The 144,179-nt window shown below is 41.4% G+C and overlaps 2 protein-coding genes across 4 annotated transcripts in view; one reads left to right on the top strand and one right to left on the bottom strand.

Moving 5' to 3' along the window:
- LOC120056757 (rho GTPase-activating protein 26-like) overlaps window positions 1-23,062 on the top strand; it is a 31,161-nt gene extending 8,099 nt beyond the window's left edge. The window contains exons 6-9 of the mRNA XM_039004965.1: window positions 14,675-14,710; window positions 16,409-16,519; window positions 17,714-17,805; window positions 21,781-23,062. Coding sequence (XP_038860893.1) covers window positions 14,675-14,710; window positions 16,409-16,519; window positions 17,714-17,805; window positions 21,781-21,869 — 328 coding nt within the window. The 3' untranslated portion in view covers window positions 21,870-23,062. The remainder of the gene's footprint in view (window positions 1-14,674; window positions 14,711-16,408; window positions 16,520-17,713; window positions 17,806-21,780) is intronic.
- A 4,737-nt stretch (window positions 23,063-27,799) lies between these two features.
- On the bottom strand, window positions 27,800-134,171 carry LOC120056866 (glucocorticoid receptor). Of its 3 annotated transcripts, none has more exons than XM_039005119.1 (10): window positions 132,794-134,171; window positions 126,822-127,918; window positions 55,264-55,430; window positions 53,269-53,295; window positions 50,737-50,853; window positions 49,372-49,650; window positions 42,198-42,342; window positions 37,288-37,418; window positions 29,538-29,695; window positions 27,800-29,032 (listed from the first exon to the last, which is right to left on the bottom strand). In XM_039005119.1, the coding sequence occupies exons 2-10, from the start codon at window positions 127,907-127,909 to the stop codon at window positions 28,862-28,864; spliced, it is 2,283 nt and encodes a 760-aa protein (XP_038861047.1). In that variant the 5' UTR covers window positions 127,910-127,918; window positions 132,794-134,171; the 3' UTR covers window positions 27,800-28,861. The 3 variants fall into 3 exon arrangements, with proteins under 3 accessions (XP_038861047.1, XP_038861048.1, XP_038861049.1); XM_039005120.1 differs by lacking the exon at window positions 132,794-134,171 and adding an exon at window positions 132,116-132,293; XM_039005121.1 differs by lacking the exon at window positions 53,269-53,295.
- Window positions 134,172-144,179: the final 10,008 nt, after the last annotated feature.

Genomic DNA, 144,179 nt, shown 5'->3' with positions numbered 1-144,179 from the left:
TTCTACACCCTCCTTTCTGTCTATTTCTTCACCCTCCTCTCTGTCTCTCTTCACCCTCCTCTCTGTCTCTTTCTTCACCCTCCTCTCGGTCTCTTTCTTCACCCTCCTCTCTGTCTCTTTCTTCACCCTCCTCTCTGTCTCTTTCTTCACCCTCCTCTCTCTCTTCACCCTCCTCTCTGTCTCTTTCTTCACCCTCCTCTCGGTCTCTTTCTTCACCCTCCTCTCTGTCTCTTTCTTCACCCTCCTCTCGGTCTCTTTCTTCACCCTCCTCTCTGTCTCTTTCTTTACCCTCCTCTCTGTCTCTTTCTTCACCCTCCTCTCTGTCTCTCTTCACCCTCCTCTCTCTCTTCACCCTCCTCTCTGTCTCTTTCTTCACCCTCCTCTCGGTCTCTTTCTTCACCCTCCTCTCTGTCTCTTTCTTCACCCTCCTCTCTGTCTCTTTCTTCACCCTCTTCTCTGTCTCTTTCTTCACCCTCCTCTCTGTCTCTTTCTTCACCCTCCTCTCTGTCTCTTTCTTCACCCTCCTCTCTGTCTCTTTCTTCACCCTCCTCTCGGTCTCTTTCTTCACCCTCCTCTCGGTCTCTTTCTTCACCTTTGCATTGACATAATACTCCCCCGAGTGTTGATAGAAGACATCTTTGATGGAATATGATCTTACCTTGTGAAATCTCTTGAGGGTTGACAAAAGTAATTTAACTCACTGGGAGAAGCGAGATGTGTTCTCAAAGGCTGCCTCTCCAAAACCACAGAAATTGGCTATACTCAATTCTGTCTCTCTCATACTCCTTCTTTCGCGCTTGCTCTCCCATTGATTATGTCTCATCTTCAGAGCTCTGTTCTCATGTATTTTCTTTCCCTTAAGGTCATGTTTGGAGGTGTTGGTACTGAGGAGAATGGGTCCATTTGCAGTGTGATCCTCTCTCTCTCTCCCTCCTTCTCTCTATCACTCTCTCTCTCTCCCTCCTTCTCTCTCTCTTGCTCTGTCTCTCTATCACTCTCTCTCTCTGTCTCTCTATCTCTTTCTCCCTCTCTCTCTCCCTCCTTCTCTCTCTCGCTCTTTCTCTCTATCACTCTCTCTCTGTCTCTATCTCTTTCTCCCTCTCTCTCTCTGTCTCTCTTCCTCCCTCTCCTGTTCTCCCTCCACTTCTGTCTCTCTGTCTCTCTCTTTCTCTTCCTCCCTCTCTCTTTCTCCCTCTCCCCCCTCTCTCTCTCTGTCCCTCCCTCCCTTCCTTGCTCTCTCTCTATCCCTTTCTCTCTCTCTTTCTCCCTCTCTCTCTCCTCCTTAATCCCCCCCTCTCTCAGAACAGGAAGTGGACACAGCAGATTGAATAAGAAATTGATTTTGAGCCACAAGCTGATGGCCTTTTGGAACACACTTAATTCCCTCCAATATAAAATGTAGGACAAGAGATGGAGAGAGAGACATCGTGTTGTCAGTATGTTTCTCCGCTGACGCTAGCAGCAATCCTGAACAGGGGTCTGATAATGGGTCATAATGGATCGTAGTTTTAACGACAACATGGCGCATTCACAACATGGCGCATTCACAACATGGCACATTCACAACATGGCACATTCACAACATGGCACATTCACAAAATGGTGCATTCACAACATGCCGCATTCACAACATGGTGTATTCACAACATGGAGTATTCACAACATGCCGCATTCACAACATGGTGTATTCACAACATGGAGTATTCACAACATGGCACATTCACAACATGGTGCATTCACAACATGGCACATTCACAACATGGCACATTCACAAAATGGTGCATTCACAACATGGCGCATTCACAACATGGTGTATTCACAACATGGAGTATTCACAACATGGCACATTCACAACATGGCACATTCACAAAATAGTGCATCAGAGATATTAGAGAAAGGAGGAGATAGGAATCCCATGGGGCAATGAATGGAGAAACGTATAACACCCCCCCACCCAGCAGACTGTTGGCCAATCACATTCACATTGTCATGCTGTGTCATGCAGTTGCTAAGCTAATCGTCACGCAATCCCTTCTCAAAGTCAGGGTATGAGTCGAGAAACATGCCTATTTTCCTCAAAAGTATGTAATGTCACGATTCCAAAGCTATACGATATTACAGAAAACAAGTTAATAATCTCACATCTCAGAAAATATTTGTAATGTTGTACTCCTTGGTCACGAAATTCATGCTGATGTTGGGTTTTTGAGCTTGTGCACAATTGACTCGCATTCACTCCTTGAAGGAGAGCTTTCCTTGTCCCAGAATGAACTGTACGGCCCATTGACGACGCATGGGCAATATACACAATGGGCGTAAATACAATTCCAATGGAGTTTCCCCATCTCCTCAAAACAATCTGTGGGTGCGTTCACAAAATGGTTTATTTGAGGATTCCATTGATCATGTGGTGTGTCTGAATCCAAAGTGTCACTTAGTTTTAGTCAATTTAAATGAAGGAAATTACATTGTGAGCAAAATTATTAATTATATCACTTTAGTAAATCATTTTAAAAGGGTTAATGACATTAGATTTCAGCATCTGTTGCCTCGATTTAAAAAATCCTAAATAACCAAACTTGTCTCATTGGTGTTACTACTCCTACTGGTGACAAAATGTTATCATAATGGCATATTCATTGATTTAGAATGGGAAAATGGACCCAAATGCATTTAAATAAATACAAATCTAGAAAGATAAGTACTCCTAAATGCCATGCCCAAATGCCACCGCAAACGAGCCTTTTAGGAGTTTTCTTTTAATCAAACCTTCACAAGCAATTTGATGGTTTGACAACAACCAGTTATTTAGCTTTAAAAAATAGGTTAAAAGCAAGATTTCCTCTCAGAAAGCAAATACAGTGGTTTGGTAAGCCAAGAGTTAATCTACTCAGTACTGTCATGCAGTGAAAGGCCATAAAACAGCTGAGTAAGTCATTAATGGGCTTGTCATGGACCAACTATGCTTTATGAGTTGAAGGTCAGATTTGAACAGTGATGCGGCTTTTTTACAGCAGAAAACTGACTCATATTACAAGTGTTTATTTAACTCCCCGTGCTGATTATCTGAAACGTGTTGGGGAGCGAGGGAGAGCAGAACTCTCAGGGGGAAGCAGGGGAGACCTTCTGGCTCTCACATAACAACTGGAACCTTGTTCAACTGGTTCAATGCTAGCCTGTACAGAGACTTTTTTTTCTTTCAATGCTAGCCTGTACAGAGACTTGGTTTCATTCAATGCTAGCCTGTACAGAGACTTGGTTTCATTCAATGCTAGCCTGTACAGAGACTTGGTTTCATTCAATGCTAGCCTGTACAGAGACTTGGTTTCATTCAATGCTAGCCTGTACAGAGACTTGGTTTCATTCAATGCTAGCCTGTACAGTGACTTGATTTCATTCAATGCTAGCCTGTACAGTGACTTGGTTTCATTCAATGCTAATCTGTACAGTGACTTGGTTTCATTCAATGCTAGCCTGTACAGAGACTTGGTTTCATTCAATGCTAGCCGGTACAGTGACTTTGTTTCATTCAATGCTAGCCTGTACAGAGACTCAGTTTCATCCAATGCTAGCCTGTACAGTGACTTGGTTTCATTCAATGCTAGCCTGTACAGAGACTTTGTTTCATTCAATGCTAGTCTGTACAGTGACTTGGTTTCATTCAATGCTAGCCTGTACAGAGACTTGGTTTCATTCAATGGTAGCCTGTACAGAGACTTGGTTTCATTCAATGCTAGCCTGTACAGAGACTTGGTTTCATTCAATGCTAGCCTGTACAGTGACTTGATTTCATTCAATGCTAGCCTGTACAGTGACTTGGTTTCATTCAATGCTAGCCTGTACAGTGACTTGGTTTCATTCAATGCTAGCCTGTACAGAGACTTGGTTTCATTCAATGCTAGCCTGTACAGTGACTTTGTTTCATTCAACGCTAGCCTGTACAGAGACTCGGTTTCATCCAATGCTAGCCTGTACAGTGACTTGGTTTCATTCAATGCTAGCCTGTACAGTGACTTTGTTTCATTCAATGCTAGCCTGTACAGTGACTTGGTTTCATTCAATGCTAGCCTGTACAGAGACTTTGTTTCATTCAATGCTAGCCTGTACAGAGACTTGGTTTCATTCAATGCTAGCCTGTACAGTGACTTGATTTCATTCAATGCTAGCCTGTACAGAGACTTGGTTTCATTCAATGCTAGCCTGTACAGTGACTTGGTTTCATTCAATGCTAGCCTGTACAGTGACTTGGTTTCATTCAATGCTAGCCTGTACAGAGACTTGGTTTCATTCAATGCTAGCCTGTACAGAGACTTGGTTTCATTCAATGCTAGCCTGTACAGTGACTTGGTTTCATTCAATGCTAGCCTGTACAGTGACTTGGTTTCATTCAATGCTAGCCTGTACAGTGACTTTGTTTCATTCAATGCTGGCCTGTACAGTGACTTGGTTTCATTCAATGCTAGCCTGTACAGAGACTTGGTTTCATTCAATGCTAGCCTGTACAGAGACTTGGTTTCATTCAATGCTAGCCTGTACAGAGACTTTGTTTCATTCAATGCTAGCCTGTACAGAGACTTGGTTTCATTCAATGCTAGCCTGTACAGAGACTTGGTTTCATTCAATGCTAGCCTGTACAGTGACTTGATTTCATTCAATGCTAGCCTGTACAGAGACTTGGTTTCATTGAATGCTAGCCTGTACAGTGACTTTGTTTCATTCAATGCTAGCCTGTACAGTGACTTGGTTTCATTCAATGCTAGCCTGTACAGAGACTTGGTTTCATTCAATGCTAGCCTGTACAGAGTCAAGTCAAGTTTATTTTTTTTATATATAGCCCTTCGTACATCAGCTAATATCTCGAAGTGCTGTACAGAAACCCAGCCTAAAACCCCAAACAGCTAGCAATGCAGGTGTAGAAGCACGGTGGCTAGGAAAAACTCCCTAGAAAGGCCAAAACCTAGGAAGAAACCTAGAGAGGAACCAGGCTATGAGGGGTGGCCAGTCCTCTTCTGGCTGTGCCGGGTGGAGATTATAACAGAACTATGCCAAGATGTTCAAAAATGTTCATAAGTGACAAGCATGGTCAAATAATAATCATGAATAATTTTCAGTTGGCTTTTCATAACCGATCATTAAGAGTTGAAAAACAACAGGTCTGGGACAGGTGGCGGTTCCATAACCGCAGGCAGAACAGTTGAAACTGGAATAGCAGCAAGGCCAGGCGGACTGGGGACAGCAAGGAGTCACCACGCCCGGTAGTCCCGACGTATGGTCCTAGGGCTCAGGTCCTCCGAGAGAAAGAAAGAGAAAATTAGAGAGAGCCAAGATTTTCAAAATGTTCATAAATGACAAGCATGGTCAAATAATAATCAGGAATAAATCTCAGTTGGCTTTTCATAGCCGATCATTAAGAGTTGAAAACAGCAGGTCTGGGACAGGTAGGGGTTCCGTAACCGCAGGCAGAACAGTTGAAACTGGAATAGCAGCAAGGCCAGGCGGACTGGGGACAGCAAGGAGGCATCATGCCCGGTAGTCCTGACGTATGGTCCTAGGGCTCAGGTTCTCAGAGAGAGAGAAAGAAAGAGAGAACGAGAGAATTAGAGAGAGCATACTTAAATTCACACAGGACACTGGATAAGACAGGAGAAGTACTCCAGGTATAACCAACTGACCCTAGCCCCCCGACACAAACTACTGCAGCATAAATACTGGAGGCTGAGACAGGAGCGGTCAGGAGACACTGTGGCCCCATCCGAAGATACCCCCGGACAGGGCCAAACAGGAAGGATATAACCCCACCCACTTTGCCAAAGCACAGCCCCCGCACCACTAGAGGGATATCTTCAACCACCAACTTACAATCCTGAGACAAGGCCGAGTATAGTCCACAAAGATCTCCACCACAGCACAAACCAAGGGGGGGCGCCAACCCAGACAGGAAGATCACGTCAGTAACTCAACCCACTCAAGTGACGCACCCCTCCTAGGGACGGCATGAAAGAGCACCAGTAAGCCAGTGACTCAGCCCCTGTAATAGGGTTAGAGGCAGAGAATCCCAGTGGAGAGAGGGGAACCGGCCAGGCAGAGACAGCAAGAGACTTGGTTTCATTCAATGCTAGCCTGTACAGTGACTTGATTTCATTCAATGCTAGCCTGTACAGAGACTTGGTTTCATTCAATGCTAGCCTGTACAGTGACTTGGTTTCATTCAATGCTAGCCTGTACAGAGACTTGGTTTCATTCAATGCTAGCCTGTACAGTGACTTGATTTCATTCAATGCAAGCCTGTACAGAGACTTGGTTTCATTCAATGCTAGCCTGTACAGTGACTTTGTTTCATTCAATGCTAGCCTGTACAGAGACTTGGTTTCATTCAATGCTAGCCTGTACAAAGACTTGGTTTCATTCAATGCTAGCCTGTACAGAGACTTGGTTTCATTCAATGCTAGCCTGTACAGTGACTTGATTTCATTCAATGCTAGCCTGTACAGAGACTTGGTTTCATTCAATGCTAGCCTGTTCAGTGACTTGGTTTCATTCAATGCTAGCCTGTACAGTGACTTGGTTTCATTCAATGCTAGCCTGTACAGAGACTTGGTTTCATTCAATGCTAGCCTGTACAGTGACTTGGTTTCATTCAATGCTAGCCTGTACAGTGACTTTGTTTCATTCAATGCTAGCCTGTACAGTGACTTGGTTTCATTCAATGCTAGCCTGTACAGAGACTTGGTTTCATTCAATGCTAGCCTGTACAGTGACTTGGTTTCATTCAATGCTAGCCTGTACAGTGACTTGGTTTCATTCAATGCTAGCCTGTACAGTGACTTTGTTTCATTCAATGCTAGCCTGTACAGTGACTTGGTTTCATTCAATGCTAGCCTGTACAGAGACTTGGTTTCATTCAATGCTAGCCTGTACAGAGACTTGGTTTCATTCAATGCTAGCCTGTACAGTGACTTGGTTTCATTCAATGCTAGCCTGTACAGTGACTTGGTTTCATTCAATGCTAGCCTGTACAGTGACTTTGTTTCATTCAATGCTAGCCTGTACAGTGACTTGGTTTCATTCAATGCTAGCCTGTACAGAGACTTGGTTTCATTCAATGCTAGCCTGTACAGTGACTTGGTTTCATTCAATGCTAGCCTGTACAGTGACTTGGTTTCATTCAATGCTAGCCTGTACAGTGACTTTGTTTCATTCAATGCTAGCCTGTACAGTGACTTGGTTTCATTCAATGCTAGCCTGTACAGAGACTTGGTTTCATTCAATGCTAGCCTGTACAGAGACTTGGTTTCATTCAATGCTAGCCTGTACAGGGACTTGGTTTCATTCAATGCTAGCCTGTACAGTGACTTGGTTTCATTCAATGCTAGCCTGTACAGAGACTTGGTTTCATTCAATGCTAGCCTGTACAGAGACTTGGTTTCATTCAATGCTAGCCTGTACAGAGACTTGGTTTCATTCAATGCTAGCCTGTACAGTGACTTGATTTCATTCAATGCAAGCCTGTACAGAGACTTGGTTTCATTCAATGCTAGCCTGTACAGTGACTTTGTTTCATTCAATGCTAGCCTGTACAGAGACTTGGTTTCATTCAATGCTAGCCTGTACAGAGACTTGGTTTCATTCAATGCTAGCCTGTACAGTGACTTGATTTCATTCAATGCTAGCCTGTACAGAGACTTGGTTTCATTCAATGCTAGCCTGTTCAGTGACTTGGTTTCATTCAATGCTAGCCTGTACAGTGACTTGGTTTCATTCAATGCTAGCCTGTACAGAGACTTGGTTTCATTCAATGCTAGCCTGTACAGAGACTTGGTTTCATTCAATGCTAGCCTGTACAGTGACTTGGTTTCATTCAATGCTAGCCTGTACAGTGACTTGGTTTCATTCAATGCTAGCCTGTACAGTGACTTTGTTTCATTCAATGCTAGCCTGTACAGTGACTTGGTTTCATTCAATGCTAGCCTGTACAGAGACTTGGTTTCATTCAATGCTAGCCTGTACAGAGACTTGGTTTCATTCAATGCTAGCCTGTACAGTGACTTTGTTTCATTCAATGCTAGCCTGTACAGAGACTTGGTTTCATTCAATGCTAGCCTGTACAAAGACTTGGTTTCATTCAATGCTAGCCTGTACAGAGACTTGGTTTCATTCAATGCTAGCCTGTACAGTGACTTGATTTCATTCAATGCTAGCCTGTACAGAGACTTGGTTTCATTCAATGCTAGCCTGTTCAGTGACTTGGTTTCATTCAATGCTAGCCTGTACAGTGACTTGATTTCATTCAATGCTAGCCTGTACAGAGACTTGGTTTCATTCAATGCTAGCCTGTACAGTGACTTGGTTTCATTCAATGCTAGCCTGTACAGTGACTTGGTTTCATTCAATGCTAGCCTGTACAGAGACTTGGTTTCATTCAATGCTAGCCTGTACAGAGACTTGGTTTCATTCAATGCTAGCCTGTACAGAGACTTGGTTTCATTCAATGCTAGCCTGTACAGTGACTTGGTTTCATTCAATGCTAGCCTGTACAGTGACTTTGTTTCATTCAATGCTAGCCTGTACAGTGACTTGGTTTCATTCAATGCTAGCCTGTACAGTGACTTGGTTTCATTCAATGCTAGCCTGTACAGAGACTTGGTTTCATTCAATGCTAGCCTGTACAGAGACTTTGTTTCATTCAATGCTAGCCTATACAGAGACTTGGTTTCATTCAATGCTAGCCTGTACAGAGACTTGGTTTCATTCAATGCTAGCCTGTACAGTGACTTGATTTCATTCAATGCAAGCCTGTACAGAGACTTTGTTTCATTCAATGCTAGCCTGTACAGTGACTTGGTTTCATTCAATGCTAGCCTGTACAGAGACTTGGTTTCATTCAATGCTAGCCTGTACAGTGACTTGGTTTCATTCAATGCTAGCCTGTACAGTGACTTGGTTTCATTCAATGCTAGCCTGTACAGTGACTTGGTTTCATTCAATGCTAGCCTGTACAGAGACTTGGTTTCATTCAATGCTAGCCTGTACAGTGACTTGGTTTCATTCAATGCTAGCCTGTACAGTGACTTGGTTTCATTCAATGCTAGCCTGTACAGTGACTTTGTTTCATTCAATGCTAGCCTGTACAGTGACTTGGTTTCATTCAATGCTAGCCTGTACAGAGACTTGGTTTCATTCAATGCTAGCCTGTACAGAGACTTGGTTTCATTCAATGCTAGCCTGTACAGTGACTTGGTTTCATTCAATGCTAGCCTGTACAGTGACTTTGTTTCATTCAATGCTAGCCTGTACAGTGACTTGGTTTCATTCAATGCTAGCCTGTACAGAGACTTGGTTTCATTCAATGCTAGCCTGTACAGTGACTTGGTTTCATTCAATGCTAGCCTGTACAGTGACTTGGTTTCATTCAATGCTAGCCTGTACAGTGACTTTGTTTCATTCAATGCTAGCCTGTACAGTGACTTGGTTTCATTCAATGCTAGCCTGTACAGAGACTTGGTTTCATTCAATGCTAGCCTGTACAGAGACTTGGTTTCATTCAATGCTAGCCTGTACAGGGACTTGGTTTCATTCAATGCTAGCCTGTACAGTGACTTTGTTTCATTCAATGCTAGCCTGTACAGAGACTTGGTTTCATTCAATGCTAGCCTGTACAGAGACTTGGTTTCATTCAATGCTAGCCTGTACAGAGACTTGGTTTCATTCAATGCTAGCCTGTACAGTGACTTGGTTTCATTCAATGCTAGCCTGTACAGTGACTTGGTTTCATTCAATGCTAGCCTGTACAGTGACTTTGTTTCATTCAATGCTAGCCTGTACAGTGACTTGGTTTCATTCAATGCTAGCCTGTACAGAGACTTGGTTTCATTCAATGCTAGCCTGTACAGAGACTTGGTTTCATTCAATGCTAGCCTGTACAGTGACTTTGTTTCATTCAATGCTAGCCTGTACAGAGACTTGGTTTCATTCAATGCTAGCCTGTACAAAGACTTGGTTTCATTCAATGCTAGCCTGTACAGAGACTTGGTTTCATTCAATGCTAGCCTGTACAGTGACTTGATTTCATTCAATGCTAGCCTGTACAGAGACTTGGTTTCATTCAATGCTAGCCTGTTCAGTGACTTGGTTTCATTCAATGCTAGCCTGTACAGTGACTTGATTTCATTCAATGCTAGCCTGTACAGAGACTTGGTTTCATTCAATGCTAGCCTGTACAGTGACTTGGTTTCATTCAATGCTAGCCTGTACAGTGACTTGGTTTCATTCAATGCTAGCCTGTACAGAGACTTGGTTTCATTCAATGCTAGCCTGTACAGAGACTTGGTTTCATTCAATGCTAGCCTGTACAGAGACTTGGTTTCATTCAATGCTAGCCTGTACAGTGACTTGGTTTCATTCAATGCTAGCCTGTACAGTGACTTTGTTTCATTCAATGCTAGCCTGTACAGTGACTTGGTTTCATTCAATGCTAGCCTGTACAGTGACTTGGTTTCATTCAATGCTAGCCTGTACAGAGACTTGGTTTCATTCAATGCTAGCCTGTACAGAGACTTTGTTTCATTCAATGCTAGCCTATACAGAGACTTGGTTTCATTCAATGCTAGCCTGTACAGAGACTTGGTTTCATTCAATGCTAGCCTGTACAGTGACTTGATTTCATTCAATGCAAGCCTGTACAGAGACTTGGTTTCATTCAATGCTAGCCTGTTCAGTGACTTGGTTTCATTCAATGCTAGCCTGTACAGTGACTTGGTTTCATTCAATGCTAGCCTGTACAGAGACTTGGTTTCATTCAATGCTAGCCTGTACAGTGACTTGGTTTCATTCAATGCTAGCCTGTACAGTGACTTTGTTTCATTCAATGCTAGCCTGTACAGTGACTTGGTTTCATTCAATGCTAGCCTGTACAGAGACTTGGTTTCATTCAATGCTAGCCTGTACAGTGACTTGGTTTCATTCAATGCTAGCCTGTACAGTGACTTGGTTTCATTCAATGCTAGCCTGTACAGTGACTTTGTTTCATTCAATGCTAGCCTGTACAGTGACTTGGTTTCATTCAATGCTAGCCTGTACAGAGACTTGGTTTCATTCAATGCTAGCCTGTACAGAGACTTGGTTTCATTCAATGCTAGCCTGTACAGTGACTTGGTTTCATTCAATGCTAGCCTGTACAGTGACTTTGTTTCATTCAATGCTAGCCTGTACAGTGACTTGGTTTCATTCAATGCTAGCCTGTACAGAGACTTGGTTTCATTCAATGCTAGCCTGTACAGTGACTTGGTTTCATTCAATGCTAGCCTGTACAGTGACTTGGTTTCATTCAATGCTAGCCTGTACAGTGACTTTGTTTCATTCAATGCTAGCCTGTACAGTGACTTGGTTTCATTCAATGCTAGCCTGTACAGAGACTTGGTTTCATTCAATGCTAGCCTGTACAGAGACTTGGTTTCATTCAATGCTAGCCTGTACAGTGACTTGGTTTCATTCAATGCTAGCCTGTACAGTGACTTGGTTTCATTCAATGCTAGCCTGTACAGTGACTTTGTTTCATTCAATGCTAGCCTGTACAGTGACTTGGTTTCATTCAATGCTAGCATGTACAGAGACTTTGTTTCATTCAATGCTAGCCTGTACAGAGACTTGGTTTCATTCAATGCTAGCCTGTACAGAGACTTGGTTTCATTCAATGCTAGCCTGTACAGTGACTTGGTTTCATTCAATGCTAGCCTGTACAGAGACTTGGTTTCATTCAATGCTAGCCTGTACAGTGACTTGGTTTCATTACATTTTTTTATTAGGCAAGTCAGTTAAGAACAAATTCTTATTTACAATGACAGATTTTTAACTTGTCAGCTTGGGGATTTAATCTAGCAACCTTTCAGTTACTGGCCCAACGCTCTAACCACTAGGCTACTTGCCACACCAATGCTAGCCTATTGGTTTCAGCTTGTAGAACGTTCTGGTTGTTAATATCTGGCTTGGACACGGTGGCTGGCAGGCCCCCATTCAGACATGTCAAGTGACAGTGGTCCTGTCTGGGACAACCTAGCCATTAGCCAATCATAGCCACCATTACCCTCTAAAGACTTCCCCAGATTAGCCAGGATGTTAGAAAGTGAACCGTTTGCTCCATGAACAGGCATACAAGTTATTTTAACACAGCACTTGTTTGACTTAAAAAAAACACTTATATAAAAGTTAGGATTTGTTATTTTCTGAATGGAGACAGCTGGCACCTTTACACTGAGTGAACAAAACATTAGGAACACCTGCTCTTTCCATGAGATAGACTGACCAGGTGAATCCAGGTGAAAGCTATGATCCCTTCTTGATGTAATTTGTTAACAAATCCACTTCAATCAGTCTAGATGAAGGGGAGGACAGGTCGAAGAAGGATTTTTAAGCCTTGAGACAATTGAGACTTTGATTGTGTATGTGTGCCATTCCGAGGGTGAATGGGCAAGACAGGGTATGATTGTAGTTGCTTGGTGCAGCGGTTTGTGACAAGCAACGCTGCTCGGTTTTTCACACAGTTTTCTGTGTGTATCAAGAATGGTCCATCACCCAAAGGACATCCAGCCAACTTGACACAACTGTCAGACACATTATAGTCAACATAGGCCAGCATCCATGTGGAATGCTTTTGACACCTTGTAGAGTCCATGCCCCAACTAATTGAGTCTGCTCTGAGGGCAAAAGAGGTGGGGTGCAACTCAATATTAGGAAGGTGTTCTTAATGTTTTGTACAATCAGTGTATGTCTGATAAGCTGTTTAACAGTATCACAGCTCATAATAGTAACCCTGGTACCACTTACAAGTTCTAGGAAGACCTTGACCCCTGACCTCAGTGGAAACATCAGGAAAGAGGCATAATTTCACGCCATCCAAAACCGCCTCTGAAAGTAATACGACTTTTACTAATGCACCTTGAGTTTCGTTTCGGTCTTCTCTGTCTTTGTAGTTTTATCAGATGGTGAAATGATGATTTAACACAAAACCCTTCAACGTTCCATCTGTTTGTTTTGGTTAAGTCGGAACTTACAGGTCCTTTGCTTGGCCTCAGCGATGACCCCATGGCAGGGTCAGTCTTTTCCTCTGGGGATCTCAGCTGTTATCGTTTCTTCCTATTTTGTTTTATTAGAAGGGGCGGTGTAGCATAGGGCTGAATTACAACTGAAAAAAACACACAAGACTAGAATCCCTGGTGACTCAGACCTCAAAAATGTTCTTGAAAACGTGTCATCAAAATATTTCCATTTCTCCTAGTCAGCCAGTTGTACAAAGAGGCATCACTCAACAGGGCCAGTCGAAGCGAGTTCTGCCGCGACTACAGTCTCTCGAGGAGCTAACGCTCTCTCCATCCCTCTATTTCTCTCTGTCTCTCTCTCCTCTCTCTCAGTAGAGCTGTCTCTCTCAAGAATTGTAAATAGCAGAAAGTAGGCTTGGACCGGTTAATCCACTTCTGGGGACTGGCAGAACTGTAGAATTTATTGTCTCAGGTCAGGATTCTAGAACCTTGGTTAGCGAAGGGAGCAGGTCATAAAAACAAGGCACGGACAGCAATATGATAGTTATGGATTAGTGACGGATCTGTAGCCTATTGTTCTAATGAGAGAGGTACTAAATTCAGCTGACCCTTTGCAGACAAGAACACAAACCAGATGGAATTAGAATTCTCAGGCACATTAAGTATTTCCAAAGGTCGAGAAACGCACCAACAATATGCTAAGAGCCATTCAGACATCATAAGACAGATGACATAGTAATACAGTTATTACCGGCTTTGGGAGTACAAATATGATTTACTCATAATTCTGCTGCTTAGGTGACTTTCCTTCTTACAAAGTTGAATTCTTGGAGACGTAGTGGAAAACACTACAGATGTAGGATCTTAATTTGATTACGCTGTTGCAGGAGAACTGTGTTGACATTTCGCTTGCCCTGCCTGTGTTCTCTTCATTAATGCAACAAGGCCCCCTGCCCTGACCAGTAATATCCTGCGTTACATTTGGCCTACAGGCTGTTTAGTAACCTAGGGGGGTAGCAGACTAGGAGTAATACGGTAATCTTTATTTAGTCTGGCAGTGTTGATACCCCATCTGATAAAGCTCTCTGGGCCTGGCGCACTGTAATTGAATGATGTTGTCAAGATTGATGGACGATGTGAAAAGGGATCAGTTTCATTAAGCCAGCTCAGGCGAAGCGTGCCGCTCTGGGAGGAGGAGCAGAGATTTGCTGCTAGGCAGGGGAATGGCAGAGATATATGCCGCGGTGTTGAAAGAATAAGATGCATTTGCTTTGAATTAAAAATGGTAGACAAACAAAGGTAGAGGTGTATCTGATGTAGATTATAAGATTGGTTTAAAACCTAAAAAAAAGGACAAAATATTTATCTGAACACCTTGGGGTATTTCATGTGTGACAGATTGGGCCCAGTCAGTTTGTGGGAGGTTGTTACAACAGGCAGAGCTAGCTATGTGTAAAGTATTATTCATGGTTTGCACTGTTGTCACTAATGGCTGTTTCTAAAAGTAACAGCACATAGAGACACAGTGACCCTATGCATGATTAAATATACTGTAGGCATCAGCATGCCTCATTAATAACCTCTTCACTCCAGTGTAATGTGAAGCAGCATGACTAACTCAGTCTCCTCCATTGTGATTCCAGGCTGAACCCAAAGAGCCGCACCAGTATCCCAACGAGGTATGGACGTGTTCTTCACACCCTTTCGTCACTAACCAATGACACAAATCTATCACAAATAACAAGATAATTCAGTCAAGATATGTCTGTGCCATCACAATAACAAATCACCTAGCGTTCTTACCAGTTCCAACTCAATACGTACTGAGCTATAATTCAAATGCACCCTGATCTTTTGTTCACAATCAGATATATTATATCGCAGATGTCATCAAACTATGACAACTCTAGTCTAATGGGAATTACCATTGTTTACTTGCGTCTGAAGCCAACAAAGAACAACCAAGTTCCAGCTGATATTTACTTCTAGCTGATGCTTAGTTCCAGCTGATGCTTAGTTCTAGTTGATGCTAAGTTCTAGTTGATGCTTAGTTCTAGTTGATGCTTAGTTCCAGCTGATGCTTAGTTCCAGTTGATGCTTAGTTCTAGTTGATGCTAAGTTCTAGTTGATGCTTAGTTCCAGCTGATGCTTAGTTCCAGCTGATGCTTAGTTCCAGTTGATGCTTAGTTCTAGTTGATGCTTACTTCCAGCTGATGCTTAGTTCTAGCTGATGCTTACTTCCAGCTGATGCTTAGTTCCAGCTGATGCTTACTTCCAGCTGATGCTTAGTTCTAGCTGATGCTTAGTTCCAGCTGATGCTTAGTTCCAGCTGATGCTTCGTTCTAGTTGATGCTAAGTTCCAGCTGATGCTTAGTTCCAGCTGATGCTTAGTTCCAGCTGATGCTTAGTTCTAGTTGATGCTTAGTTCCAGCTGATGCTTAGTTCTAGTTGATGCTTAGTTCCAGCTGATGCTTAGTTCCAGTTGATGCTTAGTTCTAGTTGATGCTTAGTTCCAGCTGATACTTAGTTCTAGTTGATGCTTAGTTCCAGCTGATGCTTAGTTCCAGTTGATGCTTAGTTCCAGCTGATGCTTAGTTCTAGTTGATGCTTAGTTCTAGCTGATGCTTAGTTCTAGCTGATGCTTAGTTCTAGCTGATGCTTAGTTCCAGCTGATACTTAGTTCTAGTTGATGCTTAGTTCCAGCTGATGCTTAGTTCCAGTTGATGCTTAGTTCCAGCTGATGCTTAGTTCTAGCTGATGCTTAGTTCTAGTTGATGCTTAGTTCTAGCTGATGCTTAGTTCTAGCTGATGCTTAGTTCCAGCTGATACTTAGTTCTAGTTGATGCTTAGTTCCAGCTGATGCTTAGTTCCAGTTGATGCTTAGTTCCAGCTGATGCTTAGTTCTAGCTGATGCTTAGTTCTAGTTGATGCTTAGTTCTAGCTGATGCTTAGTTCTAGTTGATGCTTAGTTTCAGTTGATGCTTAGTTCTAGCTGATGCTTAGTTCTAGTTGATGCTTAGTTCCAGTTGATGCTTAGTTCTAGTTGATGCTTAGTTCCAGTTGATGCTTAGTTCTAGTTGATGCTTTGTTCCAGCTGATGCTTAGTTCTAGTTGATGCTTAGTTCTAGCTGATGCTTAGTTCCAGCTGATGCTTACTTCCAGTTGATGCTTAGTTCCAGCTGATGCTTAGTTCTAGCTGATGCTTAGTTCCAGCTGATGCTTAGTTCCAGCTGATTCCTGTATGCAGCCTGTACGGGTTGCCTCACGTCCCTGCACTCACTGAGCCACTGTCCACTAGATACTGGATATAGTATAGCCACTCCATGTAGTCGCTGACAGTCTAGTCACCGTGGATGTTGTGTATGTGTGTCTCTCAGCCCAGCCTCACCCAGCCCCACCTCACCACGCTCCCCCTCCTGGCCGATGTTCTCCGCACCCTCCAGCCCCCAGCCAGCCTCCTCCACCTCCAGTGACTCCTCCCCAATCAGGTCTGTCACCACGTCCGCCCAACACGCCATCTTCGGTTGCACCTCCTACTCACAATGCCAATTCTGGAGCTTTGCGCCGCCTCACTGCTGCACCCCCTCTGCCCCACCCCCACCACCGTGCATGATCACTGACAGATAGTTCCTGATCACCCTGAGAGGCGAACCCTGTTCACACTATCACACCAATTTGAATTGCACTATACTAGCTCAGATTAATTTATTCCTTCCCAGCAACTACGGCAGATGTGTAACCAGGCCAGCGCAGTACAGCTCAGCTCAGCTTGGCTCAGTCGTGTGAAAAGGTATAAGTAAGGTGGATAACAGGCTCATCTTTGGTTGATTCAGGATACAGCCAGTCTATCAGACTTCCAAAAATTGTTATACATGTAGCCAGGGCATTCAGATAAACTCCATAATATAAATACCTTCAGGCAGGTCTAGACAGATATACTCTGGATTATAAATACCTTGAGTCAGGTCTAGACAGATATACTCTGGATTAGAAATACCTTGAGTCAGGTCTAGACAGATATACTCTGGATTAGAAATACCTTGAGTCAGGTTTAGACAGAAACTCCAGATTAGAAATACCTTGAGTCAGGTTTTGACAGGTTCAGAATAACCATGGGCCTTTAAAGGGGAGCTGTTTAAATATCTGTCGGATGTATAGCATATTCGTTGCGGCTTTTTGCTTTACAAGGACACACTTCTTGTAAAACAAGAAGGCTACCTTGGGTGGCAGGTAGCCTAGTGGTTAGAGTGTTGGACCAGTGACTGAAAGGTTGCTAGATCAAATCCCTGAGCTGACAAGGTAAAAATCTGTTGTTCTGCCCTTGAACAAGGCAGTGATCTAGCAACCTTTCAGTCACTGGCCCAACACTCTAACCACTAGGCTACCTGCCACCCTAGGTAGCCTTCTTGTGAGGCTGTCATTATAAATAAGACTTAAATAAAACTTCCTTGTCAAACTATATAAATGTATTTATACAGTTGATGACTATTAGGGAAAAGGGAATTATAGGCACACAGAGACTTTCCATATGGGAGCAATGATGATGTTTTGAGACACTGGTACAGTTGGAGCTTCACCTGTCGTTGCTCCCGACAGTTAGAAGTGGTGGGACACTCAAAGTGCCCAATGTGGTATCCGAGTGAGTTGGATTATAACATGTTATTTTCCCTCCCCCTCTGTAGCATCCCAGGCAGGCAGGCTAGGGCCCTCTACGCCTGCAAAGCGGAGCACCACTCTGAGCTTTCATTCATCGCAGGGACCACATTTGAAAATGGTGAGTACGGATCACTGTGACTCTTAAATAACCGTGTCCCAATACCAAATGGACCCATAAACCCTACGCCCTGTGCACTTGTGGATATCTGAACAGTTTTGGTTGGTATTAACAATATGGTGAAACTTCCAGCTAGCCCATCAGAGAACAAGGTGGAGCTACTACCAGATTGGTTGCACCTGGCAAATCCTCTCAGATACCCATAAGTGCAGAGGGTGTAGGGTCTAGGGGTGGGAAAATGTGGGAAGGTAGACCTATTATTATTATAAAACAATACAGTGCATTCCGAAAGTATTCAGACCTCTTGACTTTTTCCACATTTTGTTACGTTACAGCCTTATTCTTAAATTAATTAAATAGTTTTTCCCCCTCATCAATCTACACACAATATCCCAAAACGGTTTTATTTTTAGCTAATTTATTCAAAATAAAACACTGAAATATCACATTTACATACTGTAAGTATTCAGACCCTTTACTCAGTACTTTGTTGAAACATCTTTGGCAGCAATTACAGCCTCGAGTCTTCTTGGGTATGACGCTACAAGCTTGGCACACCTGTATTTGGGGAGTTTCTCCCATTCTTCTCTGCAGATCCTCTCAAGCTCTGTCAGGTTGGATGGGGAGCGTCGCGGCACAGCTATTCTCAGGTCTTTACAGGGATGTTAGATCGAGTACAAGTCCAGGCTCTGTCTGGACCACTCAAGGACATTCAGAGACTTGTCCCGAAGCCACCCCTGCGTTGTCTTGGCTGTGTGCTTAGGGTCGTTGTCCTGTTGGAAGGTGAACCTTCGCCCCAGTCTGAGGTCCTCAGCTCGCTGGAGCAGGTTTTCATCAAGGATCTCTCTGTACTTTGCTCCGTTCATCTTTCCCTCGATCCTAAGGTATTTCTGTTTTACTTTGTCATTATGGGGTATTGTGTGTAGATTGATGAGGAACATTTTTTATTTAATTAATTTTAGAATAAGGCTGTAATGTAAGAAAATGTGGAAAAAGTCAAGGGGTCTGAATACTTTCTGAATACATGATATACTGGTCAAATGAGAAATTAGCCAGGGGTTTTCTAAGACCACCCTCTCTCCCCTCATCGTCCTCCCTGGTACCAGTGTGTGGTTGAGGAGGAGGAGCAGGGAGGAGGGCCAGGCTGGGGCTTGTCATTACCTTGCCTCACCTCTTCTCTCCTCCAGGGAGGAACCTGATCCTAGCCAAGCCTCCAGGGGCCAGGACCCTACTGTTACTTTATCTTAATCATCCCGAAACCTCACCACTCTTAACACTAAGGGCTCTATTCAGCGTTACAGATTAGGCGATAGAATAAAAATGGAAGAGGTCATCTCTGATTGTGCCGATTTATGCAGCATTTACCGTGAAAGCAGTCTCCGTTAAAGCAAGAAACATCGCCATTCAATTTCAATCACGCTGTTAAGCTGAACTTCCGCAATGCTGATTGAATAGAGCCCCAAATCCTATCTCTGTTTTAGTTAAAGACGTTTTTCTCGGTCCTAATGAAAACCACTTTCATACTGTTTAAAACGATAACTAAGGGCTCTGTTCAATCCACATCGAGGAAGTTCAGTTTTACAGTGTGTTTGAAATGTAAAGCCAATTTTCTACCTTTATCAGAGACTGCATTCATAGTAAATGCTGCATATGTCCGCTCAATCGGAAACTACGTTTACATTTCTATCCCGGAATCTGTAACGTTGTAACGCTGTAACGCTGTAACGCTTTCCAGATTGAATAGAGTCCTAGTTTAGCTGAGGAGGAAATTTGGCTCTCACGAATCAGTGTGACATTTACTGTAGACAGAGCAGCCATTTGAGAGAGTTAGGTTATAGATTAAAACTGTTATTGAGTATTTATGAAATACACTGTGTGAATGTCCAAACCCAGTGTAGCCTGTCTTAGAAGCAGAAGGATTATAGTGCATGTCTGGTTGGGTCAAGGGTCTGATGATCTGGGAAAAGAAGAGATTAGCAGCGTGGGAATCAGCCACACAGCCACCCAGGTTGCTCAGGTACAGGAAGAAAGAAGAACAATTATTGTATGAGGCCCTGGTCAAAAGCAGTGCGCTATATAGGGAATAGGGCCCTGGTCAAAAGTAGTGCACTCTATATGGGATAGGATGTCATTTGAGGAACACCCTAGGGTCCATAGTGCTCTAGGAAATGTTTCCCTAAGCTTTCCTAGATACAGTTCCCAGCTACAGTTCCTAGCTACAGTTCCCAGCTACAGTTCCCAGCTACAGTTCCCAGCTACAGTTCCTAGCTACAGTTCCTAGCTACAGTTCCCAGCTACAGTTCCCAGCTACAGTTCCCAGCTACAGTTCCCAGCTACAGTTCCCAGCTACAGTTCCCAGCTACAGTTCCCAGCTACAGTTCCCAGCTACAGTTCCCAGCTACAGTTCCTAGCTACAGGTCCTAGCTACAGGTCCTAGCTACCAAAACAAGACTAGGGGTTTTATTCAGTCTGGAAAGCTGATTGCGTGATAGAAATGTAAAGGTCATTTCCGTTTGGACGGACATATGCAGTGTTTACTTTGAAATTTGATTGCCTTAAAATGTCAATTGCGCTGTAGCGCTGAACTTCCGCAATACGGATTGAATAGTCAGTACGGTCAGTCAAGAACAAGTGAGTTTTCACACTCATTTATGTGCAGAAGTTCTCTTCTCAACTCTCTGAGTAACCTGTCAACTCTCTGAATAACCTGTCAACTCTCTGAATAACCTGTCAACTCTCTGAGCAACCTGTCAACTCTCTGAGCAACCTGTCAACTCTCTGAGCAACCTGTCAACTCTCTGAGTAACCTGTCAACTCTCCGAGTAACCTGTCAACTCTCTGAATAACCTGTCAACTCGCTGAATAACCTGTCAACTCGCTGAATAACCTGTCAACTCTCTGAGTAACATGTCAACTCTCTGAGTAACCTGTCAACTCTCTGAGTAACCTGTCAACTCTGAATAACCTGTCAACTCTCTGAATAACCTGTCAACTCTCTGAATAACCTGTCAACTCTCTGAGCAACCTGTCAACTCTCTGAGCAACCTGTCAACTCTCTGAGCAACCTGTCAACTCTCTGAGTAACCTGTCAACTCTCTGAGCAACCTGTCAACTCTCTGAGTAACCTGTCAACTCTCTGAGTAACCTGTCAACTCTCTGAATAACCTGCCAACTCTCTGAGTAACCTGTCAACTCTCTGAGTAACCTGTCAACTCTCTGAGTAACCTGTCAACTCTCTGAGTAACCTGTCAACTCTCTGAGTAACCTGTCAACTCTCTGAGTAACCTGTCAACTCTCTGAATAACCTGTCAACTCTCTGAGTAACCTGTCAACTCTCTGAATAACCTGTCAACTCTCTGAGTAACCAACTCTCTGAGTAACCTATTTCTCAGTGCCTATATTTTGTTTATAGGTTTTTTGTTTTAAAAATATAGAAAACACAGACCTATGGACTGATACATTTACAATAATGTATGTAATTGCAATGACCCCTTATGTAAATTGTATCTATAGCCAGCTTGTAATGGCGCTTCATGTTTTCATGGTGGCTTGGGGTATCAATGCTGCTAGCGGTCATCAATGCTGCTAGGGGTCATCAATGCTGCTAGGGGTCATCAATGCTGCTAGGGGTCATCAATGCTGCTAGGGGTCATCAATGCTGCTAGGGGTCATCAATGCTGCTAGGGGTCATCAATGCTGCTAGCGGTCAACAATGTTGCAATGTTGCTACAGTTGCACACTGGGGTCTTGTTCATCTTATACCGCCTTCTCAAGAAGTATGCAGCGGTGTGTGTCACCCCCCTCTCTGATTCTTCCCATAACCACCAGAGTGCCACTGTCCCAGCTGTCAGTAGCTACTCACCATATTGGTCTCTGCTTTCAAATGGGGACTATCTAATGTTCTGTTGGATAACATGAGAGGCGGTTAACGGTTGAGAACAGCTCAGCTATGTGCATCTGTCTCTCATCCCTCAGTTCATTCCTCCAGGGAGCCAGGCTGGCTGGAGGGCACCCTGGACGGCAGGACGGGCCTGATACCGGAGAACTATGTGGAGTTTGTGTAGTCCTGGATCAGGACTGAACTGGAGAGACCACGCAGCTGCACTGTGCCCCTGCAGCTTATTGGAAGTCTGGAGCACAGAGGGCTTCCTGCTGTGCATGGTCATGAATCTGGAATTCAGTAGCAGACTCTCTCTCTCTCTGTGTGTGTGTGTGTGTGTGTGTGTGTGTGTGTGTGTGTGTGTGTGTGTGTGTGTGTGTGTGTGTGTGTTGCATTGTTGCTACAAAAGCTCATTCCCCTGTTCAGACAGTCCTTAGTTCATTGCACTGCCACTGCTTTTAGTGTCTTCTATCATCAGTTGAAACTTTGGAAGATGTTTCCATTTTGGGGCGGGAAAAAAGTAATTGGTCTGAGGTTTGGACTGCAGTCCAACTTCTCTTCCTGTGTACTGCCTGTAGGAACAGGGCGGCTGGTAGCCTAGCGGTTAAGAGCGTTGGCCCAGTAACCCAATGGTCGCTGGTTTGAATCCACAATCTGACTAGATGAAAAATCCATTGTGCCCTTGAGCAAGGCACTTAACCTTAATTGCTCTTGTAAGTCGCTCTGGAGCGTCTGCTAAAATGTCAAATGTCACAATGAATGGAGTTGACTGTGTGGGGTGCTTTCATCTCTAAATGATAGGGGGGTATTTTTCAGCGAGTATCGCTATAAATGTGAGCGCCTTGGCATGGCAACCCGGTATTCCCCTAGACAAGATAGACCACAACTGCTGTTTACCTACTTATACAGTACAGCGGTGGGAGCATCCAGAATATCTTAACTCTTAATAGCTTTTTTTATTTAAGAAATTGGAACTACTGGGTGAAATTGTCTCAAAAAACCTAGAAAGTTAACTTAACTGTTTTCATTAACTGAATTTAATTTTTTTATTTTCTTAACAGGTAGAGAGTGTAAAAAATGTTTTAATGTGAAACTAGACCACTTATGTTATTTATATACAATTTCAAAGCTGAGATCTGAACTGTATTCTTTTGGAGTGTATTAACATTGTAAATACATTTGATAAGGTATCATTTTTTAAGTATCACATTTTGTATTGTAGCATACTAACAGATTTTTTTATAGCATCTTAGTTGCTAAATTTTTGGGGGCATCTATTTCCTGTCCATTGGGAGCCTGAATATTATTTCTGATCAATTGAATCATGAACAAGGTTGTATAGAAGATAATCTATTAAAGACCAACATTGAACTCGCAGATCTGTCCTAGTTTCTTCATGTCTCAATGCCTTGGATTTTATAGACCTATTCTGAGCACTAGCGTGTAGTCATGGATGCCAAGGGAAGCCCAAATTTCTTTCCAATATGATGATTTTTTAAAATAATGTATCTTTCGTTTCTGTGTTTCAACATTTTCCTTCAGTTTACAAAAGGCTGAATGTATCTCACAGGAGAAAGCATCCGAGCGAGTGAAACAGCGCCCCTGTGTCTCTCAACGTGTAGGCCATTTATCTGATGCTGTCTGGTCCAAATGAGTATGACATTGTTGCCGCCCATAGCTTTGAGCTAAACTGAACAAGCTCAACTGTGTATGGTCCAGGCGCACCAAAGAAAGTGTCAAGAGAAGCCAGCTTTAATTTGGCGTCACTCCTATCAAATCCCATCGAGAGCATACGTCAGTGACAGAAAAACTTGAATTGTTGCATCTCGTTGAGTTGTCCTCCGATGGCTAGCTAGCCAAATTGTCCCTTTCCTAAATTAGCCATGGATGGAAATAGGGATTTAGATTTGTGGTTTTACTTAATTTTCCGTACTGGCCAATGATTATAACGACTATTCTGATCCAACCATTAATTCATACATTGTGCCTCTGGCCTGAGAGGATGGAAGTTCAATATGTAGCTAGATGTAGAAGGCTAATGTTAACTAGCTAACATTGCCCATATAAGGAAGTTAGGCTAGTGAGAATTTTAGCCAGGTACCCTAGGACAACAAAAAATGAAAACGTGTACTGCATGACAGAGTGACAGACCAATTCGTCAACATGGAAGAGAGGATGGCATTGGCGTTTCTCTACAAGTAGGGTGAGTCAACATGTTTTTCTACTTGCACAAACACACAGAGAAATCAGAAACATGGACAGCCACATCATGTTTCGTTTATATTGATTGAACCAAATTGTTTTTGGTATTATTTAGTTGTCACTGTATTAGACTAAGCAGAGGTGATTTAATGACAGTGAAATTGAAATAGTGTTTTTATAGTGGAGACAGCTGCTGTTTTCTTTGCGACTTGTGGTAACTCCATGGTTCTAAATCAATAGTTGTTTAGTGGTCTGAAAATGTCGGAAAAATTAACTTGCTTGACCATGCTGTAGGTCATGTAACTGTCTGTTACTGGACAGAGGTTGCTCTCTGGTTTTGTGATGAAACAAAGGTGTGGTATATCACATCCGCAGTGATTTTACCCACGCACCGCTACTGGTTCTGAGTAGACAACCCTAATATAACAAAGCATTTCCGATATGAAAAAACGTATTCAAAATAAAGGGAATTCCATCTCATTCCACGGAGGGCCGAGTGTCTGCGTGTTTTCGCTCCCCCTTTGTACTTGATTGATAAATTAAGGCCACTAATTAGTAAGGAACTCCCCATCACCTGGTTGTGTAGGTCTTAATTGAAAGGAAAAACCTTCTGTGGATACATTTGACACCCATAGTGTAGAGTACTGGAAAGCCAAGACACACCTGGGTTGTATTTGTTAGGGACTCATTTTTGTTTTCCGTTGCAAAAGGTTTTGATAAGTTGTGCCCAAATAATTATGACCCTGGCCAGACGAGGATTATGATAACTAAGCTGGCTGACATTAAAGCGACAGTTCACCCCAATTAAAAATGTACCTAATCACGCAGGTGGTAGATTCAATCAATAAGGCCCGAGGGGGTGTTGTATAGGGTCAATAATATACCACGGCTAAGGGCTGTTAAGCACGACGGAGTGCCTTCATACACGCCTTAGCTGTGGTACAGTATGTTGGCCATATACTGTACCACAAACCCCTGAGGTGCCTTATTGGTATTAGAAACTGGTTGCCAAGGTAATTAGAACAGTAAACAAAACATTTTGCATCATGCTGTGGTATATTGTCAGATTTTACCACCGTTTGTAGCCAATCAGCATCCAGATCTCAAACTACCCGGTTTATAATCTGTTATCATGCTCCAGATAACTTCTATCCATGACCTCACAGTGACTTCAAACCAGCTATGTTAGCAACGTAAGCCCTTTAGAAGTTGAACACAGAATAGGCTTACGGTCGTTTCTCAAATATTTCTTCAGGTGGTGAACAGGTTCCCAGCTCCAAAGTTTGATGGAGTCAAAACATGTTTATACTACACAGTGATATGGAAATTGTCATTAACTTTTATGTCTGATGTATTTGATGTCACCCAACAAACACGGTTAAGACAAATTTGGAGGCCTAAGAAATGACTTGAGAAATGATTGAGAAACCCTTTATTTTATGAACAGGTTTATCTGGAGAAACATTTGATAATCATCTAGGAGGTCATGAAGTGAAACTAGAGCAACCAGAACTACAGACATTTTAGTCCAACATTTAATCAAATTGGTGAAAATATTGACATTGACAGCGGTAATACAAACTATTTTGTAAACAAATAGACAATGTATATATTCTTTACATTTGGATTACATGTACAGAACTGAAATACAAACAGAACAGACTTTAATGAAAGCCATATACCAGTGAAATATGATCTGCCCTCAATCTTTAAAGATACTATTTGCATGTATTTTATACAGAAAATAGACTCTCTCAACCAGTATGAGGTTGAGATGAGGTAGTGAATTAACATATATTTGTAGATTCTTGTAGGCCGTTTTGTGGTTCGTAGACCAAAACAAATCAATCTGAAATCAATGGGATATGAGGCAGGTCAGTATTTAGTGTTTGCAGTGAAAAACGACCATTTCCTTTCTTTCACTGCAAAGACTTGAGTACAGACCTACCTCCTTTCCTATTTATTATGAAACGTGGTAGTGCAAATTCTCTGGTAGATTACTTTCACACAAATACCTTTTTTTAAATGTATTTTTAAATGACTGGTTAATCCTCACAGCAATATACAAGAGACCAAAGCCTAGACCATTACAAAATATATTTAAAAATAGGATAATAAGTGCTACTGTAAATGTAACTGGCTGTTTGAATACTTCTGTTCTCTCTGCTTTGGCAACTCTGTTGCACTATACAAAATATACTCCAGTCCTTCATCCCCTCCCAAAACCCACATTTTCTAAAACAAAGTGGTCTTTCATATAATCTTTCCCATTGATTTATAGAATTTATATTTAGTCAGACAACATATTAACACTTTCTAAGTACATATGCAATACATTTATCTTTGTCAAACACAAACCAACAGAAAAAATAAAACAATTACTGTCTTACTCATCAAATGCACAAAAAGACAGATTCATATCAAAGAGGATCAAACTGATATTCAAAATGACTGAAAAGTTGTTTTAAAAGAAATCCATTTTCAAAAGCATTGACAGTTACGTTTTCCTGAATTTAAACACACATTTTTGTATGGCTCTCTGTCTCCCTTTCGCAAGGCCTTAAGTGAAACTTGTTTGAAAAAAACAAATTCGTATTGGAATATACAGGTATTCTGTCAAAGTTGTCATGAAACATGTATTAATCAAAACTTCAGGGGATGTTACCCTATATGTACGTACATCTACGGCAATGCAGTGATCATTAGGATATGATCAAGCTGGTTTGACCAATCGAAGACCAGAACAGACAGTCCTCTAACACTATGTGAAAGTAAACCAAAATATGTCAATCTCCCCCCAAAACACGTGCAGAGAGCAGCACCAGGGGATCCATCTCACGTGGTCATTCCATCAGTCAGACTGAAAGGATGACTACATGAGGTAGTTAGACCACATGGCTGCCATTTTGGTTGTTAACTATCCTGGCCTAATGATTACGAAGAAGGAGCTTAGAAGTTAGAATAAAAAAATTCATAGGCCAAGTAGAAAGCCTTATAGCAATGATTCTGCACTTGCACTCCAAAAGCCATTTTACTTTGGTCTTTTACATGGCATAAGCTGGTGTGTGGTGATTACCTCAAGAGAGAGAGAATGACTTCTAGCAGGGACGGCAAACTTCCTTTTCACAGGGAAATGTGCAGGTCACCATACTTTGATAGCATTACAAAACACCATTGCAAGTTCAAGAGTCTCAGAGTACAAGTATACAAAATGGCTTGAAAACATCTACATGATCTAGTGAACAACAATCAATACTTGTATTCCTCGTTAGCTGGTGTACTTATTATTTTTACACAATAATATCTTTTATAAAATGAGCACCCTGAAGCATAGAATAATAATGCTTGGACAGCAAAACAATTACACAGTTCTGGTTTGGCACTAGTATAATAGATACAGGTGACGGGAAAAGGGGCCAAACTGAAGAGCTTGTGACATTTTACATCATTTATTTGCAACTCCCAGAGAATAGTGACTGTGCGTATGCTCTCAAACTCAGCTTGACGCATCCTAAGAAATAGGCTTGTGACAACTTTGAAATAAATACATCCGTTTTCATATCATATGAACAAACCTGTTCAGGTTGTTACTTTCTGTCCTTTTTGCTCTCTCTATCACTCACTGATACACACAGACAATCATTAGCCACTGCTGCAAACTCCCATCCCATCTTCCTAGACCAACGCTGGCATTTTCATTTAGCTCACAAATCAAGGCCGGTTTTAGCATGAAGTGAGCTCTCCCTTTAACACGAAGACTTAACCTATTACACATACAGTACCAGTCAAAAGTTTGGACACACCTACTTATTCAAGGGTTTTTCTTTATTTTGACTATTTTCTACAATGTAGAATAATAGTGAAGACATCAAAACTATGAAATAACACATGGAATCATGTAGTAACCAAAAAAGTGTTAAACAAATCAAAATATATTTTATATTTGAGATTCTTCAAAGTAGCCACACTTTGCCTTGATGACAGCTTTGCACACTCTTGACATTCTCTCAACCTGATTTTCACCGGTCTATTATTCTATTATGTAGAAAAAAGCAAGAATAAAGAAAAACCCTGGACTGACTAAGTGTGTCTAAACTTTTGACTGGTACTGTAAAGGTTGAACTGACGTTTCACCTATAACAAATGTGAATCTTTTTTTTTCCACTGTTGAATTCTAACATTCTGTATGTGACATAAGCTCAGACATGGGCAGGAACCAAATTCTCCTTATGAATAATTAATACCACAAAGCATTATTGATGCTTTTGAGTATAACAACTAATGAAAGGTTGCGGAGAATGAAATTGGACATAAATGTTGGATTTCATTACCTTACATGAGGAGCTCACTTTCGCTAGTTCACTTCTGGGGATCATTAAGCTGCCCAATTGAGAAAAGAAACATGGCTGTTAAGAGAACAGAAACTGCCATTGTGAATAACAGATAGAAATGCATAAAGTGTTTATATTAGATTCCTATGCAAAATACTTGCTTTTGACAGTTTGATAAGAATGGCTATAGACAGCCTGCAAAGCTAAACCAAAAAAAGGCACGTTTCCCTTTTCTGATAATCTTGTGTGTAGAAAAAAGAAGAAGAAGAAAAGAGCCGGTGTGTGCATGCATAAAATCAATTCAAAATATTAATCTCTTTTCATTGGTAAAATTTGATTCCTCCAATCTCACAATAATCAACTGTTATGAAGTGATTCATGGTCTAAACACGATTCCAGAAAAGGTTATGTTTGATTCAGAAGGGTCAGTCTAGTTTGTGACCTGTCGCTCGGTCACTGTGTCATTCTCCTTTGCAAGTTCTATTTCTCCACCGGAGTCCTCTGGAAACCGATTCAGGAGCACGCTCTCACTACATTAATCCGTAATGGTGGGGGTCCTAGGCCATCTGCAGGGAAAATAGGCGGGTCTGGCTGGCTGGCAATCTGACGGGCGGGCGGACGGAAGGCAGGGGAGGCCGGGGTTTTAAGGCATTGTGTCATGGTTTAAGGCATGAAACAGAAGTGGCTTGACGCTCCCATCTTTGAATTTCGGTAACTGGTTGCTGATGATCTCAGCCAGCATCTCCGGGAACTCCACACTCAGGGATTTATTCACAAATGTGTAGAAACAGATCTGCAGGAGGCCCCCCACCATCTGTGGAAACAACAGGGTATTTAGCGGTCTTTCACTAGGCGCACATTGGCAACAACAGAGCAACATGCAAGGGTGCTTAGCTACTGTTTGGTACAGTGCACAGTGTCAAGACATCTTTCACATTGATAGCATAGCTGGAAAAGGAAGCTTGTGACACATTCTAATGAGCTCCTCTAACTCAAGAGGTTCACAAATACACATAGAACAACAACAGTGCAGTCTCAACTGCTCATCATGCATACTGGATCTCTGTAACAGGTTGGTATGTTGACAAGTACAAGATGTAATATGTGTGTGTGTGTGTGTGTGTGTGTGTGTGTGTGTTGTGGATGGGCATACTCATTCATTTCATTGTATTTATTTAGGCAGGATATGCCAAGCAGTAACACTTGCCATTGTTTACCAGGAAGTCCTGGGTTCCATAAGTCCCTGGAAAACAGTGGCAAGTGTTGCTGAATGGTGTTGTGTTGCTGTGTGAGCAGGCTGGGTTCAGCCTCAGTCTCACCTCTTGCATGGAGTCCAGTAGCTTAGTAAGTTGATAGAACCTCTGCCAGTTCTGGCTGGAGTTCTCTTCCCGCTTGACGATGGCCTTCCCCAGCTCCTTGATGTAGGTCATGCGGATCTCATCAAACACAGCCTGGCTCTTCAATCCATCTTTTGGTACTGTAAGCACAAGCGAAGGAGGGCGGGAGGGAGTAAAACATACATAAACAATATTTTACACATCATGCATTTAAGGCAGTGTATGTCAATATAGTACTTACGTCACGGTCATTACAAAAAAGCCATAATAAAAAGCTTGGGATGTCAAGGACACAACCTCATTCTGTCTACCAACATTCACGCTAGACAATCTGACCTACAGCTAGGCTAGGCCAGGAAGGAGTCTCTTTTGACCCAGAGAGTCTCCTAGTCTGAACACTGCCCATTATCCTGTCACTACGGTCTCATACACACCACCCACCCCTTCCGTACCAACCACAATTAGGTCAATGGAAAATATGCAGAACCACAGGTAACATCAATGGGTTTTATGCTGTCCCATTCTTCCCTGATGAGAGCCAGATGAAGGATCTACCATGGACTGCAGGCTTCTGGGATCTTGGAATTGGGCCCAGGCAAAACCGCACTCAATGGATATTATGCAAAACAACATAGGTGAGAAATTGTCAAATACTCTCCAATTGTCTTATCAGATGATATATACAAATTGGCTTGCCCCTGGTATACTATTTTTGGTTTGGATATAGTGAGGTTATTTTCCAAACATAGAAGAGAAGTATTTTATGCCTCTCCAGTGCAGAATAACTGACAAATCACTATTTTGGTTTGAAAGAGCTACAATATGTGTGTAATCCTCTAGCTATTAGCCTTCATCTACTTTTTAAAATTAAAGATGCATTGAAGTAGCAGGCAATAGTAACAGGTAGGGATGCACGATATATCGGTGAACATATCGGAACCGGACGATATTAGCTAAAAATGCCGGTATATGCCGATGTCTAGTTTAACGCCGATGTGCAAAACCGACGTCAAAGCTGACATGCATACCTATATAACGTAGGTACATGCCGTAATGACGCCACGTAAAATTTTGCGCTACACGTGCAACACAGCATTCATAACCTAGCCCACAATGTCTGCTGTGTGGATCAAGCAGTCAACAAGTCGAGCAGTCATTTGAAAGGGTAAGAACATGTCAGCGAGACAACTCAAAAGGCGAAATCCATTAAAGCCAAGATAATGGAATTCATTGTTCTTGACAATCAAGCGTTCTCTCATGGGTGATGTTGGCTTTCGCTGATTGGTCGAGCACCGGTACACACTGCCAAGTGCGCTATTTTTCAGATGTTGCCCTACCGGAGTTACACAGTAATAGCGTCACTGCTATTAGCTTCAAGACATACTATGGAACGCTGTTTGGGACTTTGCGTGTCAACAAAGATACTGTAGCACTGTCAAAACTTTACAAACTCTGCAACTCTGCAAACAAGCAAACACGAACGATGTGTTTACAATACCACATTGGTAATAAAGCATCATTTGTTTGAGCGTAACTTCTGGGGTAGCTAGCTTTAGCTTGGTACCTAGCTAGCACCAAAACAACCAGCCTGAAAACAATGACCAGTAGAAACTGCAGTCATTTTCATTATTCTTAGCAATGATTTAGGGAATCCTTGTGAGTAAGTATTAGCTAGGTTGCCACTTGTTATTCACCTATTGAAATTGAACTTCAGTTCATGAAAATATATAGCAAGCCAGTTACCCAAAACTAACGTTATAAGCAGCCAGCTAGCTTCATCTGGCTAGTGAGGCTTGACCGGACTTGGTTGTGTAGCTATCCACAATAAGGATTAGGCACAATAGTGAAATTTGCGGTTTGCCTTCAAAATAAAAGTATGTCATTGACAGTGATGCAAAATGAATACAAATAGTAGAACTATGCCACAGTTTTATTTTGAAGGCTAACCGCAGTCTACTATTGTGGCTAATTCTTATTGTGGCTAGCTTCACATAGATGGGTCCGACCACCATTAATCAAATACAAACTGTCTTATAAGTTAGGGTTATTTTAGATGACATCTAGCTATATAGTTAGCTAGCTAACTATAGCTACTGAAACAGATGTCGTTTTGCTATGTTTATGGCAAAGAACATTGTTTGCATCTATGAGCTAGCTAGCTTTTTTTTTTATAACCAGCACTGTAGGTGCGCGAGACAACTTTACCAGCGTCATAGCATACGTATCGATGTGAGATGAAAGTGTAATCAATCTGTAATAACTATCAAAAAAACTTAATGAACGTGTTAAATGTGACGTGCAGTCATATTTCAGGTCCTTTTTGGTCAACAAGCTTATTTGACAAGTCAAATAGTGTTATCTACTTGTCATTGTATTCTTTTTGACACGCAAAGATCCAAACGGCGTTCCATAGAAATCCTGATGAGAATGAAACGACTGAACGAACGAACAACGAAACAGCACAGCAAGTAAGTGAAAGAAATAGTTTTGATTATGTTTTACTGGTAATGTGGACATACGTAAATGCCAACAAAATAAAAAATTTGTTAAATTGGCAAGTCAGTTAAGAACAAATTCTTATTTACAATGACGGCCTACCCCGGCCAAACCGGATAGTTAGAGGTGTTATGGTGCATTCAGCACTCCAACCAGAGCTGGAGTGGAGCAGAGCCCAATTTGACTGGAGTGCGACGTGAGATTCCAAAGGCTGGAGCGTCGGCCTTCTATTCCGCTCCAATAGTGTTCCATTAGGATGCTTGGGGCTCCCGAGTGGCGCAGCCGTCTAAGGCAATGCATCTCAGTACTAGAGGCGTCACTACAGACCCTGGTTCAATTCCAGCCTGTATCACAACCGGCCGTGATTGGGAGTCCCATAGGGCGGCACACAATTGGCCCAACATCGTCCGGGTTAGGGTTTGGCCGGGGTAGGCCGTCATTGTAAATAAGAATTTGTTCTTAACTGACTTAACCTAGTTAAATAAAGGTTCGCGAGCTCAGGGCATGCCTGGCCCAGCATGCATTTGTGTGCTGCTATAGCCCCCCTTGCTTTAGCTACTGTCATGGAGTAGCTAAATATTTTCATAAAGAAATTTATTAAACATACAGGTGCAAAATCAAGGTGACTTACAAAGATGAGCAAGAGAGAGAGTGCAGTGATCTAATGTTCACAACTAAAGAATCATTGAGGAATCTGAAAAGACACATATTCCGAAAGCACGATGGTGTACTTGTTACATACACATGCTAAAATAAAGGAACGAGTTGGGTAGCTAAGTAAGTGTGTCATTGTAGCAAAGTATTTATAAACTAAAAAGCAGATCTCTTAAAAGTTTCCCGAATTTTTGTTCTATTATCTACAGTTGAAGTCGAAAGTTTACATACACTTAGGTTGGAGTCATTAAAACTCGTTTTTCAAACACTCCACAAATTTCTTGTTAACAAACTATAGTTTTGGCAAGTCGGTTAGGACATCTACTTTGATGTCATTTTTCCAACAATTGTCATTTTTCCAACAATTGTTTACAGACAGATTATTTCACTTATAATTCACTGCATCACAATTCCAGTGTGTCAGAAGTTTACATACATTAAGTTGACTGTGCCTTTAAACAGCTTGGAAAATTCCAGAAAATTATGTCATGGCTTTAGAAACTTCTGATAGGCTAATTGACATCATTTGAGTCAATTGGAGGTGTACCTGTGGATGTATTTCAAGGCTTACCTTCAGACTCAGTGCCTCTGCTTGACATCATGGGCAAATCAAAAGAAATCAGCCAAGACCTCAGAAAATAATTGTAGACCTGCACAAGTCCGTTTCATCCATGGGAGCAATTTCCAAACGCCTGAAGGTACCACGCTCATCTGTACAAACAATAGTACGCAAATATAAACACCATGGGACCACGCAGCCATCATACCGCTCAGGAAGGAGACGCGTTCTGTCTCCTAGAGATGAACGTTCTTTGGTGCCAAAAGTGCAAATCAATCGCGGAACAACGGCAAAGGACCTTGTGAAGATGCTTGGGGAAACAGGTACAAAAGTATCTATATCCACAGTAAAACGAGTCCTATATCGACATAACCTGAAAGGCCGCTCAGGAAGGAAGAAGCCACTGCTCCAAAACCGCCATAAAAAGCCAGACTACGGTTTGCAACTGCACATGGAGACAAAGATCGTACTTTTTGCAGAATTGTCCTCTGGTCTGATGAAACAAAAATATAGAACTGTTTGGCCATCATTATGTTTGCAGGAAAAAGGGGGAGGCTTGCAAGCCGAAGAACAGAATCCCAACCGTGAAGCACGGGGGTGGCAGTATCATGTTGTGGGGGTGCTTTGCTGCAGGAGGGAGTGGTGCACTTCACAAAATAGATGGCAACAGTTAAAGCTTGGTTGCAAATGGGTCTTCCAAATGGACAAGTATACTTCCAAAGTTGTGGCAAAATGGCTTAAGGACAACAAAGTCAAGGTATTGGAGTGGCCATCACAAAGCCCTGACCTCAATCCTTTAGAAAATGTGTGGGCAGAACTGAAAAAGCGTGTGCGAGCAAGGAGGCCTACAAACCTGACTCAGTTACACCAGCTCTGTCAGGAGGAATGGGCCAAAATTCACTCAACATATTGTTGGGAAGCTTGTGGAAGGCTACCCAAAATGTTTGACCCAAGTTAAACAATTTAAAGGCAATGCTACCAAATACTAATTGAGTGTATGTAAACTTCTGACCCACTGGGAATTTATGAAAGAAATTAAAGCTTAAATAAATCATTCTCTCTATAATTATTCTGACATTTCACATTCTTAAAATAAAGTGGTGATCCTAACTGACCTAAGACAGGGAATTTTTACTAGGATTAAATGTCAGGAATTGTGAAAAACAGTTTAAATGTATTTGGCTAAGGTGTATGTAAACTTCCGACTTCAACTGTATATACAATAGGTCATAATTGATTTTGGCCCAATAGCCCTGGCATATTCCAACTTCAAGGAGATTTCTGTTTTGACTGGGTTATTTTGCTTAAAAACCTTTAGGCCTCCATATAGAAACAAAACAAAAGAACTCTGCATCTCTGCCCAGCCTGGCAAGAGTGGCCAAAAGGGTGTTTAGCATCCCCAGTGGCTCTGCAAGCGCAGAGAGTATATTCTCCGCTGCTGGCCTGCTCTCCAGGCACCATCGCATGACTCTGGCCAAACTGGTGTTTCTAAAAATGAATTCAAAAGTCACTGTAGACTGAGCCTAATAAGGCATTTTTCGTTTAATTAGCATTTAATTCTAAGTAAGTTACAGCCTATATGAGCAATCTATAGACCACAATGATTTAATACCACAAAATGTTGTTTAAATGCTGAGCGCTTAATGTACCTGACTCCCTAACCAACCTAGTGTGTCACACTCACAAATTATTCACAATGCATTTCTTTGTAGGCTATAGCCTTGAAAATAATATATCCCAAATAATTCACTTTAGTTCCTTCTTAGGCTCCCTGTCTGGCTCCTGCTCTATTTAGTGTTTATATGCTGTTTAATATGACATGTAGCCTATTTCTTACATTCACCTTTTTGTTTAATATAATAGTTTTATTCAAATCATATGGTTTGGTTTCAATATTTTCACAACCAAATGATAGGTCCAGGTAGTCACAAAAATGGATGGCTGTTGGTTAAATTGTGATTTTAATGAATGGAGCAGCAGATTTTTTTCCTGTGAGGAGCGGATTTTAGCGGAGCGGTTGAAAGGGACGTGGGGCATTGGACCGCTCAACTCTGCTTACATACTGAGCCTCCAACTGGTAATTACTAGTTAAATCCGCCATGAATCCTTGTTACAGGGGGTATAGAAGCTTGTTGTGTGCAACAGGAAGTGGCAATTGAATACAAGCTTCACAAAATTGTTTTATTGTTATATATATTTCTAGCCTGTCTAACTATGGTTAACAGGGTTGACGTGTTTTTCTCAAGACACTCAGTTTTCCAGCACAAAACCAGACAAAAATGGCCAAAAAGAGTAGAACTAGCTCACCCGCTTTTACAATATGATGTGGCTATTAGTTGTTCAATGTTTCTTTAGGTTATTAAAACTTTTTTTTTTACGACAAGTTTCACCATATTAAAATGAGAGTTCGGTTCATCTCACAGGGTTAATTAACCTAAACATTTGGGACAGCTTTACAATAGCTAGGTTTCCATCCAATAGGGTCAGTTAGAGAGAGTCCGTAGCTAGGTTTCCATCCAATAGGGTCAGTTAGAGAGAGTCCGTAGCTAGGTTTCCATCCAATAGGGTCAGTAGCTAGGTTTCCATCCAATAGGGTCAGTTAGAGAGAGTCCGTAGCTAGGTTTCCATCCAATAGGGTCAGTAGCTAGGTTTCCATCCAATAGGGTCAGTTAGAGAGAGTCCGTAGCTAGGTTTCCATCCAATAGGGTCAGTTAGAGAGAGTCCGTAGCTAGGTTTCCATCCAATAGGGTCAGTTAGAGAGAGTCCGTAGCTAGGTTTCCATCCAATAGGGTAAGTAGCTAGGTTTACATACAATTGGTGACCGAATTTCATGCAAAAAGTTCACCACCATTTCAAATGAAGAAATTTTCTTAACAGCTGTCGTGATATTTTTCTTTTATATACGGTATAACCTTACTCGCATAAAAACGGTGGATGGAATTACTGATGGTGAAAACTTAGGAAACATTTTGGGTTTAAGTGGGTTAAAATCTTCCAAGAAGACACAAATGGAGCATGGAGGGACATGTCAAAATGCAGACTTTTTACATCGATTTTTTTTACTCAATATTGGTTAAGAATTTCTATTTAAAATAGCAAAGGGACAACATTTTCGTGGAATGACCCAGGTCTATAATAGCAGGCAATATGTCTACATCGATCAAAAATGGTCCCCTTGTGTATTTCTTTGACATTTCCAGTTTCAATTATGTGGATATCATTATTGATGAGTCAAAAATAAAACGTGAAAATGTCTGTCGGTCCTGTGTGAGAGGAAATCAAGGATGATTGCTCACTGGTTTAAAAAAAAGCACAGCTGTCTTCAAATGTAATTTTAATTTCCCTAAGAAGCAATCAAAAGACAAGTGTGTGCTCCTTTCAACACTACTCACTGAGTAATTTGAAAGCGTTTAAAAGCTTTTTTCCCCAGTCAATAAGCAGTGTCTTCTGCTTAAATATGTTTTGGTAATGGTTTGTCATGCTGGGACTTTTTTTTACCGAGGCCTCATTTGTACAAAGCTAATTGAAAAACTGAAGCTTCAGTTGTCTGTCTGGATTACCTCCTCTTCTGTACTTTGAGATGTCAAAACATTTGTTCTGCTTTCCCCCAGCCTGTTCCTTTCAAACTGTGTTGGACTGCTATAATGAATAACTGTTTAAATCTCCAGGGGGTCAGCTCCCACTCAGCCCAGTCCAGCTCTTCTCTGTCCTGGCACCCAAATGGTGGAACAAGCTTCCCCCTAACGTCAGGACACGGGAGTCCCTACCCATCTTCTGAAAACATCTCAGATACTCTTTGAAGAGGTAGGGTTTATCTTAAATCCCATGGCATGTGGTTGTCTCAACTAGCCATTTTAAGATTAATGCATTCATTTTAAGTCGCTCTGGATAAGAGCACCTGCTAAATTACTAAAATTATTCAGGTAATATTTTTAGGTTATACTTTTACAAATATGACAATGAAAAACATAGTATACAAATCATACTGTATAACTAAGAATCACTGTAAATGTTGTACTGTACCTGTGCTGAGCAGCAGCAGGACTTTCATACACAGGTACTCGTCATAGGACACCTGCAGCCTCACAAACTCAGTGGAGATCTTCAGCATCTGCTCACACTGGTCGGTCATGTAGGGCAACTTCATCCTCTCACTGACACACACACACACACACACGATAATCAACACCTGTGTCCATCTGCAATCCACATAGTGTAATGAATGTTCCGCCTATGATACAACTGGAGAAACAGAGCGTTGATACAATGGGCTGTGAAATCAGCCCTTATTGGGTGAACAGTATGTCCTCTCTCTTCACTTTGTCCAGGATATATATACAGTACCAGTCAAAAGTTTGGACACACCTACTCATTCAAGATTTTTTTTAAATTATTATTATTTTTTACTATTTTCTACATTGCAGAATAATAGTGAAGACAATAGTGAACTATGAAATAACACATTTGGAATCATGTAGTAACCAAAAAAAGTGTTATTTGAGATTCTTCAAAGAAGCCACCCTTTGCCAAAAGTGTACAAAGCTGTCATCAAGGCATTCTTTCAACCAGCTTCACCTGGAATGCTTTTCAACAGTCTTGAAGAAGTTCCCACATATGCTGAGCACTTGTTGGCTGCTTTTCCTTCACTCTGCGGTCCAACTCATCCCAAACCATCTAATTTGGGTTGAGGTTGGGTGATTGTGGAGGCCAGGTCATCTGATGCAGCACTCCATCACTCTCCTTATTGACCAAATAGCCCTTACACAGCCTGGAGGTGTGTTGGGTCATTGTCCTGTTGAAAAACAAATGATAGTCCCACTAAGCGCAAACCAGATGGGATGGCGTATCGCTGCAGAATGCTGTGGTAGCCATGCTGGTTAAGTTCTAAATAAATCAGTGACAGTGTCACCAGCAGAGCACCCCCACACCATCACACCTCCTCCATGCTTCTTGGTGGGAACCACACATGCGGAGATCATCCGTTCACCTACTCTGCGTCTCACATGGTGATTGGAACCAAGACACAGTAATTGGAACCAAAAATCTCAATTTGGACTCACCAGACAAAAGGACAGATTTCCACTGGTCTAATGTCCATTCCTCGTGTTTCTTGGCCCAAGTAGGTATCTTCTTCTTATTGGTGTCCTTTAGTATAGGTTTCTTTGCAGCAATTCGACCATAAAGGCCTGATTCATGCAGTCTCCTCTGAACAGTTGATGTTGAGATGTGTCTGTTACTTGAACTCTTTGAAGCATTTATTTGGGCTGCAATCTGAGGCTGGTAACTCTATGATCTTATCCTCTGCAGCAGAGGTAACTTTGGGTCTTCCTTTCCTGTGGCGGTCCTCATGAGTGCCAGTTTCATCATAGCGCTTGGTTTTTGCGACTGCACTTGAAGAAACTTTCAAATTACTTGACATTTTCCGGATTGACTGACCTTCATGTCTTAAAGTAATGATGGACTGTCGTTTTTCTTTGTTTATTTGAGCTGTTCTTGCCATTTTATTTTTATTTCACCTTTATTTAACCAGGTAACCTGGCCAAGATAAAGCAAAGCAGTTCGACACAAACAACAACAGAGTTACACATGGAATAAACAAAACATATACCGTAATTGCTGGACTATTAAGTGCACCTGAATATAAGCCGTACCCACTGAATTTTTTACAAATATGTATTTTGTACATAAATAAACCGCACGTCTATAAGCCGCAAGTGCCTACCGGTACATTGAAACAAATGAACTTTACACAGCCTTTAAACGAAACACGGCTTGTAACAAAAATAAATAGGCTTTTAAACGAAACACGGCTTGTAACAAAAATAAATAGGCTTTAACGAAACACGGCTTGTAACAAAAATAAAAAATAAATATCAGTAAACAGTAGCCTACCAAGAAAGTCAAACTTCATTGCGGTGGCGATTGTTTTGGCTTTCAGTCGGATCTGCACAGTTCCAACGTCTTATCATCGACTCATTAAGGCCAAGCTCCCGTGCAGCAGCTCTATTTCCTTTTCCAACAGCCAGATCGATCGCCTTCAACTTGAAAGCTGCATCATATGCATTTCTCCGTGTCTTTGCCATGATAAGGGTGACAAAATGACTACCGTAATCAGAATGATGGCAAGTTTGAGCGCGCTCGATTTACGTCACATTATGTGACGGTGCTCAGTTTTGGCGGCATGAATCTTGTGAAAAAAAAACAAAACAAATTAGCCGCGTCATTGTATAAACCGCGAGGTTCATAGCGTGGGAAAAAAGTAGAGGCTTATAGTCCGGAAATTACGGTAGTCAATAATACAGTTGAAGAAAATCTATATACAATGTGAGCAAATGAGGTGAGATAAGGGAGGTAAAGGCAATAAATAGACCATGGTGGCGAAGTAAATACAATATTAATTAAAACAATTAAAACACTGGAATGGTAGATTTGACAGTAGATGAGTGTGCAAAGTAGAAATACTGGGGTGCAAAGGAGCAAAATAAATAAATACAGTAGGGGAAGAGGTAGTTGTTTGGGCTATTTATAGATGGGCTATGTACAGGTGCAGTGATCTGTGAGCTGCTCTGACAGCTGGTGCTTAAAGCTAGTGAGGGAGATAAGTGTTTCCAGTTTCAGAGATGTTTGTAGTTCGTTCCAGTCAATGGCAGCAGAGAACTGGAAGGAGAGGCGGCCAAAGGAGGAATTGGCTTTGGGGGTGACCAGTGAAATATACCTGCTGGAGCGCGTGCTACGGTTGGGTGCTGCTATGGTGACCAGTGAGCTGAGATAAGGCGGGGCCTTACCTAGCAAAGACTTGTAGATGACCTGGAGCCAGTGGGTTTGGCGACGAGTATGAAGCGAGTGCCAGCCAACGAGAGCGTACAGGTTGCAGTGGTGGGTAGTATATGGGGCTTTGGTGACAAAACGGATGGCACTGTGATAGACTGCATCCAATTTGTTGAGTAGGGTGTTGGAGGCTATTTTGTAAATTACATCGCCGAAGTCGAGGATCGGTAAGATGGTCAGTTTTACGAGGGTATGTTTGGCAGCATGGGTGAAGGATGCTTTGTTGCGAAATAGGAAGCCAATTCTAGATTTAACTTTGGATTGGAGATGTTTGGAAGGAGAGTTTACAGTCTAACCAGACACCTAGGTATTTGTAGTTGTCCACATATTCTAAGTCAGAACCGTCCAGAATAGTGATGCTGGACGGGCGGGCAGGTGCAGGCAGCGATCGGTTGAAGAGCATGCATTTAGTTTTACTTGTATTTAAGAGCAGTTGGAGGCCACGGAAGGAGAGTTGTATGGCATTGAAGCTCGTCTGGAGGGTTGTTAACACAGTGTCAAAAAGAAGGGCCAGAAGTATACAGAATGGTTTCATCTGCGTAGAGGTGGATCAGAGACTCACCAGCAGCAAGAGCGGCATCAATGGTGTATAGAGAGAAGAGAGTCGGCCCAAGAATTGAACCCTGTGGCACCCCCATAGAGACTGCCAGAGGCCCGGTCACACTGAACTCTATTGGAGAAGTAGTTGGTGAACCAGACGAGGCAATCATTTGAGAAACCAAGGCAGTTGAGTTTGCCGATGAGGATGTGGTGATTGACAGAGTCGAAAGTCTTGGCCAGGTCAATGAATACGGCTGCACAGTATTGTTTCTTATCAATGGCAGTTAAGATATCGTTTAGGACCTTGAGCGTGGCTGAGGTGCACCCATGACCAGCTCTGAAACCAGATTGCATAGCGGAGAAGGTACGGTGGGATTTGAAATGTTCGGTGATCTGTTTGTTAACTTGGCTTTCGAAGACCTTAGAAAGGCAGGGTAGGATAGATATAGGTCTGTAGCAGTTTGGGTCAAGAGTGTCCCCCCCTTTGAAGAGGGGGATGACTGCAGCTGCTTTCCAATCTTTGGGAATCTCAGACGACACGAAAGAGAGGTTGAACAGGCTAGTAATAGGGGTTGCAACAATTTCGGCAGATCATTTTAGAAAGGGTCCAGATTGTCTAGCCCGACTGATTTGTGGGGGTCCAGATTTTGCAGCTCTTTCAGAACATCAGCTGACTGGATTTGGGAGAAGGAGAAATGGGGAAGGCTTGGGCGAGTTGCTGTGGGGGGTGCAGTGCTGTTGACCGGGGTAGGGGTAGCCAGGTGGAAAGCATGGCCACCTGTAGAAAAATGCTTATAGAAATTCTCAATTATAGTGGATTTATCGGTGGTGACAGAGTTCCCTATCCTCAGTGCAGTGGGCAGCTGGGAGGAGGTGCTCTTATTCTCCATGGACTTTACAATGTCCCAGAACTTTTTTGAGTTTGTGTTGCAGGAAGCAAATTTCTGCTTGAAAAAGCTAGCCTTGGCTTTTCAAACTTTTTATAATATCAACTTGGTATTTTACCAAATAGCCCTATCTTCTGTATACCACCCCCACCTTGTCACAACAGAACTGATTGGCTCAAACGCATAAGGAAATAAATTACACAAACAAGGTACATCTGGTAATTGAAATGCATTCAAGGTGACTACCTCATGAAGCTGATTGAGAGAATGTCAAGAGTGTGCAAAAAAGATGTCATCAAGGCAAAGGGTGGCTTCTTTGAAGAATCTCAAATATAAAATATTTTTTTATTTGTTTAACACTTTTGGGTTACTACATGATTCCATGTGTGTTATTTCATAGTTTTGATGTCTTCACTATTATTCTACAATGTAGAAGATAGTAAAAATAAAGAACAAAAACCTGGAATGAGTAGGTGTGTCCAAACTTTTGACTGGTACTGTATATATACACTGTATATATATGCATCGGTGTTTCATTCAGGCAATCCATATCATAAAGAGGGTTTAACTAGTGATTCATAGAAACCCACCTACCACCCAGGCTGACCTTTCTCATCTCCAGAGCCCCCAACAGCCCTCCTAGGTGTATTCCTGACCCCTCTCCATCTCTGAACTTACTCATTAATAACCAGGTCAGGGGCGAAGCACAACATCCCCCCGTTACACTGCTGGTAGGAGCGCCAGCCCAAGCCGAACGACATGAGGAAAAGCCAGGAGCACTGCAGCAGGGTCATCTGGTCATCCAGGTGAAGGTTCCGGAACCCTGCACAAAACAGACAACCCACAGAGCATTAGTCAGGATTGCAGTGTTGTTAGTGCTATTCTTTTGAGTGAGCTATAATGCTGATAAAATTATACACTCGGTTTATTAGGTACACCCATCTAGTACCGGATCAAACCCCCCTTTGCCTCCAGAACAGCCTGAATTAGTTGGGCATGGAAACGTGGCTCAATTGGTATAAAGGGACCTAACAAGTGCCAGGAAAATATTCCTTACACCACCAGCATTTACCGCTGACACTAGGCAGGATGGAGTCATGGACTTATGCTGCTTACACAAAATCCTGACTGCCAACAGCATGACAACAGGAACCAGGATTCGTCAGACCAGGCAGTGTTTTTCTACTCCTCAAATTGTCCATTGGAGGTGCTTCTTCTTGTTTTTAGCTGATAGAAATGGAACCCAGTGTGGTCGTCTGCTGAAATAGCCCAGCCGTGACAAGGACCAACGAGTTATGCGTTCTGAGATGCCATTCTGCACACCTCAGTTGTACTGAGCCATTATTTGCCTGTTTGTGGCCTGCCTGTTAACTTACACAATTCTTGCCATTCTCCTTTGACCTCTCATCAACGAGCTGTTTCCGCCCACAGGTCTTCCTCTGACTGAATGTTTTTTGTTTGTCACATCATTCTTGGTAAACCTTAGACACTGTTGTGTGTGAAAAGCCCAGGAGGCTGGCCATTTTTGAGATGGAACAGGCACGCCTGGCACCGACAATCATACCACGCTCAGTCACTTAGAATGGGCAAATTGAGTGTCCTAACGTTCAATAGAACAGTAATTTAATATCTCCATGCCTGTCTGCCTGCTTAATATAGCAAGCCACGACCACGTGACTTTAAGAGCAAACCATTTTCATGAATGGGGTGGTTTACCTAATTAACTGAATATCATAATTTGATCAAAACATTGATATAATAAGACGAAGGTAAGACGAAGATAGGTCATTTTAATACACTGTACTGCAGTGTTAGTAGTGGTCTTTCAAATAACAATTCTGATACAATTACACAGTACATGTTAATTTGATCAGAACATTGCCATGCTGTGGAGCACAAATATTCCAGGCGGCAGAATTTCAACCGGTTTCTGCATAGTTACTATGACGTAATTTCAACAACTGTTGCCCACTTGGATGTTGTCTGTTTGAACAATCTCAAGATGAGAAATATTCTCTCCCCTTTGTGTTACCAGCTTGGCTGAGCTAAGGATTCCTTGAATGTGCAAAAGCACTGTGCTCTTCCTCGATATCCATATTCCATTAGGCTTGGGCAATATACTGTGTATACCATATACCGGAGTATTTCGAAATACAGACGGTATGACTTTCAATAGCGTTTAACCCCTGCCTCGTGAGGGCTGGAGTGATATGTGTGCAGATGATGATGTGCAAGTAGAGATACTGGGGTGCAAAAGAGCCAGAGGGTAAGTAGTAATATGGGAATGAGGTTGTCGGGTGTGCTATTTACAGATTGGCTACGTACAGGTACAGTGATCGGTAAGCTGCTCTGACAGCTGATGCTTAAAGTTAGAGAGGGAGATATAAGACTCCAGCTTCAGTGATTTTTGCAATTTGTTCCAGTCATTGGCAGCAGAGAACGAAGGAGAGGCGGCCAAAGGAAGTGTTGGCTTCTGGGATAACCAATGCAACATTCCTGCTGGAGTGCGTGCTACGGTTGGGTGTTGCTATGGTGACCAGTGACCTGAGATAAGGCGGGGCTTTAACTAGCAAAGACTTATAGATGACCTGGAGCCAGTGGGTTTGGCGACAAATATGTAGTGAGGGCCAGCCAACGAGAGCATAGAGGTCTCAGTGGTGGGTAGTATATGGGGCTTTGGTGATAAAACGGATGGCACTGTGATAGACTACATCCAGTTTGCTGAGTAGAGTGTTGGGGGCTATTTTGTAAATGACATCGCCGAAGTCAAGGTGAAGATAGTCAGTTTTACGAGGGTATGTTGGAGGCCACGGAAAGAGTGTTGTATGCCATTGAAGCTCGTTTGGAGGTTTGTTAGCACAGTGTCCAAAGAAGGGCCAGATGTATACAGAATGGTGTCGTCTGCGTATAGGTGGATCAGAGAATCACCAGCAGCAAGAGCAACATAATTGATATATACAGAGAAAAGAGTCGGCCCGAGAATTGAACCCTTTGGCACCCCCATAGACTGCCAGAGGTCCGGACAACAGGCCCTTCGATTTGACACACTGAACTCTATCAGAGAAGTAGTTGGTGAACCAGGCGAGGCAGTCATTTGAGAAGCCACGGCTATTGAGTCTGCCGATAAGAATGAGGTGATTGAGTCGAATGCCTTGGCCAGGTCGATGAATACAGCTGCACAGTACTGTCTTATCGATGGCGGTTATGATATCGTTTAGGACCTTGAGCGTGGCTGAGGTGCACCCATGACCAGCTCGGAAACCAGATTGCATAGTGGAGAAGGTACGGTGGGATTCGAAATGGTCGGTGATCTGTTTATTAACTTGGCATTCGAAGATTTTAGAAAGGCAGGGCAGGATGGATATAGGTCTATAACAGTTTGGGTCTAGAGTGTCTCCACCTTTGAAGAGGGGGATGACCGCGGCAGCTTTCCAATCTTTGGGGATCTCAGACGATACGAATGAGAGGTTGAATAGGCTAGTAATAGGGGTTGCAACAATTTCAGTTGATAATATTAGAAAGAGGGGGTCCAGATTGTCTAGCCCAGCTGATTTAATGGTGAGATAATTGGTGCATTCACCTTATGATATCCAGTGGAACAACCACTTTACAATAGTGCATCTAAATCTTTTAAGGGGGGGGGGGTTAGAAGGATTACTTTATCCTATCCTAGGTATTCCTTAAAGAGGTGGGGTTTCAGGTGTCTCCTATCCTCTGCAGTGGGCAGCTGGGAGGAGATGCTCTTATTCTCCATGGACTTTACAGTGTCCCAGAACCTTTTGCAGATAGTGCTACAGAAAGCAAATATTTATTTGAAAAAGCTAGCCTTAGCTTTCCTAACTGACTGAGAATATTGCTTCCTGACTTCCCTGAAGAGTTGCATATCGCGGGGGCTATTCGATGCTAATGCAGAACGCCACAGGATGTTTTTGTGCTGGTCAAGGGCAGTCAAGTCTGGTGTGAACCAAGGGCTATATCTGTTCTTAGTTCTACATTCTTTGAATGGGGCATGCTTATTTAAGATGGAGAGGAAAGCACTTTTGAAGAGCAACCAAGCATCCTCTACTGACGGGATGAGGTCAATATCCTTCCAGGATACCCGGGCCAGGTAGGTTAGAAAGACCTGCTCGCTGAAGTGTTTTAGGGAGCGTTTGACAGTGATGAGGGATGGTCGTTTGACCGTGGACCCATTACGGACACAGGCAATGAGGCAGTGATCGCTGAGATCCTGGTTGAAGACAGCAGAGGTGTATTTAGAAGGCAAGTTGGTCAGGATGATATCTAAGAGGTTACGGATTTAGGGTTGTACCTGGTAGTTTCCTTGATAATTTGTGTGAGATTGAGGGCATCTAGCTTAGATTGTAGGATGGCTGGGGTATTAAGCATGTCCCAGTTTGGGTCACCTAACAGCACAAACTCTGACGATAGATAGGGGCGATCAATTCACATATGGTGTTCAGGGCACAGCTGGGCGCTGAAGGGTGTCTATAACAAGCGGCAACGGTGAGAGACTTATTTCTGGAAAGGTGGATTTTTAAAAGTAGAAGCTCGAATTGTTTGGGCACAAACCTGGATAGCAAGACAGAACTCGGCACGCTATCTCTGCAGTAGATTGCAACTCCGCCCCCTTTGGCAGTTCAATCTTGTCGGAAAATTGTATTGTTAGGGATGGAAATTTCCTAAGCCAGGATTCAGACAAGGCTAGGACATCCGGGTTGGCGGAGTGTGCTAAAGCAGTGAATAAAACAAACTTAGGGAGGAGGTTTCTAATGTTAACATGCATGAAACCAAGGCTTTTGCGGTTACAGAAGTCAACAAATGAGAGCGCCTGGAGAATGGGAGTGATGCTGGGGGCTGCAGGGCCTGGGTTAACCTCTATATCAACAGAGGAACAGAAGAGGAGTAGGATAAGAGTACGGCTAAAGGCTAAAAGAACTGGTCGTCTAGTGCGTTCGGAACAGAGTAAAGGGGGCAGGTTTCTGGGCACGGAATAATAGATTCAAGGCATAATGTACAGACATGGGTATGGTAGGATGTGAGTAGTGGAGGTAAGCCTAGGCATTAAGTGACGATGAGAGAGGTTTTGTCTCTAGAAACACCATTTAAGCCTGGTGCGGTCACCACATGTGTGGGGGGTGGAACAGGACTAGCTAAGGCATTTTGAGCAGAGCTGGAGGCTCTACAGTGAAATAAGACAAAATTTACTAACCAAAACAGCAATAGACAAGGCATATTGACAGTAGGGAGAGGCATGTGTAGCCAAGTAATCATAGGGTCCAGTGAGTAGCTAAGCGAGCTGGAGGCACAGAGATTCAGACAGCTAGCAGGTCAGGGCTAGCAGATGGGCCTCAGGGGGACGTCGCAACGGAAGAGCCTGTTGAAACCCCCTCGGACAGTTACGTCGGCAGACCATTCGTGATGGATCGGCGGGGCTCCGTGTCGGCAGCAAAGGGTCCAGGCCAATTGGAAAAAGAGGTAATTGAAGCCCAAGAATTGCTTGATAGATTTCTTCGGCTAGCCGGGAGATGGGCCTAGATTCGAGGCTAGCTCCAGGCTAACTGGTGCTTGCGTCGGGACAGAGACGTTAGCCAGGAGTAGCCCCTCGGATAGCAGCTTGCTAACTGCAATGATCCGGAGTAAAGGTTCAAAGACTGCGGTAGGAATCCGAAAATATGGTGGAGAAAAGCAGTCCGATATGCTAAGGGTTGATATCGCGCTGTGCAGGCTGGCAGGAGTTGACCGGGCTGAAGCTGGCAGATGTCCGAGTTAAAGGTGATGACCGCTAGCAGTGGCTAACTGACTACTAGCTAGTTAGCTGGCTAGCTTCTGAAGGGGGTTACAGTTCTAAAGTATATAGAAAAAAGAAAAATCGCAGATCCATACCACATTGGGTGAGGCGGGTTGCAGAAGAGTATGTTCAGTCTGTAGATGGAAAAATTAGATTAAAAATATTGAAAATATATACAAGGGATGGGACAAGACAATCAAAAACATCCCACTGCTACGCCATCTTGGAAGAGTTGTTGCAAACAGGATGCATGTTTTGGAATATTTTATTACGTCCAGGCTTCCATCTTGTCACTCAATTAGGTTAGTATTGTGGAGTTACTACAATGTTGAGCCATCTTCAGCTTTTCTATCACAGCCATTAAACTCTGTAACTGTTTTAAAGTCACCATTTGCCTCAGGGTGAAATCCCTCTGTGGTTTCCTTCCTCTCTGGCAACTGAGTTAGGAAAGGCACCTGCATCTTTGTAGTGACTGGGTGCATTAATTCACCATCCGAAGTGTAATTAATATCTTCACCATGCTCAAAGGGATATTCAATGTCTGCTTTTTTTTTATCCATCTACCAATAGGTGCTCTTCTTTTGAAGGCATTAAAAAACCTCCCTGGTCTTTGCAGTTAAATCTGGACAGACATGAGATAGTCATACAGAAACTAATTTTAAACACTATTATTGCACACAAAGTCCATGCAACTTAAGCACATTTTTTAGACTTCACTTATTTAGGCTTGCCATAACAAAGAGTTTGAACATTTAAGTTTTTCACTTTTAATGAATTTATACTGTCAAATTCTCTAAAACGCGTTGGAGGCAGCTAATGGTAGAGAAATGAACATTAAATGATCTGACAACAGCTCTAGTGGACATTATTGCAGTCAGCATGCCAATTGCACACTCCCTCAAAACTTGAGACATCGTTGGCATTGTGTTGTGTGACAAAACTGCACATTTTAGAGTGGCCTTTTATTGTCCCCAGCACAATGCAATGATCATGCTGTTTAATCAGCTTCTTGATATGCCACATCTGTCAGGTGGATGGATTATCTTGGCAAAGGAGAAATGCTCACTAACAGGGATGCACAAATGTGTGTACAGAATTTGAGAGAAATAAGCTTTTTGTGTGTATTGAACATTTCTGGGATGTTTTATTGCAGCTAATGAAACATTGGACCAACACTTTACATGTTGTGTTTATATTTTTGTTCAGTATATAAACACATTTTATATATATATATATATTCTATTTTATTTATTTGTACATGTATTTAACCCCTTATTTTTGGTACTAAACGGTCTCTATAGTCTCCAGTACCAAAAATAAGGGGTTAAATACATGTAAAAAATAAATAAAATTGTTTCCTGATCTTTCTTATATCTCTCAGATATAGAACAGGCACTTCAGAAGGAAGTTCCTTTAGATTGTTTTGGGGACTATCTGTTGTTCCATGTAGTGAATCGGTTCTTCAAGTGGTCTTAAATTTAAAAATCAAATAGAAAAATTATCCTTGGTATGACCTTTTTAAAACAATTCCATATAGCTTAGTAGAACCCATCCCAGCTTAGTCGGGGCTTAGACTGTTATGGGTTAAGTCAATGTTAAAAGTGACCTTTAATTGCAGTTCAATCATCTCTCATTGTTGAGACTTCAAAAGTGTTGAAGGTCCTTTCAGATCATATTTGCTTAACCATGCAGTGGTTATGTAAGATTTCTCCACAAGTTATTTCATTCCAGGCCAGTTGGCCGCTGGAAGAGACCAAGGCACAGAGTAAATATTTGGGGCGATTATCAAACCATGCTCCTTCGTTCTCATGATTAGAGGCTGGGGGTCAACTCAATTCCATTCCACAATCAATAAAATGGAAATTCATGAGATGAATACAAAAATATCCTCATTAATTTGCAAGCCACTTGATTTACATTTAGGCCTAGCTCATTTCCTGAATTAACTCGAGTTGAAATGGAATGGACCAAGCCTAGCCCATAATGACGGCTAGTCATATTTGTACTAAAATGACCCGATGTCTGTGGTCCCAGTGTTAATGAAGGTGTACCAGGTGTTCTCACCTGGTAGGGACTTGGCCCATTTGACAGCTGAGACAACCTGCTGTCCGCCCAGCCTGTTGAGGGTGGTCATGAGGCGGGTGGAGGTGTCGGGAATGGTGCTGTCGTAGCCAGAGTAAATGGCCTCCGGCTCGATGGCTTTGAGCAGGGATAGCATGGTGGGTACCAGCTGGGGCATGGACTTGGGGATCAGGGCGCAGGCCCTCTCGTCAGGTGGGGGAGGGCTCGGCTCCATCGTCGTCTGCTGACCTTTTAATCGGATCAGCTTCTTGTTTTTCCTCGCTGCAAAGAGGAAGACAGAGAATAAAAGAGAGCTGATCAGTAATTCTCCTCCCTGTTAGCTATCGTATCTCACTCAACCCAGGTGGTGATAGTGCATTGACCACACAGACACCTTGCGTTTTCATAACAAAAACATGCAGCCTATAGGATGCCTTATCCGGTTACCTTGGCTACAGTTTACTCCTAACATAGAGACATCCACATTGTGTTACGCCTGAAAAGGTTTTAATAATCGAAAGAGAGTTAAAAAGAGCAACGTAACACAAGAAGAACACAAATTGTATTTTGGACTTGGGTGAAAAACTGTTCTATCAATTTTGTTATAATATGTGGCGCTTGGCAACGGATGAGAGGGTCACCATCAAAAAACCATCTCAGTCTTGCCTATCCTTTTTTTATTTCCTCCATACACGTTTCTATGGCAACTAAGAGCCGTTCTGGTACAACCCAAGGTTTTGGTTGTCTGCTTATGCACCCGTATCCATCAAGGTTTTTTCCCCTCTCTGACTCACAAATAAAATCAACAATTTAATACCCTGCAGCACTGTGAGAATGAACATGTATATAAATAGCATATAGTGGTGGATTAATGTGAATTATCGTCATGTCCATTTCCGCAGAGTGCTGCCTCTTTCTTAATGGCATATTTTCGTTCTCACTCGACCATTTAGGCCCTATTTCCCTTAAAAACACAAATGTCCACAACCAAACACAGCCTATGTGAACCTTGTATCCATCTTTCTATGGCTCAGGGACATGGGAACAACTGGCTCTGACTGAATGATTGTTGTTGATCACTGGCTCTGATCCTTGTTAAACACTGGGCCAGAGAGGAACCACTGGGTTAGCTTATGTCAACATTAACCGCGGGAATTAAGGCCCACTACTGGCTTAAGTGAATCCAAGAGTTAATCCTACTCCTAATCACAATCGCTATAGGGGACAAAAACATAAAGCCCTACCTTTCAGAGACAACATGCTGTCTACCTTTGCCGGATGACTATGTTTGCCAAAAGACTGAAATAGTGTATACTACCAGTCCACTGATATGAGAACAATATGAATGTGTGTTGGTGCCACTCATACCTTCCAGATTCATCCCTGCTTGGAGACACTTGCGGAAGCGGCACGCCGGGCAGTTCTTCCTGCGGATCTTGTCTATGATGCAGTCGTTCCTCCCAGCGCACAGATAGTTGTGTTGTCCTGGGGATGGAGGAACATGGTAATTAAAACAACACATTTCACTGCACCTATCCGGTGTGTGACAAAATATTTCCATTTTTCTTATTTTTACTAGCAAGAGGGTCTAAGCCAAGCACTGCGGGTTGCCGCTCATGACCTAACCTAAAGGTGAAGTAAGGTGACAGCTCATTCACTTTTGAGGTTTACACCCCTCCACGGACAGGTAAAATAGTAGCCTAAGTTTTTAAAAAACAGAGATAAAGAGATTGTCCCTATGCTGTGGGTGTAATGCTGTTGATAGTGTGGCCTAGTTTTGAAGACGAGAGGGAAAAAAATATTGCTTGTATGACAGAGCCTGGAGAATGCCAACTGAACAAAATGTTCACCCAGATCAACGCATCTTCTATGGTAGACAGAGGCCATGCTCATGACTAACTAGTTTAATATAAGCAACAAGTAGGCCTACCCAACTGTATTCACATCATCGGTCCAATACAAAAACAAATGTTTTTAAAGGACCTAGTACATCTACAGATAACATGTTTTATACCAACTATAAATATGATCATTAATGAGATCAAATGCCACGCTTTCTACTGATGTGATAGCTTTTTTTGTTTGATCTACAGTCAGGGTATTTAAGTAAAAGTTAGTTAAATAGATTAATATATTACTGTTTTACAGTACCACAACAAATGATTAACCGCAGAGAAACGCAGCCAAAGCACTGCAGAACAATATCTACCTGGAACCTGCAACATCAAATCCCAGCTAACTGTAATGCAGTGGGTAGTCATGGCAGCAGCAGCCATTGCAAAGAGCAGAGCAAACAACCATCCATAAACTAAACTAAACAGTGCCAGCTGAATCCCCAGAAGCATCCGCTCTCTAATCCCATTTTCATACTGTAGGCTTTTGAGGAGGACTTGGCTGGCGGTAGGTGCTAGGCTAGCCCTGGTTGGCAGGCTTCCTCCAGCCCTGCTGAGAAAACATGGTCAGGCTAGGGATACAGTGGGAGATGGGAGTGGGGGAAGGGAACGGGGACTCTTTGGTTGGAGGGTGACGTCACTAGCCAATAGCCATCCAAACATGACTAGGGTGTCCTCTTAGTAAAAGCGAGTGAGTGATTTGGGTCATGTGACATGTTGACAGGTAATGGTGATTTGTGTGTCATAACCAACCGCTGCGGGGCTTGCTCCTTCAGCTCTGCCTCTAACATGCGTCCCAAATAGCACCTTACTGTATAGCACACTATAAAGAGAGGAATAGGTTGCCATTTGAGTCAGACAAAGGCACAGTAGGTTAGAAAGGTACACAAGACGGTCTACATCTTACCGAGCGTGGTGGTAATGGCAGATAAGTACACATGCTACTTGTAGCATCCCTTCACAGGCCTTTACCTTGAGCCTAATATGCTGCGAGAATCCCAGTGGCATCTTTATACACAATAACATGCTATGCTGAACCTTTCTTATATTTGTTGGTATGATTGACATACCAACAAACATTGTATTGTCACAAATATACAAAATGAGTGCATTTCCGTTCTAGTGTTCTATCCATCACAGGTCAATAAAGAGGTTCACTAATGTTCATTTAAACTGCACGGTTAGTTATTCTGAAAAATGGGCATCTCTCTTTTGGCTAAAAGAAAAATACACCATCACATTCAATTAAACAATTACCAGCAAAAGCAAAATGTGAATTTATTTCGGATTATAACAAGTTAAAAAATAATCAAGGGCAAACAAATAATTAGAATCAGTGCAGTTACAGTATGACATTATTGGGTTTTGTGCATAAATACATCTCTTAAAGGCCCAATGTAGCCGTTTTTATCTCAAAATCAAATCATTTCTTGTTAACAATTAGGTACCTTAGTGTGATTTTTGACCATTTTGATTGAAAACAAAGAAACAAAAATTGCTTCTTAGCAAGAGCAATTTCTCAAGCAAGAATTTAGCTAGGACTGTTTGGGAGTGGTCTGAGCGGGGAAAACTGAAAACGAGTTACTGTCAGAGAGGTTTGGAACTCTTTCTTATTAATCTATTAACCAATTTACCGCCTGGTGTTGTCATCAGGCAGGCCAAAACTCCATCCCAACAAAACAGGCAGAAATTTCAGGCAGTCTTTTCAAACAGCCGTTACACTAACATGGCATTATCATTTTCACAACTTCAAAGTATTATTCCAAAATCGCGTTGACTGCACTGGGCCTTTAACTCTATTTGCGAAGTGATGATAGAGCCACATTCCAAGCAGGAATTAAAAACAGAATTTAAGACCCAAATACATTATGAATCATCAAATCACAAACACATGCATTGAGAAGGGTACTGTGCATGTTCAATCTTGCATATCAGGTCAGATTTCCAGTACAGTGATTGAGGGACATGGATAAAGCAGAAGTGTTATTAAAAAGGTGGGTTTATTTACCATCTGTGTTTTGTCGTGCTCTCCATCCTTCACCATAGCGACAACAACCGTAGAATGGAGGAAGAAAGAGCAAAATAACAGATATGACGTCTTCTTGCTGAAAGTACAGCTCAATTCAAGTCTCAAAAAAGTTAAATATTATTTTACTTGGTCATTTACACCAGTAAAGTTGAAATAACGTTTACAATATGTAACAATTATCCTTTAAACTGAACTCAAATATTGTATTTCACTCAGAGTAATATCTGTTATTTTTGTAGTTAAACCCAGGGTTTGAATTTGACAAACAGATCCAGTAGCTATATCTCCATTCTTTCAATACAAACACTCATGTATGCACTTTCATGAGAACGAAATAGTTGTGTTACAAACTACGTAAATACACCTCAACATAAATACATAGACTGCCCTGAAGTATGATAACGTTCATGGCTGCTCGATTGTATTCATAGGAGTAACAGTAGCATGGCAGCCCACTTGTCAAGCATTCAGAGCAACTAAATGGACTTCAAAGGCAGTCCCAGTGAACGGTACATTGACTGTGGTAGTGAGCTTGTAATAAAACAAATCTAGGCTACGTTAAGAGAAAATGGTTAAAATAACAAACCCGAAAAAGGCTACAAATCCCAAACACACACATATAGTGCATTTGGAAAGTATTCAGACCCCTTTACTTGTCCCACATTGTTATGTTACAGCCTTATTCTAAAATGGATAAAATATATATATTTTTTTTCATCATTCTACACACAATACACCATAATGACAAAGCGAAAACAGGTTTAGACAGTTTTCCACATTTATTAAAACACACTGTCATCAGCTAGCTCTTTGTGCCAGCCGCCACCCTTCACTAATAGCATATCAGCCACCCTTCACTAATAGCATATCAGCCACCCTTCACTAATAGCATATCAGCCACCCTTCACTAATAGCATATCAGCCACCCTTCACTAATAGCATATCAGCCACCCTTCACTAATAGCATATCAGCCACCCTTCACTAATAGCATATCAGCCACCCTTCACTAATAGCATATCAGCCACTCTTCACTAATAGCATATCAGCCACCCTTCACTAATAGCATATCAGCCACCCTTCACTAATAGCATATCAGCCACCCTTCACTAATAGCATATCAGCCACCCTTCACTAATAGCATATCAGCCACCCTTCACTAATAGCATATCAGCCACCCTTCACTAATAGCATATCAGCCACCCTTCACTAATAGCATATCAGCCACCCTTCACTAATAGCATATCAGCCACTCTTCACTAATAGCATATCAGCCATATCAGCCCTCGCCTCAAATGAGTAAACGAATGTAATGATTACTATTTTATCTAAAACTATTTGCAAGCTCTTTAAAGATACAAATTAACCCTTTGAAGCACAATGTAGGCCTACACAATGGAACAGCATCTTTTAGCGGCATCTCCCCCATATGAAACAGGAGAGGAGATCTCATGTAATTCTAATGACCAACAGTCATTTGGACAGGCTGTTCAGAGGTATAGGATGCAAACAATGGGTTGGACATAAAAATAGCAGCATAGACACCACAGCCTGATAGAAAACCATGAGTCACTAGCCTACTCTGGCCTGGGGTAATAGAAGCCTAAGGAAACCTTTTCTGATTATATTTGTGTGAACCTAAAATGTTCCTAATCTTAGCTAGAAATTGTAAGAAAATTTGTTAAATAAAATAGTCTGCTCAAATGAAACATTAAAATGAGCCCACTTTTTAACACAGAGCCAATCGGTACCCTTTTGTTAGAATATCTTTACCTAGCCTATAGGTAAAGACAACACTTAGTGAGTCCACATGTCATGTGTCAAAAAGGACATACAAGTGTACTACTGCAAAGTCGATGTACATTTTACCACAATAGATTGACCGGTAGTACATATGTTCAACTATAGTCTATTATTGAGAGGGAGAACTGGGCATGAATGGAGTTGTGAGTGTGGATGTTTACTCCGTCACCAACCTTCAACGGCCCTCTTGAAGAAGACCTTGCAGCTTCCGCAGGTGAGGACTCCATAGTGGCAACCAGACGCCTCATCTGAACACACCAGGCAGATCTTATGGGTTGGACCGCTGGGCTTGGCAGGGGCTGACGACGTGGAGCCGCTGGCCTCGGGTCTCGCGGTTGGACTGCACAAACACAACACAAAAGGTTCATATCAGATCCATTCAAATTAAAAGTATTTTTAAAGAATCAGTTGTTTTAGTTTTACACAGGTGAATATCACTCAGATCCAGACAACTATAGACGGGTGGGTTGTTAAGCAACAAAACCAATGCACGTGCAACTTTGGGCAAAACAGAAGGGGTTGGCTGACATTCAAAGGATTATTGACAACATGTAAAGTTAAATATTTGGTGACAAAATATAGTTTATTGAAATCAAATGCATTTGCACAATATGCACCGGTTGTCTCTCAAATACAGTGCCTTCAGAATGTATGCACACTGACTTTATCCACATTTTATTGTGTTACAGCCTTAATTTAAAATGGTATTAAATCACTGGCCTACACACAATACCCCATAATGTCAAACTGACATTTTTACAAATCAATACAAATTAAAAGCTCAAATGTTTTGAGTCAGTAAGTATTCAACCCCTATGTTATGGCAAGCCTAAATCAATTCAGGAGTAAACATTTGCTTAACAAGTCACATAATAAGTTGCATGGACTGACTCTAATTACACTTTGGATGGTGTATCAATACACCTAGTCACTACAAAGATACAGGTGTCCTTCCTAACTCAGTTTCCGAATAGGAAGGAAACCGCTCAGGGATTTCACCATGAGGCCAATTTAAAAGAATTAAGTGTTTAATGGCTGTGATAGGAGAAAACGGAGGATGGATCAACATTGTAGTTACTCCACAATACTAACATAAATGACAGCGAGAAATGGAAGCCTGTACATAATACAAATATTCCAAAACATGCATCCTGTTTGCTATAAGGCACTAAAGTAAAACTACATAAGATTTTGCCAAAAAATTACTTTATGTCCTGAATACACTTTTAAGTCCAAATACATTACTTTGGGGCAAATCCAACACAACACATCACTGAGTACCAATCTTCATATTTTCAAGCATGGTGGTGGCCGCATCATGTTATGGGTATGCTTGTCAACGGCAAATAGGGATTTTTGGGGGGATAAGAAGAAACGGAACAGAGCTAAGTACAGGCAAAAAACAGGTAAAACCTGTTTCAGTCAGCTTTCCAACAGACACTGGGAGACACATTCACCTTTCAACAGATCAATAACCTAAAACACAAGGCCAAATATACACTGGAGTTGCTTACCAAGACAACATTGAATGTTCCTGAGTGGCCCAGTTACAGTTGACTTAATTAACTTGAAAATCTATGGCAAGACTTGAAAATGGCTGTCTAGCAATGATTTAACAACCTGATTAACAAACTTAACAGAGCTTGAATAATTTTTTAAAGAAAAATGTGCAAATATTGTACAATCCAGGTGTACAAAGCTCTTAGAGACTTACCCAGAAAGACAGCTGTAATCGCTGCCAAAGGTGATTCTACTATGTATTGACTCCGGGTGTTGAATACTTATGTAATCAAGAGATACGCGTTTTATTTTTCATGATTGTTTTTACAAATGTTATAATTTTTTTTTTACTTATACATTTATTTTGTGTAGATCGTTGACCAAAAAACGACAATGAAATCAATTTTAATCCCACTTTGTAACAAAATGTGGAAAAAGTTAAGGTGTGAATACTTTGACTGCACTGTACATGGTTACAGTCGTTGGTTAGCAAGCTAGCTAATTTGAGCTATATTAGCATAGACGTGACATAAGTCAAAACACCTCAAAATAAGACATGGTATCAAGAACAAGAAAGAACTAGCTGAAACTAGCCACCTACGATTGCCCACATGGCAGCTTCTCGTCACTGTTGCTAGCTATCTGACCGTTCAGAATCATAAAAGACTGCCTTTTACCCCTGAGATACACGTGCATCATTTTCATGACGTTGTCAGGCAACCCGTGTATAGGCAATTTATGAGGGATTATTGGTGTTCAGCAAGAACATTTGACAATAGCAATCAAAACAGCTTAATATTATCTGTGTTTTGTCTGACTTTCATCCAAAGAGTCATCTGAGTTATTGCAAAGCAAACAATTCTTAATGCAAGGTTGTTAATCATAACACAGGTAGTTGCCTAGAAAATATATGGCATTTATGGTTACGCCAGGAGAGTAACGACTGAGGTTTTAATCTCACACTCAAGCATCAACTGAAGGATACTGTAATATACTGCCATGTCTGAGCCAGGATAATTACCCGCCTTGGTTGCAATTCTACGATTGTAATTATCTCCGACTCCCTTTCACATTAAATTAACGACGCTATGAAACTACAGAAACTTAACACTACTTTGTCAAAGCAATGCTGACAGACGTACACTAGGAGTAACCTTTTAACGCCTCGTCAGACAAAAAGCATTTACTAATTTCTAATACAATCCATAGGAAGATTTTAACAGCATTAGGTAAAGCTTTCCACCCTAGTTTGCTTTGCCAACACAATAGACAGGGCTTATATTATAGACTACAAAAGGGAAGCACAGATGCGAGCTGCCCAATGACACGAGCCTATCAGACGAGCTAAATTACTTCTATGCTCGCCATGAGAGCATCAGCTGTTCGGGACGACTGTGTGATCACGCTCTCCGTAGCCGATGTGAGTAAGACCTTTAAACAGGTCGACATTCACAAGGCCGCAGGGCCAGACGGACTACCAGGACGTGTACTCCGAGCATGCGCTGACATTTTCAACCTGCTCCTGACCGAGTCTGTAATACCAACATGTTTCAAGCAGACCACCATAGTCCCGGAGCCCAAGAACACCAAGGTAACATGCATAAATGACTACCAACCCATAGCATTTACGTCTGTAGCCATGAGGTGCTTTGAAAGGCTGGTCATGGCTCCAAGAAGCTCTAGATCCACTCCAATTCGCATACCGCCTCAACAGATCCACAAATGATGCAATCTCTATTCCACTCCACAATGCCCTTTCCCACCTGAACAAAAGGAATACCTATGTGAGAATGCTGTTCATTGACTACAGCTCAGCATTCAACACCAAAGCTCATCACTAAGCTAAGGACCCTGAGACTAAATACCTCCCACTGCAACTGGATCCTGGACTTCTTGACAGGCCACCCCATGTGGTAAGGGTAGGCATTAGGGGTGCTTGCTTTGTCCCCTACTGTACTCCCTGTTCACCCACAACTGCGTGGCAGGCCAAGCACGACTCCAACACCATCATTAAGTTTGCTGACGACACAACAGTGGTAGGCCTGATCACAAACAGCGATGAGGCAGCCTATAGGGAGGAGGTCAGAGACCAGGACAACATCCTCTCCCTCAATGTGAGCAAGACAAAGGAGCTGATCGTGGACTATAAGAAAAGGAGGGCAGAACAGGCCCCCATTAACATTGATGGGCTGAAGTGGAGCAGGTCGAGAGTTAAGTTCCTTGGTGTCCACATTACCAACGAACTATCATGGTCCAAACACACCAAGACTGTTGTGAAGAGGGCACGACAACACCTTTGCCCCTCGGGAGACAGAAAAGATTTGGCATGGGTCCCCAGATCCTTAAAATTACACAGCTGCACCATTGACAGCATCCTGACCGGTTGCATCACCGACTGGATTTATATACTAGGCAGTGTAGACTGTTCTCTCTGCTACCGCAAGGCAAACGGTAAGGGAGCGCCAAGTCTAGGACCAAAAGGGTCCTTAATAGCTTCTACCCCCAAGCCTGCTGAACAATTAATCAAATGACCACCCGGACTATTTACATTGACCCCCCTTGTTTTTACACTGCTGCTACTTGCTGTTTATTATCTATGCATAATCACATGACAAATTACATCAACTAACCTGTACCCCCGCACATTGACTCAATTTACATTATCAAGCATTGTCACATCACCTCCCCATACAACCCCTGTATATAGCATCGTTATCGTTTTGTAATTTTCTTGTTACTTTTAGATTTTTTTTGTTTTTTACTTTAGTTTATTTGGTAAATATTTTCTTAACTCTATTTCTTGAACTGCACTGTTGGTTAAGGGCTTGTAAGTAAGCATTTCACGGTAAGGTCTACACCTGTTGTATTCAGCGCATGTGACAAATAACATTTGATTTGATTATGTAACTTATTTAAGAGATCATGAGAAGTGGGCCTAACGTCTATAGACTAGGGCATGGCATTTACATTCAATACGAGTCACGCAGCTGAGGGAGGCCCAAAGAGTATGACCTAAATTCAAAGGCCAGTCTAATGGTCATTGGAAAGACGACACTTGTTTATATAAGTGGTGGTGATGGGGGGGGGGTTGGACTTTGGCAGGCAGCCAAGCCATTCACAGCTAGGCTGGATTTAGGCTGACTAAAAGGCTGCTTGACAGCTCATTCCATGAAAATATTCCCCGTTTACACTACTATCCCCCGGACACCAATTGCCTGCGACTAGCAAACTAATAAATGCCTAAAGTATGAGTAAACAAAAACTTCAATTAATAGCCCAGGAGCTTATTTGCTTAAATCACTTAGAAGCCTGTCTGTAATAAGCACATTTTATTTGAGCCAGGTATCTATTTCCTTAATGCACACAGCTTTGCTCATTTGCATAGTAAATTGTTTAATTCCAGCATTTTAATACATTTCTTCATTTCCTGCACTAATGTGTTATCATTTACACACCGTCACGTTTTCTGTCTTACTATGCCTCTATATATAAAAAATATGAATATATAATATATATATTTTCCTTTACAGAATAATTATTCTTCTCTGACTGCATTTGGCAGTTCTTACCTTTGCCACTAGAGTGCAATCAGGCGATTGATGGGGGTCTGTACTCCCGAAGTTGTTGACTGTATTTGTGCTTGCCATTTAACTAGCAGTTCTCAGCTGTTAGCAACCAATGGCTAGCAGTTTCTTACTGTCGGTAAAAACAGATGATTGCCATAATCTTTGAGTCATTACTGACTTATTTAATGTAATCAAGCATTAAACCTCGTAAACTTTCATGGTAACCCCGTAAGCAATTAATTTAGACCAAGTGTTTATTTGAAACAAGCAGTTACTTACTTGCTGAAATGTGTGCCGCTGCCCGGCTTTTAAAAAGGGCTATTTGAGACACCGTTTAATTGAAGTTTTATAGTATGTGTAAACTAAAAAACATATAGTATGTGTAAACTTATTCTAAAATGAAATTTTTCCCTCAATCTACACACAAAACCCCATAATGACAAAGCAAAAACTGTTTTTGAGAATTGTGCATATATATATATATATCCTCGAGTCTTCTTGGGTAGGACGCTACAAGCTTGGCACACCTGTATTTGGAGTTTCACCCATTCTTCTTTGCAGATCTTGGAAGAGTCTTTGTGGTTCCAAACTTCTTCCATTTAAGAATGATGGAGGCCACTGTGTTCTTGGGGACCTTCAATGCTGCAGAAACGTTTTGGTACCCTTCACCAGATCTGTGCCTCGACACAATCCTGTCTGAGCTCTACGGACAAATCCTTCGACCTCATGGCTTGGTTTTTGCTCTGACATGCACTGTCAACTGTGGGACCTTATATAGACAGGTGTGCCCCTTTCCAAATCATGTCCAATCAATTGAATTTACCAATCAAGTTGTAGAAACCGCTCAAGGATGATCAATGGAAACAGGATGCACCCGAGCTCAATTTTGAGTCTCATACCGAAGGGTCTGAATACTTATGTAAATAAGGCATCTGTTTTTTATTTTTAATAAATGTGCAAACAAATCTAAAAACCTGTTTTTCCTTTGTCATTATGGGGTATAGTGTGTGTAGATTGAAAAGCGGGAAAAAAGTATTTAATACATTTTAGAATAAGGCTGTGACATAACAATAGAAAAAGTCAAGAGGTCTGATTACTTTCCAAACTAAAACGACTAAAACGACTTTAGCAAAGGTCTTTCAAACTAAAACGACTTTAGCTATGGTCTTTCAAGTCATGGAGTTCTTTATTTTTACAAGACCACAGATATTAAAAACAGCAGATAGTGATAAAGCTGTCGTCATAACTTATGGAAAACTACAGATGCTGTGTGAAGCCGGAAGTATTTGAATTTGAAGGGCGCCATAATACTGAATGGGGTTGAATGGCACCCCAAATGTTTTTTTTTTGCTAAGGATAATGGTGAAAGTGGCCATAACTAGCAAAGGATCATGGTCGATGTAGTCGTTTTCATCCTGCCTGAGCGAGTCAACCTTAATGTCTATGGCATGTGAGCGCAACCCTCTTCGTAGCCTGCCGGCCAGTGATTGGTTCGTGTCAGCATGTGGTCCTTTGTGATGACAAATGTAGTAGTATCTCGATTTGTAGTGAACTTTAAAATAATTTACCGTGGGGATCGAACTTGCTCATAATAAACACATTTTAGAGCCCAAAACATCCATCTATTTTGTTTGGCATTTATTGCGATCGCAATTTACATAGGCTTTCTAGGGCAGATCAGGGATTTTGGCGCTACACAGTAGCCGACCAGCAGAGCTCATAACTTCACGCTCCATACCAGACACTGGGGGCCTGAATAGGGCACAGACAGGTGAGGAAACTTCAAACTTCAACCAACACCTCATGTGGAGGATGCATACAAGGTAAATGTGGATGCTTTATATTGACCATCAGGGTGTACTGTACCCTTTCCATGCATACTAAATGTTTGCACTTCTGGTGACTTGAACTACATTGCATACTCTATGAATATGACCATAACACATAATTTATGGCTTTTATGTGAGGTGGGGGGTGATTATGACATTGCCAGCAGTAAGAATTGAGTTTGATTTCCAAAAAGACAAGGACTGTAGCTTTCAAATTATATGTACCCAAACAACCACAGGGTTGACGATTTCTTCATAAAATCAGCCATAAAATATCTAAGGCTTTACAATTAGGGTGAAAACTTGAATAAAATGTTGGGTATTGAGTGGGTTAAAATCTTCCTAGAAGTCAGAGGGTGCACGGAGGGACATATCAAAATAAAGAATTTTGGCACATTAGCAAGTCTTTATTCATATAAAAAATCTGATTGAATTCTCCATGTGGTCTATATTAAAAAGGACACTTCATTTAATATAGCAGGCTTTTAAAATTCTATATTGGTGCACAATTTCTACTTAAAATAACAAATTGATTTCGTGGAATGACCCTAATACAGCAGCAAAAATTGCTTACACCTTAGCATTTTGAAAGGGGAAAAAAAACGTGGACTTTGAAAAGTGACCACCGGGTGGTCTGATAGACTCCCGCCCATTTCAGCCTCGGCCCTTCCTCCCACTACTCCCGGCCTACTCACTCGCTCTCCTCCCTCTGCATCAGAGCTTTGTGGCACTCAGCCATGCAGTATCAAGCGTCAGTAGGAATGCCCCCACACTGAACCAGAGAGCAACGAACACAAACCCCCTCGCACACACACACACACACACTTAAAACTGCAATTCTGCTAAATGCAAGAACAGCCTAAACCACGATAAGGTGAAAAATGCAATGAAGTAGGTTTCAGTTCAATGACCTTGGTTAATCTATTTCCGCCTACACAACTCTCATTCTGTAGGCAGCACAAACTGGAGAGAGCGTAATAAAGTAACACTAAAATCAAAGAGACAACATGAACAAGACAGACAGTGTGGGAGATGGTGTTACTAACAAACCATTCAACCTTGTTTAATTGCACAATTTTTATACATACACACATACATATATATATATATACATATATATACATACACATACATACATATACATATATACATATATATACATACATATATATACACATACATACATATATACATATATACACACACACACACACACACATATATATTTCCGTGTGTATGTATGTGTATACATATGTATGTGTGTGTGTGTATATATATATATATATCCGTATATATACACACATATGCATTGGAGGTCGACCGATTAATCGGAATGGCCGATTAATTAGGGCCGATTTCAAGTTTTCATAACAATCGGAAATCGGTATTTTTGGACACCGATTTGGCCGATTTTTTTAATATATATTTTTTTACACCTTTATTTAATCTTTATTTAACTAGGCAAGTCAGTTAAGAACACATTCTTATTTTCAATGACGGTGGGTTAACTGCCTCGTTCAGGGGCAGAACGACAGATGTTTACCTTGTCAGCTCGGGGGATTCAATCTTGCAACCTTACAGTTAACTAGTCCAACGCTCTAACCACCCTGAGTACATTGCACTCCACGAGGAGCCTGCCTGTTACGCGAATGCAATAGAAGCCAAGGTAAGTTGCTAGCTAGCTAGCATTGAGCAGTGTTATATATTAGAGGACCAAAAAAGCCGATACCGATTAACTTCTCTGGGATATGTGGGACGGTAGCGTCCCACTTGGCCAAAAGCCAGAAAAAATGTAGCGCGCCAAATTCAAATATATTACTATAAAAATCAATCTTTCATGAAAGACACCAAATTAAAGCTACACATGTTGTGAATCCAGCCAACATGTCTGATTTCAAAAAGGATTTACGGCGAAAGCACACCAAACGATTGTTAGCTCAGTACATAGCCACAGAAAAACACAGCCATTTTACCAGCAAAAGATAGTAGTCACAAAAAGCAGAAATAGAGATAAAATTAATCACTAACCTTTGATTTTCATCAGATGACACTCATAGGATATCATGTTACACAATACATTTGTTTTGTTCGATAATGTGCATATTTATATCCACAAATCTCGGTTTACATTGGCGCCAAGTTCAGAAATGCCTCCAAAATATCCGGAGAAATTGCAGAGAGCCACGTCAAATAACAGAAATACTCATCATAAACTTTGATGAAAGATACATGTTTTACATATAATTAAAGATACACTTGTTCTTAATGCAACCACTGTGTCAGATTTCAAAAAAACTTTACGTAAAAAGCACACCATGCAATAATCTGAGACTGCGCTCAAAAATAACAACATTTCTCCGCCGTTGGAGTCAACAGAAATACGAAATTACATCATAAATATTCCCTTACCTTTGATTATCTACATCAGAATGCACTCCCAGGAATCCTAGTTCCACAATAAATCGTTGTTTTGTTCGATAATGTCCATAATGTCCAAGTACCGCATAACGTCGGACGAAAACTTCAAAAAGTTATATTACAGGTCGAATAAACTGGTCAAACTAAGTAGAGAATCAATCTTCAGGATGTTGTCATCATATATATCCAATAACGTTCCAACCGGAGCATTCCTTCATGTCTGTAGAAGTTATGGAACGCAAGGCGATATCATGAGGAAAGCGCGTGACCAGGAACTGGCATTCTGCATGACCACTGACTGAAACACCTCCCATCCGGCCCCACATCACACTAGAGGCTTCATTCCACGTTCTACAGACTGTTGACATCTAGTGGAAGGCGTAGGAAGTGCAAACAGATCCATATCTTACAGGGAATTGAATAAGCGATGAGTTGAACATTGACCAGTCTCAGAATTCTCACTTCCTGTTTGGATTTTTTCTCAGGTTTTTGCCTGCCATATGAGTTCTGTTATACTCACAGACATCATTCAAACAGTTTTAGAAACGTCAGAGTGTTTTATATCCAATAGTAATAATAATATGCATATATTAGCATCTGGGACAGAGGAGGAGGCAGTTCACTATGGGCACGCAATTCATCCAAAAGTGAAAATGCTGCCCCCTATATCAAAGAAGTTAATCGGCCGATTTTTTAAAAATGGATTTAATTTATTTGTAATAATGACAATTACAACAATACTGAATGACCACTTATTTTAACTCAAATATAATACATCAATAAAATCAATTTAGCCTCAAATAAATAATGAAACATGTTCAATTTGGTTTAAATAATGCAAAAACAAAGTGTTGGAGAAGAAAGTAAAAGTGTAATATGTGCCATGTAAGAAAGCTAACGTTTAAGTTCCTTGCTCAGAACATGAGAACATATGAAAGCTGGTGGTTCCAGGAAGCATAGGAACTGAGAAGTGGTCTGTGGTCACCACCTGCAGAATCACTCCTTTATTGGGGGTGTCTTGCTAATTGCCTATAATTTCCACCTTTTGTCTATTCCATTTGCACAACAGCATGTGAAATTTATTGTCAATCAGTGTTGCTTCCTAAGTGGACAGTTTGATTTCACAGAAGTGTGATTGACTTGGAGTTACATTGTGTTGTTTAAGTGTTCCCTTTATTTTTTTGAGCAGTGTATATATGTGTGTATATATATGTGTGTATGTGTATATATGTATATATGTATATGTGTATATATATGTACACACACATACATATATACACACTGTGTGTATGTGTGTATATATATGTATGTACACACATATATATATACACATATACACACACAATTTACAACTAAAACCAGATATAAAAGTATGAAGAGATAATGGACCTATATATATATTTTTTAAATCAACAAAATAAAAGCTGGCCAGTCAGAATCTAAAATGATGCATTCAGGAGTATTTTTGTCATGGCATGGGGTCCCTATTGAAATGTGTACAATTGCAGGAAATTAACGTGAAAGCTGCAAAATGTTATCTCCACCAAATGGCTAAATATGTAGAACTGCAGGAAATCAGCTTGAAAACCGCTCAATGCACATCCCTAATATTGGGTTGCCTTTTATAGCTGGTGGTATGCAGTAGAGATTCAGGCTGTTTCCCTCTACCGCCGGACTGAAGACTGTACTAGCTTCAGGAGGGCTGAGAGGCCTCTCAACAATCGGCTACAGGAAGAAGTCAGGACCCATGGGTCTCCAAAAAGTTATAGTTTCCCAGAATCCCAAGTCCTGTAGCAGCAGCGTTACGTCAAGTCAGTGAGGCCACACACAAACAGAGCTACGGAGGGAGGAAGGCTCAGGGCAGATTTTAAAATGAAACATAGCTGGGCTACAGCCAGACTTCTCCGGCTTCCTCCATTTTCTCACATCTTTTTTATTTGGATATTGCAAGCTGAAGCCTTTGTAGCAGAGGCACAACCTTACAGGAAATTGTTTGATATACACTCCCTGCAAAACTTTTCGATTGGTTTATATGCCAACATTTTGGATTTAAGATCAAATGTCTCATAGTACAAAGGTTTAATATGACTCAACAGAATGTCACCCTTTATTTGAGGATATTTTCATACATGTCTGTTTTATCAATTTCAGAGACAATCCGGTTGTGTAAACTTGTGAAATGATCACATCAAGGAGCGCTACCTCCAGATGTCAAACAGAACACTTGCTTGACAGTTGCCCCATCCAAGCAGGGCAGTGTGAACAGAATTGTCTTGGAGGTAAACACTCATACAGTATACATGGCATCCGGAAAGTATTCAGACCCCTTCACTTTATCCAAATTACAGCCTTATTCTAAAATGGATTACATTTAAAAAACGTCTCAAACTACACAAGGACAAAGCAAAAACACATTTTTAGAAATGTCTGCAAATGTACATGCAGTTGAAGTCGGAAGTTTACATACACTTAGGTTGGAGTCATTAAAACTTGTTAATTTCTTGTTAACAAACTATAGTTTTGGCAAGTCGGTTAGGACATCTACTTTGTGCATGACAAGTAATTTTTCCAACAATTGTTTAGAGACAGATTATTTCACTTATAATTCACTGTATCACAATTCCAGTGGGTTACATACACTAAGTTGACTGTGCCTTTAAACAGCTTGGAAAATTCCAGAAAATGATATCATGGCTTTAGAAGCTTCTAATAGGCTAATTGACATCATTTGAGTCAATTGGAGGTGTACCTGTGGATGTATTTCAAGGCCTACCTTCAAACTCAGTGCTTCTTTGCTTGACATCATGGGAAAATCAAAAGAAACCAGCCAAGACCTCAAAAGAATGTGTAGAACTCCACAGGTCTGGTTCATCCTTGGGAGCAATTTCCAAATGCCTGAAGGTACCACGTAGATCTGTACAAACAATAGTACAGAAGTATAAACACCTTGGGACCACACAGCCGTCATACCGCTCAGGAAGGAGTTCTCTCTCCTAGAGATGAACGTACTTTGTTGCAAAAAGTGCAAATCAATCCCAGAACAACAGCAAAGGACCTTGTGAAGATGAAGGAAACAGGTACAAAGGTATATATACCCACAGTAAAACGAGTCCTATAACATAACCTGAAAGGCCGCTTCGGAAGGAAGAAACCACTGCTCCAAAACCACCACAAAAAAGCCAGACTACGGTTTGCAACTGCACATGGGGACAAAGATTGTACTTTTTGGAAAAATGTCCTCTGGTCTGATGAAACAAAAATATAACTGTTGTTTGGCCATAATGACCATTGTTATGTTTGGAGGGAAAAGGGGGAGGCTTGCAAGCCGAAGAACACCATCCAAACCGGGAAGCACGGGGGTGGCAGCATCAGGTTGTGGGGGTGCTTTGCTGCAGGAGGGACTGGTGCACTTCAAAATAGATGGCTTCATGGAGGAAAGAAAATTATGTGGATATATTGAAGCAACATCAAGAGAAGAAGTTAAAGCTTGGTCGCAAATGGGTCTTCCAAACGGACATTGACCCCAAGCATACTTCCAAAGTTGTGGCAAAATGGCTTAAGGACAACAAAGTCAAGGTATTGGATTGGCCATCACAAAGCCCTGACCTCAATCCCATAGAAAATTTGTGGTCAGAACTGAAAAAGCGTGTGCAAGCAAGGAGTCCTATAAACCTGACTCAGTTACACCAGCTCTGTCAGGAGGAATAGGCCAAAATTCACCCAACTTATTGTAGGAAGCTTGTGGAAGGCTACCCGAAACATTTGACCCAAGTTAAACAATGCTACCAAATACTACTTGTGTATGTAAACTTCTGACCCACTGGGAATGTGATGAAAGAAATAAAAGCTGAAATAAATCATTCTCTCAACTATTATTCTGACATTTCACATTCTTAAAATAAAGTGGTGATCCTAACTGACCTAAGACTGGGAATTTCTACTAGGATTAAACGTCAGGAATTGTGAAAAACTAAGTTTAATTGTATTTGGCTAAGGTGTATGTAAACTTCCGACTTCAATTGTAAGAATTCAGACCCTTCGCTATGAGACTCGAAATTGAGCTCAGGTGCATCCTGTTTCCATTGATCCTTGATGTTTCTACAACTTGGAGTCCAACGGTGGTACATTCAATTGATTGGACATGATTTGGAAAGGCACACACTGTCTATATAAGGTCCCACAGTTGAAAGAGCAAAAACCAATCCATGAGATTGAAGGAATTGTCCGTAGAGCTCCTAGAGACAGGATTGTGTCGAGGAACAAATCTGGGGAAGGATACCGAAACATTTCTGCAGCATTGAAGGTCCAAGAACACAGTGGCCTCCATTCTTAAATGGAAGAAGTTAGGAACTTCAAGACTCTCCCTTGATTTGGCCGCCCGGCCAAACTGAGCAAACGGGGGAGGGGGGCCATGGTCAGGGTGGTGACCAAGAACCCGATGGTTCCTCTGACAGTGCTCTAGAGAACCTTCCAGAAGGACAACCATTTTATTTATTTAACCTTTATTTAACTAGGCAAGTCAGTTAAGAACAAATTCTTCTTTACAATGACTGTCTACCAACGCCAAACCCGTACGACGCAGGGCCAATTGGGAGTCCCATAGGGCAGCGCACAATCACGGCCGGCTGTGATACAGCCTGGAATCGAACCAGGGTCTGTAGTGACGCCTCTAGCACCGAGATGCAGTGCCTTAGACCCTGCACCACTCGGGAGCCCAAAACCATCTCTGCAACACTCCACCAATCAGGCCTTCATAGTAGAGTGGCCAGACGGAAGCCACTCCTCAGTAAAAGGCACGACAGCCCGCTTGGAGTTTGCCAAAAGGCACCTAAAGGACTTGCAGACAATGAGAAACAAGATTCTCTGGTCTAATGAAACCAAGATTGAACTCTTTGGCCTGAATGCCAAGCGCCATGTCCGGAGGAAACATGGCTCCATCCCTACTGTGAAGCATGGTGGTGGCAGCATCATGCTGTGGGGGTGTTTTTCAGCAGCAGGGAATGGGAGACTAGTCAGGATCTAGTGAAAGATGAACGGAGCAAAGTACAGAGAGACCCTTGATGAAAACCTGCTTAGGAGCTGACTGGGACCCAGACTGTTTTCCTGAGGTCTAGAGTTTTTCATCAGCTATCTGAGCAGCTAACCGATCGCTGCAGCTGTACATAGTCCATCTGTAAATAGCCCACCCAATCTACCTACCTAATCCCCATATTGTTTTTTTTAATTTTCTGCTCTTTTGCACACCAGTATCTCTACTTGCACATCATCATCTGCTCATTTATCACTCGTGTTAATCTGCTAAATTGGAATTACTTCGCTACTATGGCCTATGTTTTGCCTACCTCACGCCATTTGCACACACTGTATATAGACTTTCTTTTTTTTCTATTGTGTTATTGACTGTACGCTTGTTTATTCCATGTGTAACTGATGGTTGTTTTTGTTGCACTGCTTTGCTTTATCTTGGCCAGGTCGCAGTTGTAAATGACAACTTGTTCTCAACTAGCTTACCTGGTTAAATAAAGGTGAAATAAAAATAATATTATTTTTTTTAATACGTTTTTATTTTTTATTTTTTATTTTTTTTTTAAAGAGTTTTTCTTGATCTGGTAGGCTAACCAAGTAAAACTTTGGGTATGACATAATAAATCAGCTGTAAAAAAAAAAAAAAAATGTTTTATATGGGCTATGATGGGACCAGACTTTCTAATCAGGTAATTTAGTAAAAATAAAATATATATTTTAACTCATGGGGGGAAAGAACTCCTGGGCTCAGATTCACAAAACCTTCTTAAAGAAGAAATGTCTTAACTGCCATTTGCCCTTAAATATAGACTTAAGAAGTTAAGAAAAAAAGCTGTTCGTCAAAAAGCTCATGAAAGCAATTGAACATGTTCAATTCACAAACTTCATCTGAAAGTTTACTATTGCTTATTTTAAACCCAAGAACGTTTTAAAACAGTAGTCTCAGAAAGAAATATGCTAACATAATTGCCATTACTAGCTAGATAGCTAAAACGGTTTCCTATCAGCAAAGATATGAGAAGTTCGTAAGAAAATCATTAAATCTTAAAAATATTGTTGAGGAATTGCACTTACGAACCCTTATGAACTTTTTATTTAAGAAGCTTCTAAAGTTTTTGCGTAAGAAGTGTTGTGAATATGGGCCCTGGTCCTAGGGAGGATAAAAACAAAAATCCTGTCAAACAAATCAAGAGGCGGATCAGGCTAAACAACAGTACTTTGTCCCTCTTTTCAACGCTTGTGTGTCAATCTTTTTTATTAAACAAAATCAAAAGTGCTGGGGCAAATGCCTGCTCGCCCACGTTTGCCGGGGGCCTTGCTGTGCTCATCTCTTCATCAAGGATTCAAGGAAATCGCCACACAATGCTACAAATGAAAAAACAACCTATAATGATCTATATGTATTTTATTTTGGGGTGTTGGGAATGGCCAGCTCAACAGCTCAACTCCCTGGTGAATTATACCCATGTTTTTAGTCACAATTTGCTTTTACCACATGTAGCCTAATGATTTGCATGACATTGATAAAAATGAAGCATGGCTTGTTGTAATGATGTAAGGTAGACCTACTGTACTTTTATATTAGTATTAGAGGGGTAATCATTCATTTCTGATAAATCAAATCCAGCTTTATTTATACAGCACATTTCATACACGGAATGAAACAATGTGCCTCACAGGAAAAAAAACAATCAAAACAATGAAAATAGAAACAATATTTAATAATTACCACACATAGGATAAAAAAACCAAAAGAATAATAAAATTGAAACAACGAAAAAGCACCCTGAGGAAAAGCAAAGCTAAAAAGATATTTTAAGATCTCTTTTAAAAATGTCCAGTTTCGGCCCCCCTCAGATTCTCTGGCAGGCTATTCCAGAGGCTGGGGGCATGGTAACTAAAGGCTGCCTCTTGGTCCTAGGCTTTGGGATAGTTAAAAGGCCAGTGAGAGGACCCGAGGGACCTACTGAGTACATAACTTAAAAGCACATCTGACATGTATTGGGGAGCACATGCACAATCGTGGATTGATTTAAAAACCAAAATAAAAACCTTAAAATTAATTCTAAAACTCACAGGCAGCCAGTGCCGAGACTTTAAAACTGATGTAATGTGTGCTCTCCATATGGTCTTGGTCAGTACCCGTGCTGCAGCATTCTGTATGTTTTGCAGCTGACCAATGGCTTTCTTGGGTAGAACAGACATGAGAGCAACACAGTAGTCAAGCCTGCTTGTAATAAAAGCATGGATGAGTCTCTCAGCCTGAGAGAGAAACAGCCCCACCGTGGCAATGTTCCTCAGTTGTTTTAAGCTATTTTGGTCACATTCCTAATGTGTGATTCGAAATAGAGTTCAGAATATAAAATAACACCTAGGTTTTTTACCTGGTATTTTATCTTTTTTGCCCGTGAATTAAAATGTGTGGCCAGATTCTCTCGATGTGCTTTGGCTCCAACAATTAGTACATCAGTCTTGTCTTGATTTCGCTCAAGGAAGTTGTAAGCCATCCAAGTATTTAAAATCACTAATACTGTATAATAATTTAGCCGTTGAGCTAAAATCCTCTGGTGATAGGCTAGCGTTACTTGATAGACATATTGTTCGCTTAAGTTAGCAGTAACTGTGCTTTTGTCTTGAAGCTAAAATGTAATGATTTTACAGACAAGAAAATAAAACCTTCAATTGTCTGCACATGCTTGTGAATTGTTGCATTATTCAAGAGTGTAATATGGTTTTGTTGCAATAATTAAAAGAGTGCAGGCCTAATTTAGTCCGCAATGCTTAGACTCCTGGCTAGTGGCTACTGTGACACTTACTGTATTTTTACGCTGCGAAGCAAGAACGTCAACCAAACCCTCTCTTGGCTCATGACATTCCCGATGCTAATGTGAAATTTAAAGTGGATGTACGTACATATTAGGTAAATTGAAACTCTCAGTCAGAACAAGGAATAAATAATACTTATTTCTCAAGAGAGTAGTGTGATAAGAGAAATATACTGCAGTTTAGAAACATCGGCATGTTGTAAAAATCAACCAAACTTAAATAAAATGTGCCATCTTATCAAATATTACTGCAGAGAAAATGGCAAAATAAGGCAATGTCCAATTCAACAAACTAAATTATTTTCTGTATTAAAGTAGTCTAAAAGTCTATCCAGAGTATAAGGGAGTATGTATCCAAAAACATGGGAAGGGGGTGGTGGCGTCACATCGTATCTGGTTTGAGCATGTCAAATGAGACCGTGCCAGTCCCGATGACGTTGAGCAAGCATTGACGGAGGCCGTCAAAGTGCACCTGGTGGGAACTTTCATCCTTCCCAGTGTTTCCCCCTAGGATGAATATAGGGGAACCGCTGCATCCTCCAATGTCAAATCAATCAACACAAATCACAACTGAGGAGAAAAAGAACAGAAGCTCTTTTGGGTTCACACCTAGAATGTCTATTTCACTGACCCAGGGGTCTGGAAAAAATATCCTGAAAGGCAAACATAAAAAGACCAGGAAAAAGAAGAGCAATTTGTGTGTTTATGTATTTTTATTTAACCTTTATTTAACTAGGCAATGCAACAGCGGAGGCGGCGGCTGTAACTGACAGCGGAGGCGGCGGCTGTAACTGACAGCGGAGGCGGCGGCTGTAACTGACAGCGGAGGCGGCGGCTGTAACTGACAGCGGAGGCGGCGGCTGTAACTGACAGCGGAGGCGGCGGCTGTAACTGACAGCGGAGGCGGCGGCTGTAACTGACAGCGGAGGCGGCGGCTGTAACTGACAGCGGAGGCGGCGGCTGTAACTGACAGCGGAGGCGGCGGCTGTAACTGACAGCGGAGGCGGCGGCTGTAACTGACAGCGGAGGCGGCGGCTGTAACTGACAGGTGATAACAGTCACCCTCCTCCACTAAGGGGCTAGTGGAGAAATTTAGCTCAATGTTCATTTGAAATGCCTTCTAAAAAGACATTCTCATTGAGAGTGAGACAGCATTAGGTACATAACTCCCTCTAGCTACTCTGCCCATCTTTTTCCTCCCTCTATGGGGCGGTTATATAATATTTATTTTACCGGTTCATCTGGGTTTGCCAACATAGCTCTTCCCAACCAATCCCATCCCACTACAAGCAGTGAGAGTATAAAGGTAATGCAAATCATGGGATTATCAAATTCATCAAACCAGAGACATCCAGACACACATGGCATCTCTGTGTTGCACAGCCCTGTGAATTAAAGTGGGCCTTTGGCCACTGGAAAGGAACCTTATGACCATTATAAAGCTTCCCTTGTTTCCTAACTCATGTGGTGCATTCATGAAGCCACGCTGGGCTGAGTGAGTGGGGATTTTGACACAATACTGATTGCCATTGGATTACTGTTGTAAAGATAGCGACAAAAAAACACATCTAGTATACTAAATCACCACGTCGACCCATTTCAAATTTTTTTCTGACAATGTGTGGTTGTGGAGTTGGTAAACAACAGAGTCGTTCCACCTCAAAAAACACAAGAGGATTGACACCCACCATCTCAGATTCTGAAATTGTTTCTGTAGTTGGATAAGCATCTCTGTAACAATTTGTTGAAATATACTTTGATCTCTGAGAAATTAAGCTAATTGATTGGGTGCAAACTATCCATTTCAAATTTATAGCATTCACATAATATTCAATAAATATAGTACCCAACATCCGATTTGCACAAAAACCTCTTCTTAGCAATGATTAAATGTGAGGAATCTCCCCCCCCCCCCCCCACAATTTTTTTGGGTTGACAAACGCCACCAACGGAAACCCCAAACCCAACTCCAAGCCAACAACCAATTCTCTGTTTGACAAGTTGTATGAAGCTGCGACTTGGCGTAATGTTTGTTCATAAATTGTAATGTATTCTTAGTGAATTTGGTGATGTTTTTCCCCGTTCAGAGAAATTAGCCATTGAAGTCACTTGCGTTTTCCCCATAAATTAAGTTGAAACTGATTTGCTTTGATGGAGGACTGGCTTGAATTGTGAGGATGACCAAACCATTTATTTTCATCATGAGCAAAAGCTATTGGTTTTCTACCCAAAGTTGAAAAAAAAAGTATTGTGATACATTTGATAAACACAAGACTAGCAAAATTGACAAAAGGGCCGCAGCAGGAACTACTACATTGACTAACTTCTCTTAACAGAGGGGGAAAAAATGTCACCAGATTCACTGAGAATACATTACATCAGGATTGCCAACTGGCGGCCTGTGGTTTTATTTGGCCTCCCAAGTTATGAGAATTTTTGGGGGGTATTTACATTTTTGGGAACTTTCATTTTTGGACATAAGACTAAAAACACCAGGAAATCAGCTCCAAGTGATTTTAGTTTTAGAAATCTGTTCCTAAGTATTCCAGAGCATAATAGAGAGACATGACCGTATACAAATGTAAGCAAGGTTTGATTAAAACTAAAACTAATTCTGTTTTAGTGAAATATTATTTCGGTTGGGGCTTCTTGCAGTCAATTTGCAGTCTACAATTATTTTGCAATTATGTTCCGGCCCACTGACCATCTGCTCAAGAAAAATAATATGCCCGCGACTGAACCTAGTTGATGATCCCTGCATTACATAGTATGAACAAACAATACTCCAAGTCGCAGTTTCATACAACTTGTCAAAACAGAGAACTGATAATGTATACTGGGGTGGGCTTGGTTTAGGGGGTCTGTGGCTGGCGTTTGACAATTTATTTGGAATCCTCACATCTTAATTAAATCAAATTGTATTTGTCACATGCACCGAACAGGTGTAGACCTTACAGTGAAATGCTTACTTACAAGCCCTTAACACTTTTTTTTAAACTGCATTGTTGATAAAAAAAAAAAGAAAAGTTAAATAAAGAGCAGCAGTAAAAACAATAGCAAGGCTATTTACAGGGGGTACTGTTACAGAGTCAATGTGCCGGGGCACAGGTTAGTCGAGGTAATTGGGGTAATATGTACATGTAGGTAGAGTTAAAGTGACTATGCATAGATAATAAACAGAGAGTAGCAGCAGAGTTAAAGATGGGGGGGGGGGGCAATGCAAATAGTCTGGGTAGCCATTTGATTAGCTGTTTAGGAGTCTTAAGGATTGAGGGTAGAAGCTGTTAAGAAGCCTCTTGGACCTAGACTTGGCGCTCCGGTACCGCTTGCTGTGCGGTAGCAGAGAGAACAGTCAATGACTAGGGTGGCTGGAGTCTGACAATTTTTAGGGTATTTCTCTGACACTGCCTGGTATAGAGGTCCTGGATATCAGAAAGCTTGGCCTCAATGATGTACTGGGCCGTACGCACTACCCTCTGTAGTGCCTTGCGGTCAGAGGCCGAGCAGTTGCCATAAGGCAGTGATGCAACTAGTCAGGATGCTCTTGATGGTGCAGCTTTACAACATTTTGAGGATCTGAGGACCCATGCCAAATCTTTTCAGTCTCCTGAGGGGGAATAGGCTTTGTCGTGCCTTCTTGACGACTGTCTTGGTGTTTGGACCAGTGTTTGTGCAAATCGGATGTTGGGTACTATATTGAATATTGTATGAATCCTATAAATTGAAATTGCCAATTTGGATGCAATCAATTAGCTTAAATTTCTCAGAGTTCAAATCGTCTTTCAACAAAATAATGTTGCAGGAATGTTTGTGTGTTTTCTGTTTCTAACTACAGACACGATTTCAGAACAATCTGAGAGGGTAGGTGTCATGGCTTGCTGAAATTACATGGAACAACCCAACAGTCACTGTTGAGAAGCAGAATCGAAACCTGATAAAGAAGTGACTAACACTGACTAAGACTTAAAATCATCAACTTCTTCCAAGGTTGGATGTTTGTGTGTGTGTAAGACTTTTCTCTTTCTGATTAATACAGGGTGAGTATGAAAGCATCCATTCCATGTTTCTCATTACCAACAATTTCCATTGACGCTGCCAATGAAAGACAGCACTTTCATTCAGAAACTGAAATAGCCCTGTTTCAGCTCTATTCTCTTAGAATCATTGGCCTTTTCACAGGGGGGGTAAATTATGTATTTCAATGTTCTAAAATAGATTTGTACCAGAACGCTAAGCGGGGACTCAATTCTAAAACTGAAGGTCAGTTACACTGATACCAAGCGCTACAGTTCATCCCCCCTGAAATTGTTAGATATTACTTATTAGAAATTCCTGCACTGCCGGAACTAGAAGCATAAGCATTTTGCTACACCCGCAATAACATCTGCTAAACACGCGTATGTGACCAATAAAATTTGATTTGATACAAAATGGCTCCTGCTCCCATTTTGGAGAATCAACATGAGGACAAATATCTCCAGGAAGGCATACAGCCTGTGGAGATATGCCAAAGGGCACTGTCCGAAGCAGACCGGCCCCTGTCACAATCTGTCACTCCTGCCCCCTGCAGTATAGATCAACAGTAGTCTCCTTTTCAAGCACACTCCCATCCTCTGCAGAACATACTAACGTGAGGGGTGTCTGGGCTTCCTCATTCAGAGATTGTTAGGTAACCATAGTTCTAGGTTGTATCCCAAATGGCACCCTATTCCCTGCCCTATGTAGTGCACTACTTTTGACCAGATTCCTATGGTCAAAAGTAGTGCACTACATAGGGAATTGGGTTCCATTTGGGATGCAGCCCTAGCCTAGGTGAGGGTATCCTATAATGGAGCCGTTTATTGCCGGGGTCCAGTGATAAAAGATGTCTCATGTCTCCAGTGCTGGGGACCTTGATTTGCACCCCCAGATTCAATTTGCTCCTGACACCTCTTTGGTGCTAAAGCAGATGGATGACACTGCCTCCAGAGCACAAAGCACCATTTCCCTGTTGCCCTTATGCGATTACCTTTCATTTAGCACATTAATGCTTCAGCCATGGCCAATGGAAACATCAGCTTTATTGTTTGCGACTGGAAACAGAAAACACCAGAGGCCAGAATTTGTGCCTATTACTCATTTTAAGACATATAGGAGAAGAAAACAGTGCAATGTAAATATTTACATAAAAAGTAAACATACATATCTCATGATATAAACATCCCTCTGTTTAAGACAAAAACAAATTGCATAAGCACAATAGCTTGCAATGCGAAACTTACCCAAAACCAACAATAATACCGCAATACTGTATGACAATGTTTTTCCAATAACAAATCAGCTTTGAGAGTGGCCCAAATCTAAAAGCACATGGTTGCAATACGTGTTTCTTCATGCTCCCAGTGTTTTTGCCAAGTACATGGAGTAGCCAGCCAAATAGAAAAAGTAGAAGGACAGGCCCCCTGGGTTCTTTTTTTGTTGTTGCCCGAACTAGCTCTAAAAAAAATGCATGAGATTTCGGTTAGAAGCATCCGATTTTGCAAACGGTCACCTCACCTTGATACTTAAAACCTAAATCGATACGGTCAGTGGTTCTTCAATAATTATGCATAATACTTGTTGGATGCGCATTTGGTGTTGAGCTGCTTAATTACATTGTGATATTTTTCACATCATCATCTGATCCAGGAAGGAATTTTCTGAATGACAGTCAAGTGACAACAGCTGTTGTGATAGCACATGCAATTTTACTGGCGGGAAAAAGTGTTCACGAGGAACGTCCAGAATATTTTGGTGTTTCATTCGTTATGCCGGTGAAGACAGTCGTGCCTGGATCCACGTTGGATCTAACATCCCTAGAGAATTTATGTTGCTCTGTTGTCTGCTTGATTTACAGCAGGGTCTCGTTAGATTAAACAGAAAGCGCCACAGTAATGGGTTAATGTTTTCATATTTTTTTGTGCCTTGGATTGGACACTTCGTATACTGTGCGCAATTGTGTAGGAAAACCTATTGCGCAACACCCAGCGCTATTCCTATTAAAGGGATAGTTTGGGATTTTTATCACCTGCAATTTTAAACAATACAAGGGGCTGGAAAGTAGCCAACTTGAACTTGGAGCTCTGGAAGCACTAAAATAGGCCTACCTTAAAATCAGACATTTCCTCAATTTGGTGCTAGGAAAGTGTTTAATTATTGTTGCCAATTTATAAATTCTCTTGTTCCCTTATAATTATCCATGAATTCATTTTTGATCTGTTTTTGTGAGAGATATGGCCACTTCCGTTTGTTTCCCGTTGCTTCAATTGAAGGGTGTTGCGCTACTCTGTTGCGGTAAACCACATGCAGTTATTATGAGGACGACAACATCTAATGCTGGCTTCAACCTAACTTTCCAAACAATTCCTTCCATTACAAAAGGAACCTGGATTTTGGTCGCCGACAGAGATGGTCGCCTCGCCTCAGGTCCTTAGAAAACTATGCAGTAATTCGTTTTTTTAATGTATTATTTCTTACATTGTTAGCCCAGAAAATCTTAAGTGTTTTAAATACATACACCATCTACCGCTTCCAAGCATATTACCCGCGATGTCCAATCTCTAGACAACAAGGTGGATGAAATTAGGGCACGAGTTGCCTTCCAGAGAGACATCAGAGAATGTAACATTCAGTGTTTCATGGAAACATGGCTCACTCGGTATATGTTGTCAGAGTCGGTACAGCCACCCGGTTTCTTCATGCATCGCGCCGACAGAAACAAACATCTCTCTGGTAAGAAGAAGGGTGGGGGTGTATGCCTTATGATTAACGACTCATGGTGTAATCATAACAAAATACATGAACTCAAGTCCTTTTGTTCACCTGACTTAGAATCCCTTACAATCAAATGCCGACCGCATTATCTACCAAGATAATTCTCTTCGATTATAGTCACAGCCGTGTATATCCCCCCAAGCAGATACCTCGACAGCCCTGAAAGAACTTCACTGGACTCTATGTAAACTGGAAACCATATATCCTAAGGCTGCATTTATTGTAGCCCCGGATTTTAACAAAGCCATCAGCATATCGAATGCGCGACACGAGCAGGTAGCATTCTGGACCATTGCTACTCTAACTTCCGAAATGCATACAAAGCCCTCCCTTCAGCAAATCTGACCATGACACCATTTTGTTTCTCCCATCCTATTAGGCAAAAACTAAAACAGGAAACGCTCAGGTCTATCCAACGCTGTTCTGACCAATTAGATTCCACACTTCAAGATTGCTTCGATCACGGACTGGGATATGTTCCGGGTAGCCTCAGACAATAACATTGACGTATACGCTGACTCTGTGAACAAGTTTATTAGCAAGTGCATCAGAGATGTTGTACCCACTGACCATTACAACCTTCCCTAATCAGAAACCGTGGATTGATAGCAGCATTCGCGCAAAACTGAGAACGCGAACCACCGCTTTTAATCATGGCAAGGCGACTATAAACATGAACGAATACAAACAGTGTAGTTATTATCTCCGCAAGGCAATCAAACAAGCAAAGCACCAGTAGAGAGAAAGTAGTCACAATTCAACGGCTCAAACACGAGACGTATGTGGCAGGGGCTACAGTCAATCACGGATTACAAAAAGAAAAACCAGCCCCGTCGCGGACATTGACGTCTTGCTCCCAGACAAATTAAACCATTTCTTTGCTCGCTTTGAGGACAATCCAGTGCAACTGACACGGCCCGCTACCAAAGCCTGTGGGCTCTCCTTCTCCGTGGCCAACGTGAGTAAAACATTTAAACGTATTAACCCTCGCAAGGCTGCCGGCCCAGACGGCATTCCTAGCCGCGTCCTCAGAGCATGCGCAGACCAGCTGGCTGGTGTGTTTACGGACATATTCAATCAATCCCTATCCCAGTTTGCTGTCCCCACATGCTTCAAGATGGCCAGCATTTTTCCTGTACCCAAGAAGGCCAAGGTAACTGAACTAAATGACTATCGCCCCGTTGCACTCACCTCTGTCATCATGAAGTGCTTTGAGAGACTAGTCAAGGATCATATCACCTCCACCCTACCTGATACCCTAGACCAGGGGTGCACAATTAGAATTCAAAGAGGTCCAGTGACTAATATTTTCTTTCCCCAAAGGTCCAAACTATTATGATTTGGGGGCATATGTAGTTCTTGTATATGTATAGCTAATAAAAAAAGTACTACATTTCAATAACATTAACAACATTTATTGCACATTTTCAATGCAGCCACTTTAATCATGAGGTAACATAAATATGCAGCCTAATCACAAATAAAAGTAGGCCTATCACAAATTCTCAGTTCAAGCAAAACAAGACTGCATCTTCACAAAACAACAATGTTTTTGAAAAAATAAGAAACCACAGGTTTAATATTTATCTTTCCTACTCTCTCCCACCTCTCTTCTTTAGTGAGAGAAATTGGCTTTTGCTTGCCCTGCCAGTAATTTGAACCTTGGCTGGAATGGAGTCAGTGCCATTCTCATGCACATATGTAGGCGCTCATTGGTGAGTCTAGAACAGTACTTATTTTTAATGATGTTCATAGTGGAGAAAGACGACTCACAACTGTATGTGGAGCCAAACATGGTCAAGGTGTGTAGTGATACTTTGGTTAGACCAGGGAAAACAGTCTCAGACACAGCCTGCAGCCAGACAGGGTCATGATCCGTTAGTTGGTTAGACCAGGGAAAACAGTCTCAGGCACAGCCTGCAGCCAGAAAGTGTCATGATATGTTAGTTGAAAGTGCTCTCTTAGTGCAACATTTGCTTGCAGATCAATCAGTTCCATCTGTAGAGATCCAGCATGTGCCCACTTGAAGGTCTGTGTCACCTCCTTTGAAATTCCCTGAACTCTGATGAGGAATGGATTCTCAATTAGAAAAAGGAGCTGCTGTATAAGGCTGAAGCTGTCAAAGCGATTTCTTAAGTTTACAATCTATGAAGTCAACATGAGGAGACATCTCTCTCACCCTGAATCTGTTCCTGCACTTTTGGGAAGTGTGCACAGTCTCCTTGAAGAACTTCCTTGAACACTTCCAGTTTCCTCTGGAAGGAGCGGAAAGACATCAAATCACAAACTGAATTGTTCTTAACCTGTAGTTTCACATTCAGCTCATTAAGGTGTGATGTCTACCAAAAAAAGCAACAATATCCATTTTGCTCTCGTCTTGCCATCTGACTCTTGAGCTGTACTAGGGAAGCTGTTATTTCCATTTGAATGGACCAAAACCGTTCCAACACACTGCCTTTTCTGAGCCATCTTACGTAGTTGTGCAGCAGTATGTCTTTTGCATTTGCCTCAACTTATTTCAGGAATTCTCTCAGCAGGCAATGTTGATGAGGATGCCTTGAGAAGGTGATGAGTTTCATCATTGTATTCATCATTTTAGCATACCCTTCTGACAGATTGGCGCACAGCACAGACTGATGAATGATGCAGTGGTAAGCTGTGAGATCAGGGTTGTCCTCTTTCAACCGTGCCACAGCTCCTCTCTTCCTATCATGGCAGGGACCCCGTCTGAGGTGATAGAGACCACTTGTTTTAACTTCTTATGGCTGGGGGCAGTATTGAGTAGCTTGGATGAATAAGGTGCCCAGAGTAAACTGCCAGCTCCTCAGTCCCAGTTGCTAATATATGCATATTATTAGTATATTTGGATAGAAAACTCTGAAGTTTCTAATGATGTCTGTGAGTATAACAGAACTCATATGGCAGGCAAAAACCTGAGAAAAAAATCCAACCAGGAAGTGGGAAATCTGAGGTTGGTCAATTTTCAACTCAGCCCCTATTGAAGATAGTGGGATATTGGTCATGTTGCACTTCAAGTCTTCCACTAGATGTCAACCGTCTTTAGAAACTTGTTTGAGGCTTCTACTGTAAAGGGGGGCTGAATGAGAGGGGATTGAGTCAGAGGTCTGGCAGAGTGCCAGGAGCAGGTCACGCGCATTCAGATGGGAGGTAGTTCCCGTTCCATTGGCTTTTTCTGAAGACAAAGGAATTCTCCGGTTGGAACATTATTGAAGATTTATGTTAAAAACATCCTAAAGATTGATTCTATAAATCGTTTGACATGTTTCTACGGACGGTAACGGAACTTTTTGACATTGTCTGCAACTAGTGAACGCGCTTCGTGAGTTTTGATTTGTTTACCAAATGCGCTAACAAAAGTAGCTATTTTGACATAAATGATAGACATTATCGAACAAATCAAACATTTATTGTGGAACTGGGATTCCTGGGAGTGCATTCTGATGAAGATCAAAGGTAAGTGAATATTTATAATGTTATTTCTGACTTCTGTTGACTGCACAATATGGCGGATATCTTTTTGTCTTGATTGGGCTCTGAGCGCCGACCTCAGATTATTGCATGGTTTGCTTTTTCCGTAAAGCTTTTCTGAAATCTGACACAGCGGTTGCATTAAGGAGAAGTGGATCTAATATTCCATGTATAACACTTGTATCTTTGATCAACGTTTATGATGAGTATTTCTGGAAATTGATGTGGCTCTCTGCAAAGTCACCGGATGTTTTTGGAACTACTGAACATAACGCGCCAATGTATACTGAGATTTTTTGATATAAATATGAACTTTACCGAACAAAACATACATATATTGTGTAACATGAAGTCCTATGAGTGTCATCTGATGAAGATCAAAGGTTAGTGATTCATTTTATCTCTATTTCTGCTTTTTGTGACTCCTGTCTTTGGCTGGAAAAATGGCTGTGTATTTCTGTGATTTGGCGGTGACCTAACATAATCATTTGTGGTGCTTTCGCTGTAAAGACTTTTTGAAATCAGACACTGTGGTGGGATTAACAACGAGATTACCTTTAAATGGTATGAGATACTTGTATGTTTGAGGAATTTTAATTATGAAATTTGTTTGAATTTGGCGCCCTGCACTTTCACTGGCTGTTATATCGATCCCGTTAACGGGATCGCAGCCATAAGAAGTTTTAAGAATGTGAAATGTCAGAATAATAGCAGAGAGAATGATCTATTTCAGCTTTTATTTATTTCGTCACATTCCCAGTGGGTCAGAAGTTTACACTCAATTAGTATTTGGTAGCATTGCCTTTAAATTGTTTAACTTGGGTCAAATGTTTTGGGTAGCCTTCCACAAGCTTCCCACAATAAGTTGGGTGAATTTTGGCCAATTCCTCCTGACAGAGCTGGTGTAACTGAGTCAGGTTTGTAGGCCTCCTTGCTCGAACACACTTTTTCAGTTCTGCCCACAAATTTTATATGGGATTGAAGTCAGGGCTTTGTGATGGCCACTCCAATACGTTGACTTTGTCGTCCTTAAACCATTTTGCCACAACTTTGGAAGTATGCATGGGGTCATTGTCCATTTGGAAGACCCATTTGCGACCAAGCTTTAACTTCCTGACTGATGTCTTGAGATGTTGCTTCAATATATCCACATCCTTTTCCTGCCTCATGATGCCATCTATTTTGTGAAGTGCACCAGTCCCTGCAGCAAAGCAACCCCACAACATGATGCTGCCGCCCCCGTGCTTCACGGTTGGGATGGTGTTCTTTGGCTTGCAAGCCACCCCCTTTTCATTCAAACATAACGGTGGTCATTATGGCCAAACAACAGTTATATTTTTGTTTCATCAGACCAGAGGACATTTCTCCAAAAAGTACAGTCTTTGTCCCCATGTGCAGTTGCAAACCGTAGTCTGTTTTTTTATGGCGGTTTTGGAGCAGTGGCTTCTTCCTTGCTGAGCGGCCTTTCAGGTTATGTCGATATAGGACTCGTTTTACTGTGGATATAGATACTTTTGCACCTGTTTCCTCCAGCATCTTCACAAGGTCCTTTGCTGTTGTTCTGGGATCATTTGGCCTATCAGTAGCTTCTAAAGCCATGACATCATTCCCACTGGAATTGTGATAGATTATTTCACTTATAATTCACTGTCTGTAAACAACGGCTGGAAAAATTACTTGTGTCATGCACAAAGTAGATGTCCTAACCAACATACCAAAACTATCGTTTGTTAACAAGAAAATTGTGGAGTGGTTGAAAAACAACAACCTAAGTGTATGTAAACTTCTGACTTCAACTGTATGTCCTTTCCTCTTGTATGTGTTACACCTAACAGGTCTTAACAGAATTCCTTCTCTGTGTGGTAAAATATAACAAACCAGAAGCTGGGCATTATCACTCACATCAGTAGATTCATCAACAGCTAATGCTATGCATGGTGCACTCCAATTAGATTCATCAAGCTGTTTTAATAAATCCTGTTAGTATTTCACCCTTTTTTGCCATTGTTGTATTGGGATTTGCTTGATCTCTTCACACAGCTCGTCTTTTTGTTTACAGTCAAGTAAAGTTTCAGCATTCACGCACTCCATCACCACTCCCCCGTCAGTAAATGGCGTTTGGTGTCGACCCAAAATCCAAGCTATTTTTAGTGAACATTCGTTTGCACGTTGTTGTGCAGTGAATGCAAGGGAGAGGACTCTGGACCGATCATACTGGGCTTTGAGTTTGTTTATTTTGCGTGCCCTCACCTCAGACTGCTGTGGATATGTTTGCTCAAAAGATCTGTGCTTTGTCTCGTAATGGCGCTTCACGTTGGCACTTTTTATTAGAGCCACGGTCTTCGAACATATCAGGCAGAGTGGTTTGACACTCGCTGTGGGAAGAATAAAGGCATATTTCTCTGTCCACTCCTCTTTGAAAGCTTGATTTTCTGTATCGACTTTACTGACTTTTGCGCACGCCATTCTACAATTTCTCCTTTCGCTTTTGCTTCTTTCGCTGTCTCTCAATCTGACAACATCAGTCTCCTAACATGCATTGTTAACATTCACTTTGACAGTTTCGTGAAGTGATTTAAATAACGCACGTGATTTGATAACACACAGCAGTACGGGGTGCTGTCTGGGACATTCCCAGCTGCGCTGAGCCAGCGCTGTATGTGTACATTGTAAAAAGTGTTGCTTCATCAGTATTTAATTTAACAATTATCGATGAGAAATGTGTTGAGGTCCAGATAGAACCTTCACTCAGTCCGGACCGAGGTCCGCCAATTGTGCACCTCTGCCCTAGACCCACTCCAATTTGTATACCACCCAATTAGGTCCACAGATGATGCAATCGCCATCACACTGCCCTATCCCATCTGGACAAGAGGAATACCTACGTAAGAATGCTGTTCATTGACTACAGCTCACCATCTATCACCATAGAACGCTCCAAACTCGTCACTAAGCTCGAGACCCTGGGTCTCGACCCCGCCCTGTGCCACTGGGTCCTGGACTCTGACGGGCCGCCCCCAGGTGGGGAAGGTAGGACACATCATCTCCACCCCGCTGATCCTCAACACTGGGGCCCCACGAGGGTGCGTTCTCAGCTCTATCCTGTACTCCCTGTTCACCCATGAATGCGTGGCCATGCACGCCTCCAACTCAATCAACAAGTTTGCATAGGACACTACAGTGGTAGGCTTGATTACCAACAACGATGAGATGGTCTACAGGGAAGAAGTGAGGGACCTCCGAGTGTGGTGTCAGGAAAATAACCTCTCATTCGATGTCAACACAACAAAAGAGATGATAGTGGACTTCAGGAAACAGCAGAGTTTTAAGTTTTAAATTCCTCGGCGTACACATCACGGACAAACTGAAATGGTCCACCAACACAGGCAGAGTGGTGAAGAAATTTGGCTTGTCACCTAAAACACACAAACTTTTACAGATGCACAATCGAGCGCATCCTTTAGGGCCGCATCACCGCTCATCCATATATTTATATGTACATATTCATCCCTTTACATTTGTGTGTATAAGGCACTCGTTGTGAATTTGTTAAGATTACCTGTTAGATATTACTGCACTGTCGGAACTAGAAGCACAAGCATTGACATCTGCATGTGACCAATACAATTTCATATGATTTGATTCTAAAAACAGCGATGAGATTAATGCTACTGCTATTCATGGATTTATTGTGTGCTTGCGTCGGCCACATAGGCCACAGAAAAATTGCCATGCAGGCATGTCTTTTATTTAGTCAAGCAAGTCCACATTATCACATATTTCAGAATGTAATCATATTTTGAATATCAATGCATTGGCAAGGCCAAAAAAATGCATTATTCTTAGTCATAATGGTCCCCCCAAAAAATGCATTATTCTTAGTCATAATGGTCCCCCCCAAAAAATGCATTATTCTTAGTCATAATGGTCCCCCCCAAAAAATGCATTATTCTTAAAGTGATAGTGGTGGGGTTTTATTTTAGGCTCTATATTTACAATTATATAAATTATGCAATTGTATAACATTGACGTCCTTAAATTACATTTAAGTGCTTGATAAAGTCTCTGAAAGTCCTTGAATGACTTGCCAATGTCTGTATGAACCCTGCTTAAAGGATAGTCCTAGACCTATGTTGGTGTATAGGTGGAGTTATGGGCCAATTTGCATATATTCCTCCAAGTACACATGTGGAACTGCATACATTTTTATTTTTGTTTCAAACCATTTTGAAATGTTGATCCCAATGTCACACATTGACCCCATTATTTATAGAAAAACCATATGTACTTGTAGAGTCAGTGAGCAGGTAAAACTTTTCTGCAGCTTTTCTGGGAAACCACCAAAAAAGCATGGGTTCCCCAGCAACAATTGCCTCATAAATAAAGCACGCCATGGTTTTCCCGAAATCCCGGTTAGAGGATTCCCAGAATCAATAGGGAATAAGTAGGAAATCCTCCAACCAGGATATTGACAGTTCCCAGAATTTTGCCACCCTACCTGTGTTACAGGGTCTGCTACTTAGTATATGAGGTTCATATAAGGAGCACAGCTACGTAATAGTATTGACACCATGCTGTTACCTCACCCACCTTTTCACAGAGTCCAATCATAGAGCACTAGTCTAGGTAAGTAATGGCAAAATGGGATAGTCAAAGGTTGGGCTACTTATCGTGGTGTTGAGGATAGGTCAATATGACATTTGAGTCTGACAAACAAATGGTCAATCTGGTCTTCGTCAAATGTGTGGTGAAACAAAAACAGTCTCAGGACATACTAAGTTGATTTACTGTTTAACCAGGCTCCTCCCCTTCATCTACCCTGATTGAAATGGATTTAACCAATGACATCAATAAGGGATCATAGCTTTCACCTGTATTCACCTGGTCATTCTGTCATGGAAATAGCAGGTGTTCCTACTGTTTTGTACACTCAGTGTATTTTAAAGTTTACTTATGTAAATCAGACCTACCTTTTCTTAATATAACAAACTGCTTCAGCTTGAATTCTACATAACATCTCCCACTAACATACAAATATTTTAAGGCAGCTGAAGCAAGAACATATTTTTCAGGTAATGTACCTTTTTTCTAGTTTAGTCATATACCTTTAGAAGTGCTTACTTCGCAGTCTGACTAGCATCTATAGAGTTGCAATGTCCCATAAATTGAATGCCCAAATTAACTTGAAGCATCTACAAAACAAGTTATGCAACCACATAATCCAAAATAAATTATTATTTGGATTTAGATGATTCGATTCACAACGATTGAGCCGAAAAACACCACAAAGACAAATGGAATCCTTTTATGTAATACTTTTTTAAAATGTGAAGCAGGGAATCCGTTAAAGTAAATAAACGTTGTTAGGCCTCACCTATATTTGCATTACGCTGGTTTCAAAAATACCCAGCTTTGTAGAGTATAAATAATTCCATGTGCCAAAGCATATGGAAACATTGTTGTTTCCACAGAATAACACACACGCCTAGCTCATTAGTGTGTTAACATAAATTATCTTCCCCATTTGCCATTACTGATAACATTAGCGGAACACAAGTGGTGCCACCTGGCAGACTGCTAAGGAAGAGAGTGGTAGCATAAATGGGAGGAAATTCATGTCCTCAGATTACTCGCATTTTAAAGCCCAAAGGTATGGAAGTAGTCACACACCTGTCATGAACAGGCATGTCTTTATAAGTCGAATTCAGACAGGATGCTCAGTGCTTTCTAAAAGTATTGTAAACCACAGCTGGCCCAAATACCAAAAAAAGTCCACATAAGAAATAACTGATAAAAAGATGAAAGCAATCAAGTATAAGAATACATCTTGAAACCACCCTGAATGGCATTCCACTCAACTTTGCTCTGCTGACACTGTCAAAGGCAGAATGGAAACTAGTGAAAAATAGGTCACGCTGCAGACGATGCAGCCAGCCAGGCAGAGTGGGCGAAACAGTTAAAAAGTCAAATGCACTACACAGCAGCAATGCTTTTTACAAATGGCCAACAACGGGCTCAATTTACACTGAAAAAAATATATCAACGCAACATGTAATGTGTTGGTCCCATGTTTCATTAGCTGAAATAAAAGATCCCATAAATGTTCCATATGCACAAAAAGCTTATTTCTTTCAAATGTTCTGCACAAATGTGTTTATATCTGTGTAGTGAGCATTTCTCCTTTGTTAAGATAATCCATCCACCTGACAAATGCGGCTGGTTTAACAGAAGCTGATTAAACACCATGATCATTACACAGGTGCACCTTGTGCTTGGGGGAAAATAAAAGGCCACTAAAAAGTGCAGTTTTGCCACAACACAATGCAACAGATGTCTCAAGTTGAGGGAGCGTGCAAATGGCATGCTGACTGCAGGAATGTCCACCAGAGCTGTTGCCAGAGAATTCAAATGTAATTTCTCTACCAACGTCGTTTTAGAGAATTTGCCAGTATGTCCAACCGGCATGACTGGTTCTGATCCACACCCTTACCTTTTTTTTAAGGCATCTGTGACCAACCGATGCATATCTGTACTCCCAGTCATGTGAAATCCATAGATTAGGGTCTAATGAATGTATTTAAATTGACGGATTTCCTTATATGAACTGTAACTCCAAAAAGTCTTTGAAATTGTTGCATGTTGCCTTTACATTTTTGTTGAGTATAATAATTAAGTACAATTATTTTATTTTTAACTGCTCTTGGGGGGCCAAATAAATCAAATCACCGTGTGACCCGTGCTGTTGATTCAACTGCCATTACAAAAATGTATACAACGGGTGGGTCTAATCCTGATTGGTTAAAACCGCATTCCAACTTGTGTCTATTCCACAAATGACCACCGGCTAAATCTGACATTAAAATGCCTATTTACCCTGTTCCATCTGACTGCGCAATCCACTGTCATCAGCCCAGCCAGGCAATAGAAAACTTGATCTCCACTTTAAAAAGCATCTAGACATTCTCACATCTCTTTTAGACTAACATTTAGTTTTCAACAAAGGAGATTTATATAAACCATGCTGTCTGTCTCTGACATTTGCAACACTGTTTCAATATTCAAATTCTATCTACAGCTGTCCCATACTACCATAATGAACGTGTCAGGATGAGACAGACAAGCAGGCAGGCAGCTCTCTCAACCAGTTGAAATCATGAATCAGCTGGCATATTTTTTATGGATATATACAAAGAAATGTATAAAAAAAAGAAATTAAAACATTTCTAAAAACCTGTTCTCTGTTATGGGGTATTGTGTGTAAATCGATGAGGAAAAACGTTTAATCCATTTTAGAATAAGGCTGTAATGAAATAAGGCTGTAATGAAAATACGGAAAAAGTCAAAGCGTCTGAATACTTTCGTAAGGTACTGTATGTCAATGATTATTAAAATATGTTGGTTGACTTAGTCTCGGGCCTAACACCTGTGCCAATATATCCTTCAAACACAGGCTTCTCTGGCATTATCACTTAAACATTCCATTGCATGATCCACATCAGTTAACATCATTTTAATGAACATTGTACATTATAATGGAAATTATTGCATCACAATGCCAGGAAGCCATTGTGAGTGTACCCGTAAGAGTTTAACAGCGAAATTGCCAGGGTTAGAGGTTCCAAGCCCGTTCTAATTCATTATATTTCTGCATGCTGCTTCTGCATTATGGGAGGAGTTTCCTAGGCAACCGAAGACTGGTTTGCTTGTTCCAGCAAGAAGCAACAAAGTTTCATCATGTTGTTGAGTCCATGTTGCGGCCGCAATGGACTCAACCGTACAAATGCCTGGCCGTCACATCTTTAGTGAGCTGCTGGTTTCACACACAAAAATAAGGTTCAACCATAACCGTCGGTTACAAGGTTATACTGTAATTGTGCCAGCCCTGTTTGACACATAGGCCTACTATGTGAAGCACAGTTGAACTTCTACAACGATCTGAATGAAGCCTAAAAATACCCATCTGTTTTCTGTCAGTTACATAATGCAGGGAATCTTTACTTGTGGCCAGGGACGCCTTTTGTGATAGCAAATTCATCAGGTACCACCGCATAATCAGACAACTCGAGTGAGATAAAAAAATTGTAAAAAACATTGCATAGAAAAAGTTATACTATGACTTTGGCAGTGCATGGCCGGACGAACCTAGTCTCAGGTCCTGGGAAGGAACATTTTAAAGGCATCGGAGAGAACATTTAACAGTTTAAGCCAATTTCCTTTAATACTACACCTTTTGTCATGTGGCAGAGAGAAAACTTTGCAGTTTTAACGCTTACATTAAAGTGCATTTATGAATAAAAAAATTAAAAAGGGTAATACAGTTGAAACATTTATAATTGGTTACTGTGGATACCAATATCCCTGTGAGCCTCCCAGACTCATATTGCCCAGAGTTAAGAACATAAATCGTAGATTAATAACATTACATTTTATGGTTTTACACACTAAACTTATTCCACGGATACCTTGGCCAAAATATGTTTAACCTGTTAGTAATATTCATTACCCATGGGTCTGCGGAGAACCCCCTGACATAATGACACCACAGGGAAAGTCAATAAAAACTTTACAAATGTTTGATTTTAGCTTTGTTGAGCGGGCAGCCAACTTTAGCCCATAAAGACAGCGACCAGCCAGGCAATTTAATCTGCGTCCTGATTTCAGTGTACAGTAACAGGCCCTTGTGTGGTCTACTTTCATTCGTCACTGCCAATCATTAACCCAGACAAAACATAAAATGCTCCCCCCTCTCACTTAACCATCCACACATACACTTCACTGTGATTGTGTTGCCAGGGCATTTCCACCATTACTACTGAAAAATAAAGGACAGTGGAGAAAGGGATGTTGCATGCGAGAGAGCGAGAGCAAGAGGGGGAGAGAGCGAGAGCAAGAGGGGGCGAGAGCAAGAGGGGAGAGAGTGAGTGGAGGGGGTACCAACATAAGTCAGAAAGAAATGGAGATATCGAGGTTGCAATCTATAATTTAAATTTCCTTTGAGGCAGGCAATGGAGCATGAATTTGAGCAACGATCTTTGGCCCTGCCCAAGGGAAGAGGAGCATCTCACGGATGTTAGCTTTCACTCAGGTGAACTCAGTGACTTCAATATAAAACCGTACAATGCAGACAGGGCCAAAGATCTTGATAAGAAGGTTACCAACAGTGATTTACTGCAAACAGCTGTGCCAGTCTCTGGGAGTGTGTCCTAAATGATGTTGCTTAAAGTGGAACTGACAGAGTTTTAGCAACATAAAATAATATTAAAATCTGTTCATATACACCCAGGAAGAATTACTTTAAAAAAAATGTTTTTACTTTTGCTGACAAGCGGGCACAGAGATATGGTAATGTTCAAATTTTTATAAATTCATAGAATGTTTGGGAATGCAATGTAGTGTGCGAAAACAGCTGTGCGTTCGGACAATTAAATCGACACTGCAGTAAATAAAACATCTGTCTCGTCCAGAACCAGGTGTCTAAGCTAGGGTTGCAAAGGGTCTGAAACTTTCTGGGAAATTTCCCATGGGAAGTTAAGCCCGGGAATTTTGCTTAAATTCATCAAAAAAAGTTAGCTTATAACAAGTGAAACTTTTTTGTGGGATACACATAAGGCAATTCTAGGTCTTGGTTAAACTATCCCCAATTGAACAGAATTGCAACCCTCTGCATGCACAGTGCATTCTTCCATCACATGTGCAGTGCAGTCTTCCATCACATGTATAGCTGATTCTCAAGATCTTGCACACTAATGAGATGCTATTTGCTATTGAGCCCACACTACTTCACTGTCTGAGCCAAGGACTTGTAGATCTGAGGCTCTTTCCCCTGTTGCCTCCATCATCCTCCAAATCCCACCAACATCAGCTGCCTGGTCCTTGTTTGGGAACACACACACACCAAAGCACGCAACAGGCTGACCAATACAAGGGTTGAAAAATTGGTGGCCTTCCGGGCAAATCTGAGGCTTCTTGAGCCTGACAAGCCATCCTCAATCAGGTTGGAAAGTGACAGTGAAGATGAGGCCTCAATCTAATGTTCAAGAGGTGGACATTGAGGAGATCCAGGGAGAAGACATGGAAGCCTGAGAGGAAGACAACCATAGCTTTAGTTTCTAGACTATCATTTTACAGATGTATGTTGAAAACGTTTTTGGGAGATGCGATGGATCATTGGGGATCATTAAATACTCTTTTTTTTTTTTTTTCAGGGAATCATCCCATGTGAAGAGTCAACTAATTTAATTAAAGTCCAATTCGTAAATATTGTTTTATTTTTATTGGAAGGATTTAATAATTTGCAATTATGTCTACTTATGATAAGGTAAAAGGTTTGTGTTCGTCTCCATATGATATGGTAAATGGCTGTTCATTTATATATATTTTTCCCCCCATTATTTTACCAGGTAAGTTGACTGAGAACACGTTATCATTTACAGCAACGACCTGGGGAATAGTTACAAGGGAAAGGAGGGGGATGAATGAGCCAATTGTAAACTGGGGATTATTAGGTGACCGTGATGGTTTGAGGGCCAGATTGGGGATTTAGCCAGGACACCGGGGTTAACACCCCTACTCTTACGATAAGTGCCATGGGATCTTTAAATGACCTCAGAGAGTCAGGACACCCGTTTAACGACCCATCCGAAAGACGACACCCTACACAGGGCAGTGTCCCCAATCACTGCCCTTGGGCATTGGGATATTTTTTAGACCAGAGGAAAGAGTGCCTCCTACTGTCCCTCCAACACCACTTCCAGCAGCATCTGGTCCTCCATCTGGGAACTGACCAGGACCAACCCTGCTTAGCTTCAGAAGCGAGCCAGCAGTGGTATGCAGGGTGGTATGCTGCTGTTATTATCTATGCATAGTCACTTCACCCCTACCTACATGTACAAATTACCTCCACTAACCTGTACCCTCGCACACTGACTCAGTACCGGTACTCCTTGTATATAGCCTCGTTATTGTCATTTTACTGTGTTACTTTGAATTTTTTACTTTAATTTATTTGGTAAATATTTTCTTAACTCTTCTTGAACTGCACTGTTGGTTAACAAAAGCAGCACAATTGAAGTTGAATTCACCGACGCAAGCAAATCAGGCTGTAATTTCATAAAGTAGATCACGCAACTATTGACTCGCTTGTGTGTCTTATTCGGCCCGCGGGCCTTTGGTTTGACCATGTACAAAACGAATTAGCCACGTTATGACTTACTTGTGCTCATTGCCCTTGCTAGTTTGATTGTGTCGACATTCCCAGCCTTAGTTACAGTCGTCTGTTTTTGTTCAAAAATAGTGAGTCATTGAAACTGAAACAGCGCATTTTGAATGGGTGGAGGCAGCAAACAATGTACCAGGCCAGCTGTGACTTACAATGTGATGGGAATATTTTTTGGGACAACCAAGAAATGTATTGGAGAATTAAATTAATTATGCATTGAACTGCATTCCTCTATCTGCCAACGATGCATGGCATTTTGAATAAAACATTTTATAAAGTTGGTTTTGTAACAAACTATGAATTTGATATTTGACTGATAGACAATCATAATGTTTCAAATCTGCAAAGTACTTAAAACGCTGTCAGTACCACTTTACACCTCTATAAAAGGAAATTACCAATAGAACTGTCTGTACAAGGTGACCAAGGCTAAACGGTTGTGACCTAGATATCACTAGCTTAAATATACTGATTTTTTAAAAATGGGGACCACCTCATAATTTAATCAGATTTGGATCAAAGTGTCCTCCGGATCTGATGCTTTGCTCACTGTCCTCCCAATCTCTGCACAGCGCATCAAAGTACAATTATTGTAGGCCTGCATTGACAGGCATGAGCGGTCTGTCAATCATGCAGTCGCAAGCTGCGTTTGAGATCAAAACGAGCATTGGCACATTTGTTTATAATGATTGCTAGGGAGTTACTTGCCCAGTTATAGTTCATTTTTGGTCAGCAATGCAAATCCTGGAAAAAAACATGGTGTGTGCATTACCTGTGCGTGCAAGTGAGCCGTTGCCAAAGGAGAGAGACATTTGCGCAGCAGGTAAAATGATGCACAACAGACTAACTACACTGAACGAAAATAAATGCAACAATTTAAACGATTTTACTGAGTTACAGTTCATAAGGAAATCAGTCAATATAAATAAATGAGGCCCTAATCTATGGATTTCACATGACTGGGAATACAGATCTGTTGGTCACTGATACCTTAATAAAAACGTAGGGACGTGGATTAGAAAACCTGTCAGTATCTGGAGTGACCACCATTTGCCTCGTGCAGCACGACATCTTTCACAGAGTTGAAAGAGATGTTGATTGTGTCATGTGGAATGTTGTCCCACGCCTCTTCAATGGCTGTGCGAAGTTACTGTATGTTGGCGGGAACTGGAACACACTGCCGTACACGCAAATCCAGAGCATCCAAAGTATACTTTATGGTTGACATGTCTGGTGAGTATGCAGGCAATGGAATAACTGCTACAATTTTCAGCTTCCAGGAATTGTGTCTAGATCCGCGACATGGGACCGTGCATTATCATGCTGAAACATGAGATGATGGCGGCAGATGAATGGCACGACAATGGGCCTCAGGATCTCAACGGTATCTCTGTGCATTTAAATTGCCATCAATAAAATGCAATTTTGTCAGTTGTCCGTAGCTTATTCTTGCCCATACCATAACCCCCCACTGCCACCATGGGGCACTCTGTTCACAATGTTGGCATCAGCAAACCGCTCGCCCACACCACGCCATACACGTGGTCTGCGGTTGTGAAGCCGGTTGGACGTACTGCCAAATTCTCTAAAATGGCAAAGGTGGCTTATGGTAGAGAAATTAACATTAACTTCTCTGGCAACAGCTCTGATGGACATTCCTGCAGTCAGCATGCCAATTGCAAGCGCCCTCAAAACTTGAGACTAGAGGTCGACCGATTTAACAGCCTGGCCGATTAATTATGGCCGATTTCAAGTTCATAACAATCGGTAATATGCATTTTTGGACGCCCGAATATGGCCGATTACATTGCATTCCATGAGGAAACTGCGTGGCAGGCTGACCACCTGTTACGCGAGTGCAGCAAGGAGCCAAGGTAAGTTACTAGCTAGCATTAAACTTATCTTATAAAAAACAATCAATCACTAGTCAACTACACATGGTTGATGATATTACTAGATTTAACTAGCTTGTCCTGCGTTGCATTTAATCAATGCGGTGCCTGTTAATTTATCATCGAAATCACAGCCTACTTCGCCAAACGGGTGATGATTTAACAAAAGCAGAATCATTTGCATGAATGTACCTAACCATAAACATCAATGCCTTTCTTAAAATCAATACACAGAAGTATATATTTTTAAACTGCATATTTAGTTAAAATAAATTCATGTTAGCAGGCAATATTAACTAGGGAAATTGTGTCACTTCTCTTGCGTTCATTGCACGCAGAGTCAGGGTATATGCAACAGTTTGGGCCGCCTGGCTCGTTGCGAACCAATTTGCCAGAATTTTACATAATTATGACATAACATTGAAGGTTGTGCAATGTAACAGCAATATTTAGACTTAGGGTTGCCACCCGTTCGTTAAAATACGGAACGGTTCCGTATTTCACTTAAAGAATAAACGTTTTGTTTTCGAAATGATAGTTTCCGGATTTGACCATATTAATTACCTAAGGCTCGTATTTCTGTGTGTTTATTATATTAAAGTTAAGTCTATGATTTGATATTTGATAGAGCAGTCTGACAGAGGTGGTAGGCAGCAGCAGGCTCGTAATAGTCAAAGGTATATGGTTTAGAGAGAAACAGTGGACACGTCATAATTCCTATAATAACTTGCGGCTGAACATGAAAGGGGTTCCTTTGTTATTTTACCGTTCATGTCTTCCATAGAGAATATCTTGATCTACTTCAAATAAGGTCTGTGTTTCGTGCAGGCTTAAACCGCCTCGACGTTTTGATACCCGTGTAAATCTCACTAGGAAAAGGTAACGTTTGTCAACATATTTTCTAAATCTACTCAACAAAAGAAATGATCTTCGCTTATATTTAGCCAACATTGATCAGAGTTACCTTGTCCTATGGATATCTACACAGTTATAAAATTGGCAAGGTGGTGTAAGCCTACCCTCAACACAGACCTTATTTAAAGTGAATCTAAAAATATCCTATGGAATAAATGAATGAAGGAACCGCTGTTCAGATTTTGCTGGAAGGTGTCATGGGAATTATGACTCACACTTTGGTAGTCAATTCTTACCATGCCCATTATTAAAATAGGATTCCCTGCATATAGAAATTTCAGTTTTTGTTTTCAACATTCATCACAGGTAACTTAAAAAACTAATTTTATTATTCAAACAGTTGAGTATTCCTCAGTAGCCTTGTCACTTCAGCGCTGTGTGTGTGTGTGTGTGTGTGTGTGTGTGTGTGTGTGTGTGTGTGTGTGTGTTTTACAGATGGCAGAGCAAAGCAGAGCACCAGTGTGGGACTATTACATTGAATTAGCACCAGGGAAAGCAAGGTGTCTTATTTGTGATAAAGATGTAAGCATGGGGTCAGCAATGGCTAAATCAAAACATACCACCAACCTGTGGAATCACCTTAAGAACACCCATCGAAAAGCCCACAAGGAAGCAATGATGAAAAAAGTAAACACAAATTCTTCACAAGGAAAAAGTGATAGACACGTGACAGACATCGCAGGCTACAATCTTACAACTTTTTAATAAACAAGCAAAATGGCAGGACAAAGACTCAAGAAGATGGATGAAGCAATTATTGAGATGATTACCACTGACAACCAGCCATTCACAGTGGTGTCCAGCGGCTGATTACTCTTGCTGAACCCCGGTACAGGATCAAAGATGAAAAATTATTTCGCACCGAAATGCTAGATAAAACACATGAAAGAGTTGTGATGAAAGTGAAGAATCTGGTGGCACCAGTGAACGCGCCACACATGGCATTCACAACTGACTGCTGGTCAGGCACTACAGAGTCCCTGATGAACCTTACTGGACATTTCTTTGACAATGTTTGGACAAGAAAACAGGTTGTGCTGAATGTCAAGACTATGACTGGATCACACACAGGAAACTACATCAGAGAAATGTTTTTGACCATGTTGGAATACTGGGAAATCCACACAGAACGTGTAGTGCTGGTCCTCAGGGACAGTGGGGCAAACATAGTGAAAAGTATGAGACTGGCAGTGCTTCCAGACTTCAGCTGCAGTGCACACACCCTACAGCTTGTAATCAATGATGGCCTATCCAGTCAGTGAGCTGTGCTAGACATTGTCATGTTGAAGAGCTGTGCAACTCACTTGGACCACTCTGTACTGGCCAAACAGAGGCTGAGGGCCATTCAGGAAGATCTTGGCCTTCCCAAACACAGCATCATCCAAACAGTTCAAACTCGCTGGAACTCAACACTATACATGTCGCAGAGGATGTTTGAACAGAGGTGTGCACTGAATGTGTATGCAGAGGAATACAGACACATAAGCAGTTTGTCTGCTACACAGTGGGACATTGTCTCTAACCTAATTGAGACTCTGGCCCCTATGGAGGAGGTGACGGTGGAGATGAGCCACTCCAACTCTACAGCAGCATGCCTCATCCCCAGTGTGTCGGTGCTGAAGTTGATGCTGCAGCAGGAGGGTTCTTCTACTCAAGGCATCAAAACTTTTAGGAAGACCATGTTGGACAGTCTGACAAGGCGGTTCTCCAAGGACGAGGAGACAAAGTGCCTGGTGCTGGCAACTGTCCTGGATCCACGTTACAAGAGCTATGCCTTCACCTCAGGGACAGCACTAGAGAAAGCAAAAGAGTGGAGGAGGAGTCTCACCTACTAAGGAAACCAAATCCCAGAGCCACAGCAAATGGGACGAGTGAAGAGGAGGACCCAGATCCAGGTGCAAAAAGGCAAAGAGTCCGGATAGATCAGCCACCCAGTCTGGTGGACAGCCTCTACGCTGCCAAGTGGGCAGGGCTGAAGTCCAGTGCAGTTTTGAAATTGAGTTGGAGCGTTACCTCACAGAGCCTGTCATTGACAGAAAGAGTGGCTTGCCTTTGGAGTGGTGGAAGCAGAATGAGGACAGACTTTAATCACTCGCTTCACTAGGCAAAGAAGTTTGTCCCCCACCTTCTTCGGTCCCAAGCGAGAGAGTGTTCAGTGAGGTGGGAGTCATTTATGATAAACGGAGGAGCTGACTGACAGGGGACCATGCAGACAAGCTCTGCTTTCTGCACTACAACCTAAAACTTCTTAACTGGGAATATTGAAGACCCATGAAAGCTGGTGGTTCCTTTTAACATATGTTCTCCTGTTATTTGAGACTAAATTGATTTTATTTATGTATTATTAAGTTAAAATAAGTGTTCATTGTTCATTCAGTATTGTCATTATTACAAATGTATTTATATATAATCGGTCGACCTCTACTTGAGACGTGGCATTGTGTTGTGACAAAACTGCACATTTTAGAGTGGCCTTTTATTGTCCCTAGCACAAGGTGCACCTGTGTAATGATCATGCTGTTTAAATCAGCTTATTGATATGCCACATCTGTCAGGTAGATGGAATATCTTGGCAAAGGAGAAATGCTCACTAACAGTTGTGTAAACAAATTAGTGCACACAATTTGAGATAAGCTTTTTGTGGGTATGGAACATTTTCCGGGATATTTTATTTCAGCTCATGAAACATGGGACTTTACATTTCTATATTTTTGTTCAGTGTAAATCGAGCCAGTTGTTGGCCATTTGTCAAAAGCATTCATGTTGCATACAACTTTTCAACAGTTTCACCAAGCGTGACCTGTTTTTCACTAGTTTCCATTCTGCCTTTTGACAGTGAGCAGAGCTACTGTAAGTTAAGCATGCCATTCAGGGTGGTTTCAAGATGTAGCCTTATATTTGATCGCGTTCATCTTTTTGTCAGTTATCTTGTTTGGGATAGGGGGCAGCATTTTCACTTTTGGATGAATAGCATGCCCAGAGTGAACTACCTCCTTCTCAGTCCCAGATGCTAATATATGCATATTAGTATTGGATAGAAAACACTGAAGTTTCTAAAACTGTTTGAATGATGTCTGTGAGTATAACAGAACTCATATGGCAGGCAAAAACCAAAGAAAAAATCCAAACAGGAAGTGGGAAATCTGAGGTTTGTAGTTTTTGAACTCACCCCTATCGAATACACAGTGGGATATGGGTTATTTTTCACTTCCTACGGCTTCCACTAGATGTCAACAGTCTTTAGAACGTGGTTTCAGGCTTCTCATGTGAAGGGGGGCCGGATGGGAGCTGTTTTACTAAGGGGTCTGCCTACAGCCTCGTTCTCAGTCACTCGCTTTCACGAGAGGTTGCTCTCGTTCCAGTGCATTTCTACAAACAATGGAATTCTCTGGTTGGAACATTATTGAACTTTTATGATAAAAACATCCTAAAGATTGATTCTATACTTAGTTTGACAAGTTTCTTCGACCTGTAATATAACTTTTTGAACGTTTCATCCGAATGGACCAGATCACGCTTTTGGATTGTTTACCAAACGCCCTAACAAAAGAAGCTATTGGACATAAATGGACATAAATGATGGACATTATCAAACCAAACAAGCATTTATTGTGGAACTGCGATTCCCGGGAGTGCATTCTGAAGAAGATCATCAAAGGTAAGTGAATATTTCTAATGCTATTTATGAATAATGTTGACTACCCAACATGGCGGATATTTCTCTGGTTGGTTTGGGCTCTGAGCGCCGTTCTCAGATTATGCTTTTTCTGTAAAGTTTTTTTGAAATCTGACACAGCGGTTGCATTAAGGAGAAGTATATCTAAAGTTTCATGTATAATAGCTGTATTTTCATCAACATTTATTATGAGTATTTCTGTGAATTCATGTGGCTCTCTGCAATATCACTGCATGTTTTGGAACTACTGAATCTAACACGCCAATGTAAAATAAGATATTTTGACATAAATATGAACTTTACCGAACAAAACATACATGTATTGTGTTACATGAAGTCCTATGAGTGTCATCTGATGAAGATCAAAAGGTTAGTGATGAATTATATCTCTATTTGTGCTTTTTGTGACTCCACTCTTTGGTGGGAAAAATGGCTGGGTTTATCTGTGACTTGGTGGTGACCGAACATAATCGTTTGTGGAGCTTTCACTGTAAAGCATTTTTGAAATCAGACACTGTGGCTGGATTAACGAGAATTTTATCTTTAAAATGGTGCCTAATACTTGTATGTTTGAGAAATTTGATTTATGAGATTTCTGTTGATTTGTATTTGGCGCCCTGCAATTTGATTGGCTGTTGGCGAGGGGTTCCGCTAGCGGAACGGGTTATTTCTCACTAACAGGAATATAAAACACATTTCAGAAAAATATACTTTTTGTGCATATGGCACATTTCTGGGATCTTTTATTTCAGCTCATGAAACATGGGACCAACAAATCAAATCAAATGTATTTATAAAGCCCTTCTTACATCAGCTGATATCTCAAAGTGCTATACAGAAACCCAGCCTAAAACCCCACACTTTACATGTTGCTTTTATATTTTTGTTCAGCGTAGATAGACAATTCAAAACAGTGTAGTTTGGCTGGTTCTCTCGCTAGTAAACTTTAGTATGCATTAATGTCATTGTCATGTCCTAAAATAACTTTCCACCGGCACTCATATATAACCGCAAATGGCCAACACGCAGTGGATACAGGTGCACGGTTGATGAAACCCAATGCTGCATTCTCCGGTTGTAAAACCGTTTCATGCTCTCAAAATTGGCTAGGATTCTCCTCTATTCAATACTGGCCAAGTAATTCTGGCAAAGTTAAAAAAATATATTCTTAAAATAGACTAATTGACAAGTAACCCCTACACTGTAGAGATGTCCCCTGAACACTGAATTATTTAACCTTACAAAATAATAAACACCTGAGCTACGTTACCCACCTTAGCCATTTGATCCCTTGTTCATTGAATGAGGGAATCATTTTGTAATATAGAAAGGATTTGGTTGTAATTGTAATGTTGCAGGGTGGCCAACCCTCCTCCCAGAGAGCTACTGGGTGTGCAGGCTTTTGTTCCTGCACAGCTCGAACACACCACATTGTACAATTTTTTTATTTTTTATTAATCAGCTGCTGAACAGGAACTTGATAAGCTGACTGGTGTGTTTGAGCAGAGTTGGATAAAAAGCCATACACACCCAGTAGCTCCCCAGATGGAGGGTTGACGGACCACATGTTTTATACAGCAGCCTTCCATTGCAATACCAGTGATAATAATGAATGTTATTTTGCAAAGTGGTCTTGCATCATCTTGCATCATCCAAATTTCAATTACTTAACATCAAACTAACTAAACATTTTAGAAATTCATAAACATTGAAAGCATTTAATGAGACAACTTAAAGATGTGCAACATGAGAATATTGTCCCATTAACATTGTGTAATTTATTGACGGTCCCTAACTAAACCGCAGAGATGGGCTATTCTATGTCAAACCAACTTTTCCACTATCGCACACCAGCCGGCTGAAGCTAATTGGCTAAAGTTGGCTAGTACTAGCTAGCCTAGGTGACTTCAAGATAAGACCTGGTTAGGCAATTTCAAGTGAGTGACCAACTGTGTACTGTTATCGCCGAGTGAATGTAGAAAACGCTTGCCACGTGCGCACACACATATTAAACCACCCTCCCCAAAGACAACTCTTGTTTGGCTTCGGTCATGGCCGCTGCATTTCTAATGAGCAATATGGATGTGATGCCAGTAGCGCGAAGCAGACCAAACTCTTTGGTCCTTTAAAAACCTGCTGTATGTAAAATATTATAGCTATAGCTTGGAAAATAAATGTGACTGGACAACAACATATTGATGTTTGTTTACAACATTAGGGCTGTTTTAAATGCGCTTTTGTTTTGTTTCCTTGTCACGATACTAACGAGTATCACGATACTAGTATCATCCCGGGCCCTAATAACCAGGCAGAAGAAAACGAGGCCAAGTCAGGAAGTTCAGCTCCCCCTGTAAGTTAATTTCTATGGCAACCAACAAAGCAGTACACGTGCATTAGTGGTGAGGTGGGGCGTTCGATGCTGCTGCCTTCAAACTGCAGAGATGGCGCGTTGCTTGGTGGGGTTCCAAGCGAGACCTGTTGCAAATCAGCCTGCACTACTGATCATCCCTCATTTTATTCATCACTGGAATCGACAGGCCAGCAACAGGAATCAATAAGAACACTTACTCCCTATTGACACATCCCTATCCAAGGCCCGAATAACACCCATTCCATGTACCACTGTGACAGGCATCACAGCTTCATTCACTACAGCAAAGCAGTGGAGCCACTTGCGTTATTTAGATGTAAATTGTGCAGTCTCTGTTTTGAGAAGAAAATATGGTTTATTTCTAAAATATGGTTTATTTCTACAACATGCATTGAGCAATGTATACACATTTCCTTAAAATAGAACAGCGGAGAGCCTACTGGGTACTCAAAAACATCAGCCATTTCAGTGCAAGGAAAACACAGGAGAGTGGAATGTAATTAGTGGATTAAAAAGCCAATCCACCAGCCGGAGAAATGTGGAGAAGAGAAAATGGTAGACATTAGTGAAAGGACTCCAACCGGGCATCTCAGCAAGAGTTACATTCTTTTAATCTGTAGAACAAGGAGAAAAAGAAAAAAAACATCTAGAAATAAATAAATAAAAACAGGCCAGAGCCTTGACATTAGTCATGTTTTAAAGAGGCCCAGCAAAGGGCAGAACAGATTAACTCTACATGTAGTAGAGGGGCTGACTGTGTGTAAGGCGAGAGGGACAAAAATCTGTGAACATGTAATGCATGGCTTGCAGTTAGTACAATCAATGCCTTTGAATGGGGCATTTAGCAGACCATACGCTACTGTGTTGATTTGCCCATGCTTTTCACCATATCGTACCTGCACCAGTCACAAAGGAACAAGAGAGGTGCTTCAGCCAAGAGGGGGATGATATTCTTCGTATGACATTTCCCATTTTTTTCCCACCCAATGCTTTTTTCTGAAAACAAAAACTGAATCTAAGGTAATGCCGTAAATAAGTTAAAGAATGGTACATATTTATCAGAGACAGAGTCAAACCATAATGGATAGGCCTACATTTTTCATATGATCTACCCCAAACTTACGTTGTTGTTGTTTTAGCACTTTGTATCATCTGGTAGGCTGTTTGATTCAGTATCCTCTGTCTCTGTACAAAGCTGTGTGTATGAACCAGTGAGAACTGGTCAAACATTTTGCCATTCTCAGTGCAGGGGGTACATAAAGCCCTGAAATCCTTAGATCAGAGAAAGCCTGCAGGTCCTGATCATCTTGATCCCTGCTTTTTAAAACTGGCAGCTGATTTCATAGCTAATTCACTTACATATCTGTTTAATTTAACCCTGGAATGTACTGAAATTCCAAAGATCTGGAAATCAACATTTGTCCTACCACTTTTAAAAAAGGGGGTGATCCAACTCTTTAAATAATTATAGGCCAATCTCAAAGCTGTCACTCCTGGCAAAAATACTTGAAACCCTTGTTGAAACCCTTGTTAGTGAACAGCTAAAATCGTTTTTATATACTAACTCTATTTTAACAATGTACCAAATCGGGCTTCAGGAAGAAGCATAGGACAATTTCTGCAGCCATGAAGGTTTTAAATGATATCACTTAAGTCCTTAAGCCCCACCCTCTCACTTTTTATTGATCTCTAAGACTTGATACAGTTGATAATGCTATACTGAGGCAGAGATTGTCGAGCGTAGCTTTTTAGGAACATGCAGTTGCATGGTTTGCTAACTATCTGTTAAATTGTCTGTCTGTAATGGTGTGCCCCAGGGCTCTGTACTTGGTCCTCTTTTATTCACTATTTACATAAATAACTTTGGCAAAAATGTGCAAAATGCACAACTTCACTTATGCTGATACTGTTATTTATGTGTTGTGCCTCATCTCTCACAAAAGCTTTCCAGAACTTGCAAACTGCTTTTTATACTGTTAAACATACCTTGTGTCAATTGAAGCTTATCAATAATGACAAAACTAAACTAATGGGGTTTTCTAAAGCAAGAAATAGACCTCAACCTTTCACCTATTACTACCTGTCAGGGCAAGATTAGTCTCAAACTCATAAACATCTTGGAATTTTAATTGATGACGGCCTCCCTTTAAAATTGCATAATCAAAAAAAGTAGAATTGGGATTTTATTTTAGGAATAAGGCCTGTTTTTCTTTTGAAGCCAATATGCCTATATTAGACTATGGGGATATTTTAAATATGTATGCTTCCGTTCAATTGACACCCATTACCATGGAGCATTGAGATTTATTTTAAACTGCACAACTGCTCTTTATATACCAGGATTGGCTGGCCTCCCCTAAATAATCATAGGCTCAGTCACTGGTATACTTTGATTTACAAAGCCATTTTGGGTTTACTACCATTTCAGTTGGGCATTTTTATTGTTCAGAAATGTGGTGGATACTCTTCATTCACAGGACTTTATCCTGCTAAATGTTCCAAATGAATTTGGTAAAAGGGCTTTTATGTACTCTGCACCATCGGCTTGGAACATCTTACAAAATACTTTTAAAGAACTTGTCAAGAAGGCATTTCTGCATTTATTTAAAAATAATAATTTATTATAAATATTTTTTACATTCAAACAGCTCTAATGTGAAGTCATGACTTACTCTTTGCGTATCCATTATCACTTTTATTATTACGTGTTTTACTTTGCTATTATTTCTATCTGTATTTTTGGGAAGGGCCTGTAAGTAAACATTTTACTGTTAGTCTACAAAGCATGTAACAAGTAAGATTTGATTTGAGAGTTCGTCCCCATGAATCAACAACAGAGCTGCGAGAAAAGGCTGTTAAAGGGCTTACACAAAAACAGATCAGTCCTCAGCTGCATTTTAACCTCCATTAGTAAGGCCAACTAAACAATTAGTCTGAAAAATGTAGGGAACATTTCAGCACGTTAGACCTATGGTGAACCTTTAAACCAAATTGGATATGAAACATTGGTTACTGAAATGGCTGGTATCTGAAAAATGTAGCTCAGGTTGGTAGAGCTATGGTTGCAAAGGGAGGGTATATTATTGGAAACTTGCGGAGATGCAACAATTTTAAACATTTTACCGAGTTACAGTTCATAAGGAAATCAGTCAATTGAAATAAATAGAGGCCCTAATCTATGGACTTCACACGACTGGGAATACAGATACAGTTGAAGTCGGAAGTCTACATACACCTTAGCCAAATACATTTAAACTCCGTTTTTTCACAATTCCTGACATTTAATCCTAGTAAAAATTCCCTGACTTAGGTCAATTAGGATCACCAATTTATTTTAAGAATGTGAAATGTCAGATTAACAGTAGAGAGAATGATTTATTTCAGCTTTTATTTCTTTCATTACATTCCCAGTGGGTCAGAAGCTACACTCAATTAGTATATGGTAGCATTGCCTTTAAATTCTTTAATTTGGGTCAAACATTTTGGGTAGCCTTCCTCAAGCTTCCCACAATAAGTTGGGTGAATTTTGGCCCATTCCTCCTGACAGAGCTGGTGTAACGGAGTCAGGTTTGTAGGCCTCCTTGCTCGCACATGCTTTTTCAGTTTTGCCCACAAATTTTCAATAGGATTGAGGTCAGGGCTTTGTGATGGCCACTCCAATACCTTGACTTTATTGTCCTTAAGCCATTTTGCCACACCTTTGGAAGTATGCTTGGGGTCATTGTCCATTTGGAAGACCTAATTGCAACCAAGCTTTAACTTCCTGAATGATGTCCTGAGATATTGCTTCAATATATCCACATCATTCTCCTTCTCATGATGCCATCTATTTTGTGAAGCGCACCAGTCCCTGCAGCAAAGCAACCCCACAACATGATGCTGCCACCCCCGTGCTTCAAGGTTGGGATGGTGTTCTTCAGCTTGCAAGCCTCCCCCTTTCTCATCCAAACATAATGGTCATTATGGCCAAACCGTTCTATTTTTGTTTCATCAGACCAGAGGACATTTCTCCAAAAAGTACAATCTTTGTCCCCATGTGCAGTTGCAAACCGTAGTCTGGCTTTTTAATGGAGGTTTAGGAGCAGTGGCTTCGTCCTTGCTGAGCGGCATTTCAGGTTGTCGATATAGGACTCATTTTACTGTGGCTATAGATACTTTTGTACCCGTTTCCTCCAGCATCTTCACAAGGTCCTTTGCTGTTGTTCTGATATTGATTTGCACTTTTCGCAACAAAGTACGTTCATCTCTAGGAGACAGAACGCATCTCCTTCCTGAGGGGTATGATGGCTGCGTGGTCCCATGGGGTTTATACTTGCGTACTATTGTTTGGACAAATAAACGTGGCACCTTCAGGCATTTGGAAATTGCTCCCAAGGATGAACCAGACTTGTGGAGGTCTACCATTTTCTTTCTGAGGTCTTGGCTGATTTCTTTTGATTTTCCCATGATGTCAAGCAAAGAGGCACTGAGTTTGAAGGTAAGCCTTGAAATACATCCACAGGTACACCTCCAATTGACTCAAATGATGTCAATTAGCCTATCAGAAGCTTCTAAAGCCATGACATCATTTTGTGGAATTTTCCAAGCTGTTTAAAAGGCACAGTCAACTTAGTGTATATAAACTTCTGACCCACTGGAATTGTGAAACAGTTAAATAATATGTCTGTAAACAATTGTTGGAAAAATTACTTGTGTCATGCACGAAGTAGATGTCCTAACCGACTTGCCAAAACTATAGTTTGTTAACAAGACATTTGTGGAGTGGTTGAAAAATGAGTTAGTGACTCCAACCTAAGTGTACGTAAACTTCCGACTTCAACTGTAGCTTCAAAAAATGTAGGGGCGTGGATCAGAAAACCAGTCTTTAACTGATGTGCCTTTGCATACCATACCGCCACCATGGGGCACTCTGTTCACAACACTGATCTCAGCAAACCACTCGCACACACGATGCCATACGTGCGTCTTCCCGCTACGGTTGAAACCAGGATTAATCCATGAATCAAATCAAATTTTATTTGTCACATGCGCCGAATACAACAGTTGTAGACCTTACAGTGAAATGCTGACTTAACTGCCTTGTTGGTTAAGGGCTTGTAACACACTATGGTGTTGAACACTGAGCTGTAGTCAATGAATAGCATTCTCACGTAAGTGTTCCTTTTGTCCAGGTGGGAAAGGGCAGTGTGGAGTGCAATAGAGATTGCATCATCTGTGGATCTGTTGAGGCGGTATGCAAATTGGAGTGGGTCTAGGGTTTCTGAGATAATGGCGTTGATGTGAGCCATGACCAGCCTTTCAAAGCACTTCATTGCTACAGATGTGAGTGCTACAGGTCGGTAGTCATTTAGGCAGGTTACACTTCTCCAGCGTGTCAGTAGCCATCGAAGGTGAGCATTGTCCCACGAGTCGGTTACAACGCCGAGCTGCAGTCAAGTCCCTGGGTAGACGACAAGCATGCATATGAGCTTCCCTGTGAAGGTGTCTGACAGTTTGGGCAGAAATGATTCAGTTCTGCAAACCCACAGTTTCAACAGGTGTCCGGATGGCTGGTCTCCGCAGGTGAATAATCTGAATGTGGAGGTCTTGGGCTGGTGTTTTTACACACGGTCTGCAGTTGTGAGGCTGGTTGGATGTCCTGCCAAATTCTCTAAATCACTGTTGGAGGTGGCTTATGGTAAAGAAATTAACATTAATTTCTCTGGCAACAGCTCCGGTGGACATTCCTGCAGTCAGCATGCCAACTGTAAGCTCTCTCAAAACTTGATTGAGTGACAAAACTGCACATTAGTGGCCTTTTGTCCCCAGCACAAGGTGCAGCTGTGTAATGATCATAATTTTTAATCAGCTTCTTAATATGCCACACCTGTCAGGTGGATGGATTATCTTGTCAAAGGAGAAATGCCATTGAGTAGATTATTTTTGATTAATTAGGCTAGGCTCTCTTTAATCATATTGTCTATCCACTAGAAACTCTCAAACAATATGGACGCAGATATAAAAAGTGCTGAAGTGCGTAAAAATTGTCTGTTGCAACAATCATTACCGAGTTCCAAACTAACTCTGGAAGCAACGTCAGCACAATAACTGTTTGTCAGGAGCTTCATGAAATGGGTTTCCATGGCGAAGCAGCTGCACACAAGCAAGCCTAAGATCACCACACGCAATGCCAAGCATTGGCTGGAGTGGCGTAAAGCTCACTGCCTTTGGACTCCGGAGCAGTGGACATGCGTTGTCTGGCGTGATGAATCACGCTTCACCACTTGGCAGTCCGACAAACAAATCTGGGTTTGGTGGATGCCAGGAGAATGCTACCTGTCCGAATGCATAGTGCCAACTGTAAAGTTTGGTGGAGGAGGAATAATGGTCTGGGGCTGTTTTTCAAGGTTCGGGCTTGGCCCCTTTGTCCCAGTGAAGGGAAATAACGCTACAGCATACAATGACATTCTAAACAATTCTGTGCTTCCAACTTTGTGGCAACAGTTTGGGTTCCTGTTTCAGCATGACAATGCCCCCATGCACAAAGCGATGTTCATGCAGAAATGGTTTGTCGAGATCAGTGTGGAAGAACTAGACTGGCCTGCACAGAGCAGTGACCTCAACCCCATCGGACACCTTTGGGATGAATTGAACCACTGACTGTGTGCCTAATCGCCTAACATCAGTGCCCGACCTCCCTAATGCTCCAAACATTTTTTTATTATTTTTATTATCTGTGGTCTAGAGCCTGTCACAAATTCACACTTCTCCGCAATGCAATAAAACACTTTGAATTTAACGTCACACTGTTCAGTGTTTAATAGAATACTGCATAGAAGACCTACCTGTGATTTGGCTGGAGGAATGGGATGCTATTCCTTCCTCCCATTCCTCCAGCCAAATCACAGGTGCGTCCTCTATGCAGTATTATATTAAAACACTGAACAGTGTGACGTTAAATTCAAAGTGTTGTATTGAGTAGAAGTATTCAGATACCTTGACTTTTTCCACATTGTTACGTTACAGCCTTATTCTTAAAAATGTTATCCCTCAATGCACAATACCCCATAATGACAAAGCAAAACCAGGTTCAGAATTTTTTGCACATGTATTTAAAATAAAAAGCTGAAATATCAGTTACGTAAGTATTCAGACCCTTTACTCAGTACTTTGTTGAAGCCCTTTGGCAGCGATTACAGCCTTGAGTCTTCTTGGGTATGATGCTAAAAGCTTGGCACACCTGTATTTGGGGAGTTTCTCCCATTCTTCTCTGCAGATCCTCTTAAGCTCTGTCAGGTTGGAAGGGGAGCGTCGCAGCACAGCTATTTTCAGGTCTCTCCAGAGATGTTCAATCATATTCAAGACCGAGCTCTGGCTGGGCCACTCAAAGACATTCAGACACTTGTCTCCAAGCCACTCCTGCGTTGTCTTGGCTGTGTGCTTAGGGTCGTTGTCCTGTTGGAAGGTGAACCTTGGCCCTAGTCGGAGGTCCTGAGCGCTCTAGAGCAGGTTTTCATCAAGGATCTCTGTACTTTGCTTTGTTCATCTTTCCCGATTCTGACTAGTCTCCCAGTCCCTGCAGCTGAAAAACATCCCCACAGCATGATGGTGCAACCACCATGCTTCACCGTAGGGATGGTGCCAGGTTTCATCTGGACGAAACGCTTGGTTTTCAGGTCAAAGAGTTCAATCTTGGTTTCATCAGACCAGAGAATCTTGTTTCTCATGGTCAGAATCTTTAGGTGCCTTTTGGCAAACTCCAAGCGGGCTGTCATGTGGCTTTTACTGAGGAGTGGCTTCCGTCCGGCCACTAACATAAAAAGGCCTGACTGGTGGAGTGTTGCAGAGATGGTTGTCCTTCTGGAAGGTTCTTCAATCTCCACAGAGGAACTCTGGAGCTGTCAGAGTGACCATCGGGTTCTTGGTCACCTCCCTGACCAGCGGCCAGCTCTAGGAAGAGTCTTGGTGGTTCTAAACTTCCTCCATTTAAGAATGATTGAGGCCACTGTTCTTGAGGACCTTCAATGCTGCATGAATGTTTTGGTACCCTTCCCCAGATCTGTGCCTCGACACAATCCTGTCTCGATGCTCTACGGACAATTACGTTCATTCGACCTCATGGGTTTTTGCTCTGAAATGCACTGTCAACTGTGGGACCTCATAGACAGTGTGTGTGCCTTTCCAAATCATGTACAACCAATTGAATTTACCACAAGTGGACTCCAATCAAGTTGTAGAAACATCAAGGATGATCAATGGAAACAGGATGCACCTGAGCTCAATTTCAAGTCTCATAGCAAAGTGTCTGAATACTTATGTAAATAATGTATTGTTTAAAAAAAAAATAATACATTTGCAAAACAAATATTTTTTTTTACTTTTCGCTTTGTCATTATGCGGTGTTGTGTGTAGATTGATGAGGATATTTTATTTATTTAATCAATTTTAGAATAAGGCTGTAAAGTAACAAAATGTGGAAAAAGGGAAGGAGTCTGAATAGACTATTTCCAGACATAGTAGCCACAAAAGACTCAGGAAGTCTATTGATGATTGACATCAAATATTTGGTTATTCAAGATAATTAATAAACCAGTTTATCCTGAAACTTAAGGATCACCACCCTAGATTCATCCCAAAAGTATGCTTAATCATGATTTTGTATGGTACAGTACAATGTAAGCACTAGGCGATTCCAAGAGAAACAAATATTATCAATGTAAGCACTATATTATCCAGCTGTGTATAAAACAAACCAGTGGTTACATAAGCTGGCTATCAAGGCTCAACTAAAAAGGACATGAAACTGAAACACAACAAACTGTGCATAGCCAAATCTCAGCAAACAGTTCCACCAAAGAGCAAATAAGCCTGAATGGCATTCTGTTGATAAAAAAGGGTAACACCAAAGAATAAATGAGCTGGAATTGGTAGTTGTACAAACAGACCTTTACTCTTAGTTTCTGTGTTTCTCTTTCCAGTTTGATCAACTAAAAGAAAACCTTTCCCTGTGAGCCAGCCCAGCACTACGTAAATCCCAGAGTGAAACCTGGGAGAAGCCAGAGGGCTAAGTATCCACCAAGGTAAAGAAAGTGTTGAACCGAATCAATCTACTTGAATGCCAGGAGGTGAGAATGGTGAGGTTCCCTGGGGATGACCAGTTGAGTGGATCAAAGTACACAGTCTGACTGGGCGTAGAGGCCTGTTAAGAGTGTCGCCACAAAGGTGATTTAGAAGGGCACTGGGCACAACTCCAAAAAAGATTACAAACCACGAGTAGGCCGACTGCTGAAGAGAAGTCTCAGACTACTGTTCATGTATGGCTTCCTGCATCAATGTGCTTTTGGGGGGGGGGGGTCAAAGAAATCAAAACGAAAAATTGGTTGGGAGTCAAAGTGCGATGACTTTCAGCAGGTGTGAGAATTGTTTTGACCACTGGACAATCAAAACTTCCTTCTGAAAGCCCAAAACAATTCACAACACTAATTGGCTCAGTGTGTTAGGGAGTGTTAGGGAGTGCAAAGCATTGGCTTAAAAGCTAAGCCTGTGCGGGATATAATAAAAGGCATGGCTTCCGATACTGTATATAAAGGCTTGGACACACCAAAAGCATCTGCCGGCCGAGAGTACATATCACGTCAGAACAGAGTGCCGGCCATAATTTGCAAAACAATTGAAAACCGATTGTACACATAATCACACGAAAATGTTAGCAGTCCACCAGTAGGTGGTCCCTAAAAACACAGCGCGCCGAACCAACGGTAGATGAACAGTCGGTGTGAACTTTACACAGCTGACTTTTAGAACTTGTTTGTCAGTGCAGCTTGACACAGATCTTTGAGCTTTTGGCTGTCCACCAGAAGAAGAAACACAAACTCTGAACGAGGTACATATCCAGTACAGGCCTAAAAATCAGGAAACCAAGGATGTGTTCGTCCTTAGGGTAAAACTAACTCAAGTGACAGATTTACTACCTGAAACCACAGAATCTGCAAAGCATATTTTTGAGATGCGCAACCGTTAATAAATTACTTGCTCCCATTGTCTCAGTCTAGCAAACAGTAGTGGAACATTTGTGCAGAACCGTAATTTTAGTAGCTTGTATTACTAGCTACTGTGTCTACCCAAAATAGATTTTACGTGGGGGTAACTCCATAATCCATTACTGAAAATTTACATTTAGGCCTTGGTACTACTGATTGAGAATTGTGGTTCTGGCAGCCTAGCTATGCAACTGGGAGATATTGTAGTTCAGACCTGGGACTCGGCCATACATGAACCTTCAAGTGGTCAGAGGAATAAAAAAATAAAACAATTAACAGCCTAATAAAATGTAATTGGCATCAATCAGGTTTCATCTGAGGGAGCAATTTGCTGTTCATTTCAATTATGATCAGGCAGCAACTTATTTATTGTCAACAGACGGTCATTTGAGTCAACCAATAGAAAACATTCAGAGAGTCCAATAGCTTGGTATTGAAGGGGTGGTGGTTAACAATTCCAGTAATATGTATTGCCCTAAAAACCTGGTACAAACAATTCTGTTTGCAGCTGCTCACAGGCAAGTGCAAAATTCAACATCTCCCAAAAAAGGAAAACTCATCTTCTTACAAACCCCTTAAAATGAGTCACTCACAAAGCAGAATGGAAGAATCACTTTGTTACATTCATATTGCCCAACTCCATGTCTCCATCTGTCATTGTGTTTATGCAGTTATGCATGCAGTCTCCATGGCCTCTATGGATAATGATGGAACTACCAAGTATCCATAAGAGAGTCAGGTGAAAACACTGAACATTTTCAAAGCATCTGTGGTAAGGGCAGAAAAATAATGTATATCATGGATTTCGTTAACCAACAGATTTCCTTCCTTTTGAAACTTTGACGTTAAAAAGTTTAACGTCATCCATCATTTTGACTGACACCAATATTCACACAAACATAAAAAGGATAAGCTAATGATTTTCCAATTCATGCACACCTCATCTGTAGCCTACTGCACATTGGGGTGCTGCAGCCAAAGCAAAGTTGTGTGTTTATTGACCATCACATTCACCCAAATGAAGTCGCACTCAACGGATTCAAATCTATGCTGGCAGAACGTCTGATGGACATAACATAGTACGTAACATTTATGGTGGGACATTTTTTTTTAAATGTTTTTTTTTATTTTTTAAATAGGCCTATTACATTGAAATAGCCTCTTTCGGTTGTAAGGAATGAGGGAAGGACTCACAGCTCATGGCTATGACTTTTCCTAAGGAGAGTGTGAGGTGTGTCTCGGTTTAGAGCTCTGTTAATCAGTGTCAGACGGGTTCAGTAACAGCTGATAAAAATACATCGCAGAGGGGCGTGACAACAAATCAAGCCTGCCAATCATTAGTGAACCGAGACCTTGCTGAAACGTAGCAGTAGTGTTTGAGCAAAGAATTACTAAAAATAGAGATCAATAGGGATTCAAAATAAAAACCATAGTTGACCATTCTGGATGGAGGACGACCATTAATGATTACAAGAGCGACATACAGTAGGAGCCCTTGAGAGAGGCACAAAGGGGCCAGTCAGCCATACCAAGCCTTGTGATTCAGCCCTGTAGCGTGAGAATGGAACACTTTGCATGAGGAACTGCTGCCTTGATGCCATGCCCAGCAGCGAGAGAGCAAGTCTCAAAACAAATGCAGGAGGCACAAACCGATAAACACACACCACAACTGAACTCTCATGTCCCTAGTCAACCAGTCGACAGGCCATTATAGTATGACACATATAGCCGTTTCAGATACAGTTAGTGACACGTCACGCTATAGGCCTAACAGTTACATTCCTTGTCGTAATGTAAATGATAATGGTTACTACCCATCAGTAATTATAAACTGGCTGGTTCGAGCCCTGAATGCTGATTGGCTGACAGCCATGGTATATCAGACCGTATACGACGGGTATGACAAAATATTTAGTTTTACTGCTCTAATTACATTGGTAACCAGTTTATAACAGCAAAAAGGCACTTCTGGGATTTGTGATACATGGCCAATATACCACTAGTAGGGCTGTGTGCAAGCACTCTGCGATGCGTTGTGCATAAGAACAGCCCTTAGCCATGATATATTGGCCATATACCACACCTCCTCGGGCCTTATTGCTTAAGTATAGATCTAAAGTTACTGTATCCAAGTATAGATACAAAGAAATTACTGGATGTCAACAAATCCACAAACTTTAGAGTAAAAATATATAAGTTAGGCTTGCTCTTAAGAGTATTACATTAAAATCACATGGGTTTAACTACCTCCCTGTTCGCTACATACTTCAGTTTGAGACTGCCGTCGTTGCAGTCGTTTGAGGTGACGTCAAACCAATTGGTGTTGTACAAAAAGTCATCAGCGATTGGATCATCTCTAACCAAATCAGAGTATTAAAGCCAATTACAACTTTTTTCAAAATGCTGCTTTACCCAAATTTGTTCTGGCTATGGCCCAACCCATCGGTTTTTGGGACCAATCAGAACGGTTAGAATGTGTTTGCGTACACGAAAAACGTCAGGGAGGTACTCAGAGCCAGACTCATTGCATAGAATAAACTAAGCGACCATGGGAGTGGTGTAGTGTCTGGCCGGTGTAAGGAGTTTGGGTAGCCAGGAAAACTTACTACGCCTGCTTTAGAATCAGTTGTGGTCATTAACAGTGACTATCACACTTAGGCCGTTTAAACCACAATGACATACAGTAAGATATGAACAACTATTCATATAACCTTGACGAAGCAAATCATTGACGACAGCAACAGGTACAGTAATCATGTGACAGCGTCTGAGGTAATGGAATGGCACACACCCAAGGGATCAATAACATCTTCACATGCACTTGGAGACTACCAGGAGAAGACGTTCTCCAGAGACGGTCAAGTTTGGTAACCACAGTGGCAGGGCACTGCATTCCACACAAACATTTCAAGTGAGGAAATTCCAGCCTGCGAGCTGATGCCAAGTGCCCTGGTATGCTCCAAATCCAGTAGCCTGTGTGTGCCGGTTGAATTTGTTACAGTGTCCTTCGCTGCAGCATACACGGATATCCATCCAAATGAAGGCCCTTACCTTACCCTTACCTTGCAAGCCTGCTAGTCTTAAGGGCTACAGGGGGGGTCAGTTATGAACATAGAAATAACCTTTTTCCCCTTCCGTTCAAAGTTGAGCGCAACGGTAATTCGTTTTATGAGTACTTCCATTGCATATGAATATTATACTTTACTGTCAGTGCCTCAGTCACAGGGTCAACTTTTTAAGAGCACAAATCCTGCTCGAAAAACACTTAACATTGCCGAAAGAGGAACTGAAGGCACTGCAAATGGAAAGGTACATCAAATCAATTGCCTGTAATTATCCTTTTAAGTGAATTTTGGAATATTCTCATATGTCGAATGGATTTCGAAAAGGAGACAGCTGAAAAGGAGATGCTGATGCTACTCCAGTGCAGCGTGAGGAATGAGTTGAAAACTGACATACCGACCCAATACATTTTCACACAACTGAATTTCTAATCATCTGTACAGCTGCCCTAATTCACAGCAGAAAAACAAGAACAAAATTCTAAATCACTGCCTTGTGATCATGTGTTTATTTAACAGAACTCTGCATCTCACAAAATAAAAACTTAAGATAGAAGAAGTAGGCCATGAGGGTAAGTATAATTCCTCAAGCAGCTGCTAATGTTGGTCGTAATTCTGCCAGAACCATAAAGGAAAACTATCCCAGGCAGTTTGACCCTTCCTCACCCGGGACTTGCACACTAGACACCACCCAATCAAATGGAGCCAAGGAGTTGATCAGAACATTCCTTCTAGGGCCCAAAAAAATTACAAACTATTTGGAACTCATGAGGCGCCGCAGTCACTCGCGGGTCTGTGTATCCACACATGCCATCAGTCAGCCCTAGCATTTTGAGGGCCCTAAGCAAAACATTTTATCTACCCACTCTCTTTTTTTCCCACAATTCTACACATTTTGCCAAAGGGTAGAGATCAATAGGGGCCCATCAGTCGGTAATTCGTCCATGACTACTACAAGTTTAGATTCGTAAGTTAGCTGGCCACTAGACTATCAACATTTTTTAAATAAACTGCTGATATGGGTTAATTGAGTGGCTGTCAGTGACTGACAAAAAAAATAAAATGCTGATGCACAACCAAATTTCGAAAATTGCAACTTATCTATTCTACTATTCTAACTCTCAACAGTAAGTTGAGACAGACTTAATCACCCTCCTCAAAAAAATAAAAATAAAAAGGAAATTGATCCGGCTGCCAGTTGCCCATCCCTGTTCTAGATCAACAGAATCTTAACAGAGACTTCAAAAACTGCATATGGTGGCATCTGTGTAAAGGGAAGGACAGCCAGGCAGACAGACACACACTAATCCTTCAACTCCTCTCGCTTCTGTTCGGAGACCAATATTGGAGCACTACTGGAATTCAGGGCAGGAAATTCCATTACCTCGATACTCTGATTTGAAAACAAGTTTAAACTAAACTCAGAACTCACTGTAGGGGAAGTACAAGAAAGACAGAAAGTTATTTATTGTGGACCATTAGTGGAATTGTCCAAAGACACCTGCATTCATAAGCTACTGAGCTGGCCACTGAGGATCCGTTGAAGAAAGTTAGCTTGATATCACCATGCAGGAACTGTAAAGTGGCATGGAAATAAACAGTAGAAAAAAACAATACTGGTAAAATGAGCAGTTCACAGCAAGATGTAATTATTTTCCCCAGCATGTTAAACACCCGCTTGGGTCTAACAATGACATTTAGTTGCATACTGGTTCCAAAAAAGACAAACTATGGCCAGCTGGCAAAGCCAGAGCTTGATGTCGTAACATAGCAGAAAACAGGGCCAACGTAGCCCGATTTACCAATCAAATCAAATGTTATTTGTCACATACACACGGTTAGCAGATGTTAATGCGAGTGTAGCGAAATGCTTGTGCTTCTAGTTCCAACAATGCAGTAATAACCAACAAGTAATCTAACCTAACAATTCCACAACTACTACCTTATACACACAAGTGTAAAGGGATAAAGAATATGTACATAAAGATATGAATGAGTGATGGTACAGAACGGCATAGGCAAGATGCAGTAGATGGTATAGTGTACAGTCTAGAACACTAAGTCATAGTATGCAGATAATTAACCAATAATTAAACTCTCCTGACCATGCAAGTAGGCTGCTGGCTACACCAGATTTCTCAGCTGTAATGTGGCCTGCAGTAGAGCCACTAAGATTCTGGGTCCACATTTGGCTGACGCTATTTTCAAAAATGCCAGATTTAGGTTTCCTTTGCTGTATCGGACGTTGCAACATCTTTCCACATTTATGGATCCCTTTCAAGATATTTTCATGTGAGGTTATGATTAATAATGATGAACCTAATGAACCGGTTGGTCAGGATCATTTGCCAGTTCAGGCCAAACAAAGCAGTATATTTGTATTCCAAAAAGCATTTCTTAAGGCTTGTGTGACCACAGTCATCATGAGTGCAAACCAGATTTTATTGGTCACATACACATATTTAGCAGATGTTATTGCGGGTGTAGCGAAATGCTTGTGTTCCTAGCTCCAACAGTGCAGTAATATCTAACAATTCACAACAATACACACAAATCTAAAAGTAATATATATATATATATATATATATATATATATATATATATATATATATTAGGACGAGCAATGTCGGAGTGGCATTGACTAAAACAGTAGAATATAATACAGTATATACACAAATGAAATGAGTAAAGCAGTATGCAACCATTAATAAAGTGACTAGTGTTTCCATGTACACTACCGTTCAAAATTTGGCCCGTGGATGATTTTATTTGCCCCCCCCACGGGTGATTTTATTTGCCCCCCCAAGTTTTAGTAAATGTTTCATTTTTATTACTAAAAAAACAAAAGTGATTGAAATGATTATGTTTGATATCATTTTTGTCAAATATTATATCCATTTGGGCTTCGTGTGGTCAATTTACAGTCTACAAATTATTTGTAAAAATGTTCTGGCCCCCTGACCATTCCCTCAAGAAAAGAATTGGCCTGCGGCTGAATCCAGTTGATGATCCCTGGTCTATAGGTTAATTTACGTATGTTAGTGGAAATAAATTGCCATTAGGCTTGGGCGGTATACCGGGCTACTTGGAAATAGCCACGGGATGGTTTTTCAATACTGTCAAAACTATTTATTTTAAAGTTTTTTTATTTTGTATTATTTGAATATTTGTAGATACATTATGAAGCTTACATTATGAAGCTTACTTTAGTTCCCCAGGACATTTGAGCCAGTCTAAGGCTGACCCCATTTAGTCACTGGTCGATAGGCTGCTGGATGACAGATTTATTTAGTCGAGCAGTCGCAATTACATATTTAAAAAAATAATGCAGCACAAGACACCTGTCTGATTTCAACCGGTCTCAGTGTACATATCCATTGCAAGGGCCAAGGGTATGGCACAGTCCATCAATCTAGGACATGATACTGAAATTGTATATGGTTATTTTATGTAAAAATGGTGCAACCCTTACATTATTCTACAACAAATGCGCTTTCTCCCACGTTGGATACAGTCGCTGTCCGCGGTTCTGAAACAATCATAGAATTGGCGCCATTCCCTACGTTGCTATATGCATAACAGTAAAGTTAACAAGCATATTGGAATTGAGAACAATGCGGCGGAGGCAGCAGCAGCAGAGACAAGGAAACATTCCTTGCCTTAACCTAATTGTCCATGAAAATTGAGGAGAGAAGAAACCCCAATTTAATTACATCTATAAATCAATAGCCTAACTGTTAAATGTGACTAGTTTCAGGATAATTAGCTAGCCATTAACGTGTAAATAATGACCTTGTTTTGAGTTTATTTTCCTGTAATAATGAATACAAATTCACTAAAAAGTTGTCAGCTATAGGATATGGATATTATTTGAACTGGCTGGCCAGCTAACTTAACGTTAGCTAGCTAACTAGCTAGAAACAAACCAAAATATTGAGAAATAAATGCTTTTAGTTGCCTGGTTTGCTAGATTAGTGTATGTCAATCTGTTTTAAAAACGAATTTAGTATATTAACACCAATAAACCCCGTTATGCTATTTTGGACCACCAGACTGCTGATATCATCCAGCCTGTCGTTTTTGTGTTTATACTTTTTCATAACGACAAATTTGATGTTGGACGACAATAGAATGTTAAGTAACGGTCTTTATAAATCATCCATATATCTGCAGAAAGAAGCCAGATCTTACTTCTGTTGCCTGTTTAAATGTGTTTAATAGCCTACTGATTCCGTGAGCACCAAGCCAAGACGAAATTTTTTTTTTTTAAGTGTTAGAACAGACTGGTATTACTTATAATTTATTAAGCAATGTTTACACTACTCCAAACAAGCAGAAAAATAAATATTATAATCTAACAGCACCGGTTTGTCACATAATATGTACGCAGCTCTCGCTCCCATAACCTAATTTTTCTTGATCTCCTTCGTATCGTTACAATCATAATAAATGAATGTCGTCATTAGTAAGCCTTGTATAGTATCCTTGTATAACCACCATCGAGCTGTAGGCCTAAGAGCGCGTCCTGTTTAGTTTTAATACTGTAACTTACTTAGGCCTATATTTCAATATACTGTATCAATTATTAATTTGTTCATGCCATCACACAGCATAGGAAACATTCCTGCTTTGAAATGCAATCAAGCATTTTAGTTTAACAAAAGGGAGCTTTGAATAATTAGCCTAAACAATAAATATACCGCAATTCACAAATGCATGCAACTGTTCAGTCTGCTGTAATAAAGGTGTTAAATACCTTATTTTTCTCATTAGACCAGACTCTCTGGTGTACTTATTTAGTGTTGTTTACACTGTTCCAAATTGTCATACATACATGTGTGTGTATATATATATATATATATACACACACACACACACATATATATATTAATATATACACAGTGGGGAGAACAAGTATGACACACTGCCGATTTTGCAGGTTTTCCTACTTACAAAGCATGTAGAGGTCTGTAATTTTTATCATAGGTACACTTCCCATTGTATGATTTTTAAGTAATTAATTTGCATTTTATTGCATGACATAAGTATTTGATCACCTACCAACCAGTAAGAATTCCAGCTCTCACAGACCTGTTAGTTTTTCTTTAAAAAGCCCTCCTGTTCTCCACTCATTACCTGTATTAACTGCACCTGTTTGAACTCGTTACCTGTATAAAAGACACCTGTCCACACACTCAATCAAACAGACTCCAACCTCTCCACAATGGCCAAGACCAGAGAGCTGTGTAAGGACATCAAATAAAATTGTAGACCTGCACAAGCCTGGGATGGGCTACAGGACAATAGGCAAGCAGCTTGGTGAGAAGGCAACAACTGTTGGCGCAATTATTAGAAAATGGAAGAAGTTCAAGATGACGGTCAATCACCCTCGGTCTGGGGCTCCATGCAAGATCTCACCTCGTGGGGCATCAATGATCATGAGGAAGGTGAGGGATCAGCCCAGAACTACACGGCAGGACCTGGTCAATGACCTGAAGAGAGCTGGGACCACAGTCTCAAAGAAAACCATTAAAACACACTATGCCGTCATGGATTAAAATCCTGCAGCGCACGCAAGGTCCCCCTGCTCAAGCCAGCGCATGTCCAGGCCCGTCTGAAGTTTGCCAATGATCATCTGGATGATCCAGAGGAGGAATGGGAGAAGGTCATGTGGTCTGATGAGACAAAAATAGAGCTTTTGAAGAAGGATGAGTACAACCCCAAGAACACCATCCCAACCGTGAAGCATGGAGGTGGAAACATCATTCTTTGGGGATGCTTTTCTGCAAAGGGGACAGGACAACTGCACCATATTGAGGGGAGGATGGATGGGGCCATGTATCGCAAGATCTTGGCCAACAACCTCCTTCCCTCAGTAAGAGCATTGAAGATGGGTCGTGGCTGGGTCTTCCAGCATGACAACGACCCGAAACACACAGCCAGGGCAACTAAGGATTGGCTCCGTAAGAAGCATCAAGGTCCTGGAGTGGCCTAGCCAGTCTCCAGACCTGAACCCAATAGAAAATCTTTGGAGGGAGCTGAAAGTCCGTATTGCCCAGCGACAGCCCCGAAACCTGAAGGATCTGGAGAAGGTCTGTATGGAGGAGTGGGCCAAAATCCCTGCTGCAGTGTGTGCAAACATGGTCAAGAACTACAGGACACGTATGATCTCTGTAATTGCAAACAAAGGTTTCTGTACCAAATATTAAGTTCTGCTTTTCTGATGTATCAAATACTTATGTCATGCAATAAAATGGAAATTAATTACTTAAAAATCATACAATGTGATTTTCTGGATTTTTGTCTCACAGTTGAAGTGTACCTATGATAAAAATTACAGACCTCTACATGCTTTGTAAGTAGGAAAACCTGCAAAATCGGCAGTGTATCAAATTTGTTCTCCCCACTGTATATACACAGGTTACTATATATATATATATATATATATATAGTAACCTATCAGCAACTTTTTGGCACATTATACTCTAGCAACGCTTGATCGTATACCCTCCTTTTTCTTGATCTCCCGTAGTTTCCATAACTAAGTCAAATGTCTTCCACAGATCTGACTTCCCCGAGCAACCAGTAAACATTCGCCCATTTCCAGTTTCTTTCTCACATTACTGTGTTGAGTTTGGTATAACCAATTTCTTCATGTGATTATGATAGGCTGTGTCAGGCCCTATTGGTCACATGCATGTGATGCGTACATGTTTCACGTAAAAACAGCAAGAGTTGAGGGAATAAGGAAAGTTTTTCATTAACAAATTATGGATTTCGGGTAAGAGAAATTAAGTCAGAAACAAGTAAGAAACTAAATGGCTGAAATTATGTCGCAGCTTCAGCACGGACAGCGCAATAACTTGCTGTGCTGCCTTTTCGCTGCAGTGAGGAGGAAAGCAAGACAACGTGCAAAATTCACACAGGCACTCGCTGTCATTTTTATTAACAGTGTGACCATTGGACTTTTTCCTTGATCCATGTGTGTCTTAAATATTTAAAATCAGAACAGCGTGCTTAAAGCATCAGACAAGCTCAGTGCATTTGAAAAGTATTCAGATCCCTTGACTTTTCCACATTTTGTTACGTTACAGCCTTATTCTATGAGGATATGAAAATCTGGATACCGTCCAACCATAATTGCCGTGTGCAAAAGCATTTCCATTTATCCAACAATCTATCAACTATCATACTTGTATCAATTGTAAATGCAAACCGCTTTAACAGTTGATGGCCACAATTAAAAAGAGCTACTATTTTTATTTCTCAACTGGTAATTGAAGCGCGCCTCCCAGTTGACATTCAAGTGCAGGCAACATTAGGCAGGCTATCAGCACTTCACAATGCGAGCTGAAGGCAGTATGCGTTTTGAGAAAAAAATAAAATGCTTTGAAACCTGAATCTTTTACTTCATATTGAGGCATAGCTTACCCTGCTTCAAAGTAGCCTAGGCAAAATCCAACCATAGAAACAGAGACAATTATTTTATAAAAAGACTTCCTGGTACTCCATTTCTCTCCTGTTCTATTGGTTTTCATATCAACTTTCTTTTGATGTCCAGAAGCTGAAGGCACAATAGTTGCATCTTCAGATTCCCCCTCTTTCTAACAGATGTTCATCTCTGTCACATTTGGAACCGCTCGCATCAGGTGCACTGTTCAGAATGGTGTTTTCCCTCAAATTGCATTTTGGAAAATGTTAGAAAATTACATTTTATTGGCTGCTTCATTACAGGAGTTGCATGGTTAGAATCTAAATGTGATTTCTGTCATTCTGAGCACTGTGGGTGGATGCCCTGTCGGGCTACGCACGCAACACATGGGGTCTGGTAAATTTCTCAAATGCACAGTAAATTTAAATCTGGTCACGTTGTCCAGCACCACGGAAAGAAACCCTGCTTATTGTAATTTCATTACAGAAATTACAAGAATCTATATCAAATTACTTAATGTCTACAGACGTATGTTGTTTTGTTAATGCCACTGTGAATAGATGGTATTGAAAATGTCATCGAAAGTTAATGGAAAATCAAAATCTAATTTTATTTATCACATGCACCGAATACAACAGGTGTAGGTAGACCTTAGTGAAATGCTTACTTACAAGCCCTTAACCAACAATGCAGTTAAAAAATACATGTTAGGTAATAAATAAACACATTTCAAGAGCACCAATAAAATAAGAGTAGAAAGGAAAGCGGACATGAAATTGTCAATCCATCTTTCATACTTGCTCAAACTGTGTTTTTTTTAAAATAAAAGTATTATTAAAAACACCCACTCAGAAGCATTTCATCTGGAAGAATGCAATACTATGCCTAAACATTTATATCAGTCCAAAAAAGGATGTACTAATCCCCACATTTCCCCTTTAAAATCCAACTATAGGCCATTTCGAAAATCACATTAGAGATACGTCAAATGTCTGAGGCAGCAATAGGAAAAATTAGACAACCGTGTCTTGCTTATTAACACATTGCGAAATTATCAACAGTTTATGTAGAAATTCCTTTCGATGGGAAAGCCTGTTGCAGCACTGTACTCCCTATGAACTCAGAGAACATGCCCATCTCCAAACATTTCACTGAGAACCAAATACTGTATGTTATATTGGGTTTTGTCCTAAGCTCTTAGAGCAGGGGGTTCTTAAACTTTTTCAGCCTGTGACCCAAATGACAAATTCTGTGTGTTCCTGGGACACATGCTTATTTAAACATGCAACCATACGATCGGTACATTTCAATGCCCAAATCAAATACAAAATGAAATATCCATACAAAGAGAGAGTTTCCCCCCCCCCATTAAAAACACTTAAATATCTGTCTAGGTTGAAACTGTTGCTGTTAAAATATAAGAAATTATTTTTTACTCTGAACTAGAATAAACTGATTGATCACATCACACAGGTGTAGACCAGAAAACACACACAGTCCTAATGAGAGTTGTGTGGCTGGTTGAAGTTTTTAACAAGCATGTCTATTCTGGGCTCAGTATGACAATGCAACCCTGATGTCATGCTCAGCATTGAGTTGGTTTCTGTACTTGTATTTTTTAAGTACGCCAGTTGAGAACACTGACTCACATAGGTATGTAACATCTACTGCCGTCAGTCAGGCAGACCGCTTCCTGCTGTAGAAACGCCACAGCCTTAGCCTTACCTTAGCCTTACCAGCAACAAACTTGTTTTCAACAATAATTTCTACAGTAAGATGTACAAGAGGCCTGATCATTTTTAATCTTCATAAGTACTGTTATCAGTAGCTAGCAAGCTTGCTTTGGCTAACATTACTAGCTAGCTATTAGCTGTGTACAAAGGGATTGTTTGAAAGAGAAACGCACATCTACTACTATGACAGATCGTACTCCCTTACTTCTGCTTATCACCTGTTATAAAATGACAACAATGCCTTGCTAGCTGATTTACTTTTCCCACTGTTGAAGCACTGTTTCCTGAAGCCGGGATGGCAGGTAGCCTAGTGGTTAGAGCGCTGGGCCAGTAACCGAAAGGTTGCTGGATCGAATCCCTGAGCTACCCACTGTTCCCCGGTAGGCCATCATTGTAAATAAGAGTTTGTTCTTAACAGACTTGCCTAGTTAAATAAATAAAACATTTCAAAATGAAAATTAAATGATGCCCTGTTCTGAAAGAACTCCCTGGGTTTACTGCCATGCTGTGGATATTTGGTCAGGTCATGTCGTTTTAATTTGTTCGTTTTGAGCACTTCCCCACATCAAACACATTGTGGGCACTTCTCTTGGTTTCATACAAACTTTTAAGAGAAACTCATCGCTGTATTTGCATTTCATGAAGATTGTGCGTATTAAGAACTTGAGGCTAGCAGTAATTAATTAAAAAATCATAAATTTACGCTGACATCACGACCCACCATTAATAGGTCTGCGACACCCATACTTTAAGAAAAGCTGTCTTAAAGATATTCTGAGAAACGTACCATGAGCCCTCACATTGACATTGGATGAGAGCGCGATACATGGGTGAAAAAACATCAAGTCAAAACTGTAATTGTGTCCATTTTAAATCTCTGAAAGAGCAGCAGCTTGAGCACACACAGCACAGAAGCAAAATATACTTGTTTGCGCAAGTGCTTAATGACCAATGACATATTACCCTTTAAATTCTAGCTTCTGCTGTTGTACATAGTCAATAAATGTACAGTTATGTACTGTCGCATCCTTCCTCCCCCAGTATCAATGCTCCTGATACAAAGTGAAAGACAATTTATGCTTGATCCGTTAAATGTGGTCGGAGGCTTCGTATGGAGGGTGTGACGCAATTGCGTAGCCTCCAGAAGCCAAATCAAGTTATGTACCGCATCATCATTCGCCTCTCAAATTTGTAACAAATGCGAAGGGCTCCATATAGCTCCGCATTGACATGATTGGTTGACGGTAGGTGGGGGCAGGAAGTCCTGTATAAACACAAACTCAATTCCTTGTAAACAGCTTTGTGCATACCGCGACTTCTGCAGAGGACGTATCACCGTAAATGCTGTAGGGCCACTGCAGTCGACGGATTGACCATGCAGAGCCTTTAAGAGTAGCAAAGGCCAAGGACTCAAATTCTGGGTGGAGCAAGGATAACTCGGAGGGGACGGTGTGTTTGTGCTGAAAAAAAGGTCTGAGACAGCAAAGCAACAGAGCAAAGCAGATCTGTACATGTGGCCTCCCAGCTGACAACGCTCCCTGCCTACTCGATTTATTAATAAATTAGTGCATTTGCAAGAAAGCAACGGCATGCAACAAGTTCAGAGCTCGATGTGTGCCAGATCAATTCAGATATAGAACAACAAAAAAAGTAACATGTCTTCTTCACACAGACGCATTCAGTGCTTTCCTTTTTATAATAGACTAAGCAACAAATCTGGGAATTGTCTGAAACAAATGAAAAAAATCTGTATAAACCTGGCATGTGATAGATGTAGGTCACCAAACTGGTTAAGACAATTTCCATGGCTTACAAAGGCATCTCTAAAAGAACATTTCAGATTCAGGGATGTCAAATGTTGAAATAAAAATCTATTTATATTCTTAAAACCCATACTTATTCATAAATCATTAACCATTCAAAAGTGCACAATAGCCTACATTAAATCCATGGGTCATGAGTAACCTACCTGCTGAAGCCGACAGGAAAAGATGAGCTCGACATCCCTGATCCAGCCCCGTATCCATTGCCTCTGTTCCAGCTGTCACTGACCGATGGCAGTGGGGGATACAGGCCAAAGACAGGCTTCTGATCCTGCTGTAGACTCACTGCTGTCGAGGTGTTTGCTCCATAGGGGTAACTTGGCCCGCTCATGGAGCCCACCGAGTTGTGGGTACTAGGCAAGTCCAGGCTGGATATCTGACAATAGCTCCGACGATCATTCTCTTGCTTGATGACCCCTGGGGTGCAAAGCTGGATGAAGGAGGTGTCAGCATCCTCCTCCGTCTTGATGACAGGCATGGAGATGCCTGGCTCCAGAAGCTGCTTCTGCTGGTCCGCGCTGTCCACATTTGTACAGTTTCCCCCATTGCTACAGTCTATGGGCTTGGTTTCCATGTTGCCGTCCTCGAGCAGGACATCCTCCACTGACAGGGAGGAAAGGAAAGCAGCCTCGTCAGACACATAAAACTCATTCAGGTCAGACAGAGAGCCAGGCAAGTCCAAATCGTGCAGAATGTCCATTGTATTGTCGCCAAGGAGCCTCTCGTTGACATCCAAGTCCTTCTGTGACTGTCCAAAGCTGACTGACCCCATGTCAAGCCTGTCCTTATCCATGGGTGAGAAGTTCTCTGTTTTCAGAGAGAAAAGGTCATGAGGGCGTCCAAGTACAGAGCTCCCTGGGGTGTTGGATCGATTCAAATCTGCAATACTCGCCTCCAACAGAGCAAAGTTCTCAAACAGCTGTTGGTTCTGCTGCGGTTTCTGTGGCTGCTGCATTCTAAGGGCCTTCTCCATTACCTTCACTTCAGCCTCCTCTATAGTGAGTCCCCCTGTGGAAAGCTCCATCTGAGTCGTAGTGGCATTCAGTCCGTTGGCGGAGTCTCTGGCTGGTGGCTGGGGTCTGGAGCCTGGCAGATGCATCAGGGAGGTTGATGTGGTGGACTTGGAACCACCTGCGTCACCCGAGAAGCTTCCTTCTACACCGCTCTCTGAGAGTTTACCGAAAGCCAAGCCCTTGTCCTTGTTATTGCTGTGTTTCAGTCCACCTGGATCCATTTCTTGATCCTGTTTGACACACAGAGGAATGCAAGCACTAGTTTAGAAAGTGCTTGTAATTAAATTCATAACACCAGAGAATTATAATTCAAATGCACACCAAAGTTATAGGTAAAAATAAAAAAACATGTTTGAATAGAAATGGGTGCTATGTTATTTACAAATGTTCCTACACAATGCAATAATTTCAATCTCTAAACCACAATATGATCACACCTCTCCTGGCTTCGTGACTGACGCAATATGGCAGCAACAGTAAACATGTCATCCCGCACGAATGATGCAGCTTCCACCTTTGGGCCAATTGAGATATTGCATGACTAACAAATTTCAGTTATTGTGTGTGACCAAGATTATCCATTATCTTGACTAGATACTCAAGTGGCAGCTCTAACAATGACAAGAAATGTCTTCAAAAATGGAAGGCAGGAGGCAAGATCAGGTGTGACTATTCTATCCAATGAGAGGGCAGATAAGCATGTGAACAACAGGCACAACTCAAAAATAAAGTACACAACTCCGATTTTAAGTGATATAAACACCTCCTGCAGGAGAAGACAGATTAGGGCCCAGTTAACCCTCTTGCTTCGCCTCTTCCTCTCTGGTGTGACTCACACATTTCAGTTAATTACTGGAGCCCCTCAGGGGTGCGTGCTCAGTCCCCTCCAGTTCTCCCTGTTCACCTACGACTGCATGGCCAGGCACAGCTCCAACCCCATCATTAAATTTGCCGACGACACAACAGTGGTAGGCCTGAACACCGACAATGACGAGACAGCTTATAGGAAGGTGGTCAGAGACCTGGACGGGTAGTGCCAAAATAACAACCTATCCCTCAACATAATCAAGACAAAGAAGATGATTGTGGACTACAGGAAAAGGAGGACCGAGCACGCCCCCATTCTCATCGACGGGGCTGTAATGGAGCAGGTTGAGAGCTTCAAGTTCCTTGGTGTCCACATCACCAACAAACTAGAATGGTCCAAACACACCAAGACAGTTTGTGAAGAGGGCATGACAAAGCCTAATCTCCCTCAGGAAACTTAAGACTTGGCATGGGTCCTCAGATCCTCAAAAGCTTCTACAGCTGCAGCATCCCGACTGATTGCAACACTCCCTAGTACGGCAACTGCTCGGCCTCCGTCTGCAAGGCACTACAGAGGGCAGTGCGTACGGCCCAGTACATCACTGGGGCTAAGCTGCCTGCCATCCAGGACCTCTACACCAGGCAGTGTCAGAGGAAGACCCTAAAAAGTGTCAAAGACCCCAGCCACCCTAGTCATAGACTGTTCTTTCTAATACCGCATGGCAAGCGGTACCGGAGCGCCATGTCTAGGACCAATAGGCTTCTCAACAGCTTTAACCCCAAGCCATAAGACTCCTGAACAAGTAATCAAATGGCTACCCTGACTATTTGCATTGTCCCGCCCCAACCCGTCTTTTACACTGCTGCTACTCTCCGTTTATCATATATGCATAGTCACTTTAACTATACATTAATGTACATACTTCCTCAATTAGCCCGACTAACCGGTAGCCCTGCACATTGGCTACCCGGACTATCTGCATTGTGTCCCGCCACCCACCAACCCCTTTTACGCTACTGCTACTCTCTGTTTATCATATATGTATAGTCACTTTAACCATACCTACAAACTACCTCAATTAGCCCAACTTACCGGTGGCTGTTTATAGCCTCGCTTCTGTTATTTTTCACTGTTGTTTTTATTTCTTTACTTATCCATTGCTCACCTAATACCCATTTTTTACTTAAAAATCACACTGTTGGTTAGGGCCTGTAAGTAAGCATTTCACTGTAAGGTCTACTACACCTGTTGTATTCTGCGCACGTGACAAATAAACTTTGATTTGATTGAATTACTAAAGCTCCTGCCTTGGGCCAATCAGGGTAATTTTGTTAATCCCAGATCTATGGCAAGACACATCATCCACCTAAGTTTCCTCAAAATCAGGCAAGTGCTGTCAGATATCGCATCTGACTAATGAACGGACAGACACAGACCGATCCACAGTCCCCTCCCCGATTTAATAGTGGGGGACAATACTGCAATGTTGTAGCTACATGGGTTTTTACTGTCATGATGGCTACCAATAAATTAGTAAAAATATCTCAAATCCTGAAAACAGAGGTGCAGGCTATAATGTAGAACTTTGAAAGAGTGTTAACCTTAATACGGTATCACAAGCGGACGTAATTGGGAGTCCCATAGAGCGGCGCACAATTGGCCCAGCATTGTCCGGGTTTGGCCGTCATTGTCAATAAGAATTTGTTCTTAACAGACTTTCCTATTTAAAAAAAGGTTCGATTTTTTTAAATCTAATAACAAAAATGGTGATAAACATTAAGTCACCCTGAGGGATTCTCAACTGTACAGATTGGAAGCATGCCAAGTGCAAGTCTTCAGACTGGCATTCCCAGGCTTAGCCTGTATTTTAAGAGAGAAAGACCCCTTTACTAGAATACATAACTTAGCATGACCTTCAACTAGCTTAAATTCAAACATTGCAGTCTTTGCTAATTGCATTTCCCCCATAACCATTGAAAATATATCAGACATATATCATACTTAATGCTATTTCTTCAATAATGTTCGCTGTGACTGTAACAAACTAACTGATATATTAGGCCTATTTACTGTGGTTATTAAAGAATGGTTATTTTTCTTAGGCAGGTCACTCTGAACACTCAATCTTACTTAAAGCAGGTAGCCTGGCGGAGTGTTGGGCCTGTTACCGAAAGGTGAAAAGAATCATAATCTTCCGTGCTGCCCTTGAGCAAGGCAGTTATCCCTCAACAACAACTGTTCCCCGGGCGCCGATGACGTGGATGTCGATTAAGGCAGCCCACGCGCATCTCTGATTCAGAGAGGTTGGGTTAAATGCGTAACACATTTTGGTTGAATGAATGCATTCAGTTGTGCAAATGACTAGGTATCCCCTATTCTTTACTTGTTGGTTGGATAGCTGACTTAGAATATGTTGTTGTTGCCTTGTGTCAGTGAAGCTTTGTCAATGAATGTAGAGCCTATTGAATATACAGTGCCCTCCGTAATTATTGGGACAGTGAAGCATTCTCTTCCTATGGCTCTATACTCCAAAAATGTTGATTTGAAATCAAGCAATGACTGAGGTTAAAGTGCACACTGTTAGCTTTAATTTGAGGGTATTTTCATCCATATCGGGTGAACCGTTTTTGTACATTTTAGGTGACCAAGATTAATTGGAACAAATTCACATATGTGTATTAAATTAGTCAAAAGTTAAGTATTTGGTCCCACATTCATAGCATGCAATGACTACATCGAGCTTGTAACGCCACAAATGTTTATTTTGGTTGTGTTTCAGATTATTTTGTGCCTAATAAAAATGAATGGAAAATAATGTACTGTCATTTTTATTGTAAATAAGAATATGTTTCTAACCATTTTTACATTAGTGTAGGATGCTACCCTGATTACGGATAATCCTAAATGAATCATGAATAATGATGAGTGAGAAAGTTAGACGCACAAATATCATACCCCCAAGACATGCTAACCTCTCACCATTACAATTACAGAAGAGGTTTGCATTTTTCTCAGGTATGATATTTTTATTTCTATCTTTCTCACTCATAATTATTCATGATTCATTCAGTATTATCTTTGATCATGGTAGCATCCACATTAATATAGAAGTGTTTAGAAACATTTATTCTTATGTACAATAAAAGTGACTCCAAAAAGACAATACATTATTTACCATTAATTTCTAATTGGGCACAAAATTATCTAAAACAACCAAAACAAACAGCAAATTCATTCAACAAATGTGTTGTCACAAGCTTGAAGTAGTCATAGCGAACTAGGAATATGGTACCAAATATTTAACGTCTTATTACTTTAATAAACATTTAAGTAAATGTGTCACAATACTTTTTGTCCCCTAAAATGGACCATGTACAAAAAGTGCTGTAATTTCTAAACGGTTCATACGATATGGATGAGCCTGCACTTTAACCTCATAGTCATTGTTTGATTTCAACTCCAAACCTTGAGTAATGAGCCAAATAAAGATGTTAAAAAATGCTTCGCTGTATCTGTAATAATTACGGAGGGCACTGTATCTATACATAACAGCGAGTATGTTGTTCTCGGAATTTGATGTTCGCTCATTTAATGTTTATATTTAATCTGAAAACGTTACCTTGAACTATACATCGTCGTTCACTTCAATCATTATTTTTTATACCAGTGGCACATCCTATCTTATTTCCATAGCGGTTATTCTTGATTGATCTTAGAATCTCACGTTCTACATAAAACTAAAAATCAGAATACAAGTGTAATTTAGCTACAAATAAAATGGAGCGCTCTAGCTTTAACAGTTATCTGGCCGTCTGTGATTGGGCGCAAAAACGGTTTAGTGTATCACAGTAATGTCCAGTTGTACTAGCTAAACGAAGCGCCGCAGTGGTGCAACCTGTTGGCTGCGACCGGCAATTGCATCAAGTCAAACAGGAGAAAGTGATTATCAGACCTTAATTAAAAACAAAAGTATGTCTATTAAGCTTAGCTAGTATGGCTAATGAAATCCTCAATGGGCTCAGGGGTCGACAGTGATAATGCTCTAACAGCACTGAGTCGCCTAATTTTACACTGATATGGTGGGCGTCGAACTACAGAAGCCATAGCACAGGGATCACACTACCTTATTGCTAAATCATTCCACAATCAAATATATGCTAAACTTATGCTGTAACGTTATACACAGGATGCATGGCTAGCAGATGTAACTAGTTTAATAATCCAAGATAGCTTATAAAATACAACAAATAAGATGCAATCAAAGGACACATTTGATTACATGACTAGCTAATGTTACCTGTATCAAAAATTGGAGTTTCCCAAGCTAGTTCATCTCCAGTTTGTTGGAATTATGAGATCTATGGTTTCCAAACAGTCTTCAAAGCCAATATTTATCGTGCAACGTAAGCTGAATGGCTTTCTACTTTCCTCGCGAGACGAAAATATAGCGAACGTTAGCTAGTTAAAAAGCCTTGACATAGCCATCTCGTGCGCTGTTATTCCCCTGATCACTTAATCTAACAAATCTAAATATCTGGGGGTGTCAAACGTTAAAAGAAAGTAGCTGCCGTCAAATTAGCCATGTACTGTACGTTTGTTAGCAATGCACCGAATTCAGCTTGCTAGCTAGATGTAAATCAGACATTAAGCACAAGAAAACATGAATTCGCTATAAAATTCAAGAAGGATATCAGCATTGACATTACCAAAAGCTTGCTATGATGCAGTACAATAACGTTATAACAATCATTAACCGTTACATAATATCATAGTTAGCTACATATTAGCTTGTGCACATACATGTAGCAAACTGAAACCGGGCAGCTAGTTTGACACTTCAGGGTAAACGCCCCTCTAAAGACAAACAGGACTGAACTCGAAAAATCTGTCAAAAACACAGCTGCGCACGTCGGCTTGACTATCGAATCAATTTAGAGATAATAAACTTATCAAGTAAACAAGCAAACTTGAAAATAAAATAAAAAACACGTTTTTAAAGTTTGTTCGATTACTTGCAACGTTACCTCGCTTTCACAAGTTTCGCCAAACTCGCCCACACAATGGCAGCTAGCTAACGTTACGTAACTACCTTTCAAAACGTTAACTTTTTTAACGTTTGTCAATACTTGTTAGTTATAACACACGACTGAGTAAAAAAAAAAAAGAGACCACAACAAAGTATAAAATGTTATTTACGAATGACAACCCATTGCGAAGACCGTGCCTTACCAACAAGTACGAAAAAAAAGTACAAACGAAGCGCGTGCCACTGAATTAAAATACAAGGAAACTTTCTAGACTACGTCCTCGACGCGCGTTTCACGCGACACTGCAGTATGTGAAGGCAGCTATCTAAATACAAACTAAAAACGCGGTCAAGAGACATTTCAGTTAGTCACGATTTTGCGAACTTCAAGCCAAAGCACGGCAAATTGTGCCTGACGTGCAGAATTTCAATGGCGCAGCACAGTCCGTAGATAGACGGCAGAAAGGCACGTTGACAGCCACCGACCTCTCTGGAAATAAACACATATGACAGCTGGCTCTGGAACGCCGTTTCCCTTCGCTCTGCTCTCAGAAAGAGTATCTACATATGTGGGGGAAAAAATGTATCCGATTCGGTGAAATACAATATTCGATAAACGCGATGTCTTCATTAAAACATAATATAATTGCGAGACTTTGAACCGCCCGTAAAAAAAAAATTGACTAATTTACTAAGAACAAACATGCGCAGAGAGAGGCTCTCATGTATGCCAATGATTCATAACACTGAAGTGAAAAGCAGGCATCTTCGCGTCTATAAAGTAACAATAATCCAATTAACTAGTATGTTAGTTGATGAATGTAATGACTGTCTTCCATTAATATTTCAACTTTGAGGAACTTGTCTAGATTAGCCTAATTATATAAAATAACAGTACATTTAACTATACATGTACAGTAACATGCTTGATAGGCAAAGGTTTGTATGGCTGTGTTTAAACAGGCAGCCCAATTCTTACATTATTTTTACTAATTGGTCTTTTGACCAATCAGATCAGCTCTGAAAAAGATCTAATGTAAAAATATCTGATGTGATTGTTCAAAAGACCAGTTAATGGAAAAAAATATCAGAATTGGGCTGCCTGTCTAAATGTAATCAGCGTGTCACAGCCCAATTCTGATCTTTTGTCCCTAATTGGTGTCTTGACTAATCAAAACAGATATTTTCCCAATAATTGGGCAAAGATCAGAATTGTACTGCCTACACCCTACTAAAAGGCCTTCATTTTAATGACAATAGTAACGATGGTTACTTCATTTATAAAGTGCTCATACATGGTAGGCTACTCTGTTAGTGCATGGAAACTCACATTAACCATTTGTAATATTGAAAGCTTGTGGATTATGCATCTTGGCAATTAATTTACTAATTTCTGGATCTAGTCTGAGGAAGTTTTTACTTAATTAGTAATCGACACACCACAGTCATTTAGGCCTACTGTAGGTGGAACTGTATCACCATAAAGACCTGTGGTCAACAGTATTGGAAATGTTGGCAGCTGTGCTGTGACCTCTCAACAACTTGAAATTAGTCATACTAAAATATGTTTATCAAAATAAACTACTCATAATTTCCCACAACACGTACTTTAAAAAGGCTGAATGAGGTCCCAAAGGGCTAAAGATGAACTGCATCATTCAGGATACATATACTAAGTGTACAAAACATTAGGAACACCTAATCTTTCCAGGACATCAGTTGAAGCAAGGTGAAAGCTCTTATTCATGTCACTTGTTATATCCATTTCAATTAGTGAAGATGAAGGGGAGGAGACGGGTTGAAGTTTTTGTGCTTTTTTACTGCTTTTCACAGATGGATCCAAGGACCCAGATAGTGGGCGCACAGGAGCAGGCGTTTACGTTCCTGAATTTGATTATCAGATATGTAGAAGACTAACAGATGAACTGTCAGTATACTCAGTTGAACTGTTATCGATAATAGTTGCCTTCCAGTGGGTGGAGGACGTACAACCTGTTAGAATTAGAACCTGTTAGAAGTATTCTCTGTCTGTATTGAATAGTTTATCATCTGGTAAATCTAATAGGAGGTATTAATGTTATTATGGAGAATTGAGAGAATGTGTGTAGTAGTGAGATTCTGCTGGGTCCTAGCACATTCAGGTGTGGAAGGGAATGAAATTGTAGACCAGTTAGCTAAAAGAGCTTTGAAACGAGATATAATTGATATTAATGTTCCACTGGGTAGAGGTGAAGACAAATATAAGATCGGAGCCATTTTGATCATGTGTAGCAGAAGCGATGGGACTCTGAGCACAACGGCCGGCATTTTATATGCCCTCCAAAGAAAGGTCGGTGGACCAAGATTAAAGGGCCAGATTAGGAAGGAAGAGGTGGTGTTTGCTCGATTGCACTTAGGACATTGTACATTGAACTCGTCATTACCTCTGGTTGGCAAGCATGTGAGTGGTTTGTGTCTGGAGTGCATGGTCGATGAAACGGTGGAGCATGTGTTATTATATTGTTGTAAGTATGTTAAAGAGAGGGCAAGATTGAAGTGTAGGGTCATTGAGGTTGGATGGGGTTTGGAAGGGATTTTGGGGAATGGGAAGGATCTATTAGAAGTTATTAGGGCTCTTTTTTATTTTCTCAGAAGTACTGAGTTAGGATTTCGAAATGTTGTAAACTGTGATTGACAACACACTCCAGCACAGTAGGTGGTGGCATGCACCTTTAACGTTAGTTTGTGGGCCGCCATTATATCATAAAAGAAGAAGACGAAGCCATGGATTGTGTATGTGTGACATTCAGGAGGTGAATGGGCAAAACAAAAGATTTAAGTGCCTTTGAACGGGATATGGTAGTATGTGCCAGGCGCACTGGTTTGAGTGTATCAAGAACTGTAACGCTGCTGGGTTTTTCAAGCTCAACAGTTTCCCATGTGTATCAAGAATAGTCTACAACCATAAGGACATCCAGCCAGCATCCCTGTGGAACACTTTCGACACCCTTGTAGAGTCCATGCCTCGACGAGTCTAGGCTGTTCTGAATGAAAAAGGGGGCGCAGCTCAATATTAGGAAGGTATTCCTGTTTTGTACACATGCCAAGGTTATCTGTTTGGCTGCGTTTAGACAGGTAGCCCAATTCTGATCTTTTTCACTAATTGGTATTTTGACCAATCAGAACCGCTCTGAAAAAGATCTGATGTGATTGGTCAATAGAAACAAAGTCTTACAAAGCATCGGGTTCTACAGCTGTTTGAGGGAAGTAAGCGGGGTGGTGCGCCAGGGAGGTGGGTTCAGGGTGTAGGAGAGAGATGAGGCAGACGCAGGGCTCCATGCAAACAATTTGATTAGGGTTGACGGGTGTGTCATGGGCATGTGGATGGCTCATTAAGATGGAGTAATGGCTTGGGAGAGGCAGGAGCATGCGCACACACTGTCCTAAAGCAGACAGGAAACACTCTGCTTTTGAAGTGGAACTGACAGCGTTGAAACTACTTGGCAGCTATTTATTTAATATTTTATTTAACCTTTATTTTACTAGGCAAGTCAGTTAAGAACAAATTCTTATTTACAATGACGGCCTACCAAAAGGCAACCTGCGGGGACGAGGGCTGGGATAAAAAAATATAGGACAAAACACACATCACGACAAGAGAGATCTAAGACACCAACATGGCATGGTAGCAACACAACACGACAACAACATGGTAGCTATGAATCAAACACAATCCTAGTCAGTCAAATATCAAATTCCCAGATTATTCTACAAAACTAACTTCATACAAGGTTTAAAAAATAGGTTCCATTTGACTCAAAATTCCATGATATGCAGTAAGGCATTGTTGGCAGAATAGATGGATGCAGTTCAATATATGTTTAATATAATTCACCAATGCATATCTTGGTAGTCCAACAAATACTGCTATCAGGTGGCCTTGTACATTGTTTGCTGCCTCCACCCAGTCGGGATACTGTTTTAGTTTCAATGACTCAAGGTTTTGGACAAAAACAGACGAATGTAACTAAAGCCTGGAAGGTCAATACAATCCAACTAGCAAGGGAAATGATCACAATCTGTCATAATGTGGCTAATAGGCTAGTGTATCTATTTATGTAACTATACGCAACAAAAATATAAATGCAACATTTTACTGAGTTACAGTTCATATAAGGAAATCAGTCAATTGAAACAAATTTATTAGGCCCTAATCCATGGATTTCCAGACTTGGAATACAGATATGCATCTGTTGATCTCAGATACCTTAAAGGTAGGTGCGTGGATCAGAAAACCAGTCAGTATCTGGTGTGACCACCAGCGTGACACATCTCAGTCGCATAGAGTTGATTAGGATGTTGATTGTGCTTCTAGTTCCGACAGTGCAGTAATATCTAACAAGTAATCTAACAATTTCCCAACAACTACCTAATACACACAAATCTAAAGAGGTGAATGAGAATATGTACATATAAATATATGGATGAGCGATGGCCGAGTGGCATAGGCAAGGTGCAATAGATGGTATAAAATACAGTATAAACATATGATATGAGTAATGTAAGATATGTAAACATTATTAAAGGGGCATTATTTAAAGTGGCATTGTTTAAAGTGACTAGTGATCCATTTATTAAAGTCTCCAGTGATTGTGTCTCAATGTAAGCAGCAGCCTCTCTGAGTTAGTGATAGCTGTTTAGCAGTCTGATGGCCTTGAGATAGAAGCTGTTTTTCAGTCTCTCGGTCCCAGCTTTGATGCACCTGTACTGACCTCGCCTTCTGGATGATAGCGGTGTGAGCAGGCACTGGCTCGGGTGGTTGTTGTCCTTGATGATCTTTTTGGCCTTCCTGTGACATCGGGTGCCATAGGTGTGATGGAGAGCAGGTAGTTTGCCCCTGGTGATGCGTTGTGCAGACCGCACCACCCTCTGTAGAGCCTTGCGACTGGGGGTGGTGCAGTTACCGTACCAGGCTGTGATACAGCCCGACAGGATATTCCAGTCTAGTTGGTGGCGGTAATGCAACATTTATTGGATGCCAACCGCCATTCAACATCATCAAAGAACAAGTTAGTCAATAACGCTCTAGCTATCATGAAAACAGCCTTAAAAAACAGCTCTACTAGGGTGAGTAAAATGGCCAGAGTGAGGTATTCTCACATTTGTTTCTGAAATTAAGTAGCTAGCAAGCTAGCCAACTTCAGCCAGTTAGTTTGGGTGCTTGACTGCCGTTGTGAGGAATGCTCAGATCAACCCTACTCCTAGTCCAGTGTCAGAATAGTACAGTGTGCACTCTGAATTTACTAACAGACAATCTGACAACACTCTGAATGTTTAAAAAAAAATCCCCCCCCTTTTCTCCCCAATTTTCGTGGTATCCAATCGCTAGTAATTACTATCTTGTCTCATCGCTACAACTCCCGTACGGGCTCGGGAGAGACGAAGGTCGAAAGCCATGCGTCCTCCGAAGCACAACCCAACCAAGCCGCACTGCTTCTTAACACAGCGCGCCTCCAACCCGGAAGTCAGCTGCACCAATGTGTCGGAGGAAACACCGTGCACCCACCCCCACGGTTAGCGCGCACTGCGCCCGGCCCGCCACAGGAGTCGCTGGAGCGCGATGAGACAAGGATATCCCTACCGGCCAAACCCTCCCTAACCCGGACGACGCTATGCCAATTGTGCGTCGCCCCACGGACCTCCCGGTCGCGGCCGGCTGCGACAGAGCCTGGGCGCGAACCTAGAGACTCTGGTGGCGCAGCTAGCACTGAGATGCAGTGCTCTAGACCACTGCGCCACCCGGGAGGCCAACACTCTGAATTTAGGAATGACCCAGAGTGCACTCTGACACACTGGAGGCAAATTACGATCACACTCTTAGTTTGTAATCAAATGTATTTTGGCATGATCAAATTGGCAGGCACGGTTGTTCAAACATGTATTGGGACAAACATGTATTGGCAGGCAAGCTGCAGAAGAACGAGCAGGCTACTGTGCCCAATCATTTATCCGTGCAATTTTGAACGCCAACTAGCTGTTGAACTCCATGCCCCGATGAGTCGAGGCTGTTCTGAGGGGAAAAAGGCAGTGCAACCTAATATTAGGAATGTATTCCTAATGTTTTGTACACATGCCATGGTGGTCTGTGTGGCTGCGTTTAGACAGGCAGCCCAATATAGATTTTTCTTTTCACTCATTGGTATTTTGACCAATCAGAACAGCTCTGAAAAAAATGTGATGTGATTGGTCAAAAGAAACAAAGACTTACAATGCTTCGGGTTCTACAGCTGTTGTTTGAGTGAAGTGAGCAGTGGCGATTTTAGGATGTAAATCTTGGTTGGGCAAAAAAAAAAAAAAGTGGGATGCATGCCAGCAAAGCCACAACACTAAACAATACATTAATTGCACTATACCACTGCTACACCTGGCTATCAGCGGAGCCTTGTCTGGCAGCGAAACAGTTCATTCAGCCTCATTTGCTGCCTTTTATAAAACATAGCTAATATGGCTGGCTTGCTTTTTCTCCCCAATTTTGTGGTATCCAATTGGGAGTTAGTCTTGCCGCCTCACTGCAACTCCCGTACGGACTCAAGAGAGGCGAAGGTCGAGAGCCGTGCGTCCTCCAAAAAACAACCCAGCCAAGCCACACTGCTTCTTGACACAATGCCCACTTATCCCAGAAGCCAGCCGCACCAATGTGTCGGCGGAAACACCATACACCTGGCGACCATGTTAGCGTGCATGCGCCCGGCCCGCCACAGGAGTCGCTAGTGAGTGATGGGACAAGAACATCCCTGCCGGCCAAACCCTCCCCTAACCTGGACGACGCTGGGCCTATTGTGCACCGCCCCATGGGTCTCCCGGTCGCGGCCGGCTGCGACAGAACCTGGACTCGAAACAGGATCTCTAGTGGCACAGCTAGCACTACGATGCAATGCCTTAGACCACTGTGCCTCTCGGGAGGCCCGCATGGCTGGCTTGCTTAAACAAATGTGGTTTCTACTGACAATTGAGATGTACAAACTATGGAATAAGGGGACGATAAGAGGCAATCCGTAATTTTGATTAAGACATTGAGAGAGCTACGACGGACTTAGTCAATATAACTAGTTGTTCAGCACTTTTGAAATGTACAGCGACAGAATTCAGAACATGGGCCGTTCTTAGTGTTCTCCCTGTACACCAAGTCAGAACCGTAGGATAAATAAAAGGGGTATATAAGCAGACAGTGAAAGCTCTTAAAATATTCGATAATTACATTTCTCAAAAACAGGTTATAGGCTACATGTGCACCATCAAGTCAGAACAATAGGTGAAATTAAGAGGTGAAAATAGATCAAATTATTAGGGTGAAGGACATGGGCTACTAACAGCTCACTGCACAACTTACACTTTCTTAGCTATAGTATACATAGCTCCTTGGCATATTACATTATTTATGTAGCAGCATACAAGACATGTTTGGACTCACCTTGTCGTGCTCACTTGAACAGGAAGGTGGTGTGACGGTCCTTCATGGGCAAATTTTGTCATCGAACTTTGTTATCAAAAGTCTGGCATTCTCTGGATTTATGGTGCTTTCAAGACAACTGGGAACTCAGGAAAAATAAAAAGGTAATGATGACGTCAGTGATCTTCAGGTTGTAGCTCTAGAACAGGGGTGGGCAACTCCAGTCCTCGGGGGCCTGATTGGTTTCACACTTTTTCTCCATCCCTAGCAAACACAGCTGATTAATCAAATTGCAATCTAAATTGAAGATCATGATTAAGTGATTATTGAAGTCAGGTGTGATGGCTGGGGCTGGGGCAAAACTGTGACACCAGCCAGGCCCTCGAGGACTGGAATTGCCCACTCCTGCTCTAGAAAGAAGCCCAAGTTCCCGATTTACAATTTCGAGTTGGATGAAAGTTCCACATATATTTTCCCTGTCATAGCTCGTTTTTCCCGAGTTCCCAGTTGTCTTGAACTCACAAAAGTCAGATTTTGCAGTTCTGAGTTAAGTTGTTGTGAGCGCGGCACAAATCACACTTCATTGACAGCATGCCCAATGTTGAATGTTTATCATTTTAAACTAGGAAAAGAGACCCGTAATCTTAGACTTGCGACCCCACAGCCCCTCCACTGAATAGCAGGCTAATGATTGCTTTGCAATGCTTGTAGTTAGCCACTGATTCCTTGCAATTTCCAACTTGTTGTGTAATGTTTATGTCCAATTGCTGATGAGCACCAATACGTTTATCTATAATTTCTCTTCATTATTTCTCTTCAAATGACAAGGATTAAAAAGGATTTGCCAGTAGAGTGTCGACTTTATTCATGATGATGACCGCTAGCTAAGATTTTGAAAGTATGATGTTGACATGATCAGTCCAATCAAAGCTACTGTACATATAACGTGATTTGACATAATTTTATCTGTGGCCAATGACCTTGAGCCTTCTTGGATGGGCACTTCTAATGTAACTCTATGGTAGCACCCAAGGGGCTAGAATTTTCAAGGTCTACCCTTAGACTTGGCATTGACGTAGTGTCCCCATGAGTGACAGAACACTGATTAATCAATCACGGTGCAACGCTTCGTATTTTCTGTTGGCTTGCCCCACCACCACAGAAAGCACTGAGCTAGACTGAAACACCTGCCTTTTGTAGCTGCCTTACTCAAGAAAACAAAAAGAGACCGTGTTTGTATGCGGCTATTAACTCAATGATATATACACCACCGTTCAAAAGTTTGGGGTCATTTTGAATTGTCCTTGTTTTCCATGAAAACATACATGAAATGAGTTGCAAAATGAATAGTAAATATAGTCAAGACGTTGACAAGATTATAAATAATGATTTTTAATTTAAATAATTGTGTCCTTCCAACTTGGCTTTCGTCAAAGAATCCTCCATTTGCAGCAATTACAGCCTTGCAGACTTTTGACATTCTAGTTGTCAATTTGTTGAGGTAATCTGAAGAGATTTCACCCCATGCTTTCTGAAGCACCTCCCACAAATTGGATTGGCTTGATGGGCACATTTTACGTACCATACGGTCAAGCTGCTCCCACAACAGCTCAATAGGTGTCACATCTGCTCCTGCAACGCCCTCTACTGCTAATCCTGTGTCTCCTTGACCTGCCGCCACTCCCCCAGTACTCTCTCCCTCTCCCTCTCTCTCTCTGTGTGTGTGTGAGCGGAGACAGGTGTGCTGGAGTCAGAGCAGATCCCCACCAGCTGCAACCTGTTCCATAATCAAGACCTCTACAGATACCCAGCCCTGCCACTTCACGGTGCCAGATCGTAATCTCTGATCAGTTAGTTTACGTTTCTAGCCATTTGCTACTATTCGGACCCTGTTGTGCCTTAAATTGGCTCCAATTTAAGCACTGTCTAAATGGTATGGTGTTGCAAAATGAGTGATAGCCTTCCTCCTTCGTGATCCCTTTTACCCTATACAAATCTCCCATTTTACCACCACCAAAGCACCCCCAGACCATCACATTGCCTCCACCATGCTTGACAGATGGCGTCAAGCACTCCTCCAGCATCTTTTAATTTTTTCTGCGTCCCACGAATGTTCTTTGTGATCCGAACACCTCAAACTTTTGTCTGTCCCATAACATCTGCTTGAGTGCCTTGGACAGACAAATCAAAAATGATGTGTCTGTCCATAAACACTTTTTTCCAATCTTCCTCTTTCCAGTGTCTGTTCTTTCGCCATTTTATTTTTATTGGCCAGTCTGAGATATGGCTTTTTCCTTGCAACTCTGCCTAGAAGGCCAGCATCCCGGAGTTGCCTCTTCATTGTTGACATTGAGACTGGTGTTTTGCGGGTACTAATTAATGAAGCTGCCAGTTGAGGACTTGTGAGGCATCTGTGTCTCAAACTAGACACTCTAATGTACTTGTCCTCTTGCTCAGTTGTGCACCGGGGCCTCCTACTCTTTCTATTCTGGTTAGAGCCAGTTTGCGCTGTTCTGTGAAAGGAGTAGTACACAGCATTGTTTCGAGATCTTCAGTTTCTTAGCAATTTCTCACATGGAATAGCCTTCATTTCTCAGAACAAGAATAGTCTGACGAATTTCAGAAGAAAGTTATTTGTTTCTGGCCATTTTGAGCCTGTAATCGAACCCACAAATGCTGATACTCCAGATACTCAACTAGTCTAAAGAAGGACAGTTGTATTGCTTCTTTAATCAGCACAGCCATTTTCAGCTGTGCTAACATATTTGCCAAAGGGTTTTCTAATGATCATTTAGCCTTTTAAAATGATAAACTTAGCTAACACAGGATTTGCTAACCCAATGTGCCATTGGAACACAGGAGTGATCGTTGCTGATAATGGGCCTCTGTACGCCTATGCAGATATTCCATTAGACATCTGCCGTTTCCAGCTACAATAGTCATTTACAACATTAGCAATGTCTATACTGTATTTCTGATCAATTTGATGTTATTTTAATGGACAAAAAATGTGCTTTCCTTTCAAAAAGTAGGGTGTGTGTCAGAATCTAGTGTGAGTGACCACCATTTGCCTCATGCAGTGTGACACATCTCCGTCGCATAGAGTTGATCAGGCTGTTGATTGTGGCCTGTGGAATGTTATCCCACTCCTCTTCAATGGCTGTGCGAAGTTGCTGGATATTCGCGAGAACTGGAACACGCTGTCATATACTATACGTTGATCCAGAG

Source organism: Salvelinus namaycush, chromosome 12 (genome assembly GCF_016432855.1).
Source record: "Salvelinus namaycush isolate Seneca chromosome 12, SaNama_1.0, whole genome shotgun sequence".
NCBI classification, from domain to species: Eukaryota; Metazoa; Chordata; class Actinopteri; order Salmoniformes; family Salmonidae; genus Salvelinus; species Salvelinus namaycush.
This window is presented reverse-complemented; position numbering and strand designations above follow the sequence as displayed.

Excerpts from the sequence above, each read along its gene's own strand:
- LOC120056866 (XM_039005119.1), bottom strand. The coding sequence starts at position 127,909 with ATGGATCCAGGTGGACTGAAACACAGCAATAACAAGGACAAGGGCTTG. Across the intron at positions 53,296-55,263 it reads CTTCAAGAGGGCCGTTGAAG|GATGGAGAGCACGACAAAAC; the intron begins GTTGGTGACGGA and ends GCTATGGTGAAG. Across the intron at positions 49,651-50,736 it reads AGCAGGGATGAATCTGGAAG|CGAGGAAAAACAAGAAGCTG; the intron begins GTATGAGTGGCA and ends TCCTCTTTGCAG.